This window comes from Gopherus flavomarginatus, chromosome 19, assembly GCF_025201925.1.
Source record: "Gopherus flavomarginatus isolate rGopFla2 chromosome 19, rGopFla2.mat.asm, whole genome shotgun sequence".
In the NCBI taxonomy this organism is placed as follows: Eukaryota; Metazoa; Chordata; order Testudines; family Testudinidae; genus Gopherus; species Gopherus flavomarginatus.
Window position 1 is genome coordinate 18,423,281 of NC_066635.1, and position 144,179 is coordinate 18,567,459.

At 42.2% G+C, this 144,179-nt stretch overlaps 2 protein-coding genes and 1 long non-coding RNA gene across 6 annotated transcripts in view; all 3 read right to left on the bottom strand.

The window, feature by feature from the left end:
- Positions 1–13,919: 13,919 nt before the first annotated feature.
- LOC127037517 (uncharacterized) lies at positions 13,920–96,885 on the bottom strand. Its single transcript, XR_007770378.1, has 5 exons — positions 96,395–96,885; positions 67,243–67,338; positions 66,657–66,778; positions 14,583–14,684; positions 13,920–14,111 (listed from the first exon to the last, which is right to left on the bottom strand). It is a non-coding gene; the product is annotated as an uncharacterized LOC127037517 (long non-coding RNA).
- Positions 96,886–99,658: 2,773 nt separating this feature from the next.
- Positions 99,659–116,280, bottom strand: MRM1 (mitochondrial rRNA methyltransferase 1). 3 transcript variants are annotated; one of them, XM_050929335.1, is made up of 6 exons: positions 116,237–116,280; positions 113,303–114,178; positions 109,892–109,985; positions 104,723–104,843; positions 100,291–100,410; positions 99,659–100,185 (listed from the first exon to the last, which is right to left on the bottom strand). In XM_050929335.1, exons 2-6 carry the CDS (start codon positions 114,139–114,141, stop codon positions 100,145–100,147), a joined length of 1,215 nt encoding a protein of 404 aa, XP_050785292.1. In that variant the 5' UTR covers positions 114,142–114,178; positions 116,237–116,280; the 3' UTR covers positions 99,659–100,144. The 3 variants fall into 3 exon arrangements, with proteins under 3 accessions (XP_050785292.1, XP_050785291.1, XP_050785293.1); XM_050929334.1 differs by lacking the exon at positions 116,237–116,280 and adding an exon at positions 115,431–116,010; XM_050929336.1 differs by lacking the exons at positions 99,659–100,185; positions 104,723–104,843; positions 116,237–116,280 and adding an exon at positions 115,431–116,011 and having other exon boundaries at positions 100,315–100,410.
- Positions 116,281–131,029: 14,749 nt separating this feature from the next.
- DHRS11 (dehydrogenase/reductase 11) overlaps positions 131,030–144,179 on the bottom strand; it is a 72,848-nt gene continuing 59,698 nt past the window's right edge. For both annotated transcript variants that reach the window (XM_050929339.1, XM_050929340.1), the window contains exons 3-7: positions 143,251–143,345; positions 141,556–141,685; positions 139,854–139,946; positions 137,523–137,588; positions 131,030–134,089 (exon numbers count right to left, since the gene is read on the bottom strand). In XM_050929339.1, coding sequence (XP_050785296.1) covers positions 134,048–134,089; positions 137,523–137,588; positions 139,854–139,946; positions 141,556–141,685; positions 143,251–143,345 — 426 coding nt within the window. In that variant the 3' untranslated portion in view covers positions 131,030–134,047. The remainder of the gene's footprint in view (positions 134,090–137,522; positions 137,589–139,853; positions 139,947–141,555; positions 141,686–143,250; positions 143,346–144,179) is intronic.

The following is a 144,179-nucleotide window of genomic DNA, read 5'->3' on the forward strand; positions in this document are numbered from 1 at the left end:
AGTGGGACAGGGTCTCATCTCAATGCTATCACTATGGCATGCAACCCCCCCACATTAATGCTTTAATTCAATCAGTTTAGCACTTGTTAAAGGCAGCGCTAGACTTGTCTGTGATAGACTTTTAAACGTGTTACTTAGTACACAGTAACTAACCCAAGTTAATGTCACACCTTAAATCCTAGTCTAGACAAGGCTATTCTTCCACGTTTGTTCAGTATTGCACGGTTTGGTAACAACTACTGGCATTTATTTTTTAAGTAATACAGAACGTTATGTAGGATAGACAGAAAGACAAAGAAATAGTAAGTGTGCCTTACTACGTGTTTGAACAATACCTAACACAACAGGGCCCTGATCCTGATTGGGGCCGTTAGACAATAGTGTGATACAGATAACAAATAAATTAAGAGAGAGGAGAAAGATTTTAATGGCGTTTGCCAACAGATATAAGGTTCTACATCTTGTGTTAAAGTCAATGTAGCTACACCAACCTAAACCAGCTGGGAATTTGGCCCAAGAAATACAGAGTTAGGCCTAACCTGATCCTGGCATCCTTGTCAATTTCTCTTTAATAGCAAACTGCCACTCTGGATCCTTTCCACCACCTCCCCCCGACCCCATGCATTGTCTCAATCACAATATTTTGGTTCTCAAATGGTAATTGGCAGTATCATCCTATTATCACTTATTCTTAAAGCCTGAATATTTCGTTCCTAATGATTTTCCTGTTGTGCCCAATTTATGTCCATTAGTTCAACTGTTTATTTAATTTTCATTTTTAAATATTCCTTTTTTCAAGCGGGGGGGAAAACAGTACTTAAACCAGAAAGGACCACTGTAGAATGAAAAATCTTAAGGTAGCAAAGGAGCTAATTACTGGTGACATGTAGTTATGAACCGCAGTACCAGGTGTCTCTAGGGTATACAGGAAACAGACTAAAATTCTCCTTATAAGCATTTTATATAGATGATGATACTAATGAACTTAATAGCATCACTATCCAAGGACAGCATCAACTTATTGACACCTTATATTTTGCAGAAATAGCTTCTCTTTAAATAGTGCACCCCTGCTTTGAACTGTAATGGTTTTTAAAAGTGTCTTAGCACATAAAGGCAAAATCTTTTTTGAAACAGGATAGAATTGGTTGGTGATTATCACTGAAAAGCTGGCAGCCACCAGCTAACCTTCTAACAATGAAATATGGGAATTTACCTTCATGCTTCAATGCTTGCTATTCAGCTGTCTACCAGGGTCTAAATCAATGGCTCTACACCCTCCACTCAAGGTTTCTCTTTCAAACGCTGCAGATATGACCTTAAGTTCATCATCTAAACAATGCAGTTCACGTTTAATTTCATTAATCTAAGATCTTCCATAAAATTGCAATATGGCACCATACCTTTCAAGTACCTTCATTAAAATCCATGTTATTTCTAAATCCTATGCATATCTATGAGGTCATATGGTGTTTTATTAAAATGGGTTTTTGAAAGGCTCAGCTCTTTTATCATCAATTGTCATAAGGTAGCTCACAATAAAAAAAATTATAAAAACTCCCCTTATCATTTAGACTAGGAAAAGCTGACCCATCTCAGTAAATTACTCCTTCCCAATTTTCACTCTTCTTCCAAGATTTTACATTTGGAAGGGAGAAACAAATCTTACTAAAACCGTCTTGTTTGTGAATATTCTGTTATTTATTAGAGGTAATGTAGTTTCCCTGTTAGAAATTCCATACAAATCTAGAGGCAAGAAAAGGTGAGATTATTTCCAAGATCTTCACTTTCCGGCATAAAGTTCTCTGACTATAAGTCAGAGTGTCCTGATATTTTTCTAATAATGCATTGACACAAACTATCTACTTGTATGTTGCTTCCCTTTCATCTGACCTTTTGTCTGTCTTGTTTATTTAGAATGTAAGTTTAAGGGCATGGACTGTTTTTTATTATGTTTGTTCAATGGCCAGCAATGACCTCTTATCCTGATTGGGGCTATAGGCACTATCACAGTACAAACAAACAATAAAACAATAATAATAATAATAATAAATAAACTCAGCTCTCTAACCTTTTTAGAGTACAGCCTCTAAGGCTGGGTTCTGCAAAGACTTCTGTGCATGCTTAACTTTACATACATGAGCAATCCAATTGATGTTAAGCACTCGTGGAAGTCTTTGCACAATTGGAATCTAAGCTCCAACAACTTGTTCCTGATACTCATATTTTTGGGTTGTAGGGGAACAAACTGATGATGCTAGTTGACTTACCTGTAAGTGCCTGTAATGCTTTTAGGCCATCCACAGAATACATGGCCACTTTCACTAGATAAGCTACAGTTTGGTAGTTTTTTTTGTCAACTGCAGTTGCAAGCACACATCTCCCAGCAGCTTATGCAGGAGATGAACGTACACACTCCAGGGCAGAACGTGGCTCATCTTTGCATCATCCTTAAGAATTTTTTTCACATCTCATTATGTTACCTATGAAAAGAGGGGAAACAACATACCTTTTTCCATTTGCTACGTTCTAATAATGCATCAGCACAATAGGTTCACAATAATATCCCCAAAGCCTCCCATTAAAAAAAAATTTCAGAGCAATAGCAAGGCTTCTTAAAATGAGAGAGACTCATACATCATGAGACTTTTAGGGAGAGAGAATGCCAGAACAGACTACGGGTAACATTTACAAAAGTGTAAAAGTGATTTAGGAGCCTAAATCCCATTTTCAAAAGTGATTTAGGCATTCATGAGACAGATTTTTAAAGGTGTTTAGGTACCTAAAGACGCAGACAAGTGCCTAATGGGATTTTTAAAAACACCTGAGCATCTAGCTCCGAAAGCTTCTGAATATCCCCCTAGGTGCCTATTTGTATCTTTGGGCGCTTAAATACCTTTAAAAATCTGGTCCTTAGGCTAAGTCACTTAAAAGCTTTTGAAAATGTGACCTTTAGTATCAGTTTCAAACACAGCTGAATTATTTTTAAACTTCATAAACTTCATCTGCATCAAGCAGCTCCACAGGACGACAGACCAGTCTCCCCACAGCAGCTATATGCCCCTGCCAAACGTCTGCAGGAGTGGACAGGGATGAAAGGGGAGAGAGTGGAGACTTGGCTGCCCACTGACAGCGCTGGCCAGTAAAGCTGCGCTAATGAGCCAGGGGAGAGCAGTTCTACAATGCAAGACTTCGACTCAGCCTTCTCACTTTGCTGGTAGAGAAATTGGGGCCAAAGTGGTGAAATCAGAGAATGACTCTGAATATGATGACATAAACCACAGGAAGCAACACTCCTCAGTTGATCCTCATATGGCATTTAAAAAAAAAAACCCTGCTATTATTTTTGCTCTTTAAACAGACCTGATTCAAAAACACTGATAACTTTTTGCCAAAAAAATTCCAAAATCATTTTCATTCTATGTTTCGAAAATGGCTTATCGTTTTCTAAAAAAAAATTAATGAACATTTTACAGTTCTTGTTTTGTTTTGCAGGTTTTCCTCCTTTTCTTCCTTTTGCCATATTGCCCCTGAAAGGGGAATGGGAGCAAGAAAAACAGTAAAAAGGCGAGAGAGGAGATAAAACCAAAAATTGCAAAACAGAAAATGGAAAAATGTTTGTTTCATTGAAAAACTTGAATATTTTTTGTAAAAGCTTTAAAACAAAGACTTATTATCAAAAAATATTTCAACTGAAAATTTTTGACCAACTCTATTTTTAAAATAATTCGAAGATGTTCAGAGTGTTCCTGTCCCAAATAGCTGTTAATAGAGTCTGGGAAAAGACACTGCATCTTGGTCCCTGCCCCGCATTTGCTACTCAGGCAAAACTCCCACTGAATTCAATAGTTTTGCCTGAGTAAAGGCTGCATGACCAGACCACACTGAAACTGCGAGTCTTGCCTGAGTAGGCACTATAGGTCCAGACCTGGCATTTTAATTAATTCTCAGAAATGCTTTCCCTAAAATATGGCACTTGCAGGGATGCCTCCAGCTAAACAACGTTGCTCAAAGCTTGTGGGGCAGTAATGCATTGGAGCATCCTGGTGAATCTGGCCCTTACCAAACACATTTTCAAAAGAACCAGATTTTGCAAGAAGCTGAGCTCCCATTCAGGTGCTTAAACAAGGGTGACATTTTCCAAAGCACTCCTGAGCTGTCACCTCAAGACCGACAGCCACTTCAGTGAGAACTGAACTCTTCTGAAAATCTGACCCTATATGTTTTAAATATGAAACAATTAAACAAAACTTGGGTTTTTTTAGAAAAAGGTAAAGCGGCATTTTTATGCCAAAAGAAAAAAATAATCAAAGGCATTCACAATTTTTCAGAGGCATGTAAAAAAAAACCACCAATGCATTGACATGAGAGCTAGAAACACCATGGTCCTTGCTGCCTATGTCCATAATAGTCCATTATACTATTTTGCTTCAGTAACTGTACAGCAAGAGACATTGCTATTGAGATGACATTTGTGGCAAAGCTTCCACAGTTAATATTAGCTGATGACTTCAACCTCGCCTTCCCTCTTTCGTCCATAAAAAAAGTACTCAGGGCTGCAGTACTGCGGCTACAGTGTAACATTACTCTGAAGAAGCAATTACAGCAAACAGAGTGAGGAACTAAAGACAGGTCACCTAAATGAACTGAGGGAAAAGTACACGAGAAAACAAGAAAATGTCTTCATCACTTTTCAGGCTTCAAATTGGAAAAACAGGGATCAATACAGCAGAACTTCATTTAATGGTGTGAAAAAAACAATCCAGCACAAGACAGGCAGGAATCACTTATTACAAAACAAACAAGGCAATTAGAACCAAGCAAGAAATACAGGTATGTGGAGCCAAATATTCATTCCATTGGCCAAGGCTTTGAAGTGGGGGGAGCCCTTAAGTGAGGATTCTCCACTGTTGTTTTACAAGGTGAGGGCATGTGAAATATGAAACAAAAAAGGCGTTTAATGGGCAGCAATTTACTCCTTTGTTTTCTCTTTTTCTTCCATTAATTTTAATGTTTATGAAAACGAGGGCAGATAGCACTGGCTAATGCTAATGCTAAGCCAAGCGCAGATAGATGCACCTCAAGCTTTCACTCTCCCTAAAGTTCCACCAAAGGATTCTCAGGCCTGACCTGCAGAAGAACTGCTAGAAGGAAAATAATGTTATTGAGCCATAGGTTCTGATTCCTCACGGCCCTGCAATGGAGGCACAACAGACCATCTCCTAGTCTGGGCTCAAAGATGTAGTTCCAAGAATTGTCCAAGCTCGCTGGCCGAAGCAAGGGCAAGAGACTAGAAGTGCCTGCTTCCAGGTGTCAGTCGTATCATTTCAAATGGCCATTGCTCATCAATTTCAGACGCGTTTATGATTTTTAAGAATACTCCTTAAGCTCGAGCTCAATCTAGCCCGGACTTCTCAATGCATCACTCTGCATGGTCATGTTGAAGATTCTGTGCCAGAACCTCAGCTGGTGTAAACTGAAATAACTTCACAGGTTTCAATGGAACTACGTGAGCTTAACCAGCTGAGGATCTGGCCCAGAAACTACTCTGAGGCATTTGGCTCACTATTACCTAGGGTGACCAGACAGCAAGTGTGAAAAATTAGGACGGGGTAGAGGGTAATAGGAGTTTATATAAGAAAAAGACCCACAAATCAGGACTGTCCCTATAAAATTGGGACAGCTAGTCACCCAACTATTACCCCTTTGACCTGCTAAACACATAGAACAATACCAGGACTATTTTCTTTCAGCCACACACAGTAGGGATCAGATCACAACTCCACATGCAGGTGAGCTGGGGGAGAGCAGGCAGAAGAAGTCTCTGGAACCATGACACAAGTGAGCTGGGGAAGTGGGTAGCAGAGCAGAGGCAAAAGGCAACCATGCAGGTAGATGGGAAAAGTGATGAAGAGTTGAAAAGTGCCCAAGGACACCAAGATGGTCAGCAGTAGAACCAGGTTCGACCTGGCTCCCAACCAAGAGCTCAATCCTGTAAGCCACATTACACATTTTGTACATGAAAGGTACCAAAATCAAAGCTGTGATTACCATTCTCTGTAATATCCATGGCAATGGAAGGGGGTTTTATTATAGCACATCACCCACATCTGAAGAAGTGTCAGTGTAACCAAATACAACAATCAGCCAATGACTTCACTAGCAACCAAAGGCACAACAAAGCAAAACTGGGCAAATCTTTGTCGGTCGAACTAGCTCACTCGTTCCCCATTAAAACACATATGGGCCTGATTTGTGTCCCCCCAGCCAGTTTAAATCAGGAGCAACTCCACTGAATCATTGGAGTTACGCCAGCGTGGGAGCAGAATACGTTGCTTTCATCAGGACAATGCCAACAAATCAATCCATCTGAAGCTTCTCTATAAGGCCTCCTCAGAATGCAAACCACATTCTGTGTAAATTTTAACTGATCAGTATCTGAAAGAAAAGCCACTAAATCCAGTGTGAAGAAGTCTGCATTAAGGGAAAGAGCTGGTAGCAGGAAATCTAAATTGGAACAGGGGAAAAATAAGAAGCTACTGTACTCCAGAGTGCGCGCTGTCAGGGCTATACACCTGAATACAAACAGCTCTGCCATGCTGGGATGTTATTACCTTTACTGCCAATTCCCACCACAGCGTTCTGTAGCATATTAAATAGATTAATAGAAGTAACCTAGAGGGAGTATAAAAAGTGCCAATCTTCACTTATGGCCAAGTGCCACTGAAATGGAGAGAGAGTCTGGAGCTGACATTTGCAGAAGTAACGCCATGTTATTAAAACAAATTTGGCATGAGGGAGAAATATGTTTGCTTTGCGATTAATAATGGCTATGGGAGCATATTCAAAATCAAATATTTGTAAGGCACCACATTAGCATTCTCCCCTCCCCACAAATAAAAACACTGCTTACATTATTTAAATCACGGGCCAGGTATTTAAAAGGTACATGAGGTATGTGGAAGACTACATCTCAAATCTAACTTTGAATTTCTATTAGTCTTTAAAAATAAAAAAATCTTTAGCCACAGTCTCTAGATGCACTTACAGAAAACTGCCAGGCATTGCAATTTTTCTGCCCTTTTTTTTCCCCCTTCTAAAACATTGGTTGTATTTTCTCCCTTTATTTATTGGACTGCTAAATGGATTATTTCAGTAATAAATCAGGCCCTTTCATTACATTTTTTAAGGTATTGTCACTGTTATGAAGTACAGTGTGCCATCAAAATTAAGCTCAGATTGTATTACCACCTATTTTATAGATATAGGATTACTTGATGGATTTTTTCCAGCAGTCTAAGCACTTTGTGTCTTTCATTCAAAGAACAACAGACTCCCTTGCTTAACAGAATCCCCCCCCCACCCAAAAAAATTATGAAAATTTCATGCTGATTTTTTCATGAGTATCTTCATATTATGTTTTAGAAGTACAGAAGGTTTTTGGGGTTTTTTTTTGTCGTTTTGTTTTGAGCCAGAGCTCACTATTACCCCAAATGAAAGAAGTTTTAAATATGAACAAGAAATGCTTCAGCAAAAATATCCAGTGGGTCTGATTATTTCTAATTTATACAGGTGTAAATCAGGAGTAACTCCACTGAAGTTCATGTAATTACCTCACAGTGTAAAACCAGCCTAAATGTGATCAGAATCAGGCAATGTCTCTGTTTTACTCCTTTTACATTAAAGGCTATTGACCCGATTCTGATTTCAGGTGTAATGCCAGATTAACTCAGCTGAAGAGGATTTTAGTTGCCCATTGGAGTCAACAGAATTACCCCAGATGTAAACGAAGCCAATATTATGGAGACAATTCCACTGGATGAGAGGCTTGCCATAATACACTGTTGTTGGGCAGGATAAACAGAATGTGTTTAGACTGACCCAATCCTAGACAGATCTCTCCCTATGATAGCTCTGAATTTCATTTCTGAAAATTTTCTAATTTAGAGTGGAAATTTCCATTATTTTGTTTCTTTGGCTTTTTAAAAATGTTTAATTTAGTTCCTGTGAAAGCTGCCAGTTTCACAGATCTGGAGACTAACATCCTTTTGGTACAGAAGAGATACAGCAGAGGCAAGATAGCTTTGTAGTTCAGGTACTAGAGTGGGACTCAGGAGACCTGGCTTTAGTTCCTGAGCTTACCACATTTGACCTTGGGTGACTCCCTTAATCTCGCTACATGCTCTATCTGTAAAATGGGAATAATAATACTTCTCTCCCTCCCAGGGTTTTCTGGAAGGATATATACATTAATATCTGTGCCAGACCTCAGATACTACAGTGATAAGGGCCATATATTGAGGTAGGTAGACAAAAGGCATGGGAAGCAGGAGCGAATCCTTCCTCACTGCTCCTGCCAACGAGACTCAATTTTAAGCAATAAAAGGATAGCTCAGCCTCCGCACAATGCACAATCCTTTGGCTCCTTGTTAAGTCTCCCAACAAGAATATCCATTGATTCATGGAAGGTAGGGATTAAAAGAGCGTGTCAGATCACCTACTCCAACCCCAGATGGATTATATCTCAGATATTAAGGTCACAGTTTAGGGAAGTATCCTTATTCAGGAAAGCACTGTAAGTATATGCTTCACTTCAAATGTCTGGCTCCTTTAAAGACAATGGGACTTCTGTGCATGCTTAAAGTTAAGCATGTGCCTAAATGCTTTCCTGAACTGGCACCTAAACAGATATTATACTTATCCTGGACACAAGGCCAAGAGGAAGTGATCATTACTGTCAACTGTATTCATTGTGTTGTGATGTGGAGACATGTCTACCAGGAAATGAACTGAAAGCCCCAATTCATTTAATACAGGCCAGTGAATAGCTGTCAGGTGGATATGACTGTTAGTCACTACTAACCTGGGCCATGTGTTCAAACCACTGACCTAGATGTCAATGTCTCTTTGTCCTATTATCAGTCCCCTCTCCTCTCCAGTCACCATCCTTACAGGATTTCTTTGGTTTTTAAGCAAATAGCTAGCTTTTAATGGTATGTTTTTTCAATGTTTAAAAGTGGAGAATTTTTTAAAATCGAAATTCTGTGAAACTTCTTTTGCTTCTTGCCTACATTAACAATAAAGTGATTTTTTTTTAAAAGCGGAATGAAAACTGTGTCAGAAGCAACTGATACAGAATATAACACCCACAAAGCTATTCTTTTTTAAAAACCTTCTTTTAACACATATTGGGCCCAATCTTTCTTTCAATCACACTAATACAGATCAGGGGTAAATCCACAGAACCAAGTGGAATCACACCTGTGTAAAACCAGTGTGGGAGCACAATCAAGCTCACTAGGAGCCAGATTTTCAAACAAGCAAACTTTTCTGGGGCCAGGTATTTCAGTGCTCAGCACCCACAACTGGAGACAGATTTTTCAACAGACCTCAGTTCCCATTGCTAGAACACATGTGCTTTTGTCCAGCTATGCTGGAAGGACAGGAGACACTGGATGTGGGTTAATTTGGCCTTAACTTTATTATTAACTGTCTGGGAGTGCCCAGCAGATAAAAGCGTTCAGTGCAGATAATTCCACGTATACTTGGGGGATTCTGTCAGCCCTCCCCTTTTCCCATCCTGGTCCCCAGCCCACCCACAGCTGAGACCTTAACATCTCCCGTCTCGAACGAGGGCTAAGGGGACAATGAAAGAGCAGGGGTTGGCTCCCAGCCATGCTGCTCTTGGGATCCCCAAACCTCCGTCCCCCATTTCCTCTCCTTTAACAAATACCTCCTTTAAATTCTTTACCAATCCATTTACCTGATCACTATATCCCCTTCCAATGGAGCACCTGCACTGGAAATCTGCCTCAAGTCGACACGAATTGCAACATCATAGCCTAATTCCCGTTCCATGTTTGCCCCAACTAAGCCACCCCCTTTGTCTAACCCAATCTGGCGGTAAGGGAAGAATTTCTTCCCAGGCACCCAAGAAAGGGGCAACTAGAGTAATGCTGGTATTGCACTACTTCCATGGATGGGACCTGCTCCACTTTGTCCCTGTAAAAGAGGGCTTCTCCTGCCTGGTATGTACTTATATAACATCTCCTCTCTTCTGGTCACCTGGGGGGAAGGGTCAGCATCCCCAAGCTGACCTGCTCTGCAGCTGCTGCAAACTCACTCCATGCCTCTCTATCCCTTACATAGGTACACGCCTTCCACCAGCAAGCCAGACAACGCCCCCTCTGCTTAATGGGCAGTGCAGTCATTTTGACCCTAAGCAGCCTCCCTTGTGACACTGGCAGCTCAGTTTTCAGAAGAGTTCAGCACCCAGTATGCCTCCACTGTGCTAAGCTCTTCTGAAAACCTGGCCACTTCTTCTGGTAGCTGACTCCTTTACCAAATCTTGTCCCGATCGCTAGTGTTAAGCCTTCTTCTGAAAATTCTGGCATATAGGTACACTTTCCCCCAGTGCTTCAGTGGATATTTTAGAAGATATGTACAGTACACTGATGCTTTATGGGTCTGCAATCCAGTTCTGGATCATGACACAGAATTGCAGCATGTGTCATTCATCTATCTGGGCAGGCCATGTAGCTGGTAAACTGAGAGTCTGGAAGCTGATGCATAATTTAAGCCTTTTTCCCCTCAGCAGCTCCAATTATCTACGACTTCAATTCTATTGCAAAGAGTGCAGATGCTGAACTGAAAACCTGGATCCAAGCACCCTCAAAATTAGACTACATTCAGATCTAGATCCAAATTATACAGCTTGCCCATGACTCTGTAACGGGCCAAACTCCAGGAAACTTGGAGTCCTGACCCAAAGTTGGCAGTCTCTCGACCATCTTTAGGGAAAAACCACAACTTACCTATAAAACTTTAGGTTAACATTTTGCTAAGCGCAAAGTGGATCAACTATGAACTGAGAGCCTTTTAGTGAAAGAAAAAAGATACCCTGGAGCATCCCATAAAGAAAACAACTATTTGTGTCTTGAAACTTGTATTGTTCATTAAAGATATATCACAGGACCAAGCTGCTCAAGGAGTTAAATGTATTAAGCAATTTACAATTAATATAGAACTCATTCCAGAGATATCTACCAGATAGTACAACAGGGCAATTAACCCACTAATACACTAGGCTATTACATCGCTATGTCTCTTATTTTAGCCTGAGGTGATTTGAAACGCATTGGATTAAAGGATATTACAGGAGATAGCATGAAAAATAGCTTAATGTAATGAGCCATCCCGTGATGTCTGCTATTAAAGATGATTTGCAGTTGAAAACTACAACATACAGTAGTTCAGCCATTTAGAAACATGGGTATATTTAACCCTTTTGTATACTGAGTCCTTAGGTAAATCAGCATGGTGGTTTCTCCGTCCCTTATCCCACCTTCAATTCCTTTATCTGAGGATTATCAAACACACCTTATTAAAGTACAATGGTGTCTTTGGGAGATTGGTGCCTGAGGTTGATAGAAAACCAGTAATCTGCTAATAACTTTTAAAAATAGATCCCCAAGAGAATAAATAAGCTCAGACCAAGGGAGGCTATTTGACTGTCAAGGCATTTGTGAAATGGGAACTTGTAGCAAATTTCTATACTAGCCTTAGGCCTGTCATATCAGTTTCAAATGATAACTGGAATAGAACTGAGAAACAAAAGCACTGTATCGTAACATCTATCACTAGCCATCTTATTATGGAAATAATGGCACGCAGCTAGAGGCGGGCTTAGCGGTTTGAAAAAGTTCCGCCCTTTGGAGCGGACATGCCACAAAGACATCTTTGAGAGAGAAGAGATTATTGTGGGGTTGTCTGAACCAATGGTGAGTCACGGTTCATCCCTATTTGATTTTTTTTCCCTCCAAAAACCGGACCCAAGTGGTCCATTATGAATAAGAGTGTCTTAAAATACAGAAAAAACGCTAAGGGCCAAAGTCTGTTCTCACACCATTCTCAATCCAGAGTCACACCAACGGAGTGAGCAACAGCGCTGTAACTGAGATCGAGATCTATTTCTTTAAACAGGAGCAATACGACCCTTGCACTTAAACGGGAGGTTCTACTGACTACGATGGACCATCAGACAGGTGGGCTACAGCTGGGCAAAATTTTCAGACAAATAGTTTATTTGTGGAAAAATGCAGTTTCAGGTTGACCAAACTATTTGTGAATTCAGGCTGAAATCGATCCAAAAGAATGGCAGGGAAGGAATTAGAAAATGTCAAACCATTTCATTTTGACATTTTTGAAATGCAACATTTGAACTTTTTGTTTTGAAATGAAGTTTCATTTTAAAAATCAGCTAGATTTAATTTTTATTTTTAAAAGGTTAAAAAAAACACCCCAAAACTGAACGTGTCATTCAACCCCAAAACATGTGGTGCTTGTTTCTGGTGAGAAAAAAACAAAACATTTCTATTTTGGTTCAAACCTAAACAAAAATGATTTCCGATTTTTCAGTTCAGCCACCAAACTGAAAATCCAATTATTCGCTCAGCTGTACCTAAGACCTCGGTTTGCTCTGTGGGTATAGTTGTTTCTCTTAAAGACTGATGGTTTAGTGGGCTAATGCACTAAATTTATTGATTTATTTTATTTCTTTAGAATTAAATAATAGTGGGAAAAGAGACACCTATAGAATTGTTTAAGGGGCCCAGACACATACATACATGTAATAGCATAATACACCCTCCAACATCAAAAAAACAAGCATTCAGCAGGAACAAATCAACAATGCAACAGTGAATCAGCCCGCATCATCTCTGGGAACAAACCCTTGACTTTCTCAAAAATCTCAGTTGAAGAAATGGCTTTGAAGGTCAGCAGACTCTGGCTACTTCAGACCAAGAGAGTGAGATCCAGAACCCTGGGCACTCACTCCTATCAGTGGCCCCATCTCCTGGAGACCTGTTTTCAAAGCCACAGCTAAATGTCAGTTTGTTCTTTGTTTCTTTGCCAGTTTTATAGCATACTTCAAAAGAGGATGATGTTTATTGTGCTTCTTACACTGTGTGTTTCTGTCCTCTGTCTTTTGCCAATTGATGTCCCGGCACTAGGACAGATCTCTAACTGACCTAAGTCTCTCAGGAAAAATGCAGGACTAGAAAAATGATACACGTATAGTTTACACAGAAATATCTTCCTCTTATTTCTGCATCATGCCGTTTCACCTGAATTGAGATAAGGAGCCAGGCAGTTAAAGGTATTTAGATGCCTATCACCCACTGAGAGCTAGGTGCCTAAATACCTTAAACAATCCAGCCTAGTATCTTTTAATCCATACAGTACATCTGGATATTTCTGTACATGAACTGGCTTAGATTCCACAAGCCCCATTCAATTTTTTTTTAATAATCACTATTTGCGTAGAAGCAGAGATGGTTAAAAATGCCAATTATTTTTCACAAGACACTTAAAAAAAATTCTTCCCCCGCCCCACCCCCAAAAATTTCTTGTGAAAATGTTTGGTTTGCAACAAAAAATAAAACCAAACAAAATTCTCAGTTTTCAGTACAAAAGGTTTAAAAGTTGGGGCAGAGGTTTGATGAAAAAGACCCAGAAAATGTCAAGCAAAGAGGAACATTTCCTGTAGAAATTTTCCTGTTGGTTGAAAAGCCATTTTTCATAGGAAAAAAAGGGATTTTAACAACAAATTCTGACCAGCTCTAGGGAATATTGGAATATCCAATAAAACTGGATCAGACCCACAGTCCATCTAATACAGAGGCTTGTCTCTGTATAAGCACCCTACAGAACTTTAAAGAGATAACAGCATAAATGGTGGTGAAGTTAAGGTGAGCTTGTATAGTTATATAGTAATACAGTGTGGACTGTTGTTATGTCTCTCACACAAATACAGTCACTTATTCTTAATTACCCTCCCCCTGCTCTAATACGTCCTTTCTCATCTTATTTTTGGAGGAGGTCCCATGTCATTAAAATATGAAGGATCTTACCTCTTCACTTCAGGCTGCCACCCTAGCTGGCCACTGCTTTGACATCTTAACTTGAGGAAGCCATTCCCTGCCATCAATGAAGCTTAGTGAATCAGCCAGGAAAAGGTGCTCAAGAACAAAAGACCAGCATCCTAGAGAGGACTGCCTGGAGCTGGCGCAGTGGAGAAAATCAGGAGGGTGCTTATCGCTTTGGTTCTCCTGAAAGGAAGGGTGTACATTTTTAAAAATACATAATTGTCCTACTAGAGCTTTCAATCTAATCTAGGCTATCTAAGCAGCATTTCTATTGGGTGCAATATAGCAAAAGCACATTGTGTCTCCCATAATAATAATGAATATGGCTAGCAACACTGAACAGTTTGCATTTACACAGGGCCTTACATCCAAGGATCTCAGACAAATGTGAATGTACCAATCCTCATAATACAAGTGAGTAAGTAGTATTATCCCCATTTTACAGACAGAGATAAGGCACAGGGCAGGTTAGTGGCTGGTGAGTCTGTTGCCAAGCGAGGAACAGATCCTAGATATTCTCTGCCCCGGGGTTGTATCTTAGCCACCAGATCATCTTTCCTCCCCTTCTCCACAATCTGCTGCCTATGGGACAGTACAATTCATCACCCTCCAAGAGCACACTGCACTATAGGTTTCAATAACTAAATCCTCTACCGTAATCTGGATGATCTTAATGAAGGATTTGATTTGTGTTTCAGGGGCATGTTTCTGCCAGCAATTCAGCCGCCTGGCCTTCTCCAGGGCATCCCTCTGCATCTGAAAAATAAAATAAATAATACCATTGTTTATTACTGTGGCCTAAGGATCAACCAAGAACAGGGCTCCACTGTAGGCACACAGAGCAGCAAACAGTCCTTGCACTGAGGTGCTTACAATCTAAAGATAGATGCAGGTGGGGGAAAAGGGCATAATACACAAGCTGAACGAACAATGTGATTTCAGCAAACATCATGATAGTTCCAGGATTTTTTAGGGGCTGAGGGCGGGGTATTTAGGAGGGAACCAGAAATGGAAAGAAAAGTGAAGGGAGGGGGACACTGAAAGGAAAGGAGGTGAAGGGAAGAGAGGCAGGTGTGGAGTGAAGCTGAGGTGAAGAGAGTGGGAGAGAGGGAGGGAACAGCTGGAGCAAACTGCCAGTCAGCACAGAGTACAGAAAGTCTAGTCAAATCAGTCGAAAGTTCTCTGAATGTTCTCTGATTCTGATCTCATCTGCACTGGTGTAAACCAGGAGTAACTCCAATGAAATCAGCAGCAACAGACCAGTGCGAGTGAGATCAGAACCAGACTCAATATATTCGCGGACAAGCCTTTTGCAGCTGAGTCCCGGTTCACTAGCTTCTGCAGTTGGCCCACAACACACCCACACAGTAAAAGTATCGCTGTTGCCCTTGTTCCTTGCCCTGCCTCTCCCTATAGTTGTCATCCTTATTCATTGTGTCATGTCTACAGCTCAGGCCCTCATTTCACGAGGCACACACTGTAGGCAGGCTCTTGTGCCAGTGTGCAAACCCCTTGACATTAGTAGGGTTCTGTGGGGACACAAGAGTCCATCCATATGCGGCTCATTGCAGATCAGGGCCTTAGACTGTACGTTCTTTGGAGCAGAGAATGTGTCTTTTTATGCCATCCGTGAAGCAGCCATCACACCTTTGAACACTATAATAGACCAAATAATAATGACAATAATTATAGTAACTAGAGTAATAAGAAAAGAGCTGTCCAGATTTATGGCAAATAGCAAATCAGTAAAAAGCATACTCTGAAATTTAAAAAGCGTATAAGTATAAAGCCTCTGAAATGAGGATCATTATCATCATGGTTTCTCCTCTGACTAATTTAGAAGGGATGATATTGATAAGCGGGGGGAATAAACTCAGCACAAAAATCTCCTGGGCTAATGGATCCTGAACTGAGACGATTCTGCATTGAACTGGAAAAAGGAAAACAAACCAAGCCACTTCCCAAAGTTAAGCACATACTCAGCAGCATTCATCAGGGTTTGAGGTAGAGGATGATGTTTTCCACAAAACCTCACAGGCGGGGTGGGAGGGAGTGTGGCAGAGGGAACTCTTTCTAATCAAAGATCTTGTCACTGTCACTTTGGAGGTAGCAGATGCCATGAACAATAACTAGGATTCTGTGCCTTTGAAATGCATTATTAACAGGTTACATTCATTGCTATCTCCCCTCCTCTAACAAGCTTTCCTTTTTACTTTACTCTGGGCTGTCTATATCCCAAGTGGCAGGGGAACCTGTCATTTGTTATTTTCTTCCAAAGGAACGAGTGATTTTGGAGGAGAGGAGAGGATGACCAGCCCTTTCTGACCTTTTCTCCTTCAATTTCACTCCTTTCTTCTCCTTGAAAAAAATGGCAATCACACTAGGTGGAACTGACAAACTCATCTCTGTGTCAGACTGTTACATATACAATCGCCATGTCACTTGGCATCAGGAGAGAGAGAGAGGAGGTATTGACAATAGTGCGGCCCCATGATGAGTCTAATCTGTTAGAAGATTTAAGCTTTCCTTCTGCATCTCATGCTCCATCAGTGTCTACTACTTGGTGTAGGGCGAAGTTATTTAATTGTTGGGTGTTTAATTTTATACCAATGAAAATCTGCAATCTCCTTTTTTAAAGTGGGGTTTTGTTTGTGTGTGTGCCTGCAGATTTCCCCCGTGAACAATTTAGATAGTGATCATTTGCACCTTTCATCGCAAAGGATCACAAAGCACTTCATAGATCTTCATGAATTAACATCCCTGTGTGGTGGACAAGTGTTGTTATCCCCATTTTATAGATGGAGAAACTGAGGCACTGAGGCAAAGTGACCTGCCCAACATCACACAGAATCAGTGGCTGCAACGAGGTAGAACTCAGGAACCCTGACTCTCATTCCATTGCTTTCATCAGAAAGCCATACTCCACTGAAGGCTAAGTCATGGGAAACCCCATTAGACTGGCCAGACCCCTCTCCACCCTACCTACTACGCCGAGCGTAACCATGATTAAAGTTAGCAGAGGAAAACAATTAATCACTCTCATTTGGGGCTCTGAGAGCTTGAGCAAGACAAAATACAAGCTAGCTGATCCACTTCTTTAAGGCTGTAAGGTTTGGAATGGTGAACCATTTTTCTCTCCTCAGTTCACCCTTCCTTCTCTCCAAAGCAGAGTACAGGGTCACACCGAGAAATGCCTCTATTGACTGGAGCCTTTCATGCTTACTTTTCATGAGGAGTCAATGGGTCTACACGAGAGTAAGGGTGACAGGACTGGGCCCACCATGTAGGGCCAAGAGAAGGTGAGGGATTAGAGCAGGGGTTGGCAACCTTTCAGAAGTGGTGTGCCGAGTCTTCATTTATTCACTCTGATTTAAGGTTTCGTGTCCTGGTAATACATTTTAACATTTTTAGAAGGTCTCTTTCTGTAAGTCTGTAATATATAACTAAACTGTTGTTGTATGTAAAGTAAATAAGGTTTTTTAAAATGTTTAAGAAGCTTCATTTAAAATTAAATTAAAATGCAGAGCCATCCGGACTGGTGGCCAGGACCGGGGCAGTGTGAGTGCCACTGAAAATCAGCTCGCGTGCCGCCTTTGGCACGCATGGCATAGGCTGCCTACCCCTGGATTAGAGGGAGAGTCTTGAGAGCAGATAAATGACACTGGCATATTTTTTAAGCACAGAAGCATCAGGAAACAGAATGAGGGGGTTTGTGGGAGGAGAAAATGTAGGTGGCTCTGTTCAAGAAGGTCCTTAATCAGATGCCTATCTGTAAGCAAAAGGGCTACTCACATGCTTAAAATTAGGCTTGTAGTTAAGCATCTACAAAGGCCGCATCCTGAAGCAGGGACTTTGCCATTGACTTAATGGCCACAGAATCGAACCTAGTTAAAGAGATAAGGTGGAAGCAAAGCCAGAACAACCTGTTCTAACACTTTCCCATCCCGAAGAAGCCTTGCAAAATTCTACTCGCATGAGCACTCAGGGTAAGTTGTCGTTTTTCATGGGGGAGTGTGCGAGCTGAATATTGACATTTGTCATCCTCATCACCATAATGATGAAAAGGGCAGAGACTATTTACCGCTCTGTGATTGTACAGGGCCTCGCACAATGGGCCATGTTCTTGGCTGGTCCTTAGGCACTACCATAATAAGCATGATTATAGCAATAAAAATGACAAGGGCCTTTTAAGTATATTTTGTGCTGGGGCTGATACGTCCATAGGAGCTTTGTAGGATGCCGTACCCTATGTTTGCCGTTCTGCACAAAGTGCCCTATGACATCCAAGTTTTGTATAATTTATTTGCTTGTTTTGATCTTGAGTGTAATTATGTGCACATAAGCCAGGTGGGTTTTGCCTATCAGAGGGCAATACCTCTGCCTCTCTCTGCCTAAATGCACTGGACTGGTACATATTACCAACCACTGCACTCCAAAGATCCAGTCCTTACCAATAGATTCTAGCATAGGGCAGAATGCCGTCCAAGCTGCCTCTGGGTCTGGCCGACTCACAGAGGTTTAGGAGAAGAAATCAGCAGATTTAAAAGGCACCACTGTGAAACCAAAATGTTTTAGCAAACATTAAATTGCACAGCGTAGACAGTGATTAGCAATTAGCATTTGACTTGGAGTTGTTTGGTTTGGTTTGGTTTGGTTGCATTTAAAATTAGAGTATTTTTAAAATTTAATCTGAATTTTTAAAAAATTATTCTTAGAATCTCTTCCCTTAAAAAAGAGTAAACACTGCAGCTTTTTTCTTTTCTTTTTTTTTAAAAGGACCAATCAAATTTTTAACCCCCACCCCCTACCTCACCCTAGGTAAAGCATCATTTTAGTTAAAACAATGTAAATAGTTCTACCTGGAATACGTTTATTCAGGACTACATACTCCCTGCAGGCATGATATGCACTGGATAATTATTTCTAATATTGAATGGAAAAGCACAAGAAGATGGGGGGCTTTGTTCAGAGAGAGAGATTTTTCCACAGAAAACTCAGTTTTTTGAGGGTGGGAAGGATATTAGGTGGTAACAGCAAGAGCATAGATTTTTGCACTCCTATAAATCATTATTACTGGAATGTCCCCGAGGGAATTGGGAGAATGAATCAGTTACACACACACACACACACACACACACACACACACACACACACACACAGAGGCAAACTTTTGAAAAGAAAAGACCTAACTAAGTTTAGAAACCCTTTTATAATCCCTTCACCTACATCACGAATTGAACATGCAAAGGGGGGGGAATGAGGAAGGAAGGAAAAAAAATATTCCGCCCAGCATGCAGATTATCATTTGAAAAGATTCTGTTGCTATGTTTTTGTCCCTGGGTGATGAAAATGAAATTGTCTGATGTGTGCGCCGTGTTAGATTTACCTTTGCAGGGTTCACCCACAATCAGTAGAGAGGGGTCATGCCACAATATGTCATCTCACAGCTCCATCACACCAACTCCAATTTATACGAGGAGGTATTATGCATTTCAAAGGAACCCCCTGCGCGTGGCTCTTGTTACTGATCTATATCACAGCTCGGCTGAGGGAAGATTAGTTCTGCTGCAAAGGCAACTACATGTATTTGTTTATTATTATATTCTCCTTAAAGATGCACTATTCCCTTTTTTCTAAATGTCTAATTTGAAGTGTGCATTAAAAATTTCTGGGTTTTTGTGGAGGTGATGGGGGAGTAAGAGGTGAGGACATTTTGTACCCTCCCACAAGGAAACCTAAATAGTCTTAAGTCTCCCATGTGTCCTACTCATTAAAAAAGAAAAAAGAAAAAACTATTTAAATGCAAATTTGAGTTTTAGCTGGGGACTCCCCCAAAAGGTTCTCTGGAAGCACAAGGGAAATAGGATTCAGAAATCTAAAATGGCTGACAGCAGTTGAATGCCCACAGAAAATGCTTCCCTTCTAAATACCCTCTTCCTCTTTTCCTCCCAAACCCCGCTATCCCTAGGTTCTTCACTTCCCAGCTTTTGCTGTAGCATGCCCTGGTACAGCCTGACTGAATCGCACTCAACGTTAGTTATCACTGTTCTCCACCATGAGTCTGTTTTACCTGAGGCAAAACACCACCCCAGCGAGTTAAAACTGATAATATTAGCCTTTCAACTTGTGCTCGCTGTTGCTTTAATCAACGTTTTCTCAGAAAGTAGACATTTTTGTCCCTGATAAAGGCTCTGAGGGATTTAATGAGGACACAGAACATTACAGAACCTGGGAAGCCACGACGCTTTATGTAAATCCATATGCATTTCTAAACACAGCTTCACATTGAGGGAGGACACCAGATCAACACACAGAAAGAAAAGAAATCTCAACCCGCAACCAATAATTCAATGCAGACTTTTATCTTTGGTGTCAGATTTCACGTGACCTACAGCCTCTAAAATCCAACAGGTCCGGGAAAGTTTTCATCGCTAAAAATCATATTAGCTTGATGAGAAAAAGATATGGCACATAAGGAGAATTATTCTAAATGGCTCACCTCAAAATCCTGCCTGAAATCTTTATGGTTTTAAAAGTAAAGCTGCCAAAGCCGGGAAATATCTCATTTCTCTGCTTACAGGTGTAAGTAGCAATTTGAAATATGCATATACACACGGACTGATTTGTTATTATATGCTCTCCCACTGCCTGCAGTACAGTATATACCCATAATGTTCCACCGTAGACATGCTATTACACATAATATGATCACTAACAATTAGTCAGCGAGACAGCGATATCTCTCAATGTGTTACTAAGAGTCCTTACGAACGAGAATATAAACCTGCCACTTAGTACTGCAGTTTTATATAACACAATAGAAGTGCAGGGTATATCACATGCTAACAGAAAAAATAAGGTCCCCACCCCAAATTTACAGGGACCCTATATGAATCTTGGATGTTATGAGAAAGGGTTGTAAGATCAGACACTAATTTAGTACTATCATAAGAAAAGGTGCCTCATGAAAATTAAGGGTTGCCCACTAGGGCACATAGTATTAATGTATTATTTACACATTTTTATTATGTATACATTTATCATACATTTGTATAATTATGGTATAATTATATAATTTGTTATAAATAATAATAATTATTACTACTAGCTCATATCCTGAGCTCCACTGAAAAAGGGAGAGATTATAGAGAAGGTGAACAGACAATGTATTCCTGAAAGACGTGTATTTTAAAAAAGGATAAACAGAATAGGCCTGTCTTAACCCTCTGTTTCAGGTGTCCATACAGCTTCTGTACTGACTGTAATGACCCTGACATTCTGAATCTCTCCAGTGGGGCTTTGGCTATCCCTGGACACAAATGGTGTATCCTACTCATGGAAAGGTATTGATACAAATGACACGGAATACACACTAATGCCTAGTTGTGCTGTCACTGAAGTTAATGGATTTTTCAGTGGAGAAAGGAAGAGGTCCGATTCTGTGCTGAGCCCATCTTCCTTTCTAGTCAGAGAAAAATAAGCCTGGTTCAATTCCCTGCTCTACCACAGACGTCCTGCACAACAATGGGCAAGTCACATCGCCACTCAGGGTCTGTCCACACTGCAGCTGAGAGTGAGCCTTGTGCTAGTGCACTACAAATAGCAATTTGGACTTCCCAGCTCCTCTCAAGCCCACCTGACCCACTAGGCTTTGGAGCCCAAGCTCCAGCCTGAGCCAGAATGTCTACATTGCTATTTTTAGCATGCTGGCTCCAGCCCCATTAACGCAAGCCTGGAAGGCTTGCCCCCAGCTGCAGTGTAGACAGACTGTCGGTTCTCACATGTAAAAAAAGAGAATAACAGTTCTTCCCTACCTCTCAGGCGCAGTGTGAGGAAAACACATGACAGACCCTGCAACGCTTAGATACTATATTAATGGCAGTGATATAAGTATCTTAGATAGACAGACTCTCCCCAGAAACCATGTTCTAACACCAACGGTTCTGATCACACAAGTTACTGATTACACTCTAGAGGATCAGGCACTAGCCTGAGAATCAGGAGATGCAGCTTCTATTTCTGGCTCTGGCATTGACCTTGCTGTTTCCTCTCCCACTTTTTATCTTGTCTATTTCGACTGTAAGCTTTTTGGGGCAGGAACTGTCTCTCACAACTTCTAGCAAAACAGAGTTCCAACCTTGGTGGGATCCTGTATGTGCTACTGTAATAGAAATAATAAGCATTTTTCTGTGAGGCACATGTTAAGAAGCTTTGAAGGGCAACGTCACCTAGTGGATAGAGCACTGGACTGGGACTCAGGAGACCTGAGCTCTATTCCCAGCTTTGCCCCAGGCCTACTGGGTGACTTTGGGCAAGTCACTCCCCCCTCTCTGTGCTTCAGTTTCTCCATCTGTAAAATGGAGTCATGATACTAAACCTCCTTTGTAAAATGCTTTGAGATCTATGGATGAAAGTGCTCTTACCTAGCTAGGTATTAATACTATTAATGGTCATGACTTAGGGCCAGCAGGCCTGACCTACAAGACAAAACTTAAGAAAAGCCTAACCGTGTGGATTTTTTTTAAATTTTAAAATGACAACTCACACATTCCAATGGCAACATCCTCTGCTCCAGAGTCCCATTCATTCCTCCACCCAGAGCCAACCATTGCAATGGAAAGTACTGACAATGCATTTCACAAATGCAAGTTACAAATTTATTATCCTCTGAATTACTGTATAAATATTGATACTCACTAAACACATGGCAAAGCAGTGCAGCAGATTCTGTCTCTGCCACTCCATGGAAAGCCACGTTACATGAGGCTATCTCAGCCAGGCTGGGCGGAACGTGCTTTGTCCATCATTCTAATCCCGCTCTGAAAGGGTCCATGAGTGAATGTACCATCAGTGGCAGCGTTTCTTATGCAAGCTGGCTAAACGTGCTCAGTAGCTGTTCTTGTAAACAAATCTCAAAGCTGGATTTATTTATTTATTTTAATGTAGGGGATTTTTAAAACTCCTGAAAGATGCTGCACTGTCAGCTTAAAGAGTGAAGTCCCCTATTCATCCACACAAGTTATGCACTTTCAGTGCAGGCTCCCTACACGGGGTTCTGCCAATGTGCTTTAACTCTGACTTGGAAGGATCAAGGAGTATGGGAAGGATGTGAAGTAACTGTCCCCTTCTCTATGTACTCCTTGTCCTTTCTGCTGAGACAGTCAACAAAACTGCCAAACAGTGCCCAGTTCCCGTAGCTTTAATTTCGCAGACACAAACACAAAGAGAACTAGGCAGAGATCCACTAAAATGGAAGGCGAATTGTGTTTTACTGTTCACCTTTTATACCAATCCTGCTTTAAACACCCACAAAAATCGAAGGCTCATTCCTCAAGAATCATGGCATAGTTCATATTAAATATATAAGGTAAATATTGCATTCAGTATTTGGGGGGAAATCCTCTGCTGGTGTAAATCGGTATAGTTCTGTTGAAGCCAATAGAACTACAACAAGTGAAATCAGCTAAAAAACCTCAATCAGTGGGTCTGCCTTATCGACTCATAGACTCTATGAGTCTATAAGTGAAATCAGCTAAGAACCTCAATCAGTGGGTCTGCCTTGAATAACCTTGTATAAACCAAGGCCATGTCTCCACCACAGGTGCCACAGCAGCACAGCTACCGCAAGGGATAGCCTCTTTCTTCAGCAATGGGAGGGGTTTTACCATGGCTGTAAGTAATCCATCTCCCTGAGTGGCGGGAGCTAGGTCCACGGAAAAACTCTCTTCCCTTGAACCAGCCACATATACACTGGGGGTTAGATCAGCTCAGCAACAGCACTCCGGATGTAAATTTTCATACCTCTGAGCTCCATAGTTATATCAACCTAATTCTTAAGTGTAGACCAGGCCTAAGTGAAGTCAGCAGGTTACATGGGGTTAAATCAAGGCAGAACTTAGCTTAATGAGGCCTTGTCTGGTCGACACTTAACCTGGCCCAGTTACGCTGGGCAGGGGTGCAAAAACATGCCCCGCCCCCCACCCCAGTGACACAGCTATGCTGACAAACTCCGAACACCAGAGGGCTTCTGGTGGCATAGCTAACATCATTTGGACGGGGGGGTTCCTACACCAACGGAGAAACTCCGGTCAGTGTACGCTGCACCTACACTAGGAGGCTATGCTGGCATGGCCATACTGACATCACTATGCCAGCACAGGCTCTATATTGTAGATATCGCTTGAGTAACTAAGCACAGGTCTACACCTACAACTTAGGTCCACCGAGCGATGTCACTCGGGCGGTGAAAAATTCACACCCCTGAGAGAGTCGTTAAAATGACTTAAGACCCAGTATAGGCACCACTCACCTACCACTTCTCTCGAGGTGGGTTACTACAGCGACAGAAAACCCCTTTCCATCGCTATAGCAAGTGTCTATCCTATAGTGCTACAGTAGCATAGCATAGTGCCGCGGTTGTGCCGCTGTAGCATATGTAGTTTAGAAACACCCTAAAATAAAACTACAGGTTCCCATCTCCTCTGGAAAAATTAGCATTTTTAAAGACAAGATTAGAAGCCTGTCCCAGCAGTTTAGGGACATTTGTGAACATTCTCATTAAGACGTCATTGGAAAGATTCTATGACTTATCACTTTGTTCTGCTATTTTTTACGTAACATTTTTTTAAATAAAGGATACATTTTCCCCTCTTATTCTCTCAAGAGACCAGCCTAGAGCAAACAATTTATAATTGCTCAGGATTTATTAAGGTGGAAATGTTTCATGGCCAAGCATAATTTTATTTCCCTCTAAAATGGTCTTTTATACTAGGAGTTTGACTCAGGGATGTGTGGGGCCCTAAAATGTGTGGGCATGTTTAAGTGTGCAGTGACTCTCATTAACTGCTCAACTAAGCACATGCTTTAGTAGAACACAAGAGACAAGGACTTATCTGCCCTTTAAAATGTGAAGGATGAAAATAACCGTTCTTTTTCGTAGATTGGTATCCTTCTTCACAAATGAAAATACTGCCGAAATCAGGCCAATGTTTCAGTGGCTGCATTTTTATTACACACAAGTAGATCCATTTCTAAGTACTACAAGATAAGGGTATTGCGAGAGAGGACAGGGCACTGGGTAGTCAGTGTGGGAAGAACACATGTGGGAAGGCAAAGTTCCACATCTATGGCTCACAGAATAGGGCTGAGTCTTCAGCAGGGGGAGTTTTCTGTTGCACTTTTTTATTTACTTGTTGTTTATGGGCTGGTTTCTGATCCCTTTACTCATGTCTAACATTGTACTTACTCCATGAGGGTCCCATGGACGTTAATGGGACTTTCTGTGAAGTATGACGCTATTCACCAGGAATAAGGGCATCAGAATCTGGTTCCATGTTAATAACATGCCTAGATTTTTGGTTATAATTACTGGGCCTGAATTTCAGCTCCCCAAAATTCCTGCTCAAGTCACTGGGAGTGCTCAGCAACTGAGAAAGTCAGGCCTATTGTTCTTTAAAAAAAAAAACCAAAAACCTCCATGACTTACCCTTATGTAATTTGCATCTGAGGAAACATTCTATCCACTCATCATCATCATCATGTTTATTCGTTGCTGTGCAACTCGTCTTGCATGATGCTGAAAAGCAGCATTCTGAAGTTTAAAATATTTTTGATCAACAAGTAACTCTGCATCCCTGCACATTAACCCAGTGGTAATTAGCAATTGCAATCAACCCCTGTGCATGGTTGTCTTGTTGCAGCTTATATTTTGGCAGTGGTGACTTGCCTTATTTTTCTTCTCAGCTGTCACACCAGGTCTAAAAGCCCCACCCCATGCATGACAGGTTTGTGTAATAATGACATTGCAGTGACTGGCATTGACTTTTTAGGAATCGACACACTGAATACTAACCACCTGGCTCTCTCCGTGATTCCTCCACAAATCTGCACTATACCCCCTGGACCAAATCCCATGGCTTCAAATTACCATACATTGGTTCAGTTAGGAGTGCAAAATTAAAGGTGATACAGGTCACCCCTTTTGCTGTACCTTCAGAGTGCTAGAACGAAAGATGAACAGATAAACTTATATGAAAGAAAATGAGAATATTAATTAACACACTTTGGAATAGGCTCATATTTCACTTTAAAGTGTACAGTACATTTACTTGGGATTTCACCTACCTCAGCGTTTCAATGTTCTGTACTTTCAGCACTGTATTAAAACAAATGCAGGGTTTGAGAGCTGACTGCATCAGTGACACTAGTGGAAGTCTAGATGTGTGTACAGGGCCAGATTCTCATCTGGTGCAAAACAACGTAGCTGCATTAGTGTCAATGGAAGCATGCCAATTTACATCTGCTAAGAATCTGACTCATAGTTTTCCTCGGGTTTTCCTACCAATCACTCATGCAAATCACATTACATACACACACAAATGTGCTAGCTGCACTATAGTTGGCACAACTTTGTTTCCAGGGGCCTAATTCTGCTCTCGTTTAGTCCAATGTAAATTGGGAGTCATTCCTTTGAAGATAATGGAATTTCACCAGTGTATAACTAGGCTAAGAGATCGAAATAGAGTTTAATGCAAATGGCCATTCTGGGGAAAATAGTGCTCCCAACAGCTCCAACGTGAATTGTTAAATATTTTTGCTTAAGTGAAAAATCTTTGCAGTATGGCTCATTAAATTCCCTTCATAGCACAGATAATCATTGGAAAAGAAAACTCAGAAACCTAGGGCCAGTTTCTAATCCCATTTATCATGGTGTAAATCCAGAGTAACACCATAAAGACAGATTCTGATCACTCTTGCACCAGTGTAAAGCAGGAGTAACTACACTGAAGTCAATGGAATTACATCTGTATAGAATTAACGTGAGAGATCAGAATCAGGTCCAGTGATTTCATTTGATTTCACTCTGGATTTACATTTACACTGAGATGAGACTCTGGCCCCAGGACTATAGCTATCTTAGTATAAAGTATCACACAAGTATCATTTTGTGAATTATTTAAAGCGTATGGGTGATGGGTGGGTGAAGGGATTAAGCCCCTCCTACCTTCATGTTCTTTGCCACTGAATTTCCAAGAGCTCCTGTTAAGAAAGAAAACTGTCTTCCCCCCTCCCTTTCTCTCTTTTTCCTCAGTAAAACCACACTCATTTCACTACTTTGAAAGCTTATAATATGATGGGTGAAAACAATTAAATGAAATAGACTGGTAATACCCATGGGAAAACATTTTTAGATATGATGTTACAATCTTGTTTCAAAATTGGATTTTGCCAAGAGGAAATACAGTTTATTATAAAACACATTTTCTTTTAATTTAATTATATAATCTTTGACTTCAGAAAAAGGATGCTTAAATCAGACCCATTTAATTTTCAAGTGTATTCACCCATTACCTAGGGCAAATTGGCTTAAATTAGTAGGTGACTATATAAGTTCTAGATATGTGTCAGACAAAAATTTATCTGTGAACTCTGTACAAAAGACCATCTACATCAGCAGCACAGCAGCAAAAATACAGGGATGGGAGAGACAAGTTTTTGAAGAGCAGTATTTGCTCTGATCTCAACAATATCGGTTACAAAACCAGATTTGGGACTTTTTTTTCTTTGTTAATGTTTTGCCAGATCAGTTCATCACGCTGCATGTCTGCACTATGCCAATAAAAACTGATGACCTGCAGTTAGTTTCTACCAGGTGCATTAAATTCCCATAACGTGAACAGATCTTGCTAAGTCTACCATAGCCTCTTCTTTTGCAGAGATTACATTTCTAACCTAATGACAAGAGCAGTTTGTTCAGACATTGTAGGCTCTAGCAGAACAGTCATTGAACTCTTCCTACCATCTGTCACGGTGACCCAGGCTACCAGAGGCACATTGCTAACTGTAGGCTTGCAAAATAGCTGGAGAGGGGCAATATTTTGTGAGTTAAATTTAACTAATCCCTTCCCAGCCCTTTTTTTTTTTTTTTTTTTTTTTTTTTTTAGCATTTCCATAAAACGTGATGGACACCTCCGAGAGAAGAGTAGAAAGCTGGATGAAGAGAGGGAAAAGGTGCCAGCTTCACTCTGAAAGCTAATTGCCGCAAAGCAGAACTGAGGTCATTTATGCTGTGTTCTTCTGTTACCTGCCTGCTTTACTGTTGTCTTTGCAACAATCAACACAGCACTGGCAGAAAGCATTTCTGGCTCTATCAGAGAGAGATAACCTCACCTCCTTTCCCCTCACCAGGCTGCCCCCATCTCCCTCACCTGCCACAGGAAGGAAAAGTTAAAGTAAGGTTGCCAAATAGTAATAATTCTTTGTACTAATGCAGCACCTGTCATTCCTGGAATTCAAAGCACTTCAGAAAAGTGAGAACTATTCTCCTCCTACAGCTAGAGAAACTGATGACAAAGAAGTTGTGATTTGTCCAAGATCATACAGTAAACAAGACCCAGGTCTCCTTATACTCCTGTCATCACTCTAACTACTAGACAGTGCTGCCTTTCATGGAAAAAGCCACAGGTGCTGATGGAAAGCGGTTGGCTTTGCACACAAACTAAATTTTATTTTTCCACATTTCCTTTCAAATCAAGAAGGGGAGCTACAGATGCTGCAGCATCAGTTTGGTCTTAAGGCCTGCAATGACTATTAATATTTAAAAACACTTTACTTATTTACACCTGGGAAGAATCTCAGGGAGCTGGTAGGTCCTAAAGACTAGAAAATTAAAATGCTCATTGAGACACAAAATTTCAAAGCACCTCCAAGTGTGGCATTTATAGAAGCAAATATGTGCATGTGGACGCTGCACTTTACAAGTCAAGACTTTACTGCTGTTCTACTGCTGGGATAGAGTACAACAGCTTCCTATGGTATTACAGAAATTTCCACTGTGAAGTGAAGATACTGCAGTGCAGTCAGCTGTGACTTTTTAAAAGCACATAAGTAATCATAAACAATAACACACATGACATCTTTCACCACAGATCTCTAAAGTTTTGTCCAAACCATACTGATATCAAGTCTCACTTTGCTCAGGTAAAATATGTGCTTACTCACGCAAATGCCAGTTGCTTCAAACTGGTGTACTCACTAATTTTGTGTCCACATTTCTGGAGACCTATTTTAAAAACCTGGCCACAGGTATCTACCAGTCAAGTCCTTTGTGTTACAGAATTCCTGAGCTCAGCTAAGCTCTCAGCTAGAACAAGGTCTAATTTTGCATCCCTCCAGCGAAATTTGCTCAGCTATCACATCCATCCACTGAATGGTACACAACAGTCTCAACTTGCCAAAAAACCCTGGATGACTTTTTTCCTAACAGAAGCAATGCCCGAAACCCAGCCATAATTATAAGGAAAGAAAACACTGCCAAATTAAAGTACAATTTTATATTTATAATTTATTGCACTCCGAGGGATTGAAAAAACCAAAAAATTAAAATTAGACAGGTCCTTGGCAAAAGATACTTTGATTCCTAACAGCTGACAGCTAAGCATGTAGCACACTTCTAGTGGGCAGCTTTCTCTGCAGGTTCAGTTATCTCTAGCACTACAGCATCAGAAGAGGAAAACTCTTAAAAAGTGATCCCAATTAGTGGGCACAGCAGTTTAAGGGCAAACACTAAATCAACCCAATCAATTCTCATCAGAAAGTCGGTGGTAAGAATCATTTTTTTTAATTATAGATGGCAAATTTAAAATTCCTACAGCCAAATCCTGAAGCCCTACTCACTGGAGGGGAAAAAACCAGAGTGTGTTAAGGACTTCAGAATGTGGTTCCTGGTTTGTAACACGCAGTCTGTCTGCTGGACTGGATGGGAAATTATAAGGTCCCAATTTTACACAGGTACAGTATTCTTTGCATAACCAAAAGGTGCTGTAAATTCCTAGAGACAAGTACTATTTAATTTGGATGGCGATTTTCAAAAGCACAAAGGTGAGCTGGGGCTCAACTCCAGCTGACTTTCAATCATTTGTAAAACATTTGGTTTGTTAGATATAGATACACGTGTGTACGCACGTGCATATGACAACTTGCAACAGGTGGTGGGCACCTCCCTCCCCTTTATCTTTGAAAGATTCCCCGTTAGCTACTTAGGGTCTGAACCAGAGAGGTACCAAGTACTCTCAACCCCCAATGACTTCAGCACTTTGCAAGATCGAACCTTAAATGGACAAACCTTAACAGTAGCTAAAATGCAGATGTATTCCAAGTGTTATGAAAACATATGATCTCAGCCATGGCTGGCAAATAAACATTACGAAGAGCTGTTTCAAATCTTTGTAGTAGCAAATCTCAGCACTTAACTAGTAATGCAATAAGTTCTATCAAGAGCACGCTGAAAGGTAGAATAAATTTCATGGAGAACAATGCTGGTGATGTATGCATATGACCAACACACAATAAAACTGTAGAATGGTAGGAAAAAATGCATACAGTCAATACAATAAAATCAGCACAAATATAGGCTGTGTAAGCAAATAAATCTAACTATCCAAATATTTTACAACACATACACAGAACACAATTTCCCCCCAGAAATCTTAGGGTAAAAAAAAATTATACTGTTTTGCATCTCGGTGTATTGTAAAGGCATCAGCGGCTGTCTGCACAAATTACCATTCATCTAGGCGTTGTTGTGGAAATTTTCAAGGGATTTGCAGTAATTATATGACAAAATGCTTGCAAATCTCACTCATTGCTGAATAGAAACACACGGGTCAAAGATTGAACACTCTCAGCTTGGTAATTTGTAAATGTCAATCAGACTGGGGGCCACTGGAGGCATATAGGCATAAGCAGCGAAAAGCAGAACGATTCCGTAGCAACCAGAAAAAGGCTTTTCAATGCAGATTATAAAAGGCATAGGATAGTTTTACTTTCCAGCCTTTTTAAAAAAAAAAAAAAACTAACTGATCATCGTGCACCAAGAAAAGAGGGGAAAGGAAAGGAGATAGGAGGAGGGGAAGTAGAGAAAGGGAGGAAAAACAGTTTAAATAAAACTGGTGAGATTAAATTAACTGATACATACATTCGCAGTGGTAGATCGTTTGCTCTGTAATAAATATGGACTCCTATCTTCCCTTCTCCAAGACAGCAAGGAAAGCAAAATAAAATTAAAAGATATAACAATAAAAATTATAAATGCATTGCGGTCCCACAGACCAGCAGCCTGTAATGAAGGCTGTTGCAGAGTTGGTTAGTATGTTATCCATTCAGATCATAAACAGGTAGAAGGAGTCAAGGTGAGGGGGTTTTATTTACCCCTCCTCCCCCATGTACCCCTTATAAATCCTCCCCACCACAGGATGTACTTAGTTTAGGATTTTGGTTTGAAAGATACAGCATCAATTGAACATCCATTTTGCTGAAAGTGGGATTTGGAACTGAAATGTTTTAAAGTCTACAAAAGAAATAATCCAAGCATCTACCTCTCCATGGGAAATACGTTTAAGTGACCTGATTTGCCTCTAAAGAGAAGCATCTTTTATACAAGACAGATATTTCAGACATAATTACATACGAGATCCTGAATGGGCATTGAGAATTTATGGCAGTTGCCCTCAGGAGCTGGTGGCATTTTTAACAGCATGCCCTCCATTTCAATGCTAAAAGATGACTTTTTGGTTAAAAATTGCAATGGTTAAAAAAAGGAACAAAATGACAGGATTCCGATGTCTTGTCTTAACTACTACTAGCAAGACCAGAGGAATTCCCCACTGATACTTCCCCGATTCCACCCACAAACTCTACAATCCCAGGAATCTGAACAGAGAGATAGGTCATGCAGGACACCACTGAACACTTCAGGCCATATGTTCAATCCCTTCTGGCTATTTATTAGAAAATGGAATTTCTCCCTCATTTTGTCCCCGTCTGAAGACCAAACCCCCTGTGATGCTGATCACAAGACGCAGAGTCCCTCTTCACTCGTTGATGTAACAAATTAGGATATCAGAGAGAGTTGGGAACATTCTGAACCTACCTGGAACAACAACTTTGCATTAGGACTCAAGGTCCCAGCCAAGCAGTGAGGGGAAGAGGTGTACAAAAAATTAACCCAGCTCTTTCACACGGCTTAATCATAGAATCATAGAATATTGGGGTTGGAAGGGACCTCTGGAGGTCATCTAGTCCAACCCCCTGCTCAAAGCAGGACTAATCCCCAGATTTTTACCCCAGTTCCCCAAATGGCCCCCTCAAGGATTGAACTCATAACCCTGGGTTTACCAGGCCAATGCTCAAACCACTGAGCTATGCCTCCCTCCCCCCCTGTTAATGAGAACAGTCCTTTTGGTTTCAATCACAATGGGCTTAGTCACCCCCTAACTTTTGCTTTGAATGTTTGGGTTCAAATTGCTTCTGCACCTCAAAGTAAAACTAAGTCAAAACTACAGAGTTTCATATCAAAAGGACAGATGGGCCCATGCCACAAAATTCAAATTTGGCTCTGGATCAAAACCTGAACTTTGTCGAAGTTTTGTACTGGGAATTTCAGCTTGTGCCCCTTACAGAAAGAGGCCCACTCTGTAGAGTTTGGTGGTGGGAGTGGTTCTGTATTCAGGTTATGGCTTGGGGCAAATTTCTTGTCAAAGTCATAAGAAAGCATGAATCAGCCCAGGTTTGTTCAAAAGGAGCTTGATCCAAATTCCACTGGAGTCATAAGAACATCAAAATAGCCATAGTGAGTCAGACCAATGGTCCATGTAGCCCAGTGTCCTGTCTTCCGACAGTGGTCGGTGTCACACATGCTTCAGAGGGAATAAAAGAACTGGACAATTATCAAGTGATCCCTCCCATTGTCCAGTCCCAGCTTCGGGCAGTCAGATGTTTATGGACATGTAGAGCATGGGGTTGCATGTCTGACCATCTTTGCTATTAGCCATTGATGGACCTATCCTCCATGAACTTATTTAATTCTTTTTTTAACCTAGTTATACTTTTGGCTTTCACAACTTCCCCTGGCAAAGAGTTCCACAGGTTGACTGGGCATTGTATGAAGTATTTCCTTTTGTTTGTTTTTAAACCTGCTGCCTATTAATTTCATTGGGTGACCCTTGGTTCTTACGTTATGATAAGGGGTAAACAACACTGCCCTATTCACTTTTTCCACACCATTCATGATTTTAAAGACCTCTATCATAACCCCCCCTTCGCTGTCTTCTTTCTAAACTGAACAGTCCCAGTCTTTTCAATCTTTCCTTGTATGGAAGCTGTTCCATAAGCCAATCATTTTTGTTGCTGCCTTTTGTTCTTTTATCATGGATTCATACAGTGGCATCATGATATTTTCTGTCTTATTTTCTACCTCTTTCCTAATGAGCCCTTTCCATATGACTCTTTCCATAGACTTCAATGGACTTTAAATCAGACCCACAGTTTCCTAAACTCAGTGAGTTCAGAATGAAGTTCATTATGAAATGTCAAACTTGGCAAGTTGTGTTTGTGTATTTTTTTCATACTAACATTTCACAGGACCCTAATCATGGGACAGCAGCTACATGCCAGGGATCGGTTTCGATAGGGCTAATACGTTCTCTCTCACTCACACACACACATACAGCACCATTATCTGGTAGTCTCCCAGAAGTACATGAGGACCCTGATTCAGCAAGGTACTTAAGCATCACTTTAAACTTGTGAGCAGAAGTGAGTAGATTGCAGTAGCACAGTTCTTTTGCCTACAGTTACATATGCTTACTTACCTTACTGAACAACATCTCTATATGGACGGAGACAGTGGTGCTGGAGCAGGTTCTCACCGGTTCCCAAGAACTGGTTGCTAAAATTAGACCTTCGTGGAGAACAGTTGTTTAAGGGCCAGGAGGTGGGCAAAGAACTCCAGTCCACGGGCCGGACCATCCTGTTGCTCCCAGGATTCCCAGCTCGGGAGGCTAAGGCTCCCTGGGCCCCTCCCCTGCTTCTCCCCAGCTGCAGGGTGGCCAGCCACCGGCACCAGTGGGCAGCTCAGCTGAGCTGGGGAGTCATCCTGCTGCCGCTTTTTGAGTGGCCCGGTAAGGTGGGGGGCGGGTTGCTGCAAGCTCCAGGGCTGGCCAGAAGGGAGGGGAGGGGGCAAGTGGGGCAATTGTCCCAGGCCCTGCAGGGGCCCCCGGCCCCACGAGGATGTCTCCCCCGGGCTCTCCCCGCTTTCCCCATCCCGCAGAGCCGCAGCATGGCCAGCAGCTGGGCAGTTCAACTGAGCTCTGGGCTGCCGGCAAGGTAAGGGGGCGAGGGGCTGTGAACTCCGGGGCCGCAGGGGGGAGCAAGTGGGGCAATTTGCCCCCGGCCCCATGAGGATGTCTCCCCCCGCCCCCCCCCCTCCACTCCCCCCTCCCCTCGCAGACCTGCAGTATGGCCAGCAGCTGGGCAGTTCAGCTGAGCTCCTGAGTCATCCTGCTGCTTTGAGCTGCTGGCAAGGTAAGGGGGGAGGCTGCGAGCTCCAGGGCCGTGGGGGGGGGCAAATGGGGCAATTTGCCCCAGGCCTTGCAGGGGCCCCTGGCCCCATGAGTAAGTCTCTCCCCCGCTCCGGCCCCTCCCCCCCTTACATCAGAACTTTTTATAGGGAACCGGTTGTTAAGATTTTTATGGACTGAATTAGTCTTTCACTTCTGGAAGTACTTCTTCAGGACCAGGTTTAAGACATGTTGGTCAGGGAGAAGTGGAATGGAAGCCTGCTCTAACTGTGCACAGAGGACTTCAATCTCCAGTACTGTCAATCCAGCCCCCTTCATGAACAATAAATTCACTCAGAGAAAGATAAGGATCTAAAATGCTCTTCTACACAAGTATATTATTCTGTAGTTAAACCAACCATTGAATGGCCTCAAAACATAACAACATGTTCCTTGGTATGTGGTAACTACCAGGGCTGGAAAAGTTAAAATAAACAGAGCAGTATGCAGTGGCACAGACAGAAGATTAATGCATTCATCAAGGAAATTCTAGAGAGTTTTGTGAACACCAGACATGAAGGCTATAAAATATATTTTATTATAAAATATGGGATTTTTTGCCTCACAATTCCAAGAAAAAATAACCGCCATAATTGCTTATATGGCGAATATCACTATACCCTCCCTACAGACCACGAGGTCAAACCCTGACAACCAATGTGGGTCAAGAAGTATACAAATCACAGAAATAAGGAGCAAGCCCCCTCTTCCACCAATTTGAATTGAGGGCACAAGAACATAGGAGAGCATGGCTATTTTCACTAGCAGTAAATGACATGGCAAGCAGGCAGAAAGTGAGGGACAGGTCATTAATGTCTCATTGTTTCCTTGTTCTTACCCCTTTGTCTGTCTATATCCAGTTGATGACCCTTATCTTATACTTAGATTTTAAGTGCTCCTAGTCAGAAACTTTTTGTTCCGTGTTTGCATAGCACCTAGGACAGTGTAGTTCTCAGGCATTACAAATAATAATATTACCCATGCTGAGAGGCCAGAGTGCTATGTTGACTCTGTGCTGATTGTCCCTGGCAGCCCCTGGCTGAGCCTTGGTCCCTCACCATCTAGATTACTCCTGGAACCTGGTCATCTTTCTCCAGTTCCACTTACCGTATTACACAGCTGGGCTGGGTATAAAATAGTTACAGACCCCCGCTCAACCTGCAGGATGTTATCTTCCTTCGGCCATCACTATCTTGGGCAGAAACCCACACCACTAAGTGAAATTCCAATCAGGAGGAGCGAATTTGTCATGGGAATGGGGGTCCAGGAAGCAGCAGCCTTTCTCCTTTCTTTTCCTCCTTCCAAAACCCCAGCTCAGCAGTTGCAAAGGTTTGCCTCAGGGACTCCCAGCAGCCACACTACTGTGGAGTAACTGTTTCTTACCACCGAGCTTTCCTGCATAGGACTGGTCCTGGCTCTTATTTAGTCTCTCTCTCAAATCAGCCATGCTTTGCTTAAGAGACAACTTTCCCTAACTTGCTTGGTAGTGCACATATCAGACAGATCCCTAGATACTGGAAGTTAACCATTGATGTGGTTAATATCACTTCATAGTTTGTACAGCTCCTAGCACAATGGGATCCTTGTCCATGACTGGGGCTTCTAGGCATTAACACAGTACAGATGCCCCCCCGACCTACACAATCATTCCATTCCGGAAAGCTTTGCATAACTCGAATTTTGCGTAAGTCGGAAACATATATCTGTAAGTTATGCAAAAAATTCCACAACTCGAAAATCCTATTTCTGGCTTATGGAACTTTTTCCATAAGTGTAAATTTGTGTAAGTCGGGTCTTGTGTAATCCGGGGAGCATCTGTACAATAATAATAATAATGATAATAGATGCTGCCTCTGCTAATTGTATAATATTGTATTAGGCTCTTCTTCTGCCTCTATGCCAGGACTCATGGGAAATATACCATACCATGGTTTTTCTAAGTGTGCTTATGTTGTAAAGGTTTGCCAAACAAAATAGTAAATAAACCCGTAAGAGTTGCCATGTGTTCTTGCAACAGAAGATAACAACTGTTTGTTCACACATAAAGTCTACATTCTTCCCTGGCAGCGTCGCTGTACAGTAATTAACTCATGCCTCTTGATCCAATCCTGGCCATGGACGACTTCTGACAGAAAGCATTTAGATATCAGTTCAATATTATAACTTGTAACTTTCTGGTGTAAGTTTCCTCTTCCACCTGGTTTAAGATTCTTGCCTTGTTCACCTGAATTGGGAACAGGAATGTGCAGTTGTTTCCTATCCGATTATTTTGTGGGAGGAATACTTACTACTATGCAGCATTGAAAATCTGATACCTGCTGTTGTAATTAGCTCCACCCTCAACTGAATTTAATGAATCTGAGAGAAAAAAATTATGAAGTACCATAAAGCCACGAGAATCATAAAAAGTATAATAAAATTGAGAATAGCTATTAAGTTATAAATACAACCAATACATGCAACATCACTCAGATGGCAGAAACTAGCTATAAAATAAAGACACTTTAAACCCTCATTCTACAAGTGACTAAATCTCTTAATTCACAAGTCACACTTTCCTTTATGGCATCCAATCCTATTGTCTGTCTCAAGAGTTTTATAACATAGAACTTCCTGTCGCAGCTAAAAATATACACACAGGACAAAGGAGTTCATTCATTCCTTTCGTATCTTTTACAATCTCTCAGCAAATGGTTACTCAGGTCTCCACTTTGTTCTTACAAAATGTCTCACTTAACTGATTCCCTCAATACTGAGGAAGTGCAAAAACCACTCTCTGGAGTTATTTTATCACATGACAATGGTCAGGGGGGGAAAAGGAGTTGGCACCCGTTGAAAAAAAAATCTGGAGTTTTCAAAATACATCAGACTTGAAATCCTATTGTCCTACAACATACACAGAACCCAGATCTGCTCTTGCTTACATCACTGTAACTCCACTGAGGTCAGGTGAGTTACCCTAAACTGACACTGATGTAACATAGAGCAGAATTTGGGCCAGAGCATTCACACACCTAGTATATAAATACTGGACAAGATTCTGATCACACTTACACGTGTCAATGCAGAGTAACACCACTGACTTCTACAGAGTTAGCATTATTTAGTATTAATTATTAATTATTATTATTATTTGTACTACCATGGCTCCTGGAAGCCCCAGTCATGGACCAGGACAATTTGAACAAAAAAGAGGGTCACTGGCCCAGAGAGCTTGCAATCAAAGTAATTCTGCTTTACAACTATTGTAACAGAGATGAGAATATGGCTCATTAGACACCTGTCACATTACACAGCATTTCCATCTAATGAAACCAAAGTTTACATTACGTAGGGCCCAGTTCTGCCACACATACCCATAACAAGTAGCATCTTACTATGTAAGTAGTCCCTTTGAAATCAATGCATAGCAAGGTGCTACTCAATGTGATAAACGGTGGCAGAAACAGGTTCTATATATTCACTTTATGTAGTCCATGTTATCTTGAACACAAATAGTACTCGGTAAACAAACGACTGCCCAAAACTGCTGCATTCACTTTTACAGGCTTTAAAAAAAAATAATTTAAGCAGTGGAACAATAATATGTTGTGCAACAACAAAAATAAATGTTTACAATGCCAGTGTGTTTCATTTCCATCATTATAACCTTAAAAGCAGAAAATTACTTGTCAAGATTTCCAATCACTGTGAGATCACTTCTTGCTTTTATTTACTTTAAAAGTCCTGCATATTATGAATATTCATTGAAATAATTTAAAAGTCCCTCTCACAGCCCATTATGTTTACTGTTAGCCCAATAAAAACAAATACGTTAATGATAATATTTATTTGAGAATTTAATATTATTTTACCTACGTAATGGCTGAAAGTTCAGCTTTCCCTTAAAGTGTAGTTAATTTACTGAAAATAAGTAACCACTATAAAAATATGCTGCGGATTATAAGTCAGAGGCACAAGCCTCTGTATGTTTGTCTTCAGTGCTTCTGCATTTCTGAAAGGATTTCTGCTGAATTTCTAATTTAATTTTTGGCTACAGTATTAGAGCAAGAAAAACTACAGCATGACTTTTCTGGGAAATATTAAAAATATGTGATGGATAGTTTAGTGCAATTGTTTCATAAAAAGATGACTAGACAAAAACCCGAATGCCCATAAGATTGACAATGAAACTTGATCTAAACCTTCTTCCTTCTTATACTCCAACAGACATTAGAAAATACATTTACCAAAGAATGTATTCTAGCTTCTTTTTAACAAAACAAAATGAAATGAAATAATGTATGCACCTGCTTTACCATAACAAAAAACAAGCAAAACTTATCAAGGCAGCTTTACTAGCTTGTTGTTCAAAAAGTCATAGCATCTTGACTTATTGTGGCTTGTCGTATTAATGCTAATTCAGTAAGACACTGGATAACTCTGGCAAGTCACTATTTACAATGGGCTTTCAAAGATACACAAAGAGAAGAGAAGGTAACAGCAATAATCAGAAAAGTCTATGAGAATAATTTACATTAATTTTAATATAGACCATACGTTACTGGTCATTGTTAAGTTTTAAAACAGTTTGTTAATATGTACATGAGCTGCTGACCATTTTCCAACAGGATTGCTTATACTTATACTTCATACTGTATCATTAGAATTTTAGAGATAGTATTAAGCATAACATCTGTGAAAACGACATCCATACCACCTAACCCCGCGAAAAGGCTATTTGACTTCAGCCCTCCCATAATTAAAGAATTTTTTCTGCTTGTACTGATTTCAGTGAGTTTTGCCACTTATTATAATGGAGACAGGATTGGGTCCCTAATATATATTCATCATACTTTCCTTAATGTTTTGCAGCAAGCCTTTAGTGGTTTCTAACTTAACCCCTTTATGGCATTTAGACTTTCTTTGCTAGAAAGAATTGATTGGCCTTACTGGTCATTTTTCTTTCATGGATTCAACAAGATTTGGGGTTTTTTCCCCTCTCTATAATATATATAAAATATATTAGGATGCAACTCAAGCACTGACTTTGGAAGTAACTAAGTACACAAATGTTTAGCCAATTAAAAACAGGGGTGAGAGGGAGGGCTTGTATAATAGAAATGTAAACTACCGACCTATTTTTTTCTTTCTTACACTAAATGTGTCTGACAGGAGGTAAGCAATGCCAAATGTAATCTGAAATTCATCAACACAAATGGCTGCCGTTCTTGAGTGGGCAGTAATCAGAGGCTGTGTGGCAGTAATTGGCTGCTACAATCTATCTCCTCTCTCACTCGGTAAACATTCCACAGCATTAGACAACAGCAGAGTTAATTTCAATACGCCTCTTGCTATCAAATGAAATTGGCAGGGTAAATAGGAACCACTGTTTATTTGCTACTTACCTCTGTCTTATTCAGCTTAAATACTGAGTAAAAGCAAGTGCCATTAGGTCAGAAAGAAATTATACAGCCAAACATCTGGCTGCAAGTGAAAAAGATATTAAAGATTAAAAGAGAGGATGAGAGAGAAACATACCAGTGTCGTTTTATATATAGGTAAATAATAATTAAACAAAATCTCAGTCAGAGACTTTCAGTTGTACTTGAATAGTAGAGAAATATTAATTTCCATATTTCCTAAAGTTACATCTAATGTAATAAAATAATGTTAGATAGGAATGAGTTCTGAAATAGAAATGTATTAAGAAATGGTGAGTGATGTATTGTTTATCCATGTGAACTAATGAAGTCACAAACATCTAGCAATGAAGTACTGGGAGGAAATGTTATATGCATTTGATGTCTTCCTGTCTGAGAGGTATATAATAAGACAAAGGATTGAAATTGCTTCTACTTCAACAAGGGAATCAATCCAGCTATTACAATTTATACCAGCTGAGGATTTGTCCCTGTATCAAAGTTCCAACATTCTCCCAGACTGGGCCTAAGCAAAGTTACGCAAGTGCTATAAACTAGTCAGAGGGGACTAGAGATAAAAACAGAAAAGAAAATATTGCACAGAGCTTTATTGTTTATGTAGCTTGCTGAAGGCAGCTTCTTCCATAGGGTTAATCTCTTCACTTACTTATTAAGAAACTATTGCACACCACCATGCATGCCTTAGCCAATTAGGGGCTTGGTGAATACAAATATAATTCTAATTCTGTTTTTTCAGTAAGGGAATTCATGTAAGACAAGGAGAACAGAACATTAGCTGTGATCTCCAAGTACATAATCTATACCTGCCTGTAAGATGTTTCTAAAAATCAGTGAAATGAAAACAAAATGTACTGAAGAGTCCAATCCTCCTGTTGTGTCAATGGCTAAATTCACGGGTCCTTCAATAGGCCCCAAGCCAAGGATTAAAAAATAAAACTGTATGCAGGAAGCAGATACGTATTTCTACATGTGCATCTTTCTCAGAATTACAAGCAGTGGCTACTCAGGAGAATCTTTAGCAAAATCTCTCAGAGGTAATTTATTGAGAGTGGCTCATTATTTTCATTATTAAACCCAATAACGTTTCCAAGTATAAAGACACATGGAAAGGGAAAGGGGATGGTTCTTAAAAAGTTACTTCTAATTATTTTCTTTAATTAGAACAGTCTTGTTATTGGGGCAAGGGGGGGGACCTGTAGGCCAGATTCTCCGATTCACCCCTTGTATTATCCCACTGATGTCAATAGAGGTACACCAGCGATGAACATGACCCTGCCTGTTTAGCCTCAGAAGTTGAACCGTTCACCCATTTGAAAAGACTTAGTCAATGGAAGTCTAAAGCTCCATATGAGTGTTTGGGGCAAAGGCAAGGGCAGCTTGCCTCTGGTTTTAAACTATGGGGCCAAACAGAGAAATTCAAAGATACAAAGGAGATTATTTAAAGAAAGAAAAAAACAACAATCTGGAAAGGCAGATCTTGTCTGCTGGATAAATGACACGTCTTTTGAGGTTGTCCTCTTTAGCTGTCTATGTAAATAAAAAGGCTTCCCCTTCTCTCCATTTTTTCCCCGCAGAGCAGACTTGTGCTCATTGTAGCAGTAAATGGAGTTCTTTAAAAAGGTGTAAGGAAGCTTTTTGTATGACGGCTATGGACACCATAGCTTATGCTGAAATACAATGAAGTGCTAATGTTGCACCCGATCCTGCTTCCCTGGCACACCCCCTGGGAATTCTGGGTGCACACGGAGGACAGGCTTGGGTCCAAAATGTAGAAGTAGATGCTCTAGCCTGCATGTGTGACTCTGACAAGACAATAAGCCAAAACCAGCACATTATATAAATCATACTCAATGCAATACTCACCATTCAGTGTACAGCCTGCACTTGAGTTGTGTGTTCACTACACATTCACAGTTACTCCTCAACAATTAAAGAATTTTGTCTCTCAAATAATTGAATTATTCCTAATTTTAAAAGTATCACAGGATTCTGCAGTAACGAATTGTCATTTTAAATTACAAAGTTACAATCCTGCAGACAGGGGGTTTTGTTGTGGTGGTTGTTGCTGGTTTTTGGCTTTCAGCAAAGGATGTTTCCTTAGCAATTTATGAGAACGCCTCCAGAAACCCTGCAGTACGGTAGAGATCGAATAGCTAGATAGCTAAGTGGTCAATTAGAGAGTTTGCAATGAGATGTCTTTAGCGTGTCTGGAGCTTCAGCCAACTCCTACTGACCTCAGTAGAAAAACTAAATGAAAGTTGGATCAGGCCCTTATTGCAGAGCAAACATGAAATCCTTTCGCATACACAAGTAATATCATAGAATCATAGAACTGGAAGGGACCTCGAGAGGTCATCTAGGCCAGTCTCCTGCACTCGTGGCAGGACTAATTATCTAGACCATCCCTGACAGGTGTGTGTCTAACCTGCTCTAAAAATCTCCAATGATGGAGATTCCACAACCTCCCTAGGCAATTTATTCCGGTGCTTAACCACCCTGACAGTCAGGAAGTTTTTCCTAATGTCCAACCTAAACCTCCCTTGCTGCAATTGAAGCCCATTGCTTCTTGTCCTATCCTCGGAGGTTAAGAAAAACAATTTTTCTTCCTCCTCCTTGTAGCAACCTTTTAAATACTTGAAAACTGTTACCATGTCCCCTCTCAGTCTTCTCTTTTCCAGACTAAAGAAACCCAATTTTTTCAATCTTCGCTCATAAGTCATGTTTTCTAGACCTTTAATCATTTTTTGTTGCTCTTCTCTGGACTTTCTCCAATTTGTCCACATCCTTCCTGAAATGTGGCACCCAGAACTGGACACAGTACTCCAGCTGAGGCCTAATCAGATTGGAATAGAGTGGAAGAATTATTTCTCGTGTCTTGCTTACAACACTCCTGCTAATACATCCCAGAATGATGTTCACTTTTTTTTTTTTTGCAACAGCGTTACACTGTTAACTCATATATAGCTCGTGGTCCACCCACTTTATAGAAGGTCCATCTAGGTTGCATTTCCCTAGTTTGTTTATGAGAAGGTCAATGCGAGACAGTATCAAAAGCTTTAGTAAAGTCAAGATATACCGCATCTACCGCTTCCCCCCATCCACAAGGCTAGTTACCCTGTCAAAGAAAGCTATCAGGCTGGTTTGACACTATTTGTTTTTGACAAATCCATGCTGACTTACTTATCACCTTATTATCTTCTAAATGTTTGCAAATTGATTGCTTAATTATTTGCTCCATTATCTTTCCGGGTACAGAAGTTAAGCTGACTGACTAATCTCCTGGGTTGTCCTTATTTCCCTTTTTATGGATTGGTACTATATTTGCCCTTTTCCAGTCTTCTGGAATCTCCCCCATCTTCCATGACTTCTCAAAGATAATCGCTAATGGCTTAGATATCTCCTCAGTCAGCTCCTTGAGTATTCTAGGATGCATTTCATCAGACCTGGTGACCTGAAGACATCTAATTTGTCCAAATAATATTAACTTATTTCCCTATTTTAGCCTCTTCTGTTCCTATCTCATTTTCACTGGCATTCGGTACGTTAGCCATCCAATCACCATCAACCTTGTTGGTGAAGATCGAAACAAAAAAGTCATTAAGTACCTCTGCCATTTCCACATTTTCTGTTATGCCCCCGCCCACCCCGCCTCCTCATTGAATAAGGGGCCTACCCTGTCTTTGGCCTTCCTCTTGCTTCTAATGTATTTGTAGAATGTTTACTTATTACCCTTTATGTCTCTGGCTAATTTGATCTCATTTTGTGCCTTAGCCTTTCTAATTTTGTCCCTACGTACTTGTGTTATTTGTTTATATTCATCCTTTGTAATTTGACCTACTTTCCACTATTCATGGGATTCTTTTTTTGATTTTTAGATCATTGAAGATCTCCTGGTTAAGCCAGGGTGGTCTCTTGACATACTTCCTATCTTTCCTACACAGTGGGATAGTTTCCTCTTGTGCCCTTAATAATGTCTCTTTGAAAAACTGCCAACTGTCTTCTATTGTTTTTCCCCTTAGACTTGCTTTCCATGGGATTTTACCTACCAACTCCCTGAGTTTGCTAACGTCTGCCTTCTTGAAATCCATTGTCTTTATTTTGCTGTTCTTCCTCCTATCATTCCTTAGAATCATGAACACTGTCACTTCATGATCACTTTCACCCAACCTACTTTCCACTTTCAAATTCTCAACCAGTTCCTCCCTATTTGTCAAAATCAAATCTAGAACGGCCTCACCACTGGTAGCTGTCTCCACCTTCTGAAATACAAAATTATCTCCAGTACATTCCAAGAACTTATTGGATAATCTGTGCCCTGCTGTGATACTTTCCCAAGAGATGTCTGGGTAGTTGAAGTCTCCCATCACCACCAAATCCTGTGCTTTGGATTATTTTGTTAGCTGTTTAAAAAACGCCTCATCCACCTCTTCTTCCTGGTTAAGTGGTCTGTAGTAGACCCTTATCATGACATCACCCTTGTTTTTTACCCCTTTTATCCTTACCCAAATACTTTCAACAAGTCTGTCTCCTATTTCCATCTCAATCTCAGTCCAAGTGTATACAGTTTTAATATATATAAGGCAACCGGGGCGGCTCTTTGTTTTTTGCCGCCTCAAGCATGGCACTCAGGCAGCCTTCGGTGGCACGCCTGCGGGCAGTCCGCTGGTCACGCAGATATGGCAGTGTTTCTGCAGGTGATCTGCCGGTCCTGCGCTTTCTGCACCCGGTGTTGAATTGCCGCTGAAGCCGCGGGGCTGAAGGCTGCCTGACTGCCGCCCTCACAGAGACTACCAGGCCACCCCCCACTGCTTGCTGCCCCAGGCACGCGCTTGCTATGCTGGTGCCTGGAGCTGTCCCAGAAGGCAACACCTCCTCTCTTTTTACCCTGCCAGTCCTTCCTGAGCAAATAACCCTATAAGACATGCTAGTTGCCTGGATTAGGGCATCGCATAGTCTTAAAGACTGCCAATAGCTCTGGCATAATAAACTGGTGCATAGCAGTGTGCAGTTGTGAGATACAATATATACATCCTAAATAAAAAGTCACTTTATAGAGAGACATTCAGTGGATTTCTTAGTGCTCATGGAAGTAAGGAACTGACAGAGAGCAGGCACCGTTCCAGGCGAGCAGTATATGCATGCTTCCCACGCACAGCTCTGCCAACGCTGCTCAGTTCTGAGCAGTCACATCCTCCCTGCTCTTCCAGTCGTGGGGCTCCAACTGGGGAACAAACAGCCCTTCGGGATTCACTGTACTGTCTCAGAGATGGGTCATTTGCTCACCACAAACAAACCCTCCATGAATGCACAGCATAAATGGGAAGAGCCTTTCTATTCAGCATTAAAATGGTAGTGATTCTCACATTCACGTGTGCAAAAACCCTTGGGAGGATGTTCCTCAATGGGTTTAAGAATGGTTAGGTGAGTTTAGCTTGCACCTGCAAATGTATCAATGCAAGCTAAACCATGGTTAAATCAAATTAAGAGCATCCACACAGGATTTTGCACCAGTTTAAAATCGCACTTTAAGTTAAACCAGTACAGCTTTGTGTGCAAACCAGAACGTTAGCGGAGAAGCTGGATACCACTTTCCCATCTCATACATTAATCATTTGCTCTTACTTAGACTGTCAGGTCTTTGGGGCAGGGGGAATCTTTCCATCATATATCTTGCACAATGGCAACTCGATCGCTAATCGGCACCTCTGAGTACTTACCACAATACAAAAAATATTAACCATTTGCACATGTTGGGCCAGGCTCTCCTCATCTCATACTGGTTTTACACTAACTTCCATAGGGTCTTTCCAGATTTACACCAGTGCAACTGAGAGCAGAGTTACTTCAGATTTGAACAGGGTTTGGAGCAAACTGCTTCCTACCTATAAACCCAACATAGTTAATGGAATCACAGGCCTAATGGAATCGGCGGGGCATCACTTTAAGCCAGGATAAGGGACTACAACCATAGTTAAATGGGAAGTTGGAGATATGAAGATGCTTATTCAGTGGAGCTGTAAACTCACTCATATTGCTGCATTTACATGAAAGCGCTCAACTGAGGCCCTCGAAGAGAACTGCCACTTTGTACATCTGCCCGCTGTCTCTCCTTTGGCACATTGCATGAAACCCTGACCAAGGCAGGAATTGCTGAATCATTATCTGATCGGCATTCTGCTCCCAAAGAAAGATCCCAGTCCTGCAAAGGTGTAAGCACACCTAGGCGGACCTTTTCAAAGGCATTAACTCCCATTTATATCAACGGGACAATTCGCATTCAGTGCTCCTAGGCCCCAAAATTGTTTAAATATTTCAACCCTTTCACAGCTGAACTCCTACCGCATGCAATGGGACATTTAAATCCGGAATTATAGTTAGTAAACTGGATTTATTTAAAGGATCCACAAAATTACAAGGCTAAAATTGTATTATACACAAGCAGGTTCTGTAGCTTGGACAAATTGTGGACTCAATCCTGTACTTTTGATTCCTAAATGATTCCCATTGAATCTAATAATGGTCTTGCCCAAGCAATCACTGAAGACTGGCACCCTCCATTTGTACAAAATGTGGCATCCTACCATAGGTGAGCATGTTGGTTTAAAGGCAGAACTAAAGAGACAAAGACCTTGATTATTATATCACTCACAAAGTGTTTACACTAATCTAAATCTATTGACTTCGGTGGAGTCACTCCTGATAAACACCAATATAAACAAGATCGGCATCAGACCCAAAGTCCCTGCCCCAAAGTTTGCTTTACTTTAATGAATAACCAGCATTTGGGGGTTTGAATCAGAAATGCTGCTTTCGTTTTGGCATGGGACAATTAGAAGGGGAAGGGATTGGGGGACTGGTGATTAGGTTTTACCCCTTTGAGGTCTTCCCATCCCTCAGATATTCTTTTATCCTCTGCAAAGATCTTATGGTATTTTATAAACACTAATTCATTTTCATGACAAGTAGGTATTATTGTTCCCAGTTTATATGCAAAGAGAAACTGAGACACTCAGTAAGTCCATGTCAGAGAACAGGAACAGAGCCCAAGAGTACTGACTCCCAGTCCCCTACCCTAACCAATGTAGGACATTTCTTCCTTCTTGCTGTACCTCCTTAAGTCTCATTAACCTCATTTACATTTTTGTCTTGCTTCACTCTAGCTAGTCCACCTTGCTGGTTTCATTTGTGGCTCCTCTTCTCCCTAGTTTCGAGACGCTCCTTTTTGTGGTTGTGATCGTTGACTGAGCCTATGTTCTGGCCAGAAGATTTAGTACAAGAAGAGAAACAGTCACCTGAGCATCAGGGCAAAAGGGCTTGAAAAGTAGATGGGAAATGTATAATGCATTTCTTAGAGAAAATAAGATCTGCACGTTTTATCTGCACCCACAAAGAAGCCATGTTCAATATGTACAGAGGTTTTATGAGGGAATGTACGGTGTCCCCTTATGTCATAACAGAAAATACTGGAGAGGTTCAATACTTAAAAAGCTCCAGTACTAAAGGAAACAGCCTAGAGGCATTTGAAAAACAAAAAAACAATAATAATGATTGCCATAAACATGTCCCACTATTATGAGAAGTCAATTTGGATGGCAAACTTCTAGCCTTCCGAGCAGGTTTCATGTGCTGCATATTGCTCCTCAAAATCAAGAGTAAAATGGTAACAGTGTTTGCCTTTTAAAACAAATAAATAAATAAAAGCTTGATACAAAATGTAATTAGGAATGCAATGATATTTACAAGGGATAACCTGGCTCCAGATAATTGTATCAGCTGATAGACCCAAAGATGTAAGTGATGCCAACATAAAAAAGCCTAAGAAAATTATTGTGTACTAACTAAACTGCACCCAGCTTTCAGCCTCAACCTCGAAAGTAGTCAGCATTCCTTGCATCATAGACTGGAAACATCTAGCTAACAACTTCCTTTTCCCCACCAAGCTATGTCAGCACGGAGGAGAATTTCTGAAACAACCAACTGCATATTTTAAGCACTTCCTTTTAATGTCAGAGTGTATAGCAGAAAAAAGGAAAAACAACTCTCCACCAAATAGCTTCAGCATTATTTTACTTGCCTTTTCTGGCATCATCTTTGTTTGTTTTTGGGACAGGAAAAAGATACAGTACCATTAAAGGCCACGTTTTCAAATTTAACAAGCAGGGTCAGACTTTCAAAAGAACTCAATTACCACTGTAGTGAACGCTTTTTAAAATCTGGCCATCCATCCCACAATGGGATCTGCTGGATGCTCCACACTTTGGAGAATCTGGGCCTCATTTAGGTACCTCGTTGGTAGTTGATTACTTTTAAAAACCAGTTGTGAGTGCTGAACGCTTGAAAATCTGGCCGGTAGCATCTTCAATGCTGAGTTTGCTCCTGCAGTCCTCACACAGGCAATACTCCTACTAAAGTCAGGCCCTAAAAAGTGACAAGTCATTCTACTCAGCCACTCCTGGAAGAATCCCACAAATGTGTTTAATTCTACAAGGGTTTGATCCTGCATTATTGAGGTCAATGGGTGCAGAATCTGACACCAGATTAGGGAGCATATCAAATTTCCAGCCAAATCATTAGAAAAGGGGGATTTTGCCTATTTTGTAGAGATTTGTTGAAGTACACCTTGTGAAGTCAAACTTAATCCTTTCCAGGGTTTCCACTGCAGCTGAGGGAAGAGAAAAACAATCCATTCAAATACTACTCTTACTACTAATAAATTAACCTATAGTCAAATAATAAAATATTGCTTTTAGGTAGTCCCCTGGTCCCATGAGACTAAATAATATTTCAAAGATGTTTTTAAGATAAATAAAAACGGCATTTTATTATTCAATTAAGCAGCAATCACAACTTGGTATAATGAACTGCAGCTACTAATAGAATATTTTTTTTTAAATAGGGTCACAGATGCCTTAGAATAGTGAATAATGGCAAAGAAAGAAGAAAGTGATGAAAACTACATGCAAGAAAACAAAACAAAATTTACAATGTCTTTCTGCTCCCAAGAAAAATTAAACCCCCAGACGTAAAGTCTTTGAGCCTGAAATAAAATGATCACTGCTGTTCCCCTATTGCATCCCCTTTTGCAGCAGCCTGTTCCCCAACTCGGTTGTTTCTTTCAGGAAATCAGAATCTATGCTGCATATTTGCAAACCATCTAGTAAAGAAAAAAAATCACCCGTTTTCTGAAAGCGCTACAAATATATTTTTTTTATTTCAAGAAGCATAATAAATTACTTTAATTGTGATTACTGTTCTACCTCTTCAGGCCAGCTAAATAACCCTATTATACCTAACATGGCTTCAAATTTTTCTATGGCATGAACTATAAGCAAAAAGAAACAGAGCAATTTATTTGTTTATTCTCATTCTCGTTGTATTCATCACTGGAGAATTTGCACCCAAGCATCCTTCTTGCCGCTAAACAGAACAGATTAAACGGAATAAAGAATAGCAGGGAACTGGGGGGAAAAACTGCCGTTTTCAAAATTAAGTATTCCCCTCTAGGAAAGAGCAGATTGTAATTTGGGGTGTTAATTTCCAGTCTTGTACATTCTCCTTTTCTTGTTATTTACTCTTATTTCTACATTGTTACATTCATTTCACTTTCCTATTTCCCCCTTTCCGCCCTGTACCCTTTTGTTTACCCGGTTCCTCTCTGTGTGTCACACAGTGTCCTGCATTGCAGTTGTAGGTTTCATTGTCTAGATGTACATTTGTTTTGCCTCTTTTGGAACAACAACAACATCCCATCTATGAAGAGCTGCTTTTGGCTGCAGGGAAAATCTCCTGGACAGTGTTAGCATATTCCATTAAGGCTGCTTAAGAGCGGTTTTTGCCATGTCAGCTATGGCAAAGAGGACTGAATTGTGGGACAGACATGCATTCTATTTGTGGCAAGACCATCCCTCTCTTTAGAACAATACAAAGGCATCGTTTTTCCTCCTATCCTCCTAGACATCAAAGTCCCAACCCATTATGCACTGGATGACCTAACAGGTTTTTTCCCCCCATCTCTAATTTATATGATAATTGCATAAAATTATATAGCCACTGTAAACCCACAGACTCTCTCAGTTTTACCCTACAGCAGTTTAGGTTACAGACACTGTGTGATGAACACATCAACGGCTAGATATTGGGCCAAACTACAAAGTTCAGATCCAGATCTAAAGTTCCCCAGACGCTGGGGATTGTTTTGGATCCAGAGTTTTCATTTGGTCCATTATGATGACATAGACCAACTGGAACGTTTGGATCCTAACCTGAATCAAAATTTCCCCAAAGTTTATAAATACTCAGATTTAGGGTTGTGATTCTGGCTCATCTCTTGTTCTAACCAGGCTCAAATACTACACTGTAGCTTCTTTGTTAACACTGCTTACATGCAAATCTATAGTGTATTATCCTGTGTGAAACACACCTCCAGCCCCAGGATCTCCTCCCCTTTATTCTCTGTGAAGAGAGACACTCCTACCACAAGGAATTCTTCCTTTCCTCGCATACCAGAGAGATAACAGCAGTAGTCAGAAATTCCCTATTGGTTCTGAGTAGCCACTAACGCCTTCTTATTTCAGCCCACCCACTCCTCGGGGGCATCTAGTCTCTCTTCTATGGGCCAAATTCTGCCTTCATTTACACACCTGCAATTCCCATTGAACTGTACCCAAGCATCTGAGGCCAGAAATTGTCTTGATACGTGTGAGTAACTTGCTTGAATGTGAATTGAAATAACACACAGCAACAGGAGAATTAAAACCCAAGACAGCAGCCTTCTCAGTGCTCCTTACCCCTCTGTCATATTCATCTACCCTAGAACTGACACCAGAGGCCCCACAAGCTGACTCCACATTCTTGTTTTTGATGCATTTCCTGAAATGTGGCACATTTTATTCCTAGGATTCTTGCTGCAAAGCAAATAAAAACACAACACCCTCCTTGCCACTTCTTTCCCACAGAGAGATGAAAGGAGTACATAGTCAACCCCTATGGCCAAAATTGTCTCAGAACAAGGGAAGGTATCATCTCCTTCCAGCCTCACATTAGGTCCTCTATGCATTTGAGACTTGGCCCTTTGAAGGCACATGAGGAGTGCAGAATAGAAGGAGATATGCTCACCACATATACACAGCAGGGTCAGATTTATCCTCATAGACACCATGGGACAGATTCACAGCTGGTGTAAATTGGCATGGCACCATTGATTTCAATGGCCCTATGACAAGTTACCCTAGCTAAAGATATTCCCCCAGAAGAACATTAAGGCATTGGAAAGATGCTACAGACTGGAAAGGCATGGCATTGTGGACCTGGTAGCAACTGCTACAAATGGAACATGAGTCATTTGAGGCAGCAAATCAGCTGGAGGAGGAATTCAAGATATCACAGATCCCACTGTTAACCTGTTAATCATGTACTAAAGATATGCTGGAGGAAGAGGAGATGACCAGTTGGCTGGAAGTCACTATGGAACTAATCTGGATGGGTTTTGAGCACCTGCAACCCCCATTGATAGCAATAGCTATCAGTGAAAGAACAAACACTGGGTTTTTCATCTGAGTTTGCTTAGTATTTTTGCCTTGCTACAGTGTGTTTCTCAGTTTGGCCAACATGACCATCTCTCCTTATTATACACAGAAAAGGGAATGGAGTTTGCTGATAGTGAGGAAATGAACCAATCTGAACTGCTATTCAGTAGGTACTTTAGTAAAGAAAGAATTTTAAAATAATAAACAACTTTAAGTGAGAATTTTATTCCCGTGTTTTGGTGAGTAATACCAAATGTTATTTGCCTCCTTTTTAATTTGCACTGAAAAGTGTGATTGTGCTCTCACTGACGCCAGTGTGTGCCCTGATCTGGACAATGGCTCTTCAGTGGTGCAAAACCAGTGTGAAAGCAGAATCAGGGTATTGGTTTCTAAAGCTCGGTTCCCTGTAAACACTCTGGGCCTGATTTTCCCAGCTCACTGACTCTGAATGAACACATATAACTCCACTTACTTTTGACTTACACTGGACTAGAATGAATTTCTGTCTTAAGAAAGACTGTGCATGTTTCATTCCTGTTCCCACATTCATGTCTGCATTGATTATGCTTTTGAGTACTAATATTTAACATTTATATTACAGTGCTGACCAGAGGCCTCAGTCAGGATCAGGGCCCCATCAGGCTACGTGTTGTACAAATGCATAGGAAAACACAGTCCTTGCCCCGGGGAACATATCCTTCAAATGATTCATTGAGATCCCAAAGTAACTGAATGCATCTCCTATCAGCCCAGCCCAGGATGACATGACAGGCGTATCTTTTCTAATTTCTCTCTCAGGCACTCAGTATTTTGTCATTTCACTTTACATCCTCTTCCTGCGACACTAACCCCATATCCCCTTCAGTCATCCCTATGCTACTCAATACATGCTCTTGCCTACATACCCATCACCTGTTATCTTACTGCCTGTCCTGCTTTAACCTTTCATCGGTTGTCATTGACATTCCCATCACTCCTTTGGATTTTCCTAATCCTCTAGCCAGCACAGTCACCAACATTCCAAGTCTAATTCTCCCTCCACTTATTACAGATCATCCCCCTATGAAGCCCTCATGGTAGAAAACAACAATGGTGCATGGAAGATGACTTACTATTTTCAGATGGCTATTGTTTGTCCTTTTCAGTGGAAATTCGGTTCTTTCCACTCAACATTTCTATTTTAATGCCCATTTTAATGCATTTGGTTTAGTGTCCAGGATTATAGCGGTTTTGAGTATGGGTCGTTTGTATTGTTGTTTTTAAATACTGGCCTTCTGGTCTTTAAAATCATTCAGCTCAGGCAGGGGTAGCTTGGAGATTCTTACAGCGCTTTGACCAGAGATGGGCGTTCTGGTCACCTAATAAAAGGGATATGGTGCAGGTCTGGATACATTTTTGCAGCCTGATGTTGTGAGATACAAAGCAGAACATTGCCCTTCCTTACCAATCCCACCCTGCTGAGCAGCTGCTTCTGTTCCAGCCTCTAATGCCAGCCCGCAAAAGGGATATTGACTTATATAACAGCGCCACCTAGTGCTTTGCGTTAACTATTTCCTCAGTGCGAGATGCAGACATGGACGCCTACACTACAGTCCATAAGCTTGGCCTGCTAATTTGACAGAGAAGGAAAAAAATTAAAACATATTAAAGGTGTTAATAAGTGACTTATTTAAACGGAGTATCACATATTGAACATTAATCACTTTGCAGTAAAAGTGTAATTAAGGAGTCACTCTGCCTTCTGGGGAAGGCTCGCTTGGAAGCCGAGGGAAAATGGTCTCTTTATTAACACAAATTATTTTATTTGGCTAAAGGTAATAATTCTAAGTGAGGTCAACGGGACTTCTGCACACGAGAATGGCACTATTGCCTGGCCAGTGTTTCCATGGTGACTGAGCTAAGTTCATCCTCCACACGGTAATGGATTTGCTCTCTTACCACCGGTTTGAATTGTTTCTGAGAAAAACAGCATTAGATCTGTCAGACGCATCTTCTCCTTGCCAGCAAAGGAGAGAGGGAAGGGGGTGGGGAGAACTGAAGACATTTGAGAAACACGTTGAAGCAATACACAGGATTTAAATTTTTTTTTAATAAAAAAACATTATTCCCCTTCCCCTCCTCGTGGCTCTGCAAGTTCCTAAGGAATAAATGCTAAGGACAAGGAGGGTAGTGAAGTGATGATGGACGTGATGAAGGTGGGAGGGGAAGTGAAAAGTGGACCCAGCCTCTATTAACTAACAATAAAATAAAATAAAATAAAATAAAATAGCCAAATTTCTCTGTTGAATTATACCTGATACCAAAGCACAGGTTCTTGTAAGATTTAAAAATATAGGGGATTTAAAGATCTAACCCCAGTCTTATCTGACATGATGTAACCATTGTCATAAGGGCAGCAGGGAAATGAGATTGGTCTATATACAGATTTTGTACTGGTATAACTGTCAGTTGAGGGGGTGTATGCTGTGGGATTGTTGGGTTTTTTTTACCAATATAGTTATACTGGTCCAATTGTGGATGCAGTTACACTGGTATAAAGATGCCGTATACCACTATCGCTTATTACCCTTCCCATGCATGGAATAAGCTACCTTGATATAAACGCAGTTTATACTGGTATAACTAGATCCACACTGGGAGAGTTGTACTGCTTTAATTATACTGGTATAATCAAAGAGGTATTGACAAGGCCTGAGAGAGAGATCAGGCCTGACTAGTATTGGTAAGATCACTTGTTTCTTTCACTACATACAGCAGTCACATCCTCAGCTCGTGTCAATCGACTTCAGCGGAGATGCACCAGTTTACATCTACTCAGCATCCTGGCCCAGAAGCATGAATCCACGCTTATGGAGTCCGAGCAGACATGGTGGGAGAGGGGCTGATCCTGCTTTCTGTGCAAGCAAGAAACAGAATGTTGGTTTTTTCTTTTTCACTGAGAAAAGGGATAGAAAGGCCCAATCGCAACCCGAGGAAGCTACTGAAAATATAAGTTGCAACCTTGCTCATATAGCTGCTCTAAAACATACTGCTACTGCTTCCCAATGATAGTATAATACTCCAATGAAAAGGCTGGTGGGCCCGCTGCTGAGTGGAATTGGAGCCATTCACCTGGGTCACAGTCCTCATACTGCTAACCAAGGATCTCCCCAAGCTCCAGTGGTAGATGCTTGTACTTTTGAAGCAGGGGAAGTGGCCATGTGGTGCAGCGTAGTGAAGGTCCTAAGTGGTCACGGATTCGTTACAATGTCTGGCACTTCTCTAATACCTTCTGCCTGAGAACCTAAACGCGACGCTTCACACACCTGAATGAAGCCCTACAAACATATAGTGAAGTCTGGGGTCTCTTCGGGCATCAGTCTGTCCTGTCAACATGAGGATTTGTAGATGTGAAAAGGGAAGGTTTGGACTCAGACTCCAGACCAGTGGAAATTGCACACAGCAATGCAGGTGATTCCCTCACAATGAGGGTGGTCTGTGGCGTGGACCCCAGCGACTCCTGCTGGCTGTGACTAGAACACCAGCTCTTGGTACTACTGGCTTTCCCCACAGCCAGTCTGAGCTGAAGAAGCCATATTAATGATAACTCCCACAGGAAACAAAGGGTGAGTTTCTGGAACAGGATAAAAAAGCAAGCGGACTGAGCCAAGAAAGGAGTAGGATAGGAGGAGAATGCCTTGTCTAGGAAAGGTAAGGAATAGGAATTAAAATTCAGCTCCTTCCTTTTAGAAAACATATGAAATAGCATTTCCATTGCGTGAGGAACAGGATGATTCCTTATGGATTTAAATACTTGTACTCTGTGCCTTTCCATTTACAAATCATGAGTGGCCTCCTGTTTTTCATAAAAATGACCGAATCCTTCAGATAAAAAGCACTACTAAGATCTTAACACACACAAACTCTGGGCTGCTCAAAATCTGGATTCAGGTGGAGATCTTGCAGTTTGAGCAAGTCAGGAATCATCTTCTTTTGGGTGACAAACCAAAAAGCATTCTCGAAAGCACAGGAATCCTCCTCCACACCATACTGAAAATGTGTTCCAAGAAGAGCTCCTATTTATAAAACCTGGTTTCCCCTTTTTCCCCCAGAGATCATGGCCACTATTTTATGGAGGGTGTTGGGGAAGACACCTCCACTAGGTGAAATCAGGCTATATTTGCACCGGCTACTCACAAAGCAGAAGGCAGCACCATATTTAGGAAGGGTGACTTTTCAAGAAACTTTGCTGTTTCCCTTTCATATACACCTTCCTCCTCCATGAGTTTCCCATTTCAGTGGGCACCTTAACAGACAGCCTGTCACTTTTACCCCATGTGACAGAGAGTGTAATCAACCACTGCAGGTGAATTCTACTCTTTTTCCTCACTAAAGTTTTCAGTATGGTAGGAATGATATTGAAAGAGTTTGACCTGGAGACACAAAGACTTTTAATTGTTTTCTAGCACAATTAAAGCCTCACATAGTTGCAACACTGTTCACATCCCCACCTAACATGGTTACAAACTGTGTTACAAGGATGATAAGATATCCTGCTATCGACATCCTGGAGGGGAAGTCTAATAGTCCATAGCATAATTTTAGCTTGCACAGTTGTTGGGAGGGAAAACACTCCCTGACCACACTGGACACTGAAATTTTATTACAATCTGCTAGCAACAGCCATGCTGGAACAGTGCTGTCAATGGGACTTATGCTGCAACGAGTCATTCATTACCGGTAAATACAGAGATCAGCATGTTTAGGATTATATATATAAAATCAAAGCCTCATAAATACACTAGTAAAAAACACAAACAACTTGGACTGTAAAACCATGTTTTCCCACGCACATATTCATGCTTGCAGAACTCATGTGTTATTCTGTCTCCTGCAGATTATTGTCTGAATACAATGGTGATTTATCTGTCTCCCATGTCATGTCATTCGTTTATGTACAGTATTATACATAGAACACAGCATTAAGATTTTACTATTATTCTTACCTTTCAATGCAAAAGATAAGAGCGTAAATCTCAGAGACAATGGATATGTCAACAGAGTTGATCTAGTGTTACAAGTTGGGTAGTTTTTGGTATGTTCTCTCACCTTGAACAAAGCAAAAGCTAATATAATTTTTCTCCCACCATGCACGAAGAATTGGCTTATCATGGAATCAAACCTAATTTAATTGTTCAATGGCTTAACAAAGTTGACACAAGCAGTGTGTCCGATGCGGAGACATTAACAGCCTGTGTGTCACTGAAACATTCTGCCAGAAATGAGAAAAAAACAAATTTATTCAGATATCTCAGGTGCTTCAAATATTTCCTTTATTTCCTCCCCTCTCTCATTCTTATAAATATGTCTTGAAGGTTTCTAAACAGAATATAAAATACTGAACCTGCTTTTAAACTTTAATCAATGAACCTCAACTTAGTTAGAGTCAGCACTAAGGAGAAGATAATCAAAGGACAAAAAGAGTATAGAAGAGAAATAGAAGAGATTGCCTCTAGGTGATTGGTACAAATCCAGCCCAGGTAGGTAACAGCTGAGAATTTGTTTATATCTGACAGCAGCTTGGTGGCCTATATGAAAGGAATTGATGGTCCCAGTCCCATTCCTAAGGGACAGGTTTACAAACCACTGAGGCTCTGATCCACAGCCCACTGTAGTCGATGGGAGTCTTTCCATTGAGTTCAGTGGGCTTTGGATCAGGCCATAAAACCACAACTGACAAGTCTCTACAGAGAGCATGAGGAGTGGGCCAAGGAAATGGAATTAGTCTCCAGATTAGACAACTTCCCCTGCAGGCAGGGCATGCCACGTGAGGTATCAGGGAAAAGGTTATGATCGGCTGAAAGTCACCGTTCTATCTAAATAGGTACATCTTTAGTGCATATGATGTTATGGAATTGTGTTGTATGGTTTTCACTAAAATATGCTGTGGGTTTGCGAGGCATCCAGATACTAGCTCTACAGAGACCATGACACAGGAGGTAACCTTCGTCTTTCTCCTGCCCCCACCTATGCTGCAAGCAACAAGGACACTGAGAAGACTTAAGATTCCAATTGAGGAGACTAGCCCAGGTTCAAGGGTGAAATCTGTGTACTATGAACTGCAATATCCAGTGAGGTGAGAAAAACTACTTAATCTAGGTGTTGCCCAGTCTAATAGGGTTGAGAGTTTAGACTCTGTGCTTACATTTTATTTTATTTTATTATCTAACTCTGACTTTTTGCCTACCACTTATAATCACTTAAAATCTTATAATCACCAGTTCATTCACCTGCACGTCCACCAATGTAATATATGCTATCATATGCCAGCAATGCCTCTCTGCTATGTACATCGGCCAAACTGGACAGTCCCTACGGGAAAGGATAAATGGACACAAATCAGATATTAGGAATGGCAATATACAAAAACCTGTAGGAGAACACTTCAACCTCCCTGGGCACACAACAGCAGATCTAAAGGTGACCATCCTACAGGAAAAAAACTTCAGGACCAGACTTCAAAGCGAAACTGCTGAGCTTCAGTTCAGCTGCAAATTTGACACCACCAGCTCAGGATTAAACAAAGACTGTGAATGGCTTGCCAACTACAAAAGCAGTTTCTCCTCCCTTGGTTTTCACACCTCAACTGCTAGAAGAGGGCCTCATCCTCCCTGATTGAACTAACCTCGTTATCTCTAGCCTGCTTCTTCCTTGCATATATATACCTGCCCCTGGAAATTTCCACTACATGCATCCGATGAAGTGGGTATTCACCCATGAAAGCTCATGCTCCAATATGTCTGTTAGTTTATAAGGTGCCACAGGACTCTTTGCTATTTAAAATCTAGCTTTTGTAGTCTGCAAAAATGTTTTACTGTTTATCTTTACCAGTGAATATGTATGAAATGTGTGGCAAAACTGCTCAGGGTTGCAAAGGCTGGTGTATATCCACTTTCCATTGATAAAGTGGTGAACCAATTAATAAATTTGCACTGCCCATCTTGAGCAGTACAAGACAGTATATTCCTGAGGTACAGTGCTGGGAGCTGGGGGGATCTGGCTGGTGCCATTCTCTGTGTGATTTATGAGTGGCTCTGGGAGCACTCATGCAATCTAGCTGGGTGTGGGTCTCCACATGCAGTTGTGCTGAGTGATCACAGCGCCTGGAGGGGTTTGCTGCTTGTTACTAGCAAGGCATTGTGAGGGACAGCCCAGGCTGGAGAACGTTAAGGGGGCACAGTGGTCCCACAGTTCCAGGCTGCACCCCAGGGATCCCGTCACAATGACTGCAATATTTCCCACCTAACAAACCAGACAAATTACATATGAAAAAATATTTTAAAAGAACATAAAAACCCAACATCAATTCTTGCACATTTCAAATGTACACCTTTCCGCCATACTACCCAGAGAAACAAACAGTCTATTCACAAGTTACAGCCAGTCCCACATAACTTATTAACACCTAGTCAAGATTAATCAAGCAAAGAAAGCTAAAGCGGGTCCCTAATTAGTCGCTGATGATAACTATATTTGTCATTCTCTCCCAATTAGTCTACTGTACATTTAGGAGTTTAATTGAACCTTGTTCTTCATTTAAATGTCATCACATGCATATATTCTCCTCATTCTTTAGTCAATTTGACAAAAATTTGACATTAAATATAGATTATCTTTAGATTTTCATAATTAACACAACTGAACTGTCTTAGGCCTAAATATTTCTTCTTAAACTATAAATCTGGCCAGTCTCTTATAGTCATATATTGTAAAGAACTACAGGAACTCAGCTCAATATTTCTCCCAGCACAGACTTAAGAGGCTTGTTGTGTAAACAAATACATACACGAACACACAAGCACACATTTTCCTTCTTAATTTCTTGCAGTATTCATGAGTATATGGTACGTGTTGAGGGGCCTACACTTAACAGAAAGGTTGAACATGATCAAATGCTATAAAAAACTTACCTCATGTAAGTGTATCTCAGTCCTGACCTATATCATCGCCTATTCTGTTCTTAAGCCCCTCAGGGCACTTGGCATGCAGTAGCTTCTGCCTAATTTCCTAGGTCTCTCCTGGGTAGAAAGAACACCTCTTGCTAAATTGCGCCAAACTGTGGCATGGACAATGTCTTCTAGGCACATGGGGCTTAATTTAACTCCCACTGAAGTCAATGGAATCCTTTCCACTAATGGAAGTCTTTCAGCTATAGCTGAAGGTGCTGCCCAGTAACCTGAGCTTCAGTGCCCAACTGTTCAGCTGCTGAACAAAGTTAATAGGTCCGCCATCTTTAATGAGACTTTGCCCCTCTGAGAAACAGGTTAAACAAAAAAGAATCCCATTACTGATATAAACACTATAAGGTTGTTAAATGCAATGCTAAAATATCACCAAGGTGGCATGTAAACATCACCTTAAACAGTAAGGACTCTTATCCGCTTCATCTCTACGTTTTAGACAGCAGAGTAGAGGTGTAAGCCACAGAGCACCTGACTCCAGGTAAGAAATGAGGGCAATGAAACGGTCTGCAAACTCTCACGGTGGCTCAGCACTGAATCATTTAGAACAGTGGTCTCTGTAATTGTGATACATCCGGAAAATCTGCAGTATTCACAATGTCCCTAAAAACGTCTGTGGAGCAACTGTTTAGTTTTATATAGAGCTGTAAGAAAAAATTCAAGGACACTGGCTGGCTAGAAATTGCTAAGGGGCTGCTTTTTTGTCCCCTGTTATTTCCTTAACCAGGCCTATCCTGTTTTTAGCATTAACAGTATTGCAGTACAACAAGAGGCAAAATAGGTATAAAACACACAGGGAAACCAACCTTCACATGTGAGGAGAGAAAATACTAGCTTGCTTTAAGCCCAGAAGTCTTCCTCTCTTGTGTTAGGTGAATAGCTGATTTATCACAGGGGTACAACAGACTAGATATACTATAGGCTGCATAGATTACCATGGTGCAGTCATGGGATGAGACCTTTTGGTAACCTCCACCCCAACACCACCTCGTGTAATGAACATAAAAGGTTTTTAATTGAGGGCGTTGGGCAGCTGGGCATTCTCGCTGACTTTTTAGCTCCCAGCCTAACTAAACGCAGGTTGTGCTGCCTAGTGTCAACCACACAAGGCTAATCCAAAGCCTACCGAAGATAATGAGACTATTTCCATCGATTTCAGTGGGCTTTGGATCAGGCTCCAAGTGCTGGCACAGACCAGGCAGTTTTGGGATGGACTGCTGCCTAGATAACAAGTGTCTGCTCTTCTCTCACTGTTTGTGGTTACAATGCTGCTCCGAAATTAACAAGCCTCACCAGAAGTAGCAGCTGTTGATTAGAAGCATGTGAAATATTTAATAGGTGAAAAAACGACAACCAAAATGGGGGGGTTCCTGCTGCTCATTATGAATGTAAAAATGAACCCACTTTTGTGAAAAAGTTGGCTAAATAATAATCATGTCTCTTTTGCTTTTAACTCTTTTATTTTTCACCCATATCACTGTATGATGGATCAACTGGCAGATGAGGTTGGGGTTTTTTTGATTGTTTGGGGCTTTTTTTTAAAAAAAAAAGTAACATTTTCAAAAACGTGTCCATAGGAGCCAAAGTCCCATCTTCAAAAGTGCCTAAACCATATAGGAACCTAACTCCCATTGGAACTTAGGCTCCTAAGTGACTGGGACAGATTTTCAAAGTTATTTAGGCATGTAAAACTGCATCTAGGTATCGAGTGGGATTTTCAAACGCCACTGGGCATCTAACTCCCATTGAATTCAATGGGGTGCAGCATTTCTGAACATCAGGCAGTTATATTTATATGACTAGATATGGATTTAGGAATCTAACATGAGGCATCCCGGTTTGAACATTTCAGCCTGTTATTTCTGTAGAAATATTTAAACAAAATCCAGTGCAACTCCAGTTTAACTCCTTTCATTCATATGCCAAGCAATTTGCTAGATCGGAGTAGGCAACCTATGGCACGCATGCCGAAGGCAGCACACGAGCTGATTTTCAATGGCACTCACACTGCCCGGGTCCTGCCCACCGGTCCGGGGGGCTCTGCATTTTAATTTAATTTTAAATGAAGCTTCTTAAACATTTTAAAAACCTTATTTACTTTACATACAATAATAATTTAGTTATATATTATAGACTTATAGAAAGAGATCTTCTAAAAATGTTAAAATGTATGACTGGCACGCGAAACCTTAAATCAGAGTGAATAAATGAAGACTCGGCGCACCACTTCTGAAAGGTTGCCGACCCCTGTGCTAGATGGTGTGAAGAACTCTGAAGAGGTCTAATTCAACATTCCTGTAATGCTATAACAGCATGACCTTTAAGACAAGGCATGTTTTCAGTGTTATACCCAGAAAGTATTTAGTTCCCAGGCATCCAGATTAAAATATATTCAATATATTGATGTTCAAGAAAAAACTATGGCTGAAGCTGCTGCCCAGTGACCTGAACTTCTGTGTCCAACTGTTCAGCTGCTGAACAAAGTTAATAGGTCCGCCATATTGAGGAAAAATCACTCAGACATACCCCATGAGACCCACTGTTCAGTACAAATAAATACAGCTGCTAGGACCCAGGTATAATCAACCACCATTTATTGGGACTCTCTGAGCACCTGAATATTAGAATGTTAGGAGGGGGTTACTGAGCTCTGATGCACACATGAGCACGGTGTAGGCTTGCACAATCATTACTCTTTACAGTTCCCACAATAAACAGCTCTTGCATTGTGCAGGAGGAGCAGTGTTATTTATTTCTTCTAAATGGGTCCTGTGCGCCCTTTCCTTACACATCAGCTGGCAGACAATAGCAAGGGATTGATTAAACACAACATCCAGGCTTTAAAAACATGCAGCAATGGATGGCTATGCAGGGAAATTCTTTAAACCTGACTTCTTTTTTTGTTCCTTTTTAAACAGGAATATGCAACCTATGTATCACACCAACCACTGAAATGCCTGCCACCACCACCAGAACCGATGGTACCCTTTGCATTATATAGGGTGGCAGGTGAGGGGGTGGCTGGGTGCAGGGGACGCGCTGCCTCATGTTCCATCTGACGCAGTTTTCATTGTCACGCATAACATCAGGCTTTGGGAAGTTAAGCTACATCAACCATCTGAATTGCCTTCGCCTAGCTGCATATCATGCCTGTTTACTAATCTAGTTTATTAGACAAGTCTACTTATATACTGTGGAAGCTCATAAGGCTAGTGACCTGAAATTCAATGAGGAATGGAAAGAAAAAAGGCATTTGCAAGTCAGTCATGGTTCAGTGTGGTTTTTTTAATCTGCAGGGAGCTCCATCTCCAGAATGACTAATCATGAGCAATTCCCAGTCATTACCTCAGAATTCAAAACACCACAATGTGCAATGTGAAGCCTCCCTCCTGGTACGTACATACATCCTCTCCACACGGACAACCACAAAGGGCAGAGGAGTCCATCTCACAAAGGGCAAACCCAGCTGGAGAGCAAAGCACGGGTGAAAACCAGTGTTCGCTGACTGAGCAAGGAGATGAAATAGCACCCAGGTGAGAGCTTCCAGGACCCAGAATTGATATGACAAGGAGTGGGTGCTACTGACCCAAAGAAGAGCCAGTATCATCCTAGACTCAAAATAAACAAGCAACAATACCCTTTCCCTTCCAGAGCACCTTCCATTTGAGGATCTCAGACCACTCTACATCCAGTAATGAAATAAGCATTATGACACACATGCCAGTAGATGCATTGATATTATTAGCCCATTTAATTTAGGTATGAGGAACAGTGGCACAGAGAGGAAGTCCTAGCAGTGCTGGGAATAGAACATGGACCCTGCCTGACTCCCAGTTATGGTCTGTAGCCACAAGACCACCTATCCCCCTGCGAAAATCAATATGCCCTGGTGTGTTCAAAATCAAGTAATAAACACCCTGACACAGACTGTATCGACATCCCAAATACTATTTTTGATCGATTGCAACTGAAAGCCAGGGGAAAAAATATATTGTATCTAAAGCTATTCAAATATTTACCTCCTTCTCCTCTCTCTTTTCATTACAGCAGTTACTGAACATTTAAAACATGCTAGCCAGATTCTGAAACTCCATATGAGTGACTTGAGATACTGACAACGTACTCGATTGTCCTTCCATACTCATCCCCCCTCCTTGAAATGTATTTGCGTTAACATGTAACAAGCGGCGAGAGTTCTGGTTTAAAAGACTGATCAGATGAGTGAATGTCACAGACCCTCAGTAGCTGCTTTACAAGCATGCAAACTCACCAGCTATCAAATGCAGAGGTATCTCTCGCTGCTCTCAATGGTTTTATTGGAGCAACACATTCAATTGCTCGGAGATCAAGTAAATAAATAAATACATAGCTAAGCACAAAGACAAGCTGGGCAAACACGAGATCCAAGATAGCAAAAATATTAGCATAGACATTGAGTAGACTGATAATTTGCAAAGGCTGACACAGTAGAATTTAATCAGATGTCATCTTCCCTCACGCACTGCCCCCAAACCTGCAACACAAGAGCCCCAGAATAACCAACAGCAGGTCGCAATTGCTAAAAGCAGTAATGTCACCAAGTACATGGTAAGTTATTCTGTTAAATAAACAGAGCTCAGTGCAACTGCTGATGGTCAGCAGCTCCTGTTCCTCGCACACCCCATAAGCAGAGGTCAGGTTTAAAAAGGAAAAAAAAATTTTTCAGAAACCTACAAGGTCCTACCTGTGCCTTAGGAAAATCCTCAACGCACTGAGAATCTCTATTTCCTATTAAAAGCAAAAACCTGTCGGTCTGCATATTCCCTAAACGCTCCGCGGACCTGCAAGTCCAATGCAAGGCAATATAGAAACTCATTTTCTGGAGAGGAGGCTGCAGCTGAATGAATGGAAGTGGGGAAAGGAAAGGAGAAGGGGAAAAAAAACATCAAGGAGTCAAAAAGTGTATTAGAAGCAAATTTGGAAAGAAATCAATGGCATGTAATTAGATTTGATTTTTCTTCACATTTTGTTTGGCTAGGGGTTATATATAGAATCTCTATATAAAAGGAGTAAAGAGATTAAACTGTAGAGAACAGGTGCCTGATCATGAGACCGTGGCCACTAAAGCATGACAGTTCCATCATCGCTGTCAGGCGGCACAACATAAATAAATAAATAAATACAAGAGAAAGGAGAACTGGGGAGAGAGAGGGGTTTTTTTTCTCTTTTTTACCGCTGAGTCTCCCTCCCACCCCCACCTTTGCCCGTGCAAAAGCATCTAGTCAGCAGGAAATAAGAATGTGCTGGAATTGCAGAGCTAACTTCTTCCAGGTACCGTCATTGGAGCAGCATGCCCGGCTGTCTCTGTGTGCCTTCAGCTAATTCTCACCCATGCATCTTCCCTGGAGCAGTGTGCCCGTCTTCCCCCATGCCCCTTTGGCCCAGCCTGCCCCATGTACCTCAGCTGGGGCAGCGTGCCCAGCCTCCATCACAATACCACACCCTCATTTGTATCATCACGTGAAGTAACTCCATTAACGTCAACAGAACTAAACTCAGATAACAGCAGTGTGGGAGGAACACCAGGCCTAGTAACTCCCAGTGAGTTACTTGAGACCAAAAAATCCAGCTTTGGAAAAAGATAAAGTAGTTTTAAGGGTGCCTTCGATTCATTAATATTCCATCCAGGACCAGCAGCCGAGGAAGGAAATGGAAGAGTAGGCTAGAGAGGTCAGGATGGTGGTAGTAAAGACTGAGGCAGCAAAGGAGAGGCATGAAGAGAGGTCTGATTTATCAGCTTGATTCTGCAAACATTTAGCACCAGTGGGTAGTAAGTGGTATGGCTCAGATCCTCAAAGGCATTGAAATCAATGGGAGTTAGGTGCCTAAATACCATGAGGATTTGAGCTATGTGCCTTCCGTGGGACTCTCCAGGGCTATCAACGGTTCACCCCCCTCGTAAGTGTTTGCAGAATGTGGCCTAGAATTTTTTTTTTAATGTGCAAGAACTTAGGGGTGCCCCTAAAACCCATCCCCATTGATGGGGGGGAAGGGAAGGTTACCCACGATAGGACTGCAGGATCAGGCCCACATTTCATAAACTGAATGTTATGTCACTTACTAAAGGACAAGGTGTTGGCTCCTACTCCTTACTCACATTGCATAGCACCTTCCTCTGCACACCAGTCGTCTGATTCCAGCCCAGCCACTTGCAGATTATGGGGCTACTCAGCATGAGCACAGGTAAATATACCTTTGTTTGATTTGTCGGTACTTATCCTAGCCCTGCCACGAGTGATCTCACAAAGGTCAAAATGCTACACTATCGGCCAGATTTTCCAAAGTGCACTGCATCCAAAGCTCCCACTGAAGCTAATGGAAGCTGCAAGTGTTCAGCATCTCTAAAAATCAGGCCATGTCTTAGGATATTTATACAGCATATTATAGAAATAATCATTACAGTTGTACAACCCTCCCTGGTAGCTCAGCTGGAAATCACCCAAAGCAGGAAAAAAACATAGCTAGAGTATCTCCAGGTCCCACCATGTGCCTTATCCTACACCTCCTTTTACCCTCCTGTTGGACACTTTTCCTACTACAGCCCTGTCCGTATGCCCCTTTGTCACATAAGCTGTAACTGCTTACACCTTCTTGCACCAATTTATAGCAGTTTATTGATGTGAAAATTACACCTGTTCTGAATTGGGCCCTGAGTCGCTCTGAATGGGGGGAGAAATACCTTCAGATATATGAGGAATCTAAAGGCAAGTGCTCTGTAATATCCCTACCCCTGAGCATACTGGATCCTCCAAGGAGATCGAAAGACCTCCAAGGTAATCCAGAACTTCCACTTCCTCCTAAGATGATCCAGAACTCCCACTCTGTATCCACACACAACACACTCCCCAAATCAATACAGAATCTCCCTGCGTGCATGCACACGCACAAACACATTTTCCTAAAGCGATCCAGAATGTATGCATACGTTCCCGTGGTGGTCCAGAACCCCTCCAAAATGATCCAGAATACCCAGGCACTCTGGAGCAATGGAGTTTAAAAGGAACTTCCTTACACACTGTCATCTGGGACTGCAAGAAACAGGAGGAGGATTGCTCAGTTATTGTGGCTCTGAGAGGGTGGCGGGTGTTTGGATGTTGATAACTCTTTCTCCTTCACTTGCAACCACTGCATTATTCCTAGAGTCACAGATTTTAAGCTCAGAAGGGATCATTATGGTCATTGAAACTGGCCTGAAGAAGTAAGCTTGGAATTTATGGGCTCTGGGCCCAGCTTTATGCATCCTCTCCTAGACCAAACAGCATTTTTGTTCCAGTGTGTTGCATAACAGTGGGATTTCTGGTGGAATCTACTCTGACCTTTGTGGTGCAGAATGACATTAACATACCATGTTTGAGCTCCATGCGGAAACAGTAATCTGATTGTTTTGATAGACAGGGTAGCAGATTACAAGACTGTACAGACATGAGAGTTGTTAGGTTCCAAAAACACAGGTCTCCATCTTTTGAGCTGAAAAGAGAATTTATAGATTTTAATGGACCATTGTGATCATCTAGTCTGACCTTTTTCACAGGCCATAGAATTTCACCCAGTGATTCCTGCACCAAGCCCAATAACATGTGATTGAAGTAGAGCATATCTAGAAAGAATTCAAGTAATGGAGAATCCACTACATCCCTTGGTAAGATGTTCCAAATACTAATCACCAAAAATGCTGTTAAAATGTGTGTCTGTATTATCCACAGTAGGATTAGAGTTCATATCATATATCACTTGTGGGCTGCAGTCTGTAGTGGGTGACATTACCCGTATTAGGAATGTTTCAAAAGCCTATCAGTTTAGTATCTCTTTTTCTCTTACACACTCTTAGGCACATCTGACATTTCATCTGTTATAGGGCAGTAACACACACACAGAGTAGTATGAGTTCAAAACTCTCATTGGAAGGAGATGCTGTTATAATATTCTCCTACCTTCCATCGAAGTAGTCATCTGCATCAGCACCTCCTGAGTTACCTGAGTGAGACCTAGGTCAGTTAAGTATCATTGAACTCCACTTCCTTTACAGTCTAATGGGAAAAAAAAGAAGAGTTCTTGTGATTTGAAAAGTGACATTAGTAAATTTCAATATGCCTTAAAAATAAACAGGCTTTTTCTAATTCCCTCACACACACCTGAATCAGGGAGTTTTATGTTACGTTTTGACAATTAATCTGAACTTCTGCCTTTGATGCTGACCTAGTTTGCAAGCTCTCTAAGTCCTTAGGACAATCTCTTTTGGCACACACACAATTATTTCCTATGTAAATACAGTCAAATATGAAATGCTGAAAAATGTTCCACCCTCCCACGATTGAATTTGATAAAACCCATATTGATTGTAAACCTCAGCAGTCCTTACACACTGCCACTTCAGCTTTAAAAAAAAAACTTGGCATGTTTTCACCTGCTTACTAAAGACCTTTCTTCAGATAGACATTTTGACATTGGAGACAACATTCTTCCCACAAAACTTAAAGGAACAGACACAGACTATTGGAAAAGAGTGAATAGGTCTGAAAATCTCCATATTTCTGATTTCTGCTGCAAGCTCTCTGGTGAAATATATTTATACACACTACTGTATCTTGATATAGTAATTCTTTGTGTAAATATTTATCTAATTCAATTCCCTCAGAAAACATATGATCGCATTAAATGATAAAAGACATTTTCATATATACCCCCAAAAATATGTATGCCAAGATAATTTGACGCAGCTGTAAAGTTCTTGTAGTATGTAATTCCAAATCAGCATATTTTCATTGCTTTATGCAAGACTTTGCATTCAGATAGCAGGGATATGGGATGGAGGAAGAAAAAGACACTGCCTGAGGTCAAAACAGAGAGATAGCTAGTTCCTTCTCTCCACAGTACAAGAAGTATTTGTGCATCAATTTCTTTTTCAATAATTGTATTCTCCTGTTCTGCAAGATATCACGGGCATTTTCCTCTTTAAAATATGTTATGTATCAAGATATAGAGGCCTGTGTGATTATACATGCATATGCTTGATTCTCGTTTAACTTAAAGGTCCTTTTACCACTCTGGCAGTATAAAGGCTCCCGCATTGAAATCCATATCATCAGCAAATTGGAAGAGTTAACAGTTGAGAGTTACTTAGATTATAAACTCTTTGGGACAGGGACCAACTTTTTGTTTTGTGATTGTACAGCACCTAGCACAATGGGGTCTTTGTCCATAATAAAAATACTAAATAATAATGTCTTACAGAGTTGTCTGAAGATGTTATAGGGTAACAAAGTCTGACTTGTAAGGTGGTGTCACTATTCTGATTTCTGCAGTCCCTAGGCATAGAAAGGTTTAAGGTATGTAACCTCAGAATTTCCTTCAACTTTCAGTTTAAATCATGCCCTTAACCATAAATGCTAAAAAAAATAAAACCTATGTTTAAATTATAATTCACACAAAGAGAGAGGGATACTCTGATATAGGAGTGCTCTATAAAGGAGAGATGTCCATATACACACAAAGAGTTTAATGAAATGCCAGTAGAGGAGGTTCAAGAACATATGGCACAGTTCCCGATTTTTGTAGGACCAATACAACTTGTGTCCTATAAATGGCTTCTTGTGTGTATTCTTTACATGGCTGTTTTAATCTATACCATATTACAGAGACAGGGAGGTGAAGTAATATCTTTTATTGGACTAACTTCTGTTGGCAGAAGGAACAAATTTCAAGTTTCACGGAGCTCTTCTTCAGGTCACAGGGTAGCAATATGATAAACTGCACAGCCACATGAAAAACTGCATTTGAACATGCATCTTTGATCACCTCCCATGCACTCTGCTCACTAATCCATCCCACCCAGGATTTACCATAACACTCCAAACTACCAAGCAGCCTCAAAGAGATACCTTTTTTAAAGAAATACATCTGCCACAAAAATGTTTCCTTCTTTCTTTCCCAAACGTGAAATTTTTCAGCTTTCCAACATGGCATTGCTTCCCCTGTTTTACATCACAGGCTAGCTAAAGTTCAGGATCCAAGGGGTTGTTAAGGTTAGGAGGAGAAACTGATGCTGGAGTCAAGTCTCTTTGATGCAATCCTGTCTATTCATAAAAAAGGTGTCAACTACTGTTTCCCTAAACACCACAGGAATCAAACAGCAATTGACAGTTACCTTGCACACAGTTCCAAACCACTTTCCAACCAGCCCCTAACCCAAAAGCTCTCTCTCCTTCTAGGCTTTTCTCAGGGCCACGTGCCCAGTGCTTGTCCTTTGCATTCTGCTGCTTCTCTCTCAGCTGTTTCTTCTCGTGCTTCTCCAGTAGAGACAGACACACACCTCTCCACCAAATAACACCCAACAAAATCCCTGCAACCCACATGTGCCTTTGTTTTGAGTGGTGATGTGTACTTGTGGTTTGTCATGATCATAAAGTTTAAGGCCAGAAGAGACCATTGGATCATCTAGTCTGACCTCCTGTTCTGAGTGGACCCTACTATAATTTTAGCTACGTTGTTCTGTAGAGGGGCTTAATTGTTTCTTATATTTATTTATAATGAAGGGTGGATGCTACACCCACCATTTTCTGCAAGCTTTAACTCAACCCATAACTAGGAGTCCACCAAATTCATGGCCATTTAGAAAAATGCATCAAAGTCCATGAAATCTGGTCTCCCCCTGTGAAACTGATCTTTTGTGTGCTTCTACCCTATACTATATAGATTTCACAGGGGACACCAGCATTTCTCAAATTGGAGGTCCTGACCCAAAAGAGAGTTGAAGAGGGGTTGCAAGGTTACTTCTGCACTGCCTTCAGAGCTGGGTGGCTGGAGAGTCATGGCTGTTGGCTGGGCGCCCAGCTCTGAAGGCAGTGCCCCACCAGCAGCCGCACAAATATAAGGGTGGCAATACCATACCTTGCCACCCTTACTTCTGTGCTGCTGCCTTCGGAGCTGGACAGCCAGAGGGTGGCAGCTGCTGACTGAGGGTCAGCTTTGCAGCTATGCCTTGGCTCCAGCAGCCCAGCTCTGAAGGCAGAGCCGCCGCCAGCAGCAGCAGCACAGAAGTAAGGGTAGCTGTACCATAGTCCTCCTACAATAATCTTGCAACCCCACACCCCACAACTTCTTTTTGGGTCAGTACCCCTACAATTACAACACCTTGAAATTTCAGATTTAAGTAGTTGAAATAATGAAATTTAAGATTTTTTAAATCCTATGGCCATGAAATTCACCAAAATGGACTGTGAATTTGGTAGGGCCCTACCCATAACAACATGTAATATTTGTTTTTGGCCTTGAAGGTCCAGAGATGTAGAAATCCAAGACTTTAAAGTTGGGGCATTTTTTATGTTTAGATGACCTATTGTAGGTAAATTGGGTAGCTGTTTTTAATGTATTAGTGATATTTTTTTCTTTCCTGCAGAGATTTGTAGAATTGGTCTTGTGGCACCAATGAGTCAGGCTTTACAGTCAGAGCTATACAAAAGCAATCATCCCAATACTTGTTTTTAAATTCACCTACACTTTCCTAAAATATATGGCAACTATAGAAAATGTGATGGGAGATGTGCACACCAATACTTCTTCAGGATAGCCTGTTGAACTCACTTGAGACTTGCAGCACGAGTGACACTGCTGTCCCAAACACAAGCTGTCAATAGCTTTATATCACACTACACTATCATGTCTACCTTCTCTGGATATTCAACAGGACTGGGTCAGATCTAGCGTTCATCTTCATGAGTTTAGAGACAATGTCGTAACTCAGATTTAAACACCTGGTTGAGAAACAATAGTAGACCTGAATAAACCAAACTCTATGGGTTGTTTATAGAGCTGGTTCTGCCAACTCTGTTCCTCATGACTCTTTATAGGGTTACAAGGCCACACCACCTTGCTGAAAACTTTTCGAAATGGAGGATTCACAGCCCAGGACACCTTTTTTGGATGAATATCCAGTTAGAGATCTTCCTTCTTCACTAATTTCTCTTAAGAAATAAAGACAAACCTGAGCTGCCAAGTTCACACCAAGACCCAAACTTCACCATAATTAAGGGTGTCCAAATCTGGGGGCTTGAGTTAGGGTTCAATGCTAACTCGATCTTACCTGAAAGTTCATTCTAATGAACAAGGTAAAACCTTTCCACTGCTTTGCTTTGCCATTTTGGACAGAGGTTTAGTAGCAAACATATACACATCTTGCTGTATCAAATGTCCCCCATGGCATGGATCTATAGAGGTATGAGCAACCTTAGCATATACTGTATATCCACTGATACCTGGCATCTTCGGACTCTCTTAGACCAATCTGATCTAAGGTCAGACAGGTGAAGTCACTCACACCATGGGTATAGATGGATGGCTATCAAACAAGACTCTGTCCTCAGAAGTTGCAGGGGAGGCTTTTTAAATTCTACCCTTTAACCTTGAAAATTAACCTAAAATGTTGGCTGCTGTACACATGACTTACTAAAATAAATTGCATCCTTAATTATGAACACCCTCCGTTCTTCTGTGCTTCAGGCCACGTTGGATCAAAGGACACCTCCCCCTTCTAATGAGTAGTTATTGAACATGTTAACAACAATCAACCCTAATTAAATACTCAGCTGTTGAGAGGAGACAATGTTTATCAAAAATGCAAGAAGAGGGGAGTGCATCTTCTGTTTTCTATAATTAGTTAACAATATTCCCCAGGCAGCGCTTGGAAATCGAACTTGGGTTTATTCACATCTGTTTCTCACACACACACACACAAAAGATACCCCACTTTTAGTAACCCTGTAACCTTATCATAACACTTAGGCAAGGCTGCAGACTAAAGATACAAACAGCATTTCTTTTCCTTCACAGCCACAAGAAAAGTCGTGTTCAGTTTAACTGAAAACTTTCCCCTCTTGTTTATGTTTGTGTAAATCAAGAGTAACTCCACTATAGACAATGGAGTTCCGCTGATGTATGGGAAATCAGAATAAAAGTCAATGAAACAATGGCATTTGTTGGATAAATCTCTGAGACAATAGACTATGGGTCAGAGCCATGCCTGGTGTAAATCAGAATAGCTCTAATGACGATGTCAAATTACACGATCTGAGGATTTACCCCCAAGAAAGTCAGGAAGTTTTGCCCCAGGATTAAAACTGAAAACAATCGCTAATGTACCGCACAAATAACTCCCTCCCGCGCTGCTGAAAGGACGATGCATTCTCAAGTGATGTTTTTGCATCCAAGTTCCCTCCACTTCTGACTGCGAAGAACAAAATCTGCCATGAGTTATGCTGGAAAGTGCAGTAAGCTCAGCTTGACTGTTTAGGCAGCCAATCACCCCTTCGTTATGTCTCCGATGCAATGACAGATGACTGAAAGCTGCAGCTGCTATGGGGCCATCAACAAGATTTGTGTAGGGAAAAGCATCTCTCCACCACACCATGAGCACCGATGGCACTTGGTAAATAAGTAACCCTTCATTCTGAAAGATGGGCCAGGTCTTCAGCATGTGTAAATCAGCATAGTTTCATTGGAACCAATGGTGATATACTGATTTACATTAGTGGAGAACTGGCCTCTATCTTCCTAGTCCGACTATAACATGTCAATTAATATGGATCCAAATCCTATATTCCTTACACTGTACTGGCCCCATATTGATTAAATCAGTTATTCTCAACCTTATCCTCAGTCGGATCACCCCAGAACACCTCTTCAATATAACCAGGACCTTCTCCCATTCAGAGAGGCAGAAAGGGCAGAATGATTGTGATCCTTTGACATCTAAGAACCCTGGAGCTAGAGCAGGGGTTCTCAAACTTCATTTCACTGCGACCCTCTTCTGACAACAAAAATTACTACACGACCCCAGGAGGGAGGACCAAAGCCTGAGTCAAAGCCCAATCCCCACTGCCCCAGGCAGGGAGGCCAAAGCTGAAGCCCAAGGGCTTCGGCCTCCCAGGGAGCATGTAACCTGAGACCTGCAGGTCAGGTCTGAAGCCCTCAGGCTTCAGCCCTGGGCAGTGGGTCTCGGGTTTCTGCTCTGGCCCCGGGCCCCAGCAAGTCTAAGTCTAACCCACTTTGGGTTTCCGACCCACAGTTTGAGAACCAGTGAGCTAGAGCATACAGTGGTGGTGAGAGGCCTTTCGGAAAAATCAAGGACTCAGCAAATAACCCCAGTAAAATCAATGGCAGCTATGCCCGAGTAGAGACTGCAAAACTTGGGCCACGTTATTTTCCCTACCATAGAATTAAAATCTCTGATCTGTGAATGAGGCAATTGCCAGATTTTACTGTATCCACGAAAGACTTTGGTCTTAATTCTGTTCTCAGTTACCCCAGCATAAATCTGGAATAACGCCACTGAAGTCAATAGAGTTATTCTGGGTTTATACTAGTGTAATGGAGATAATAATCTGGCCCATAAGGAAGAAAAAGTCTAGTCAACATGCACATACTGATATTTATTTGATCTGTAGAAAGTAAACTATGAAAATAAAGCTTAGGCTTTGTCTTCACGAGGTTTTTTCCATCAAGATAGCTTGATAGCGAACATACCTCAAACCACACACAATGCCCCTCTACAGTCCTGAAATAAAATGTGACACCCCAATGATTATCACTTCAAAAAAGATGTGTTTTTACATTCAGATACTAATTCCATATAAAATTTAGTGGAGATAAAGCAGTTATTTCTACCTTGCTGTAGCTCAGGGGTTGGCAACCTTTCAGAAGAGGTGTGCTGAGTCTTCATTTATTCACTCTAATGTACGGTTCCGCGTGCAGTAATACATTTTAATGTTTTTAGAAGGTCTCTTTCTATAAGTCTATAATATATAACTAAACTATTGTTGTATGTAAAGTAAATAAGGTTTTTAAAATGTTTAAGAAGCATCATTTAAAATTAAATTAAAATGCAGGGCCCCCCGGACTGGTGGCCAGGACCTGGGCAGTGTGAGTGCCACTGAAAATCAGCTCGTGTGCCGCCTTTGGCACGTGTGCCATAGGTTGCCTACCCCTGCTGTAGCTAGTCAAGGTGAATCTCAGCTGTGGGGTATAAGGCTGACCTCAACTAGCCACATCAAAGTAAAAACTACCTGCCTTGTCTGCAAACACATCCCTTTTCTGCAGTGAAGACAGAACCTTAGATAATCAGTGGGGTGTCACCTTTTATTTCTGGGCTATAAGGGGAGATTTTGGGTGCTTTAGGGTTTGTTTGCTTCTTGCTTGAGCGCCATCTTAAGCCTGTTCATTACTCACATTTTCTGCAATTCTTATGCTAAACTATCCTCCCAGATACACAACTGTAAATCCAGAGTAACTCCTGAAGCCAATGGAGCATCTCCACACTTACTTACAGTCAAGTGGAAGGAGAATTTGCCCTTCATCTGATGCTACACCCCGGAGTGCAATGCATGAAAGACACAAGCATCAGATTGCAGATATGTGAGAAATGTTTAGATGTGACTAAAATCAAAACACACAAAAGGCAAGCTACGATGCATTCCTCCTCCTAAATGTCAGCAGGAGGCCCCGCTCTCTCTGTGTGCATGTATAATGGGGCAAGTCTGAGAGACAAAGCATCTCTAATGATGAATTTCCTTCTAGTTCACATTCACTTCTTGCAGTGTACTCCACCTCAGGTGACTAGGTAAGATCACATAAACCCACCGCCTCCTTCCATCTCTTAAGGCACTGAGCGTAATGCTCATCCTGCTAGTTAGAATTCCTGACTGCAGATGTCCCCCCAAAATGCAGAGATTCCCATCCTCACTAGAGAGCCCAAGAGCCTAGCTACTTCCATGGTGTAAGAGCCAGCTTCTGGACTCTGAAGCCAGCAACCCAAGTTCAACTCTCTGTTGGACCTCGATATTTTTTTTGTTTAGACTGTACACTCTTTGGGGCAGGGGCCATCTTTTTGTTCAATGTTTGTACAGCACCTAGCACAAAGGAGCCCGGTGCATGACTTAGACACCAACATACTACCACAATACAAATACATTATTAATTATTATTATTATTAATAGAAAGGTGGAATATAGAGAAAGGCCACTGCCTGGAGTGAAGCTGACAGAACCAAGGACACGCTCACAACTACTCTTGGCATCTATACCCATGTGACCGCAGTTGCCCATGTGCAGGTTGCTTCAGAAACAGAACAGGATTAATGTAGAAGCAGGAGAGAAACCAACAGTGGAACTATTAGAAAGGAGCCTTCTGAGTCTATCAGTCTATGAGTAGAAAACAAAATCCACACATGTGGTTGTTCAGTGTCCTCTATTAAATGCTGGTAGTTCTCAGCCCATTTTCCAGAAGTCCATGTTACCCTACTCAGCATGGTCCACACCATGGTAAAAAGGCCAACTATCAGTCTACACGAGCATTCGCACCAATCTTTACACCAGTACAGCTGCGCCCGTGCCTAAAATTCTCAGCATAGATGAAATGTCACTGGGCTGATCCCCGACCTGGGGACTTCTCCTCTTTATTTCCTGATTACATTGACTCATTTCACCCTCTTGTTTTAAACACTAACATTTAAGGAGGAGACCATGCTGACTGCGACTCTGTTTCTTTTCCTGCTGAATCATTCCACAAATTCACATACGCACCCCCAAAGCCCAATCAACAGAGCACTTTAAGTTTCCCCTCTCTCATGATCTGCTCAGGGGCTCCAGAATCACCAGGAAAAGTTAATGCAAAAACTTCCTTGAAGCAAACTGAAGTCCAACCGGAAATATGAATAAATGGGTGAAACTACTAATGGTTTCTGGGAAAGGGTGGGGAACATCATAGACACAATTCCACCACTGCCATCACATAGAGCACATTTCCCTTCTCTCTGTTTATTCATTCATGAGGTATCTTTTGCTTGTGAGGGCAGCTACTCCTGTTTCTTTATCCTCTCATCCGCATTCCTAATCCTGTTTGTTACCTCAACAGCAGTGAGGAGGTGGGAGGACCAATGAAGATTATGATTTATGAGGCGGGTAAGAGTAGCTGAAGCAAATAAACTACTGTAAGCGAAAAAGATCCTATTTCCATGCATATGTTCTGGGCACTTAAGGGGACGTACATCTGGCCAGAATCATTTCCATGGCTGTGGGGCTAAGGAGTTTCCGTGAGTCATGATTCCGAGAGGCTACTATATACCTGGTGGGAGGAGCACCCAAATTTGTTAACTTTTCTCACTGCCCAGGAGCAGAATTTCTCTCCATCAAGCCCCACCACTGTATATTAAGGAGGAGGTAGGTTGGGAGGGACACAGGAACTCCCTTCAATCAGCAGAGAATGGAATCTTTCACAGCTGATTGACAATCAGCAGGAGGGGGAAACTTTAAAGGACTTTAAAGGACTATGACTTGAAGTCATCTCCCTGGCTAAGGAGTCTTGATATCTCTGTGTAGCCCAGAATCCAGCTAGGCTGAAGGTAACCTCCACCCTACCCTGCACAGGCATGGCAACCCACCCTGCAAGGTTCAAGTCCAACCCCTTGTCTCTCATCTTCCACCTCCTGTCCCAGCAGGTAAGAGCTGCTAAGGGAAACAGGGGGACTCATTTCCATGCAATCCCTGCAATACAGAGCTGCAATCCCCATCCTGAGGAGTGGTGGTAGTTCCCCTCCTCTCCCGTTATACCCAGCCCAACAGCCTCAAGAGAAATGGGTCCCGGGGGACAGTCAGTGACTTTTGTTCATATCAAGCAGCAGTAAGATCCTTACCATTCCCTCTGAGTTAGAAACTAAGAGCCAGATTTTGATCCTATTTATGACTGACTTTAGTGCAGCTATTCCAGCATTATAGAATCTGGCCGCATGGCAGAAGTTTCCTAGAAACTGGCAGGCTATGTAGAGATGCTAGTTTTTAAACAGGTTCCTTGACTGAGGAAATAAATTATGGAAGGAGAATTTTACAGGTAATCTTGTACCATGACAACACAACACACTGGTCACTACAGAATAACTAACCTTGAGACCGCACTTTGGGAGAATAGTACGTGATACACATCTGATTATACCTGTGCCAAAAGCTTGGAGGGAAGGAGCTAAAGATAAAAGGGGGGGAAATGTACATAATATTCCTCATGTCATGTTAAAAATGAACCCCTCCACAGCAGAAAAATAATTTGAATGCAAATTTATACCCCTTTAATTCTACCGCTATGATCTTTGGAGGTCTTCGTAAACAGAATGGGCAGACAGAGCCAGCTAATTCCCCTCTGTCTCACATTATTACCAGCTTAAATATCTACTCAGCAACTGAGGACAAGAGTTAAAATTTCCCTAATGGAGGGAAAGTAAGACGATTAGTGTTCATGAGTATTTGAATACTGAATCCAAGAAAGGGTTCCCGATAAGAAAATGGTGTTTTCATTGGTTTGTACATGAATGCAAAACAACAGGAACAAAATAATTCTTTGTTATACTTTATACTCAGACATTTATACTAGGCCTACTGAACATTCCCCACATTACATCCTCTTCTATTAAATACTGCTAGCCTTTCTGAATATTTCCCATGCCACATTCACTCATTTTGATAAAACTAATGTTACCGAACACGCCTCCTACTGCATCATGCCCTAAGTAACCCAACAGAATGCTTTCAGTATTGTACACTGACCAAAACTACTGCCTCCTTTGAATCCTGTCTACTCTGACATCGATACTGTAGACCTATACTGCAGACTTTTTAATATTACCAGCTCTTAAAAATAGGTACACTGTCATGCACACTTTCATGCCAATACTACTAGCCCTTCTGAATACTCCCCACATTCCCGTATTAATAGTTAATCTTATTAAATACTCTACATACTCTCATATTCATGCAAATTAACTGTACTGAATATTCTCCATGCTATATAATCTCCCACATTAATGGTACTAATCTATTAATACTTCATATATTGCATATTTCTTAATACTAAAGGTTACTAAATTTTTCCCGTCTATCCTACTAGCCCCATGCTGTGTGCTCCTATTAAGAGTACTAACCCTTATGAATAGTCCCCCATCCTGCACACACGTTAATATTACTAGCTCTCCTAAATATTGCCACTTTCAGGTACAGCGAGTCACATATTATAGACATTACACTTGAAGTCCAAAGTGACCTCAAGTTATAAACTGAAATATTTTGTTCCCTCTGCTGCAGTGAAAAGAAGTTAATATGTTTGGGGTTGGGTCAGGTCATTTTACAGAGTCTAATCCTTAGAGACACCACTCTGCCTTCAATCCCTCCCCCCCCCATGTACAGCCAGCAGACGTTTGTTCCCATAATAGGACCCTGATAGCCAATTCAACCTGTCAATACTCGACCCAATCACCATGAAGAGAGAGCACATTCTTGCTCCAAGCACCACTGCTCAGGCTCCTTTCCTAATCAATAGGCAGCAGCTACTATTGATGACCCTGTTGGGAATTTCATTTCGGTTTGTGCTGGGAGATGGGCCAGCGTGTACAGTACCACACTCGTTGGCTGAAGCTAAGAAAAGAAAAATCATATTTGATAGATGCCCGTTTTTTAAAAATCAGAGGGCAGGAGCAGCATAAAGTCTTGTAATAAACTTTCCAATGCTAATAATGTTGTTGGCAAAAAGAAATGTCAAACAAGAGTTTTGAGGTTTGCCTTGAGAAGCAAAGGCTTCCTTAACACATCTGTATCACCAGGGCTGGCTTTAAGCCGATTCCCTGGAATCGGGCCCCAACCTCTTAGGCATCTTTTTAATTTTTTAATTTTTTTTTACTCACCCAGCAGCATGGGCTGGGGGGGGGTCCGCTCTGGGTCTTCGGCTGCAGGGGGTCTTTCGGTGCCGCGGAAGACCAGGAGCGGACCCCCAGCTGCCAAAGTGCTACCGAAGCCCGGGACCACAGCCAGGTATTCGAATTGGGTCCCACCGTTCATAAAGCCGGCCCTGTGTATCACCATCCATTGTGTTTCAGCCATTGCATCTGACACAGCTAATGACTGACAAGCTACTGGTAATAAAATACACTGGAAAAAATAGATTAAACTTCATAGTGGCGCAGTGGTAACTATGAGCTCTTAGTCCTGCACAGTTCCTGATAAAGACGTCTGCATCTTGCATTTCCTCTTTGTCTGGAGGTTTGGGTAGCTTTACTCTAAGAAATCATCTGGATGGAGAGCTCTCTGCAAATCAGGATTTGACTTGTCTTGGCAAGCTTAGAGAGATTACAATAATTGGTAAAGGATACATTTTATAGTGCTCCTCAGCTGAGGATCTCAAAGCATTTTTGCTAAGACTATGCATTAAGCCTCACCACGCCTCTATGAGATCAGTAAGTATTACTATCCCATTTTTACAGATGGGGAAACTGAGGGGCAGAAGTTAACTGACTTCCCTCAGGCCACACAGCAGAGCTGGGAACAGCACCCCAATCTCCTGACTTCTGTGACTTCAGTGGCATTGGATCTAACCCTAAAATGGATGCTGTGGTTTACAGGCTAGTGAAAGACTGACACAAGAGTTAAATTCGCCCTTGTGCAGAGGACCTGCATAAGTCCTATGTACCACTCAAGTCTTCAAAATAGCCGTTGTGCTGGCCCTCTGAGACTCTCTCCCTGAGCAGTCACTTGAAAATATCAGCTGAGTGGTCAACTGTACATGTCTCCCACTAAAGAGGCCTGATTTTGTTTTAAATAGCTTAGCGAGAGAGGACTTAGACGAATCATGGTCCTGTACTAGGACCACAATGAAAATGTCTTTCTCAAATTAGATTTTATATAATGAATATGAATTTCTAATAAAATATTATTTTTTTTAAACTAGGGTCTTTCCATAAACTGCAGTTTTCATAAATGATTGACTAATGGAGCTAGGACTTCTTTTTATTAGAAGACTAATAAAGCTAAATGTGTAGCTCAGTATGTATTTTATGAAAGGCTCTGTTTATTTTAATATTACTGTAAACCAAGGGTAGGCAACCTATGGCATGCGTGCTAAAGGCGGCACGTGAGCTGATTTTCAGGGGCACTCACACTGCCCGGGTCCTGGCCACTGGTCCGGGGGGCTCTGCATTTTAATTTAATTTTAAATGAAGCTTCTTAAACATTTAAAAAACCTTATTTACTTTACATACAATAGTTTAGTTATATATTATAGATTTATAGAAAGAGACCTTCTAAAAACGTTAAAATGTATGACTGGCACGCAAACCCTTAAATTAGAGTGAATAAATGAAGACTCGGCACACCACTTCTGAAAGGTTGCCGACCCGTGCTGTAAACTAAAGCTATTATTTTCAAGACATCAGAGACCTTTTAAATAGAGCCTAACCAAGGACAGAGGTGACGAATTTAGGGGCAAAGCAGCAGGAATCTGCATTTACTTTAAAGCAATTATTGGAGAGTGTACTTTCTATAATTAAAAAAGAGATTGCTCTTTTTTGGGGACCAAAGCCATGATTCAGAAACAGCTGCTTTCCCACACACACAGAGCCTGGAAATGCAGCTGACCTATGCTAGAAGCCAAGATAGCTTATGCCCCATCTTTCACTGTGAAAGTGCAGTGACCATCTCTTTACTGACACACCAAGAACTCAATCAGGGACCAGAATTAAAAGCATGAGTCTCTACAGCTTACTCTGTAACTTGCGGACTGTACCAGACTGACATCCTCTGTGGACCAGATACAAAGCAGAACACACAACACACATTGACCAGTGGATTAGAAGAGTAAAGAGCCAAACTCTCAGCTATCCATTGTGAGTAAAAATGTCAGAATATGGCCCATAGTAGCTGAAGAGCATTGTAAGTGCCTCCGAGAGAAAATAAATGCATCCTATCTACCTAGCTATGAATCCATCCATCAAGGTTCTTCTATTGGCATCCATCACCATAGCATTCAAGTGCTTACTCCACTCTAATTCACCGCTGACAACATACTGTGGAATTTGTATTTTTTTTAAGCTGTGGTATCAACTGGGATGTTTGAACAATAGTGAGCTGTATCATGATACATGTACCTTTGCCAGTAGAGGGTATATGCTTTTATAACTTCCTAGGCTTGTGGCTTTAGTATTACTGATTTATATCATCAGGATTCGGAAATAAATACATTGCCCCTACATTCCACTGTGATATAGCCTAAATACCTACAATATTTCTGATAGCAAACAATCTTCAAGACTCATTTCTTAGAGCAGCAGCAGATGGTCAAGAGCATTTCCTGAAATTGAATATTATAATGAATTTAGGATAGAAAAAATTTACATAATAATCTTTTTTAGATTCTGATAGTGAAGAAACCTACACAGAAACTGCTTCTTTTCAGCTATTTGAATTAAAATATAAATCCTCAAGTACTTTCATTATAAACAAACTGCTATTTCGGATCCATGAAAGGAACTGAAAAATTAACTACCCAGTAAAGCTCAAGGCCACATGTCATACTTAATTCTTCTACAAGTTAACTCTTGTGACCCTTAGACTAGGCTCACCAACTAGAGAGGGACCGGAATGAGACAGCAAGGAGCTCTGGGTGCAGAGGACTGGACTAGATGACCTCTCGAGGTCCCTTCCAGTCCTATGATTCTATGTATGTCAGAGCTCAAATGTAATTTTGCCTGTTGTACTTTTAGGTTGAGAACTTAACTAAACCTAGCAAATCACCACTATATCTACAAAGAGTATGCTCCTACAGGCCTTCCTCGTAGGACTATTCCCAATGATTTTCAAACAGAATTGGAGGAATTACTCACAGGAGTAATTACTTCACTCATTGAATAGGGACCTATTTTGGAGTTGGATGTTGGCCACAAATTCTCTTGGAGAGTCAAACTGTTAATAGCCCGTGAAGAAGGAAAAATAAAACCTTAACAGAGTGATGGTGAATAGGAAGGGGAATGTTGTTTAGTCATTAGAATAGCTGGGAATAGAGCACTAAGTCTCATAGGTTCAGCTCCCCACTCTGTCACTGACTTTTGCCCAGGTGTGGATAGCATGATGGCATCTTTGCCCTTCGCGGCCTTTAGGAACCCACCGGGCCCCACTTCAGTTATGTGTGATGTGGATGCTGATAACACCTCAGAGGTGTGTTGCCTTCATTAGAATGTAGAAAGTGCACAGAGATCACTGGCTGAAAGGCTCTGCATTACTGCAAAGTAACCTAATTATTACAAAATATGGAAGATATGAACGCTCTTCAGGGCATTCATATATTCATAGACTCTAGGACTGGAAGGGACCTCGAGAGGTCATCGAGTCCAGTCCCCTGCCCTCATGGCAGGACCAAATACTGTCTAGACCAGCCCTGATAGACATTTATCTAACCTACTCTTGAATATCTAGGTTAGATAAATGTCTATCAGGGATTCAAATTACACAACAGAACTCTACAGCAATGGGATTTGTAAAATGCAGTCAGGGAGTGGGAACAGTGCAGCATGGATTTGTTTGGAGGCAGGTGGCTTTTCAACCTACAAATACAATGAAAAACAGGCCTGTGTGTCAAGAATATTCTTATTTCTTTTTCTTAACAGGGACAACTATATGAAGGGTAGCACCAAGCACTAATGTTCAGTTTAGAAAAAAAGCCCTGAATGGCCTTGCGTTGTAAGAAAACAAAAAGCCCAGAATGGTAATAGGCAAGGAGAAATGTAAAATGGAATCCAGATTTGAACTCTAAGGCTACATCTATATTGACCCACAGTTCCGACTACAGGGGTGTGAATAGCAATGCGCACCAAAGTGCTCCCCTGTAACTCCCCCATGTGGGTGCTGTGGGCAGTTCGTTTGTGTTAACCTAATCCTCTTCAAACAGGATTAGAGTAACATGAACTAGGAACCTCTTAGTTCGTGTCCACAAGGGGGAGTTGCAGTGCAGCACTTTGGTGCTCACTCCTATTCACACTCCCATCGTCTGAACTGCAGCGCAGCGTACACATGACCTAAGACACTAGGCATCGCCCTTAGACTGCAAGCTATTTGGGGCAGGGACCATCTTTTCATTGTGTGCACACATACCCAGCACAATGAGGTCTGATCCCTGATTGGGGCCTCTGGACACTACCACAATACAAGAAATGAATAATAAATAGTAACAACCACACTGCATGGATATTACTTATTGTCACTGGGAACCACCATAGAAACATAAGCATTGACTGATTTTTAACACATGCAAGCAACTTTTGGAGGGCTTTTCCCGGAAAGGACAGAAACCCAGGATTTGGAGCAATCAAATTTTTGAATTGCTCTGCTCCAGCTCCGGGCAAAAACCTACTGGTCCACGCTCCAGCTCCAGACTCCACTCCAAAGCCCTGATAGAAACAGAATGAAATCCATTAAATGTCGGTTCTAACATTATACTAGTACTTAGTATTTACTCAATTTTGCATATTAAAGCACTGAGTAATTAATAATCCTGACATCACCACCATGAAAGGCATGTATGCAATGCAGTCTAGGCTGAAACCTATAAACAAGGGACATCTGCCAGCCTAGTGTAGCCAGTCCTCTTGTTCTTTAAAGGGTCATTTCTCTACAGCTGTAAAGATTTCCAAACTGACGTCAACGGATCTCACTCAGGAGTATTTAACTTCTTAATATGCTCTGCACTAAACAGTCATTACATGGCAAAGAAATTCCTTGAGTAGCCCATGTTCCATCTTCCCTCAAAACAGCATTCTGTAACGAATTTCATTTCCATAAATACCATCCCTGGCTGGCAAATGATTCTGAAGTGCTGCTGCTCCCCCACAGTGGCATGTGGATTGTAGCTAGGTCACAGGTGCACCAGGGGGGTGGTGATGGAGATGGCACTACTGAGCAGGTGCCCAGGAACAATCTTGCTCTTAGTATGCAAGGACCAGGTGCTAGAAACTGCAGAGGAGGTGCAGGGGTTGAGGCTCGTATAGGGACTAGCAGCGCTGGGCCAGCACAGAAAGGATCATATACTGCAGCCTATGAAAGGGTGTAGCAAATGGCAAAATGCACTCTTACAGCCGTTGTGCCTTCTTCAAGCACAAGCCTGTTGGCGCTACCACCAAGGGAGGTACCTGCACAATGCTGTTACAATGGGCAATGTCTTCTAGTCTGAACCTAGCCCTGATCAAGTCATTGCTACCGTTTTAGGTTAGGTTCACCACCGTGAATGGCTGGGGAATAAGAAGCTCAGCAGAAGTGAATATAGAGCAGACAAATATGTTTTGAAATACGTCTCTTAGATGAATTTTGAGGGAGTGAACAGGGCCAGACTGATGGTCTCTGCATATCCACAGAATATGCACATCATGGGCAGTAGTAGCATGAGCACTCCAGGCACATAAGTATGTCAGAAGGAAAAATGACCAGGAGGGAGATTTTCAATGGGAAAGTCAATGGGAGCTGGGAGCCTCATTCACACGGGTGCTTTTGGGAATTTCCCCTTTCATGGCTAGTCAGCTGGTGATGTTGATTATTATTGTTTAGTATTTGGATTGTGGTAGTGCCTGGAAGTCCTAATCAGGAATCATGCCTCTCCTTATGCTAGGTACTGTATATACACATGGTTAAAAGACAAGCCATGCCCCATACAGCTTGCGATCTCAGGATATGAGGACTAGCCCTTTCCAGCCCTTCCACTGAGCTGCTCTTCCTGCAAAGAGTTTACAAAAGCAAGGGGAGAGATTACAAGGAATCCTGCCCCCTCCAAAATTCATGATAATAATACAGGAGGCAGAGGGAAAGGCACAAAATAAAGCAGCAACAAATGGAGAATGGGGAGTCGAGAGGAGAGATGCCCCCAAAAACAAACAAAAAAAAGGGGGAAAGCAAGAAAAAAGCCACAAAATAGAGGTGGAAAAGATTTTTTAAATGGGCAACAAGCCCCCTTTCTGTCTCCGTGTCAGAAAATCTCCTGCTTTCCAGACCTTTACTCTGTGCAGGCATGTGGGTCACTGGAGGGGTGTGTGAGATTGCTGTGCGTGACAACAGCACAGCCTAGAAACTCTGCTATTGGACCCTGGACAATTGCAGTTGAAGCTTTGGATTAGACAATTTAAACATCTGTCATCAGAACTGGCAGTAAGACCCAAGGAGAGCCAAAGGAGCTGTCTCCAAAAGAATTCAGAGAGAAAGCCACTTAGAGTATCTCAGGTCCCTAAAAACAAAAGGCGAGACGCAAAAACAGCATCTAATCTAAATAAAATAGCACGCAGGCTGGGCATGAGCCAGCTCCCCCCTCCACACACAATTAAAGATCAAAACACTGCATGAACTTTAAGAGAAAGTAAAAGTACAACTTGCAATTACTGGTGATTAAGCCATTGATGAATCTGTTAAAGGGGTGCAAGGAGATACCAGAAGGAATCAAACTGGGAATCGAACAGTCAGAATTACTGCAGCACTTGGTATAAAGCAGAGAGAAGTGGGGGAGAAAAAAAAATTAACTTCCAGTTATGCCCCCCTGCAAAGTGTCGAAATACATGGGAATGTTTTAACATAGGGCCTGATCTTGCAAGGTGCTAGCGGCCCTTCCTTTTACAAAAGCAAATATTTAGACTAGATAAAGAACTCTGAGTACATTTTCCCCAGGTAATACTAGTAACTAAAATAAGCACATTAGAGTTCCTGGTTTAATTTTATATTTCCATTTCTACCTTATCTTTTTTCTGCAAGCATCATTAAACTGCAACATAACAAAAACACACAAACTGTTATTCTTTCAAGAGAAGCCATAAACCACCTCAAAGCTTTTCAAGTCTACTCTTATCTCATACATTTTCCTCTGGTGGTGGGTTGTTTGTTTTTTTTCCCTCCATGCATTTCAGAAAGGTAGTTTTCCCTGGCATTGAAAATGAGATGCTGCCTCTGAAAACCCCTCTGGAGGATTAAATACATAAAATATACCCAGAAAATAAACCAGAACCTCATTAAAATAATTTTGCAAGAAGAAATCCTACTTTACAATAGGTTTTCAGTGTCACTTAGAAAATTCTTAGAGTCACATATATATGTTTTTAATTCAGGACCGTCTATTAAAAAAGGCATTAGGAAAGGATATGAAAGGCCATTTAATACCTTTGTTTATATCAAAATGTATATTAGGCACAGATGAAATCTAAAGTAAAATATTTGTGTGATATAGTTCAAACAAGTGCCGCTTTGCTGAGAGGTGCTAATGAGGCTAGGTAAAGCTGTGAACATGTTGACAGACACTGCTGCCTAATTTATTCTGTTGGGTAATACAAATCCTAGCACATCATACTTGCATCCCCAGTCACTTTTAAATATTATAATGCTGCCAATTCACCTATGATCCATTTGGAAAAATGTAGGTGATTTTTTTTGAGGGGGAAGCCGGTTCTTAGTCTATGTATGCCAATGTTATTCATTGGGCTTTTAGAGAATCTTTGTGTGAGATTGCAAAGCTACTCAATTCTTCAGAATTGATGCACAATTTGGTGGTGTTTATGTCTCAATAATAATCCCACATGGAAAGCCAAGGAAAGTGGCATTAGCAATTTTCCTTGCCATTACTAAATGACACTATGTAGATTTGCCTGAAAGCACTGCAGAAATGCAAGGCATTCTTCCCAACGTGCACAATGACACCATTTGGTTCACTCTGACATCTTGTATATGCTGATCAAACTATACACAACCTCCAGCTCCTAGACCTCACCATCACTGCTCTAGACATTTCTTCCCCTGCCTATATCTCAGCTCTCATTGCCTTATCTGGCCCTCTGCTCTGCCAATTGCACTTCCTTCCATTTTTGCTTTGTGTCCTTCTTCCACACCTAAAATGTGGAAGTCCTCTACTCAAAAAAGTGATGGGTGAAGGAGTTAGATGGATTTGAACATCAGGCCTTGACTGTGTAAAGGTAAAGCTTAACAGTTAGATGTGGAGGCATGCGGTTGTCTTCTTTGGGCAGCAGGGAGCAGTGAGACTGTACTCAATGGTACCTGAATCCTGCCGACAGTAATGCATGTATCTCAGGATATAATATTTTTGCCAGGATGCGCTGTCCTATCGGGCACTTTTGAAGGGGAGTATGGTGCAGTGAAAAGGGCATGGGAAGGTGAATCAGGAGACATGGATTTTATTCACAGCTCTGACACTGACTCACTCATGCCCTTGGGGACATCATTTCACCCCTATGTGCCTCACATACTCCATCTGTGAAATGTAATGATCATACTCAGCCTTCTTTGAGATCTAGGGATAAAAAGCAATTACACACAGTATACATATGCGCACACACACATTTACATGTATTATACATACACACTAGGTAGCTATTAATATATTAAAGGAGCATGGACTAATTGTAGAGCATTCTCTGTGTGTGGCCCTTTCTTTGCAACAAGCTTCTCTCAGTCCTAAATAGCCCAGGTCTCTTGACCTTCAGGGCACATACTACAAGATGCATCTACTTGTGCTTGGTGCTGCAGAGAGGGGTTGTTGTTTTTTTTTAAGGAAATCAGATTTTGTGGGGAAAGGAGTTTGGTGTTTTACTTGTTTCTGTTGTCTATACAAGACCCTCAGTGTAGCCCCTTTTTATTTCTGCATAAATCTAAATAAATAAATATTAGTGCCAAGTAGTATTATTCATCTGAACACATATCCTCTCATCACAGCGATGCCACTTTTGTAGTGAGTTGATAAATTTGTGCAATCAGCGTCCAAAGCAGCCACAGTATAAATAATCCTTGGCTTGAACGTTATTTTCCAATAGTTCAAGACATTTGGATTAAGAACAAAAATCTTTAGCCCGAGACATGTTTTTAAAATGTTTAAGATGTATACATCTGTGCTGAACTGGGGCTAGTAGATCTGTTGCTCTATGAAATTGGCGCTCAAAAGAACAGCAGCTACAGGATCTTAGTATCTACATGACGTAAGGGATCAAATTTTTAGATGTTCAAAGAAAACAACTAATCCATCACTTATTGAGCACATGAAAAACTCTGCTGATTTTGCAGCTTCTAAAACAGGCCAACAGAAAAAAATTGGCAGCATTAACTTTGCATCAAATTCATACCACATTGTTACATTTTACAATATATAAACTATTGATTATAAGCAAGCATTACATGCAACTCAATTACCTTTCCCCATATTTTAAGTCACATGCTAGGCAAATAAGGAGTGATTGCTTAATAAACATAGACCTGTAATGCACACTCCATATTACACCTGGGGGGGGGGGAAACCCAAGTCAGAAAAAAGACAAGAGAAGGGTAATTATATTGGAACCCCAGTGTGTTATGTCCAAGACTGCCTGGTTTCAATAAGTGCCGTACGCGGCACATACTCTAAACATATACAGTTTGTTAACAGAATAATTCCAGCGCTAAAGAAAAGCAGCATTGAAAGCTTTCCACAATTCAGAATCTACCAACAGCTATTTTTATTGAGCTCAAAGGGTACAATTGTTGCATCTCTCCATACTTTGGCAGGTATTACTTTTCACAAAAGGCACCAGAGTGATAGATGAAGGGACAAACAGAGATGCACTTTCTTTGGGACATTTGTCATGATAAGGTACTTATAGGGCTCCCATTACCGTACTTTCTGAGCATCTTATACTCTTTATCCTCGCCAGACCCCTGAGAGGTAGGGCAGTGCTATTATCTCCATTTTACAGATGGGGAATTGAGGCACAGAATGAATGACTTGCCATCAGTCACACCAGAAGTCTATGACAGAGTAGTAAATTGAACCGAGATCTCCTAAGGCCCAGGCTAGCACTCACCCCACTGTATCATCCTTCCCCTCTCCCATTTTTACTCTGGTGCTGGGATTTAGTCGCTGCTAAGAGAGCCCAGGAACAAAAACTAGACAAGTTCAAAATACACCATTTCACAGGCTCTCGGGACATGATTCGCCTCTCATTCATACCTAGTTTTACATGGCTGTGAACTATACTGACTTTCTGGAACCAAGCGAGTTTCAAAGGAAAATTCATCTCATAGTAATTTATGATTAACTATGAATTTCTTTGAGGAACGTGGATTGATTCCCGGGATCAGCATGATCTGAACAGGCATAGTAGCACTTTTCTCATGAATTTCCGGATTGAGACCAGATTGGATCTGGCCGTCATTTAATCCCACTGTGCTTCCACTTCATCCTCATCAATATGGGGACAATTTAGACACAAGGTCAACTCTTGGGGCCAGTTTGATCTGACTGGGAGAACTGTATTCCACTTAGATTTTCATTAAATCTGGATTGGATCCAAAAAAGACTATGGGTCTGATCGTGCATCCATTTAAATCAACAATAATTTTTTGTCCATTTATGTCCCATTCACTTAGGACAAGTGAATAGGACAATAGCCAATGATGTTCTTGCACTGACATCCATAGAGACCAAACTGGTCTGAGGATGTCATCTGTTCTACGCAGAAGAATGGTACCGATCTGATTTCAGACACGTGAACAATGAATAACACCAAGTTGAGTCACCAAACAACCGTTTAGTATAGCTGGTCACACGTAATTACCAAATCCATTAACAACAAACAACTTTAAAACAAAATAACACAGTAGGTGATGCAAATCAATGCAAACAATGTTCAGCTACAGTACGTGTGCTACATACCATGTTCCCGAAAACGTAAGCACAACAGACCTTCCAAGGGAGGTTGTAGAATCCCCATCAGTGGAGGTTTTCAAGTACAGGTTGGACAGACACCTGCCAGGGATGGTCTAGGTTTATTTGGTCCTTCCTCAGTGCTGGGGGCTAGACTTGATGACCTCTCAAGGTCTCTTCCAGCCCTACACTTCTATGATTCTATATTACTGGCTTTTGTAATAGACCCTGGTAAGCCTAGTAATTGAGGGCATAACAATAATATGCATTTCCATAGTAACTTCCATCTGAGGATCTCAAAGCAATTTACAAATATTAGGCTAGGATTTCTCAAATAACTTAGGAGAATTAGATGCCCAAATTGCACTGAAAATTCAATTAAAGCTAGGTACCTAACTCCCCTAAATCTCTGAAAAAACCCAAACTTCTTGAATTTTAGCTTTATAATATCCTTATTTTACCAACAGTGAAACTGAAGGATAGTGAGGTTTAATAATCTTCCCATGTAACCAAATAATGTTTTGACCTTGTCTGCCAAAAATGAATGTTCCTTAATGTTGATAGTGGTGCAATATTCCATGCATATACACAGTGTATAACAAAACTATGTCTGTAACAAACAAAAAGTGATTATATACAATATTTGAGTAACACAAGTCTTACAGAGAGTAATATCACACTTCAATATCATGGTAACTTAAGTTTAACTGGCAAATATGATGGCTTTTTTATGCTTACACCAATTACAGAAAAATTACATGTAACATAGATCTGGAGGACATGTATTTGAGCTGTAATACATTGCTTTGTTTGTGAAAATGAAGAAGGCAACTAATAAAAACCAACTTTTTTATAAAAATTCCCATTAAAAGTCATGTGCCACTATATTCCTGTGTGACATTATTAAAACTCAACATCAATATCAAACTCAAAGCGAACACTGCCATTTCATTAACACATCAGTTGTGCGATGATCAATAAAAATTTACTTTAAACCACGCCATATGTCGCTTCCAACAAAGTTTTATTATTCAGATTCATCAGTTAGTGCCCCGACACCCATGCAATTAAATCCCATTTAGCGGCAGCGACCTTTTGATTTGAACTTGTCATTCCTACAGCTGGTTTGGAGTTTAACAGCACTTTTAAATAATGAAAACAAAATGTCCTGTGAATTAATGGTGGAGTATTGAGAACCCTCCACCGGGAAATTCCTTTCATGCTCCCACTTCTAATGGTAACCACACACACACACACACAAAGTGGTGGGGGAAGAGTACAGGCATATTTTAACATGTTGTAGCATATTTGTAAACATCGTTAATCATGGATTAGCAGATGGTAATGTTAATTGCACCTGTGGAAGTAACAAGACCTCAAGGTTGATTACATTTACAAACTCTGATTATCACTACGGTGCGGCTGGAGGATTCAACACAGTACCCAGAGGTTTCATTTATTCAGGAAGAACAGTCTTCAAAATGAATCAACAAGCAATATTTTCATCACAACCTCTTTATAAGTCTGACACAAACAAATTTGGGACAATTAACAGTGGTGGGGACCTGGGATATTGAATGGTTGGAGCATTGGGTTTAACAAAAGGTACGTCTATACTACCCACCGGATCGGCGGGCAGCGCTCAATCCAGCAGGGGTCGATTTATCGTGTCTAGTCTAGACATGATAAATCGACCCGAGTGCTTTCCTGTCGATTCCTGTACTCCAGTGCCGCAAGAGGCGCGGGCAGAGTGACATTTAAGTATGTCGACTTCAGTTATATTATTCACCTAGCTGAAGTTGTGTAAGTTAGACCGACCCCGCCCCCTCCCTCCCAAATGTAGACCAGACCAAACATGATATGGCTAACAAAATAATGACTGTGTAACTTTCCTGAAAACAGCTCCAGGAAAAAGAAGGAAGAGGAACTTTTTTAAAAGCTCTTTAAAGGGCTTAATTCTGGGACGTGCTAAATCTTCTCAACTCTCATTGATAGGAATGGGAATGGAGGAGACACAGGGCCAGGTTTTTAAAGATATTTAGGCTACTAAAGATGCAGATAGACACCTAATAGGATTTTCGATGGGAGACAGACATCTAGGCACTTTTGAAAATGTCACTAGGCACCTATCTGCATCTTCAGACACTTAAATACCTTTAAAAATCTGGCCCACTGAGCTTAGTGCCAGTAAGTCAATGTGAATAGTGACAGACTGCTGAATCAGGGTTTAAGTGCTAATCCAGCATCAGATCCACCAGCATGCATCCATAGGGACTCTCAGTGGGAATCTATATGAGCATAGTATCAGAGGGTAGCCGTGTTAGTCTGGATCTGTATATGAGCATAGGGATCTGCACTAGGAGCTCTCAATGCAGGATTTTGGTAACATTAACCAGTCATCCTCTCAAAAACAAAACAGGATCACGTTACACTGATTTCCAGACTTTACACTTCAAATCAGAACAATGAACAACTAGACAAGTTAATGTAAAATCATTTTTAAATTCCTAAAAAGAACAAGCTGGGATTTGTTCACAACTTGGGATTGGGGCATTGTGTGTATGTTGTTTTCACATTTAATGTTTGTATGCTTTAAGGTTTAGGGGGAGGTTAACTGGCATCACCTCTGAAAAGGGACGTGTGAGCCTCAAAGAAATTAACATGCAGAGTTAATCGTATGCACAAGAGATGGGATATGTATGTGTAAACTTCTCTGAATTAGGAGCCAAAGTCAAACCAAATGGAAGTGAGTATTAACCGTTTTAAAGCTAAGAGTGCGGAGTTACACTCAGGCTGAATTAACCCTGCATGAGGCAGAGCGCTGAAGTTTGGTGGGGGATTTTCTATCTGTCTGAGAAATTTTAATTGTGTAAGAGCCAATAAAAATAGGCCTAGCACGACAGGCTCAGTGTTGCAGCTTGGTTAGTAAACTTAGAGGCTATCAAGATTATGTGGATATAATTGTGGCCAAAAAATATACATCCACTTAGAGCGCAGGCACTGGGTAAATGGAAAACTCAGAGAACTTTGTTCACTAAACAGCATGACATATCTAAAACAAATATGACATCTATATCCCTTTCAAGATGATATCATAACAAGAAACAAGAATTTGATACGCACTGTATATTTGTTAAGAGGGGACACTGCCAAGATACAAAAAAAGGTATCTATTTTTAAATCCCTCACTGAATTACAGATACAAAACTTTCCCTGATTAAACTGAAAGAACGCGTAGGGCAGGCAGAGATGTTCAAAGAAGCCTGAGGGTACGGCTGCACTACAGTAGAACTCCCACAGCTGGCCATGGCAGCTGACTCAGGCTCCAGGGGCTCTGACTGCGGGGCTATACGATTGCAGAGTACATGTTCAGGCTCAGGCTGGAGGTCCCAAGCCCGTTTGTCTACTTTGCAATTTTACAGCCCCACGGCCCAAGCCCCGAAAGCCTAAGGCGGTTTTATGGCCATGCAGACATATCCAAAGAGACTTGGACACAGTGGCTCCAGTTAGGCAAAGCATTTAACTATGTGTTAAGCTTTATGCACGTACCTAAGTTTCACTGAAGTCCATGCACCTGAAGCATGTGGTTAAGTACTTGCCTTGCAGTAGTGCTCAGGAGCCACTGTCATGGATCAGGACCTCAAGATGCTGTACAAAAAAAAAGATGGTTCCTGCCCCAATGTATTTACACTCTAAGTATATGTCAAGAAAGAACAGGTGGATACAGACAGATGTGAGAGCACCAGGAAACAAGGAGACAATAGTGGTCAGCATGATGGGCAGTGGTCTTAGCACACCAGCTGCTTAACCACTGTTGAGTTTTAAGGTATAAGCACATTCTTAAATGCTTTCCTGAATTGGGCCCATTACAATTAATGGAATTTGGGTGTTCAGATCCCTTAGGCAGCTTTGACAGTCTCAGCCTTCAAACCTCCTTTACTTTTCACTATTTGCACAGTCTGTTTACCTTCTGCACTTCATTCAATTTATTTATTTTTTTATTTTAAGTATTTTAGCAATGAAAATAGAACTGTTTCCCTTTCACTTTACAGCCAAGGCAGTTCTCCTGCACTAAAACGATATTGGCCAGATTCCTAACATGGGAGGGTGGGGAAGGGGGAAATGATTAAATGAATTTTAAAAATTTAAAATCTATCCATTGAAAATAAAATGTACTTGTATTTTTAGAAGTAGCCTCCATTTGTGTATGTGCAATTTTGCACGTGTAAAAACCTAAATTTGTACTAACATCTGCTGCACACAGTACTATTAGAATTTATTATTATTATTTGTCTTGTGAAAGCCCCAGTCATGCACCAGGACCCTTTGGTGTTAGGGGCTGTACAAACACAGAACAAGGAGGCAGTTTCTGCTCCCAAGGAGCTTCCAATCCAAGTATACATGCAAATCTCATTGAGACAAATATTTGATTTTAGAAACAGGTTTTGGACTGTAGGGTTTTTTGGTTAATGTTTTAAAGCACAAAACCTAAATTTGAGGCTTAAACTAAATTAACGGAGTCCCTTTAAATAATGCCTCACTTGAACAGAGAAGATTGGGCATGAACCAGATGTACTCAGCTTTGTCTGGGCAAAGACACAATGTGCATGAAGTATCTACTGAACTAACAAGGAAAATATTTTGCCAGTGTGCTTAGACACTTTGACTATTGAAAAATCATTGTAGAAGGGCAATTACTAAATTTTAAAATCAATTTGGTAAATATGTTCCCGGAAAATAATCCATGACAAGCAGCAGGGAGGGAAGAATTGACTTTCAAATTACACACTCACGTTATTCATATTGAAGTATCAAAGAGACGGTATGTACAAACAGAAGTAATCAGCCAACATGTTTTGATCTTGCAGATGTACACAAAAATGACAATTAATAACTTCCTTTATGATATGAAGCTGGGAGTTTTTTACAGTTACATTATATGGACAATTATATTCAAGCTCAAGGCTAAAAATAATGAAAGACTATAAAACTACATTTTAACATTTAAAAATACCCAGGAAATTAACTGGAAAAGAAGGCAATGATCCAATTAATGAATTGGATGTATTAAATCAGGGGGCAAATGAGATAGCACAGAGCTCTATCGCAAAGGGCATGATTCTGCCAGGGGGCCAAAGACCCTTGGCTCCTGTTGATTTCAATGGGATTCACGGGTGCTCAGTGCTTTTTAGGAAGCTATCAGCATCTTGCAAGATAGAGGTCAAAATATGGAGAGAAATTCTGATGGCAAATGATCGTGACTATCCCAGCCAACTGGTCAACTGCTGCAGTGAAACAAGGGTGAGAGAATCAAGTGACCCTCCCTCCATGGGGATTTGGATAGGAAGAAGCCAAGAGAACAGAAAACGCAGTCCCGACTGGGTGTTAAATTAGGCTTACAATACCTTTAATACAGCATATATAAATATAGGAACAGATATGCAATTCTAAGTACTCAGTGCAGCTGTGGAGCTGGCAATTTGAATAATGCCCGTGTACACAAGCGTGTCAATTCATACCTCTACCCTATGTCTGCATTAGACCTAATGTGGTCACTAGCACACCAGATGTATTTCCATAGAGATCCAGCAGTGTGTTAATACATAGACTCATTAAAAATATTTAAAAATTATGTTGCTACCATGAAATGTACACTATAAGCCACAGCCAGCCCTTGTCCTTTGATCTTCTATTGCCAAATTAAATTACCAAAAAGACCATAAAAGAGTGAGAGCACAAGAATGAGAAAAAATAGAGAAGAAGGCAAGGAGTCTGTCATCCCTTTTGGTAAATGCAATACAACAACTACAGTTTCTTATTTTTGATATGCACGTGCAAACTAATAGTGAGATCTATAAAACCTATGGAATAATCTACCAAGAGAAGTGGTGGAAACCTCTCTACTTGGCACATTTAAAAACAAGATTGAACAAAGCACTTGCAACAGTACATACAATAGGGAACAATTATGCACTTCCCAGGGAGACCTAATAGGTCTTTCTCCACCTTTAAGCTCTTCACAAACTTAAAGCCAACTTCTGCTAGGCCTCCGCATGTGGGTAGGCATGGCTGATTTTTAAGGGAAAGACCAGCAAGATTTGGCTCTTAATTCTCACATTTCTGACCTCCATATTCTCTCACTTCCAAATGCATTCCTTTCTTCTATGAGAGTGGGAAGCCACTGTTTACACAGCAGCATGTTGTGATATCAGGAAGTCAGAATTGGGTCTTCACAACACACAGGAGCTGAGTGGCAATAAACAATAACAACAGGCAGATAATACAACAACGTAATGTTCCAAAAGTTCCCACCAGTCTCCACTCGTATCAGAATTGCTGTAGGTGTAGTGTCTGCAAAGTACTTTTGGAACCTTCAGGAAATGGGCAAAATAATTATCAAACATATTCATGTTATTTACAACCGCCTCTTTGTTAATGCTTTACTATTCTTAGACTTGAAATTACAAGTCATTTCTCAGCATACATAGAGGATCTAATCAAACCTAAAGATGTGCTTCCCCTTACCAACTAATTACATCCAAAAATCAGTTAGTACATAGAAAAAAAATATATACCTACCTATATGACAAGAATAAAGAAATGGCTTTATTCTCCTCTCGTAATGTTAACAAGGATGGATTTTGTTTGCTTCTAAGTCTCTAGAATCTTTCTTTCCTCCACAAATGCAAAAATGCATAGTGGGCACCACCTAATGGACAGAACAAGGGTTTTCCTTAATAACAACCTGAAAAACAGGGAAAAGATTCATATGAACCTTACTTTATCTCTAGCCTCTTTTATTACTATATTAAAACTGACTCATTCTGCACAGGAAACTAAAATGCTATATATCTACCAGAAAAGCATTACTACTCTCCAGCAACCAGTTGTTTCAATGTCACCTAATAGACAGCTCTCATCTTTAAATCTGATGATACAAAGAATCTGAGTTCCAAAGAGCTGTGTTTCACAAAATAATGATCATTTGCTTGGCCAGTGTTTTATTTTCTCAATTAAGAGTTGGAGGGGAAAATATAATTAAGCATAACCAGTCTGTTGCAGGGATGCTAAGCACCCACATCTTCCTTGGTTTACAATAAGTGCTCAGCACCTTTGAAAATCAAGGCCAAATAAAATTTAAATGTCAAAAATGCAACACAAAACACAGATGATCACAATCTATTATTCATTTGTATTACAGTTACACCAAAAGGCCTTAATATGAAATGTTTGGTAAGCACTATACAAACAGATGGAAAGAGACAGTTTGGTCCTGAAGAGCTTAGAATGTAAATAAACAGGTGGGAGAATGGAAGTGTTACTATCCCCCTTTTACAGAAGGGGAACTGAGGCACAGAAAGATTCAGTGACTTGCCCAAGGTCACACCAAAAATCTGTGGCAGAGTGAATGTCAGCGTTCTCTCTCAAGTCCCAGACCAATGCCTTAACCTCTATGCTAACTTTTTTCTCTGACCTTGTCTATGTGGAAAAGTTGCAAAGGTTTCATGTAATCCGTTTTTAAACCAATATAGTTAAACCAGTGTAAATCCATGTGGATGCTCTTATTTTAGTTTAAGGGGGGGCTTACTTTGGTTTAAACTTAAATCTTTTCTCAATCAATTTAAGCTAAACTGAAAAAAGCTATCCCCATATCAAAATCAGTGTGTGTACACAGAAGTTTGACTCAGTTTAAATCTACTGGTTTAAATTCACACCTCAGGTTATACCAGTGCACCTTTCCCATATAAACAAGTCCTCTATTTTATTAATGTAAAAAGGTACACATAGTCTGTCTTTGGAAAAACAATTTGAAACCATGCTTTAAGAAATGCCAAAAACAACACTTTATAACAAAGGCCAGTCATTGGGATCTTGCTATGAGTTGCACAAGGCAGGCTATTTAGGTGACAGCATCAAAGGAAAAATAGTGTGTGTGCAAAGCAGCCACAAGACAATTCAGTTCTTGAAAACATTTGGCAGGTTGGTTTTAGAAACAAGGCAAACGTCAATGAACTTTGCCTGTGCAAGGCTTCAAGGTCCATTCCCTTTCTGAGAAACTATCGCTTCATGAAGAAGGTTTTAAGGAGACTCCTCAGTGCCAAGTATAACTGAATAGAAATACTAGTGAAAACAGCAAGATGGAGGCACACACCTCAGATAATGCAAAAAGAAATCCTGAAGGAACAGCACCTTAATGAGCAGCAAGATTATTATGACTCTGTACATTTCAGCTCCCGAGCATCCACCCTAAAGGAAATATTTCACGGCCACACATCTCTGCAGAAACCTAGGCCCATGTAGAGAACAAGAGGGAGAAATGGCTGAGAGTGAAGTAAAGAATGGAATCTCCCGTAGCATACTGAAAAAGACTATGGGCCAGAACCCCAGTTGATGTAAATCAGGTAGCTCCACTGGAGCTACACTGATTTATACCAGTTGAGCATCTCGCCCTTGGGGCAAGCCCGTATTCCTTGCACTCCTGAAATTCCCATCAATTTCAGAGGCAATTTTGGGGTCTGCACAGGAATGCAGGAGTCAACCCCATAACTGCTTCAAAGAGGGTCTGCGATTAAGAGAAACTGCAAAAACAAAGCAACCAAAGAAAGTATTACTCTAAAAAAAACATCCCCTGACAGCAACAAATTGGGAAGATAGCACTGTTTAGACTGAAAGTTCTTTGTGGCAGGGAGGGTTTCATTTATTATCTGCTTGTGCAGCGTCTAGCACAATGAGGCACAACCTGATAGTGGCCTTTAAGCGCTACCAATTTACACATGTAACAGAGATTCAGATCCACTGCATCTAATAGAACCTACAGCATCCCAAAAAGGAATTTACGTACATGACAATGTGCTAGGACATCACCTTCCTACTAAATAAGCCCAGGCAAATCCAGGCTACGGAATGCAGACTGGGCTGGCAAACACCACAGCTTTTCCAAAGCCTATGAAATCAGCCACCGGCCTGAAGCATCTGAAAAACTTTCAGATTCATAGATCAGAGTTTACAGACTTCATTTAGCTCAAAGGCAAGTCCAATTAGTCTCTCTGAGTGATTTAGCTGCTCATTTGGAAGGGGGGGGGTGGAGTAAGCTAAATTGTTTGAAATTATCCCTAAAGGGCACTGTAAATCAAGTGTTAATGAGTGATCCTATGCAAAGGGCCACAGTAACTAAATAAAATAGTCAAGGTGCTAAGCGATAACATTCATTTTGTTTTCAATAATTTAACAAGCGTGGTTTTCAAGCCAGAAATATTTGCAAATGAAACCTCCATCACACACACACACCCTCACCCAAATGCAAGGCAAGATGCTGAATGTCATGAATTCCCATTGACTTCAATGGAGTTGAAGGTGCTGGGGTGTTCAGCATCCTTCAGGAACAGAACCATGATGAAAGAGGAACATTCACAATATGAATGAAAGAACATGCTAGTGAATCCATATCCTTGTTCCTCCCCCAGAGCTCACACAAATATGCAGTGTCCTGGTTCACTAATTATGTGGTGGGTTTATATATGAGAGAGAACAGAAGGAACAATTTAATACAAATCTACGACAAATCTTTAGACAGTTTTATTTCAATAGGTTACTTTTTTTCCCCTCAATTGAGTTTCATTATAGGTCACATCTGTCACACGATTGCGTTCACTGACCTATTTTGCAGTCAAATTCAATGCAACATGTTTTCAGATGTTCAAACAGTGATGTGGAATGGGAAACACTATCACACTATGAAAAAAAATACAGAATAGGCCCAATTCTGCAGTCTTTATTCCAGCAAAGATCTCACTGGGAATGTAAAGGGGTGTTAGTGTAAAAAAAAAAACAAAACAAAACAAACAAGGTTCATTTATTTTAATGGCTGTTTTGCATTAGTAAACAGAGAGAGATTTGGCTACCTGTTTTTAAAATCTAGCTTTCTCTCTGTCACATTTTCTTTTAATCTTGTCTCTTGGAGTTTATGTATTCAACAAGTTCCTGGAGCTTTTAGCAGTCTGTAAACACAGTTCGATGAAGCCAGTGCATCCAGTACTCAGGTGGAACATTGTGCAGAGACAACCTGGAAGAGTAGGACGTTGGACATAACCTGGAATGGTATCTGGAATCTTCTAAAGTTTAAGTTGAACATTCCACAGCAGAAGGTTCAGTGTTTACTTTCTTCTTAGCTTCTCAGAAGCTCACAGTTGTACAAAGACTCTGGAAAGTGCAACAAGGTTTCTGCCTCTACTGATTATCAGTGAAGTCACACAATACTGAACTGTTTTCCCTGCTCAAAAGGGTTGGATTTTTAAAGATCTATGCAATTCACAGTAAAATCACATTCCGTTACTTTATTTTTTGGCTGCATATAGAATGCAAGAGAATCCCTGCAAAAAAACAAAAAGGCATCACTAATAGAAACATTTCCTGAAAATTTTTATCTTTAAAGAAACATGAACTGCAATCAGTTTGAGCGATTAAATTATTTTTACCAGTAGCAACAGAAACATTTAATGATTCAATCCCAGGCTGCAACGTTCTTCCAGGAGGGATGATTAGCATCCTGTGGCACAAACTTCTTGTCTCCAAAGACAGCCCATACCCTTCATTCCCTGCAGAAAAAAGATATTGTATGGGTATGTTCATGCATTTGTGTTGCCAACTTCACACATTTTCACAACTCTGCCACTGATTTATGAATAAAACCGTCAACAAATGCCTTTTTAAAATAAAACCAGAACACCCTCCTGACAAATGCTGACTCACAGGAATTGTCCCATTGAGTTTGATAGGACAATATACATGATCAAGAGTAGTTTTGCAGGATACAGCTGTTAAATTGAAATCAGAGGTAACAAATGACAGCAATGTATCTAGTTTTTCTTATTGGCCCATTTCAACCTATCTGGATTTGTCTGTGGAGGTCTAGGGAGTTTCTGAGCCAGTGCTAATATCTTGCGCTTCTGCAGACTTTCATTACAAAGCCTCATAGCACCCTTTCAAGGGCCAGGGGAAATCCTTCCCTATTCCCAATGTACACACCCAGGCACATTACAGGAGGAAGCTTCATAGTGTCCAATGCTGGAAGCTGGATATAGAGGTTGATGGACCAATGGTCTGATCTGGTACAGCAACTCATTTGTCTCTATTGATATTGACTTGTTCAACTTTTCCAGTAGACGGTACTACCAGCTGGGTGCAACTCATGAACACAGAGAGTTTAACCAGAGACTTCAATTGATTAGTTGCTAAACCATCCAAAAACCCTAATATGTTTGACCTGATACACTAGTGAAGCAGAGTAGAAATCTATGCCAGGTCATTAGTAGTAGTTTGGCTTGTATTGTCACAAAGGAAAATGGAAAGGGAGCTGCTTAAAACAATTCCACTTGTAGACAAATGAATACAGAAGGCCCAGGCTATACAGAACCCCAGTACCATCCCCCTACCTCGGACTCCACATCGGCTCTATTATCAAAAGGTGTTTTCATGTTCATTTTTTATCGAGCTCCATAAATGCACCTGGTACATTTTAGACAAAGACAGAATAAGGTCCCTGGTCTGCAGCCAACAGAAAGATTCATAGAACAGGAAGGCACCCATTCCCCTTTCTGAGCCTTGCCAAAAAGGGATTGTTAATTCATACACTGGCCATCTCTACTGCATTTTAGACTTATTACTCTAGAACCTAGCAGCTGTCCTACATGCTGGAATTGTCTCTGTAACATGCCTGCAAGCCTCCATCTTCTGAGGCTGTCACCAAATCATCTCTCCAGTTTTTCTAAGGTACTTATATTGCCACCATTGCTGTACTATCTGAGCGCCTCAAGTCTTTAATATATTTATCCACTCAACACCCCGGTGAGATAGGGCAGTGCTATTATTTCCATACTACGGATTGGAAACTGAGACACAGAGCAGCTAAAGTGACTTGTCCAAGGTTACACAGGCAGTCTGAGGCAGAGCAGGGACTCAAACCTGTGTCTCCCAGGCTAGCATCTCAACCACTGTTGGTGGGAAAAGCAAGGATTTCACCTTCCCTTCTACTTTTTCTTGATTTGATACAGAAGAGAAAAGTTTTATAACTTCAAGCAATATTCATCTCATTAGACTTTTGCGCTCATATTCTGGTGTGCTCCTTCAGCTTGGGACAACAGCTATTGTCAGAGATGTCATGTTTCCTGGAACACTCCCTTTCTCTCACTGATAAGGGTCTTATGATTCCCAATAAAAGCAGCAATTTTGCTTCCAGCTTTTACAAAGCTTTTTATGGCCTTAGTCGCTTAAGATAATTAGAACCCATAAATTCAGGGCAAAAGACTTGCTGATACAGAATGACGTGGGAGGGAGTGCTGATGGAATCAGCTAAAATAATACAAGATGCTAGTTTATATTGCTGCACAAAACATTTACCACTTTGGCTCTTTGACTTTAATCTCATAGTTTTGTCTCTCAGAGTGCAGCTGAAATGCAATCATTTAATTATTTCTTTCAGACTGTAATATTGTTTAGGGTGTGGCCTGATGATTCAGGGGCTTGATAATGGGATGCAGAGCCTTTCATCTCTAAGTTAGGATTGGCCAGATGGGATCAGACCATGGTCCATTTAGTCAGGAGTGAAAGTAACTTAAAGGACTTATCAGTATTGCCAGGAGCCCCGGGCCCTTTAAATCGCCCTGCTGGTACGGATGACTGTGTACCGGCTCTTGCCAGTATGCTGTACCAGACCACATGGGCTTACTTTCACCTCCGCATTTAGTCCAGTATCTCATCTCCATAGTGACCAGCACTTGACGCTTCAGAGCACAGTGCAAGAAACCTCCTACACCACATAGTTAGAACTTGGCTTATGCCATGAAGCATGATGTTGAATATCACGGCCAGAATTTATGTTATCATTAACTATTGTAGCGTTGGATGTTGACAGCTCAAATCCAGCCAAAATAAGCAGTGACCAAAAGATGATGGTTGTTCGGTGGCCTGTTAAAAATGAATTTGATTGATCTAAGTGGACAGGTGTCCAAATAAACAAAACCACAGTAGGCGCCCTTATTCCCAGACTCAGCACCCATGCCAAGAACTGAAAGGATATGCAGAACTGGCAGGACAGGAAAGGGAGTTAATCCTATCCCGGCCCATACAGAGACCTTCAGTCTCTAGGGAAGTCAATCTGTTGCCTTAGGCATTGACTTTACACACAGACAACATTAAGAGATATTGTTCAGATCATTCTCTTTGGCAAGCGAGCAAGACTGTAGCTGACTAGGATGCTGGAAAGGCAAATTCAAGTCTGTAACACTTTTCTTATAAGACAGTGTGTGGGAAGCTTGCTTCCACACTAATTTATTGCTGCTCTTCTCTGTTTGCTGCCACAGGTATGCTACATATTTAGATCCAGGACATTTCTTCAAACAAACCCAGTATCACACAACTCCATAATGTTCAATTTTCTTTTCAGTGAAGAGTTAGTGCTCAGTAGAGAGTTGAAGTCATTACTGTTGTAAGGTTTGGGAACTCTTCTCATGCATCTACCAATCAGCCTCCAGTCTCCCCTGACAAAAGAATATTTGGACTTTTTCCGGGAGAAATCTCTCATAATTCAAGGTAATGACACTGCTGTCACTTTCTCTCTCTTCCTTTCTCTTGCTGTTGTCATCGCTTCTGGTATGTATTTCTTTGTGGTCCATCATCTGCATTGCCAGCCTTTCTATTCCCTTTGTAATATAGTGCCACACATCTTGTAGAGATGCCAGATTTGCTGTGTTGTCTTGTCAGTATTTCCTGGAGTTCAATAAACATTTTAATTAAAGAAATGTCTTCAGAGCCAAGTAAATGGTATTATCAGGCAGGATTACAGCCCCTCAATGGCTGATCGTCAGCATGACATTACCCTCCAGTGCAATGGTTCAAACCACCTTCGTTGCCTGCTGACATGAAGCAGCAAAAAGGGCTTCCAAATATGCATTCCTGGATGATTCTGCAATGTTTCTTACTTCAGCTGTAACGTCTACTTGCTTCTCTACCATTCAGACCATATAAACTCAAACATTTCTCCATAAAAGACAGCATCTTGGCAAATTCACTGCAATCACCTCCTTTATCTGCTTAAGATAAGTTTGGGGTGAGGAGGGATGTGCACTGCTCAGGGGTCAAGTAACAAACTAGAGTCACTCCAAATGAGAAAAAGGTTGGAAGTGACCAAAAGTTAATATTGTATCTCCATGGCTCTCAACCTTTCCTGACTACTGTACCCCTTTCAGGAGTCTGATTTGTCTTGCGAACCCCAAATTTCACCTCAGTTAAAAACTATTTGCTTACAAAATCTGACATAACAATACAGAAGTGTCACAGCACACTTGCTGAAAAATTGTTTACGTTCTCATTTTTACCATATGATTATAAAATAAATCAATTTGAATATAAACATTTTACTTACATTTCAGCATATAGTGTATAGAGAAGTATAAACAAGCCATTGTCTGTATGAAATTTTAGTTTGTACTGACTTTGCTAGTGCAGTCTGTTGTAAAACTAGGCAAATATCTAGATGAGTCGATGTACACCTCTGCGTACCCCCAGCGGTACACATACCCCTGCCTGAGAAACACTGATGGCTGTTTGGTAGCCAGCTGTGCGGAATGAGCAGCTAGATCCTATATCCACTGGGGCAGCTGTCCACATTATCAAAGCTGCCCATGTAATGGACACTCTTGTTGGCAATCTCAGTACAGCCCAAGCCTGAATAGCATGGAGACTCACCTGCACCCACCACCTTAGAAATGCCATCCTGTACCTGTCTGAGCACTTACAAATTTAGAGCCATGAACACTGACCTCTCTGGCCAGTACATCAGCACTAGCTTAAGAGGTGACATCTCCATATCATGAACCTTCACCCCAGTTCAAGTTTTGCACCGTAGCATACCTAATACTAAAACAGTGGGTTTATTCCAGTGAAACTCTAAGCAGCTGATGACGGGGACCTTATCCTCAACCTCAGATTTGCTGACTGTTCCTATGACTTCCCAGCCTTCTTCAGTTTTAGCCTTAGAAAGAAAAGGGGACAAAAAAGAAAAATATGATTCCAGGTTCTTTAAATTTATAAGAACAATACATACACATATAAGCTTTTAGATTTTCAGCACAAACATGCAGCTAACCTACGGTGTTTCTTCTGGTTTGTTCGTTTTTTAATACATCTAGGTCTTGTTTACACTTAAAACTTATACCAACATAGCTATACTGGCAAAACCCTGCAACTGTAGCGATAGCTTGCCACAGTTTCAGGGTAACTGCACCTGTAACCCCACCCCCGTGGGCCACTCCAGAAGTTCCCAGTCAGGGCTCTGGGAGGGACCCTTCTCCCACTCCCTGACATCCCCAGCAGACCAGCCTGCTGCTCTTTCTGAGGGCTATGAACAGTGTATTCCCAGCTGTCACAAGTTACCACAAAGCTCTTTCCAAGCACACACACGTTTTCTAAATGTAGAAAGAATTACAGAGAAAACATACAGAAAACAGTAAACAGATTTAAACTCACAGAAAACATACCAGGAATTACCCATCAGTCTTATGAGGCCCTAGCAGGCCAAAATCTTTCCAACTCTTCCACAAGGGTCAGGATCCCTCCTGTCCGTTCGCTGGATCAGACAGAAGGCCCTGAGTCAGTTCAAACCCAGCGTTCTAATACCAAAATCCCTTTCTTTGTCTGTTGGTTTCTGGGAAAACCCGTTTGAACCAGAACATGCAAACCTCCCAAGAGGGTGGCACCTCTCTGGAGGTGTTTGCAACCTAAGTGATTCACTTTAATCAAACTCCACTGTCTCTGGTTCCTGGAGAGCTGTGGTAACCCTCCCACACATTCGTATATAAATTTAACACAATGCCCCCAAAGATACTGCATGGGGTTGCAAATATCTGTCACACAGCTTATACCAGCAAAAAAGTGCTTTTGCTGGCATAACTTATTCCAGTCCAGTGAGCAAAATAAACTATGTTGGTAAAAGGAATTTTTTGCTGCTGTAGCTGCATCTCCACTAGGATTTCTGCCAGCATTCCTAAATCCTTAAAAAAATCACATCTGTAACCAGTACAGCTACGCCTGCAAAACCTGAAGTGTAGACCTGTCTTGAGAAGCCCAAACCAAAACTTTCAAACTTGGATGCCTAAAATTATGCCCTTAAATATGCAACCTGATTTTCAAACACTCTGAGCACTTTCAGCTCCCAACGCCCTTATCTAACTAGTGGGCAAATTCTGCTTCCCTTACTCTCGTTGAGTGGCATCTTAGAAGACTAGTAATCCCATTTTATTTGACAAAAGCTCAGTACAGGTGCCTTAATTTGGCCAGGATCCCTTTAACTAGAAAATCCACTTTAACAAGAGTCAAGTTGCTGCTTCTTGCCAACCTCATTTCCTGCGAAATCTGCACTTTTTACATTACACTACATTAAATTTACACTCCTATGATGCCACAGGTTAGACTGACCAATCTGGGTCCAATTAAATGGACTGCAGCAATGGCCCAAAATGTTAATAAATTGAGCTTTATAGTAACACGATGATTCTTCCAGGTGTTTCAATTAAATATCAATATCTTTTATGTGCTTTTTATCTCACCATCATCCAGAGCGCCGGCTGCCATAGATCTATAGTGGGGCTGGAGAAGGTTTCCAGCTTTGCACTGGAAGGAAGGGGCTAGACATCTCGGTACCTTCCTGGTGGTCAAAATAGGATACGCAGGGAGAAAAATACTGACTGTATGGGATCTCCACCAACAGACGTTGGTCCAATAAAAGATATTACCTCACCCACCTTGTCTCTCTAATACCTTAGGACCAACACAGCTACAACTACACAGCAAACAAGTGTGAGCTCCACAGACATTTCTCTAACACCAAGTCCATGCAATTCACTGGCCTCCAAACACTCCTCCAAAACTGATCAGATACTCTCTCTAATGCAAAGTAAGGATGCCAACTCTCTAATCACACAAAACCGAACATCCTTGCCCCGCCTCTTCCCCGAGGCCTCGCTCCTGCTCCCTCCATCCTCCCTCCCTCACTTCCACCAGGCTGAGACAGGGGGTTGGGGTGTAGAAGGGAGTGAGGGCTCCGACTGGAGGTGTGGTCTTTGGGGTGGGGCCAGAAATGAGGGTTCGATATGGAGGAGGGTGTTCTGGAGTGGCACAAGGGGTTGGGGTGCAGGAAGGGGTGAGGCTCTGGCTGGGGGTATAGGCTCTGGGGTGGGGCCAGGGTTTGGGGTGCAGGAGGGAGCTCCGGGCTGGGCTGAGGGGTTCAGAGTGTGGGAGGAGGCAGAGGGTTTGGGTGTCGGCTCTGGGAGGGAGTTAGAGTGGGAGTGGGAGTTCTGACTTGGGGCAGGGAGTTGGGGTGCAGGAGTGGATGCGGGCTCCAGGAGGGAGTTTGGGTGCAGGAGGGGTCTCAGGGCTGAGGCAGAGTGTTGGGGTGCAGGAGGGTATTCGAGGTTCAGGCCAATGAGAGCTGCGGAGCTGGCACTCAAGGCAAGGGGAGTGTGCGGAGCCCCCGTGGCAACCCCTGCACCTACAAGTCGGACATACCAGCTGCTTCTGGGAGCCACGCGGTGCACGGGCAGGCAGGGAGCGTGCCTTGGCTCTACTATGACACCAACCGGACTTTTAGCAGCCCAGTCAGTAGTGCTGACTGGAGCTGCCTGGGTCCCTTTTCAACTGGGCATTACAGTCGAAAACCGGATGCCTGGCAACCCTAATGCAAGGATATTTTTTGTTTTAAGAGTCTTTTCAAAACATTCTTCCCCTTCCATGGAGTTATTCATCAGAGGCTTCACTATGGAGCTCAGATCTCCAGATTCATTTTGTAGCTGCCCCTCCAACAAGGTTCACAGCATTCACAGCATTTCAACCCACCCACGGTTTCTCTTTGCCTCTACATTTTAACTGCTGCACAATGCTGCCCTCGTGTGACCAGCCTTTGAGCAGCAGCTGTAGCTGGTGGTGCATAAGACAGAGAAACAATGCGCAAACTCAACAGAGGTATGTCTACCTGCAGCTGAGAGCGAACCTCCCAGCCCAGGAAAGACAGAGAGGCGCTAGCTCCACTCAAGCTAGCTCACTAAAAATAGCTATGTGGAGGTTGCAGCACGGGCTGTAGCATGCACTAGCTGCACAATTATCAGCTCGTCTGACCCAGTGGATCCACGCTAGGGTGACCAGATGTCCCGATTTTATAGGGACAGTCACGATTTTTGGGTCTTTTTCTTATGTAGGCTCCTATTACCCCCCACCTCATCCCGATTTTTCACATTTGCTGTCTAGTCACCCTAATCAATGCTCATCTGGTGAGCCCGTACCACTGCCCATGCTGCAATGTCCACACAGCTGATTTTACTGTTCTCACTTTAGCCCTCCCCAGTACATCAGTCCACCTTGGCTAGGAGCCTTCTCTCCCAGCTGCAGTGCAGACATGCTCCTAAAGGCGACTGCAGAGCTGCCTACTTTCTCTGGGCTCAGTAACGTGGCTGCTTCAGTTTCTTTCTCTCAGGCTCCTTAATAACTTCACAAAGGCTTTTGTGTATCAGCTAACACCTCTTCTTGGGATCTGGTTTATTAATACCAAGCTCCAGAGGGAACAAAACTGCTGCTGAAGCTTCTCCTTCAGCAAGCTTGGTCTCTACACTCTAGCCTCTCTAGCAGGTATTAGCTCTTGCGCTTCCCAGGCCCTGTGCCTGGCAGCTAAGAGGAGCTGTGCAGACCTGCTCACACAATCCTCCTGCTCCCTTTTTAACTTTCCCCTCAGAAAGCCTGATTTAGCCGCATGGCCTGCCTGTCATGTGACATTATCATTCTCTCCACCTGTTAAGTGTCACAGTGGGGCTGGGACCCATCTCCCCTTAAAGGGTCAGTCACACTGTGACAGGTGTAAGGTAAAATTTCAAAAGCATCTGAGTGACTCATGAGCCCAAATCCCATTTTTCAAAGTAACATAAGTCCCTGAAAATGGGATTCAGTCAATTTTGAAAACTATACCCATAAGTTACATCAATATTAGATCTGTTCTCTATGCACATATAGGGGGATTTTCAAAAGCACATAAGTGATTCAGGACCACACGTGCCGTTGACTTTCAATAGGAGTTGTGCTCCTAAGTGACTTAGGTGCTTTTGAAAATTCCCTTTGCTCTTTAAGGGACATTTATTCAAAAGGATTACAGGGTGGTTAGTTCAAAAGCATCAACCCTGACAACATGGAAGCAGGTGCCTTTATTTGTTTCGGTTTATAAAAATGTTCCTATATGAAGCATTAAAATCTACACCCATTGATACATAGAGAGAGCTACTCACTTGGCCCTGCAATGCATTTATTGCAACTTATTTACTGATTTTAGCTCCCTTAGAAAGCAGACACTGCACAGTCTCCTTTGGCTTGAACCATTGTCTGCAACCAGTGGGAAGTTCTCCCACAGACGCCTTGGACCAAGGTTGTTACTTATCCAAAAACAGTTTGGGATTTTTATGTAGTTAGATTGTAAACTCACTGGGACAGGACCCATCACCATGTTATATATTTGTACAGCGCCGAGCACAACAGGGCCTTAATCCCTGATTGGGGTCATAGGCACCAACACAATACAAATAAATAATTAAGTGTCTGAACCAGATTCTCATGGCTGAGGAGAAATCAGAATAAGTGGCAGTGCTGTTATTGTTCAGCTAATACATGGTATGATGGCCTAAAATAAGCAATTGATACATATTTATTTTAAATTCCCTTAGCTGTTTAAGGGATATTCAAGCTAAAAGGTTACAAGGTACATAGTTCAAAAGCATCAACCCAGACAAGTGTCTTTATTTACTTGATAGATAAAGATACAGCTTATAACTACAGATAGTAAGTGAAACTGGGAGCTGGGTGCCATTTGTGCCTTTGAAATCTCTGTGATCAGGGATGTGCATGTAACAGCCTATAGCTGTGCACCAAATGTTGTAAAAAGGTGATCTCTGACAGGCCACACGATCTACTTGGTGAGATGACCTGAAAGTTCTTGGGACCTTTAGTGGTAAAAGGACAAAGAAAAAAAAGAAAACTGGGCTCTTCTACCTTCAGAAATCTCTGGAGATTATCTGTGCTGTATACTTCCAAAACCTCCATGGCTCCAGCGCTTGCTTTGCTCACCGTAGGAGTAAGGGGGCAGCTGTGAGTAGAGAAGCCAAGAAAAGTTCCAAGTTAAACAAAGCAAAACAAAACCCCTGAAAAACTGTTTTTACTAGCTCATCCGATTGCTTTCATGACTCACTTTAAATCAGTTTACAAATTATTCTCTTCACTTTATAGATGCACTTTCTTATAGGGAATGGGAGGTTTTGACAGGAACACAGGGACAAGACTGGAGGAGCACTTCTGACACCAAGACGAACTAAAAATGGTAACAAAACAAAACTTCTCATCAAACCAAGTTTAAATACCTCTGGCTATCTTTATATGTACCTACTGCACTGGTGACTCCTTCCCATTGTTAAAGATCTATGTGAATCCTAGCCTTGCATACATGAGACCTTCCTGCCACACACCTGTATCAGCAGGGCTAATCCCCTATTTGCCTCCCTCAGCAGAAGCTATTCAGAAGAGAGAAGGCAGGCAGAAGCGAGCATCCCTCCCACCATCACGGGCCTCACAAGGCTTCTACTCTATCCTCCTTAAAATCACCTCTGCTGTGATGCCTATAATGCAACAGTTAGGCTGCTGGGACCATTGCTCATCACCTTGCTCATAATCTTCTTGCTATTCCCTCGTGCTCCCCATGTCTGTTCATCTCCACCTGTTGTTTCTCATCTTATACTTAGATTGTACTTTCCTTAGGGCAGGGATTATCTTTATGTTATTTGCATGTCCAGTGCCTAGCACAGTGGCACCCTGCTCCCTGTCTGGGGCCTCTGGGTGCAACCTTAATAGTTCTACCTCAAAATAATTGTGTTCCCTCTGCATTAAAATATATCTCCAAAAAAACACACACAGTGGTGGAGTGGCTCAGCAAATGAAATTGATCAGAAAAGCACAGCTCAGAGGTGCAAGAATGCATTCATTCCTGGAGTGAGAACAGCAGGCATCCAGCCAAATCTCGCAATCCTGCAAGCAGCAGTCTTGCACTTTTTAATCTAGAGGCAGAGTGACTACAATAAACATACCATAGGAAAAAAGAAAAAAACCTAGGATAGAAAAGAATTCAGGGCTGTTCTGACCAGCAGTACCTGTGCCTTTTTAGTCAATTTATACACTCCACTTAGGAGCTGTGGACACATGGCAATCTGTGTGGGTGTGTGTTTGTGCACAGCACAGAACTGAGCATGCTTACAAACCTCTTTGCATCCCAAGAGATCCCATCTCTCTAGCTATCTTGAGGTTTTATACCACAGTATCTGAATGCCTTCCCTGTAAAATCAGTAGCAATAGTTTTCTCCCCAGCAGACTTCAAGGGGACTCCAGCTCTGTTTCAGAACAAAACTCTACTTGGGGGTACGGGTTTTCGATTTTTTCGGTAGCATCTTGGGGTAGAAAGCATGTAAGTGCTGCGAGGGTCATTTTCATGATGGAAAGGCTTGCTCAAAGAGGAAGGCTTTGCAAAATTTCCAAAAGATGGTCAAACTCCGGATTCACCTGATGTCCTCTGGGAGTTTGTTCCAAAGCCAGATCCCCTCGACCGAGAATGCTTTGTCTTCACCTCTCACACACCTTTGTGATCCACATTGACTCAGAGAGCGCAGCTGTTGTGGTGGTGAACAAATCAAAATTGATGTCGCTGGGGCATGATCTATTAATTGCTTTGAAACTCTCAGTAGTTCAAACATATACACACACCCTATACAAGGATATGGCCATCCATTTCCAGGGTGGAACATGACATCTCAACAATTTAGGTGAAAAAGGTAGCATCCAGCTGAAACTACAAAGTAGGCAGGATGCAACAACCTGAGCTGGAATATGTCCAGAGTGGTGGGACTGACACTCTATTTCTTACAAAAAGGATGATGGGATCTTTAATGCCTACAAAAGGACCTTGGTTTTACATCTTATTTGAAAGACTGGTGAACTGTTTAGGCAAAGACAACAAAGCAATACATACTGGAAGAAGGAAATTACTCTTGGCATCTTATACAGAATAAGCTCAGAGAAGGGCTCCAGTTCCCTTTATGAGGAGTTAGCACTGGGGGACAGGACAGTTAAGTATGTGTGAGCAAATCCTCATTATATCCTGGAGTCTTTCCACATGCAGAATCAGACCCATAGGGTTTGAAAACTTGGACTGCAGAAAAAAAAAATCCCTTCTCTCCACGGCTGAAAGGGAATGGCTTTTTGGTCACTGAAATGAATGAGTGCAGAGGGGGCAGTTAGAATGCCAGAGGTTAAGATATGTTTTTAATCCCTTTGCAACTCAGAAACTCTTATAGCAATAAGGGAAAAAACAGCAATCAGAGATTGCCCAGTGTGCCGGTAGTTACACAACACACTGTCCAATGGGGAGCAGAGGATTTTCTAATTTTGGCTCATGGTCCTGCTGCAGAGGCAGTGAGAGGGGTCCAATGGGAAAAGGTGCAAGTTGGTCACACACACACCCCACCCCTTCCAGCTGACAAATGGAAACTGCACTAACTGGCTCCTAAGGCAGTTGCATACAGAAGGCGGACTGCAGCGATAAAAGGGGGGATGCATTTGAAAACAGAGAGATCCAAAGGAGTTACCAAACGAAACCTTCCCCACTTTCCATCTCTGAAGGAGCACAGGTTGCTGAAATGAAATCAGCGTCTGTCCCAAAGCAGCAAGCAAAGCCGATATCCTAATGCTGCCATTATTTACACAGCATTGCCAATTCACAACGCACTCGACAAAGCAAATAAGAGATCTAGGTTCCTGCCCCCAAGGCTTTACAATCTAACTGAAACTAAAACAAAACATGGGACTGCACTGGTGAGAGGAGCATTGTAGGAAGGCCCTCTGGAAAAGAGGGGAATTTAAGAAGGGATTTGAAGGAAAGGGAGGGTGCGCTTGGTAGACTACAGGTAGGAGCTTTTCCAATTATTGAAGGACTCATACGTGAAAATCAGAGATCATAGATGGGGTGAAATAACATTAATAATACCAAGCTCTACCTGCTTTTGATCAGTAGCTCTCAAAGTGCCTTACAAAGGTCAGCATTATTATCCCATTTTACAGATGGGGAAACTGTAAAGGCACAGAGGCATGAACTGACTTGCCTACGGTCACTCAACTGGCCCAGGGCAGAGCTGAGAATAGAAGCCAGGCCTCCCCAGACCAGTGCTCTATCCACTAGGCCATGCTGCCTCCCATATGCAGAGCTTCAGCAGCCAGTGTAGTTTCTATATCTGTTTGGTACATGCTTTGGGGGTCATTCGGGGTAAAAGGAGCTATACAAATATGTAAGGCAGTAACATCCTTTGGAAGACAGCAGTAATGTGAACAGGAAACCCCACCACAGAAGCAAAGCAAAAAATTTACCTGCCCTTTTGGCTGGTCACCACTCTGTCAACTCCTAAGAAGTACGCGGAACGCAGCACTGCACCCAGATTCATAGGATCCTGTATCTGCTCCAGCACCAGCCAAATCAGCTGTGTGCCCAGACCAACCTGGGGAGCTTCAGCTTCTTCCAAGCTACTAGGATGGAGAGGAGTGACCTCTAAGCAAACTCCCTGGTGGACTCGACCTTTGCAAAGAGCATCCAGCACCTGCCTTCTGACATGGTGCACGGGGACCCCGCAGGCCTTAGCTCGTTGGGCAAACTCTTCCATCACAGGCCGTGCGCAGCTGCTGTCCGACTTGAGGAACAACTGGAAAAAGTCCCTCTTTGACTGCGAGAAAGCCAGGGAGCAGGGCGCAATGCCAAACAAGATCTCCGAACCTTTGGTCCTTTCAATGGACATCGGCTTTGGCACTGGTCTTTTCTGCTCTTTTGAAAAGTCATCCTCTCTCAGGTTCCTAAATTCCTCACTGGAAGATGCAGCCTGCTCAGTGCTTCTCTTTCTAGACTTCCACTGCCACCGCAAATTCTTCTGAGGGATGAGGCCTTTATAGCTTTTGGGAGGAGGATGTGATTTGGGGATCACTCGTGCAGCAGCATTCCCAAGTCCCAATATTGGAAGCTCGTGGCTGCAGTGGTGGTGTGAATTTCCTCCATTCCCAAACCCTGTGGGTGATGAAGATTGCGATGGCTCCTTCTCCTGAGCCAAAAGATGTCGGACTGCCCGAAAATGACTGTTGCAACTAAAAGGAAATGAAAGTCTTTCAGCTTTCCAGATGTTGAACTTAAAGATCTGCACCATCACCACCACAAAGGCCATTCTACCACTCAAGTCTCCTCCGTCGGAACGGCTATCCCTTGAAAAAGGAGATAATGGACTAGTTATGCAATACGGGTTAATATCCCACTAATATTTACAATTTTAAAACATGCTTATGATCAGAAAAAGGACTATTTACAAATGGAAACCTTACACTTAACTTCCACTCTACTCCCTGCCTGTGTTCCAAGTCATAGCTGCTCTTTGCTGACTAAAACAAGTTTTTAATATTAGCTTAATATGCTCACGGGAGAATGAACTGGATTCCATTCTGGCTCATGCGCTCACAAACAGAATTAGCTAAGATCAAACTGCAGAATCTTTCACCGATGGCCACACGTAAGCCACACAAAGTGGCTCGTTTGACTCTCAAAATATAGTTAAATACTCTGGGCCAGATTCTGTGCTGGTGGAAACTGGTTTAGCACCATTCAAATAGAAGATGCTATGCCAACTTAGATCAGTTTATGAACCGGTCCTCTATTTCATCACTCCAGCCTACCTCAACCTCTGGCCAATAACATTAACTTATAGTCATGGTCAAGAATGTTCCCTGCATGATTTTCTTTTAAATACACATCTATATACTGCAAGCATTTCTGACTGTAACAACAGACTTAAGAAGCCATAAGTTGTGCCATATGAGAGAGTATTTCATAGATTTGCAACAAAGTTGTCATACTGAGTATTGCCTGTCTATGTCATATATTATTGATGATCTCCATGAAGGAAAAATACAGAAGAATATACGTATTATTCACAGTGATAAACTCAACTAGCAGAACTTGTTCACATTGAATATAGTCTGCTTTAGGTTCTTATATGGCCCCCATTGTCATACTGAGCACCTTGCAAACTGTAACATACTTATTATCACAATACCCTCACGAGGTAGGAAAGTACTTTTCTATTCTGGGCTCTCCCACTGGCCTACTGGATGACCTTGGCCTGGTCACATCCCTCTTCCATGCCTCAGTTTCCCCATCTGTAAAATGGGGGCTAATGATGACTTCCTTTGTAAAGTGCTGAGATCTACTGATAAAAGCGCTAGATAAGAACTAGCTATTATTATCCCAATTTTCCAGATGGGGAACTGAGGCACAGAGAGGCTAAGTTACTGACTCAATGTCAAACAGGAAGTTTGTAGTAGAACAGGAACATGATGCAAGGTTTCCCATGTTCTAGGCTTGTATCCTAACCACTGGACCATCCCCATTCACCTCTTGGACACAGCTTTATTAGTCTAATATATTGCTACAGAGACAAAAACAATAAGCAGGGCTAAGCACCAAGGCTGCAGAGATCCTCACTGCAAAACTTCAGTCATCTTCAGTGCTTGCTGGTGTTGCAAACCAGAGCACCAATGCACTAGTCTGCTATCCAGCCGCATTACAAGATGGAAACAAACAGCCTCGGGGGGGAAAGAAGAGCGGGTTTTAGGGCTGACAGGGGCGGGACTCCTGGGCGCTCCGTTCAATTCCCAGCTCTGCCATGGACTTCTTATGCGACTCTGGGCGAGTTCTAGTCTCTCTGCCTCGGTTTCCCTTGTTTGACAAGAGGATGCCGTTGGCTGTGTCCCCAGGGCGCTGGGACGAGGCAGGGACGGATACGCAGCGCCGGTGAGAGGGGGCCTGTGAGTACTGTAGAAGCAGGGCCCGTTCTGGGGAAAAGGAGAACGGGCCCCACCTCCGGGCTGGCGCGCTGGGCTAACGCTCTCTACCCGCTGGAGCCTGAGGCGGGGGAGGCTGGTTCGGCCCCAGGCCCAGGCGGGAAACGGAGTTTTGCGGGGCTAGAAGAGCCCCGTGCGCGGCGGGGAGGAGACAAGGCTGCGCCCGTCCGGTCCCCACAGCCCCGCAGGCGCGTCACCCGCGGGCTCTGGCCGGGGGAAGCGAGCCGGGCCTGGGCGCCGGGGGCGGGACACCCGGGAGGCAGCGCGGGGCGGGGGGGCGGCTCCAGTCTCCCAGGCTGGGGGAGGGGTCACCCAGACCCCCGCCCCCCCATCGGTGACTCCTCGCTAGCAGCCCCGGGGGGGGGGGCGACAGAACTCAGCAACCTCCCCCGCCTCCTCCCTTGGCGCCCCCACACACTCCCCTACCTCACACTCCACTTCCGGGTCCGCGCGCCACCATAGAGAGGAAGGGACAGAAGGCCGCCCTGCGCTGCAGCGCCACCTGCTGGTAGGCGTTGTCTGGTGCGGAGCGTGCCCGCGGGCGGAGGCCTGGTGGCGTGGGCGGCTGGGGTCACTCAGGCTCCAGCAGGTCTCTAGGGGCAGCTGGGCAGGTCCCAGGGGCACCAGTGCTGGAGCTCAGCTGGCCCTGGATGTTGCCCGGGGGACCAATGTGTCCTGCATGCCCTGCAATGTGCTGGCGCAGCCCGAGAGCGCCAGTGCACGCCCCCAAGGATCTCCTATGGTGGGGTGACCGTGCATGTGCCCTGGAGTGGGCCGGCGTGTGCACTGTTCCCTGCAGATAGCCATATCCCAGAGGAGTGCCTCATACCCGGCAGGGTGTCTGTGGGCCCGCTAGGGTGACCAGATAGCAAGGGTGAAAGATCGGGACAGGGGATGAGGGGTAGTTGGCATCTATACAAGACAAAGCCCCAAATATCAGGACTGTCCCTATAAAATGGGGACATCTGGTCACCCTACGGCCCACCCCTGCCCGGAAGCTGTGCTCGAAGGCTGGGAATAATCATGCTGACTCCGGCAGATGCTCAGGACCTATGGCCGGACTATCAAAGTGAAAACAGTGCCTTGGCAGCGTGCACTGAGAGGAGAGACCTTGCCTGGCGCCTGCAAATTTGCCTGCTTGCCACACTCAGGAAAATCACACACACACACACCACACAATCTCACGATGAGCACAAGCTTTTGACTCCAGCCTTGACTGTGGCTTCAGTTGCACACAAAATGATTCCACGGCCTGAGAGAGAAGCTTATTTTGTAAAGACATCATTTACAAGGTCACTCAGCAGAGCTGGGAGTGATATCCAGGTCTCCAGCTTTGCTGATATTTTCTTGGAAAATGTAACTTCTTGGCAATTATTACTGCCCTTCTCTGTAAAGCGATGCATGTCTTCAGAAATTCCCAAAGACAGGGACCAGCTTTTTATCTGTCCTGGTTTGACACCTTGATATCATTTCCCTCACTGTCAAGTGAACCTTCGGGCATGGGAGAGAATGGGCCAAGTTGCTAAAGATGTTTGGCTCCTTGGTAGCCAGCAGAGGGAGCTTGGCTTCTACTAATACACAGAAACCCTCCTGATGAACAATGCTAAAATCCAGTTAGGGTAAAGAGATGCTTGACAAGATAAACAAATCTTACAGAGCCAAATTCATCCCAGGTGTAATTCCATTGGCTTCAGTGAAATCTAGCTCAGTCTTGTGCTTGAAAATGCACATTTAAAAATGCAGCTTCTTCTGCTGAAGACCAACCAAATGTCTCAGCTCCTCTCAAAGAAAAAGCTGCAACAGTTTTAAAATGCCAGCTCGTGGCTTGGGCATGGCCTGCTGCTAAAAGCACAGTGATGATGAACTAAGGTCATCACTTTTCAGACCTCCGGATTTGCCATATCCTGATACAAGATAGTATGTTAAATGATCAGGTGAGGCTTTATCATGACGTCCGAAGGCGGTGGCATCACATACTGATACAATTTGGTGACACAAAAAGAACAGGAGAACTTGTGGCACCTTAGAGACTAACAAATTTATTTGACCATAAACTTATGCTCAAAAGTGCCACAAGTACTCCTGTTCTTTTTGCAGATACAGACTAACACGGCTGCTTCTCTGAAATTTGGTGACAGAGACCTCATCTACAATAGAAAGTTGTACCCTTTAATAAACCAGCGTAGGCAAAGCAGTGGAACCTTCCTCACGTGGACTCAGCAGAAAGGACCTTTATACTGGTTTAGCTATTTTCACACAGGAAGGGGAATAACTATACCAGTCTAATGCAACTTTATAATGGTATAACTCTACCTCAACTACAGTTATACCAGGATAAAACACACCCCTAACAGACATAGTTATATTAGTACAACTTTCAAGTGAAGATCTACCCCTTGTGTCATTTGAGTCACAAAACTGTTACAGTATCAGAGGGACTGGATATTGTGCTACAAGCTGAGCTTTCAGGATGTGGGATTGATTGGACAAAATCTAGGCTGCCCCACAAATTCTGTGATACATGGCAGGTGTGTGCCCACAATGTGCCATCCTGCTCTCCTGCCAGTTTAGGTTCTCTGGCACTCGCAAGCAATGCACATCCTGCTTTCCGACGCTGAGAAAACAGAGTGACACCTGGTTATGTACATTCACAACCTTGTGCTCAGGATACTTCTACAACAATAATACTGTACGTGGACCTTCCATCCAAAGATCAGGTGGAGCATTGAGGAGTGGGATGGGTGTACATGTGGTGGAGGGGGGAGAAAGAGAGTTAAGTATTTCTTTCAGTGAGCTGAAGGAGCCTGGAGACAGGTTAAGGGATTTGCTCTAGATTGTTGTTGTTAATAACTTGTTATAATTAATGATGGGCTCGTTAGAAATTCCCGCAGGAGCCCAGGGTCTGCCTGACGCACTTGCACCCCCAGTAACAATCACCTTCTGATGAGTGCCCTGTCTGCCTTTCCCTCTAGGCCATGTTGTTTAAATATTACGAGAGGGCGGGGAAGTGACTCTCCTCCTATCTCTAATAATCAAAGATATTTTAATAAGGCCTTGCAGCAGAGCTCAGTATGTAGAACTAGACTCAACATAGGCAGAGAGCTCATGGAAGGAGCTGTCCTACAAACACTCAGTCACAGTCCCCCTAGGCTGCATTGTTGAAAACAGAAGCAAAGTCTGTATTTTTGCTAGTCATTCACATCCCCTGTTGCGCAGCCAGTGGAGCAGCTGTCCTCGCAGCACTGCTGAGCCCTTATGGTGCCCAGACGCAAGCTGGGAGGATCCACAGAAAGAGACATCATAGGTTCAGAGCTGCAGACTCGCTTTGTTTTCTCCTCCAGGACAGGAGGTTCTAGAAATAGAAGGAATCTTTGCACACTGACTGCAGTGTCCTGGGGACATCGCCCTCTGGATTTCTGCTACACGAACAGACCAAATCAATCTTTGCTGCTGCCTTCTCCCCCCAGCTTACTTATGATGTTCAGTGCAGTTAAGGCTGAGGCTCCAGCATATAAGGATTACAAATAACCTAGCTGGGCTGAGGGCCTGGAAAGGATCCATTCTATCCCCTGGGATCTGTTTTCTTGATGGTTCTGCCTATGCACTCTTCACAATTGCTTATGCTGCATTCCAAAGCACCACAGGAGGACATAATACTCCATATTTCTTCATGGCTCCTAGTCAGGGGCATCTGACATGTTTTCTTGTGTTATATTTATTACATTTGCTATTTCTTGGAGTGCTGGTGAGAGCCCACCTGTCAGTACAACTTATGTCATTCAGGGGTGTTTTTTTTACGCATCAGAGTGACATAAGTTATACCAAAGTGCTAGTATAGACATACCGTAGACACTGATGTCCAGTGGTTAGCCAACGATATGGGACTCAATTTACCCCTCTGTAAAATGGGTATAATACCATTTATCTAGGTGTGGTGAAGCTTAATTAGTGCCTGTAAAGGACTTTGATGATGTGAAGAGAGGCAACACCGGCTAGAAGAACAAACCCAGTTCTAATCCTGGCCCAGCCACTGACTGACTTGGCCATCTCTTTTAACCTCTCTGAGTCTCATTTGTTCCATCTGTATTATGGGAATGGTACTGCTTGCCTCTCTGGGATGTTTGGAGCATTAACTCGTTTGTACAGTATTTTGAACATGGAAAGAGCTGAGTGTTAGTTTGTGTAATAATACACTATGCGCAGTGTGCATAAAGGCAAATGTAATTTCATTGATTGTGTGTGTTCAGGAACCGCAGCAGCTTGGATGGTGTATGTACACACTTCAGCTCGCAAGCTGCACTTCTGCACCAAGTACTTAGATCCACATCATGAAAGGCATTTAGGCACCTAACTCCCATTTCCCGCCCAACACTGTCCCAGAGCCCAGGCTCCCGCCTGAGGCTAGAAGTTTACACAGCAGTGAAACAGCCCCGCAGCCTGAGCCCTGGTATCTCAAGTCGGCTGGCATAGGCTAGCTGCAGGGTTGTCTGTGCTGTGAAGACACACATGACTGCACAAAATGGTCATAGAAGGTGCTACTTCTGTTACACTTTGCCTGTGACCCAGAGACAACACATGCACCACTCAGGTGGGGTAGGGTTGTGATTGAACCATTGGCAAGGTAACAGAACAGAAGAAAATTCCTTGGCCTCAGCATCGCAGTCTGCAACGTAATAGCATGTTAGGCTGACTATTGGGCTGGTGGCATTGAAGCCCTGCCACTTAGCTCTTCTCTTTACTCCACATAAAAAATATTATTAGGGACGGATAAGTAAGTGCTCCGTCTCCTTAGAAAGCCCTTATGGGCTATTTCAGCTAGGATGGGAAGTGCCTGTTTGGGAGCACAGACCTTTAACGCGCCTTGAAATAAATCAGACTTTTTCCCCTCGGCTGAATTAAATAGCAAAGTGGCTGCAGCCATAATGAAACTTTTTTCTATATCATAATGAATTTTTTGGCTTTCGCCATCAAGTGTCAGGGGGCGTCAGGAGCTATCTTCAGACTGCTTGGCTCTGGGCGCCGAGATGCGTATGGTCAGAGCATTCGGTCCTGCACAGCTGTGCTTCCTCAGCCAGCCCCCAGCTGGTGTAAATCAGCATTATCTCCATTGTTTTCAATGGAGCTATGCTGATTTACACAGGCAACTTGCATATGACTCCCCTAAACAGAGCCAGCGTTCTCTCTCCGCATGTGTACAGTGAACCCTGCACAAGCCACTTTTATTTAGACAATCTCCTTTCTTAAGAGACTGCCTTGAAAGCAGCTGGGCCCATAGCAATGCAGCTCCACCCACTGTTCAGTACCGTTATAGCACCAAGGAGTCCCAGTCATGGACCAAGAGCCCATTGTGCTAACTTAATCTAGGACTTTCTATCCTGAAAGATCTTCAAGCTCTTTAGAGGAGGATTTTAATGGTAATGTCCATTGAAGTCAGTGGCAAAACACCCACAGTTTTCAAGGAAAGCAGTAACAGGTCTTTAGTTTGAACCAGCCCAATCAGGCTAGATGCAGAAATTCCTGGGTCAGAGTCTGCAGCCTGTGTTGTGCAGGTCAGATCAGATGAGATGATCACAAGGGTCCCATCTGGCCTTAGAGTCTATTAATTCCACCCCTACTGCAAGATCCCCAGTGACTTCAATGGGACTGCTCCATGTAGGAAGCCCAGCACACAGCTGGAAAGGTTTAAGATTCAACACCTAGTCTGCAAGCTCTTTGGCACAGCCGCTCCATTGGCGTGAAGTACAGCAAAGCCCTATGCTCACCTGTGGCGCTGTCTAAGCAACAAATAATAGCCACAGCAAGTGCCGCTCCTGACATTAAATAGGTGCCCAGAGCGAGCACAAAGCACTGGGGACGGGTCTTCGCAAGTGACTCAAAAAGTGTTCACAACATCAGTGCAAGTTTATTTGGGCCAGACTGAGCCTTTAGACACAGATGTGAGTGTGGGGCAGTGTGTGCTGCTCCAGAATGCAGGGTCACCCCTTCTCCCTGCCATCCCGTTTGCTTCGGGGCGAGGGGGAATAATTTACTGCAGCCCTGAAAAGGGTGCAGCATCCATCCTCCCCACATCTCCCTGCAGCCAGCCAGCTCTGTCAGCCGCCATAGTGGTTGGGAAAGCAAAGCCTTGACTCTGTTCACTCCCTGCTCATCTCTTGACTTGGAGGGAAGCTGCAGCTGTTTAGAGAGGCTGCACTCTGGAGCCATGGATCCAGGGACCCGCCCGACATAGCTCCGGGGCTTTTCCTTCCCAACTCACTGCCCTATATGACCACATTAGGGCTCATAAGACTGGCCATTCTGGGTCAGACCAAAGGTCCATCTAGCCCAGTGTCCTGTCTTCTGACAGTGGCCAGTGCCAGGTGCCCCAGAGGGAATGAACAGAGCAGGGAATCATCAAGTGATCCATCCCCTGTCACCCATTCCCAGCGTCTGGCAAACAGAGGCTAGGGCCACCATCCCCACCCATCCTGGCTAATAGCCATTGATGGACCTATCCTCAATGGACTTGTCTAGTTCTTTTTGAACCCTGTTATAGTCTTGGCCTTCACAACATCCTCAGGCAAGGAGTTCCACAGGTTGACTGTGCATTGTGTGAATAAAATACTTCCTTTCGTTTGTTTTAAATGTGCTGCCTATTAATTTCATTTGGCGGCCCCTCGTTCTTGTGTTATGAGGAGTAAAATAACACTTCCTAATTTTCTTTCTACACACCATTCATGATTTTATAGACCTCTATCATATCCCCCCTTTAGTCATCTCTTTTCCATATGGAAGCCATTCCATACCTCTAATATTTTTGTTGCCCTTTTCTGAACCTTTTTCAATTCCAATATATCTTTTTTGAGATGGGGCGACCACAGCTGCACGCAGTATTCAAGATGTGGGCGTACCATGGATTTATATAGAGGTAATATGGTATTTTCTGTCTTATTCTCTATCCCTTTCTTAATGATTCCCAACATTCTGTTAGCTTTTTTTGACTGCCACTGCACAGTGAGTGGATGTTTTCAGAGATCTATGCACAATGGCTCTAAGATCTCTTTCTAAAGTGGTAACAGCTAATTTAGACCCCACAAGCTAGCCCTTTTCAAACACAAACCTTGGTAGGGTTGGCTATTCCTGATCAGAAGGGTGCACGTCTGGGGAACACATTCACTACTTTCAGCTTAGTCAAAGGTTGAGCCTAAAAACACCAACATTATCCCTTTTAGCTTGTCTCCACTGTGTGCGTGTTTCAAATTAAACCATTTCTAGGGCTTTTCTGCCTCATCCTTGTGGGCTGTATTTGTTACATCTGCCTCCTTTAGACAGCTCCATAAAAGTTGAGCATGCTACACAGGAGAGGTGAATCCAGTTGTCCTTTCCGCCCTGCACCATGTGATAAGCACAGTGTAACAGTACAAACTATTATTATCCCAGATCAATTAAAAGACATTACATCATTAGCAACTCACTTTAAAAACAAAAGATATATACAGATACAGGAACTTATCGATTACTTCATTTCGATAGAGCGTGCATTAACCTGGCTCTAGCACCGTGTTGTGATGCTAAGGCAGACAGTTAATTTCAGACCCATTGCTGAATTACAGCCGTGCATTGGAGACCACAGGCAGTAGGGAGCAGTTGTGTGTGTGTGTAGGTGTAAATCAGAAGGCTTAAGGCCCTATTCATTAAAACTGTGTTCACTTAGGAAATCGAAAGATTCAACAGCAACTTGCCTTTCCTACCCTCTGGTATTTAGAGCAGTTGCAGGCTGCTGCTGGCAGATGGCATTTTCAAGCAGGCCCATATGTTCGTCTCCAGCTTTATTTATTTATTGTGCAGATCTCGATCTCTCTCTCTCTCTCTCTCTCTCTCTCACACTCACACACACACAATCTTTGTGCCCTCAAAAATAAAATCAAACTCAGAAGTGCAGAGGACGATTCTACTCTCACATGCCTGAGCACTTGGAGATCAGATCCAAAGAGACATTGGGGCAGGGACAGAGCAGGTCAGCGAGACTGGGATCCTTTAGGAGCTCTTCCATTTTTCAGCACTGTTTGGCCCTCTACTTTCATGAGCCTTCTAGCCTTATAAATAGACCCTGGGAAGTGAGAGAGAAGAGTTACTGTGTTGTAGTACAATGCACTTTGGCCAAGTCCCGATGAGCTTCCTCCACTGGGCAGGGCCAGCAGTTTTCCACCAGCCAAGATCTGTTTTCTGCAGACTTTTAGGTGTCTTTATGCTGTTTGTTTCATATTAGTGTAACCCATATGGCTTCAGTGGATTACTCCTGATTCACTCCAATGCAATAATGAAGCAACGGCAACAACAGGTCTCATGAGACATTACCCACTGCATTTATAAGGTGCCCATCAGGGTAGTATCCATCTGCCATTGCATGAGTTTATAAACAGATCTAGGCCTTGCTCCAGAAGCGTCAGTCTCCTCCCTGCAATAGAAATGCCATTTAATTAAGAGGAAAAAAAAACATCTAATTTGTTTCCCAGAAGAGAACAAGTCACCCAAGTCATTCCTCAACGTCAAAGCAGGTACAGAGCTCTCCCTCTGCCATTAGTAACACAGCTAGAAAATGTCCATTGAAACCTGATTTTTAACCTGACAGAGCCCTGTCTATATGATCTGTCTACAGGCCTGATCCTGAGCCCACTAAAACAGATACCGTTGCCATTGATTTTAATGTGCAGACACATGCGCTATACCTGTCTAGCTCCTGTACATTGATTTATAACATATTTATCACTGTAGCATTTGGGTAGAGGTTGTGGATCTGAACAACCTGTCAGTGCTCAACTGGACACAACTGGAGTGCCAACAAGCCCCAACCCAAAGGAGGAGCTTTAGAGCAATCCTTATTACCTATGCATTTATTGTCACATGTCCTTGCTTGTAACTAGCCCTGATAAATATCACCACCACCTAATCCGCCTAAGAATGCTCTTTAGGGCTCCTAATTTACCATGATCTTTCAGAGGAGGCTTTTCCCTTTTAGCCTGAGTAGGATGTGCTCCATATACTGGATTCCATTAGTGTCTTTTGTCTGCCTTCCAAACTCAAAGCATTTTTGAAAACGGGGGCTTCTGCTTTGCTGACCACAGTTAATGGAACATTGTCTTCTCCCTGATTGGGTTTGACAGTCTGAACTTGGTACCTTCCGGTTGCCTCTTAACTGCCCCTCATTAGGCAGGATGACCCTCAGTTGAGACTCAAATTTGTCTCGGTCCCATCCAATGTTGTAGCCTGTCACTTTCATCATAATCCAGAATTGACATTCCTGACATCGGGTAGCTTCCATTATAGACAATACAAACCATTTCTTAGAGCCTTCTATTTTTATTTTTTTTTTTAAGGTAGGGGCAGCTGCTGGTTTTGGGGATCTCTCTCCCCACTGCATCCCACATTTGGGCCTTGTATCGTGAGGTATCCATCAGTCTGCCCCGCGGATGGAGCTAAATACTCATCTTGCAGAGAGACAGGCTTTGCGAGGGGAACTGCTCTGCAAAGCAACAACTGTTTGCATGGTTTAACTCACACCAGAAAAAAGAAAAAAAAATTAGGACATAGCAACACCAAAGGTCCCTGTTCCAACCTATAGACAATCAGGGCACCATGGAGCGGGTATTAATATTATTACCAGGTTACAGACAGGGGATCCTTATGCATAGAAGGGCTTCAGCTGAGCTCACACAGTGCATCAGGAGCAATAGTCAGAATGGAACCCAGGGGTGCTGACTCCCAATCTCCTGCTCCAACCATTGCCCATCTGCCTCCGTGTTTCCATGTCCCTTAGCTCCACCGCACTACCTAGGCACCAGGTCTTTTGTGCAAATCCTCCGGCTATTGCTAAGCCCCACAGGTCTGAGTGGAAAAGAAACGGGATGTAATAGCAGGCAGCAATATGTAAGGGCTGACCCTCCGTTGGTTTCATGGGAGCCTTAAAGGTATAGTAGCAGGACACCCAGAGAGCTAGCAAGGAAAGGGTCGTATACCAGCAGCATTTTTGTAACCAGTGGTTTGTTTCCAATACTTCTAGGGGTTACTAGGTTAAAGAGATTATTCCTAACAACAATGAAGGACATGGTGCATCACAGTGTCTCTGAGCTCATTAACGCTGAGCTCAAGTGCCCGCTATCCAATTATCAGGTTTTCATTGTCAAGACATTAAAAGGAAAACTCACCGGTATTTTTTTAACCACTTAATTATCACATTACAGGCTGGGGTCAGCGCAGGTGTGTGCTGAGCCCATCCCCACTCTCCTGCTTCCCAGCAGCTGCTGTGCTCCGATCACCACTCCGCCAGTGAACCTGCAGTGAGCCTGGGGCTCAGGCCTGTGAGCCAGAGTGGAGCCCACGCTGCACAGGAGGAAATGCAAGGATAGGATCTGTGCGTTCAGCAGTAGTGTGGAGGCGGCTGCAGTCTAGGAATATAGGTCATGTTGGAGAACAAGTTAAATCCCAAGGCTTGAACAAGACCAACTGATGCCTTTTTTTTTTTTAAAGATGTTAGACTCCCATCTACACTAGCATGTAAACACATATTAGCCAGCATTTTAAACATGGATTCTTTTCCTAGTCTCTACATGGCTGAAGAGCAGAGAACTCATCCTCTCTTAGGGCTTGTAAGCCCACAAACTCTGTCCCCCAGATCCCATTATCCTCTGCAAAGTGAAGTAGACACCGGCAACGTGCAGCAGAACGTGAAACCAGCCCGCACAGACACTGCTTCACAGAGGGTCCCGCCCAGGATGGTAGACAACTGCATCCAAATGCTGAGTGGAATCAAACAGAAAGCTATGTCATCAATGGGCTGACAATGGGGACAGGAAAATTAGCATCAGCACAGTCAAAAAAAATAAAAGAGAAAATACTTAAGAAACGGGCAGAACAAAGCTAGCCAGACAATTGACCTTTATCAACGGGGAATGTACATGGGCTGGTAAAAGTCAATGTTGTATTTCACGGGCAAGGTTACACACAACATAATAGAAGGGGGCAGGCTGCTGTCTTTGCCAGAAAGCACCGATGAGTCTCCAGGATAGGCGACGTGAAGATACTGCACAATGCTGCCTTATCCAGCTGTGTTTCCCCCCTCCACAACTTTACAGGGAGGGGTCAGGCGTACATGGCAGCCTGAGGCAGCACAGCCAGGAAAACAGGCACACTAAGGAGGGGACCGATGGCTAAATTTAGCTCTCAGTTGTATCCCTTTGAACTAACAGGTTTATACGGTTTTGAGGTCAGATTGTGCCAGCCACAGACACAACCAGGGGGCTCTGTGAAGCCATATCAGCCCTCAGAGAAGCTCCGGGCGGAGGACGCATTGCGCTGCATGCAGGCAAACTAGGCTAGATTCTCCTGTACGCTGGCGTAATTCTGGAGTAACTCCATTGCCTATAGTTGAACCCGTGTGGGTGCCAGCTCTGAGCAGCTCCTGATTGTGGGGGGGAGGGATAGCTCAGTGGTTTGAGCATTGGCCTGCTAACCCCAGGGTTGCGAGTTCAATCCGTGAGGGGGCCACTTAGGGATCTGGGACAAAATCAGTACTTGGTCCTGCTAGTGAAGGCAGGGAGCTGGACTTGACTTTTCAAGGTCCCTTCCAGTTCTAGGAGATAAATAAATTAATGGAGATATCCTATTTACATAAGAGGGTGATTGTGGCTGGGGCCTGTAGAGAGGGCTTGAGATGGAGGCTTTGTTCATGGCTGCACAGAGGCTCGCCACAGACTGGCTTAAGGCTGGCAGAATTTGGCCTTAGATATCTGTCTGTGCACACACACCTGGACCCACACCATCTATCTGGGGTCTGAGCCACTGTGAGACCCACATGGGCAGTCTCTTCTGTTCACCCTGAACCCCAGAGAAGTCAGTGGGACTCTGTGAGGGCAGAAGGGTCCCTCTGTGGGACTGAGGCTTTAGAAGGCTCCTCTGATGTGTTACTGGTTTCCAGTGCTGTTCTTGAACTCCTCACTTCCAGCAACACCACCCAAAGAAACCCAACAGCAAAAAACAAATGCTGAGAACTCAGGAGCCTCTCAGCCTGGCATGCAGCACAGGTACATTCTGAGGCCCAAGCAGCACCTTAAATATTAAAAAAAAACCTGTTAGAACTTCAGTTACTCTAGAGTGATCTGTGACTCCCTTCTGCTAGGCATTGTGCAGTCAGGCAGGCTGTAAAATGCACTGGACGGTGGCGTCTGTCCAAACAATGTCTAACCAGCTGGAAATATAAATTGTAAAGGTGAAATCCTGACCCACTGAAATCAACAGCAAAACTACAATTGACTTTACTGAGGCTAGGATTTTACCCTAAGTGTTTACAACTGAGCTGCATCATATTTGCAATATTAGGATTACAAATAGGAATGGCTCAAACGATGCATTGAGTCAGCCAAATCTGCTCCCATTGGCTCCAATTCACTATTACCCTGCACTTTTATACCAGTGCAAAATGCTGCCATTCTGATTTGGAAGTATTTTTAGGTCCACTTTAACTTGTGTAAAAGACTAAACTGGGTGCAGGGCAAAGGTGAACTGGGCCCATTGACTTCAGTGGGTGCAGGATCATGTCCATAATAAATATCAGTTTGAGCTTTTGGGCCTTTAGGTTTTTTTCCTGCACAACTTGCTCACACAAGTAATCCTCTTAAGCCCAGCTCCTGCAAAGCTGGAGGTCCAAGGCCTTAAGAGCATGTATTCTAATGTTGGGACAATCTTTTAAATAACAAAGGATTTCATAGAACCAGTCAAGTTTCTTTTAGTCCTTTCTAGTATTGTCAACCTGAAACTTTCAAAAAAACATGTTTCAGACCCCCAAAATCATGAGATTGGCTTTAAAATCATAAAATGTAAAGGAACACTGCACTCTGTTTATTTGCCTTTTGGTTTTTGAACCTTCCGGATGCACTTATCTTACCTTTCCAAGGTTTTCTCTGAGGATGGATAGCAACTTACTATTTCTTAATAAATGCTGAGATTCTCACATAATCACGACTCCTGGAGCTAGGGCTTCATGATAAATAGCAAATAATGGGAGACGTGTGATAAAAAAAAGTCACAAGAGTTGGCAACGCTGCCCTTCTATTTCACAAGGTCTTTCTGGCTGCTCACAAGACACCCAACCATTTGTTAATACTCAGTTAACAATTTTTTTCCAGCCACCCGTTTGTCATTGCAAACAATTCTATTGTGATGGAGCAAACACTGGCTGTTAAATGTGCCTTTGCACTTGGGTAAATTGGAAGGTGATTCATAAATAATGGAAAAATGATGGAAAAAAAAAAGAGTCTTCTGTATTGTTTGCCCCCCAGTAACGAACGAAAGATTTCCTACAAAGAGACAGTGCTAGTTTCAGATGCAAGTCTATGTTTTCCAGGGTGGTGGTACCTCATTCCTTGAGTAGTTCAAAAATGCAATTCAGAGTCAGATTCTGCCACACGGATGTTTAGTACTTTACCTCACAGACAGTCCCACTGAAATCAGTGGAAGAACTTGCAGATTAAGGTTCTACTCAATGTGAGGATGAGTAGCAGAATCCAACCTAAACTGGTTATTCACGAGATAACAGAATGCTCTTTTTGCAAACATCTCCCTCTGAAAGATGAGCATCCATGAGGCCAATCGAAAGAGCACTGGAGTAATTGGGACTCCTTACATTGACTTCAGTGGGTTCTGGATCATCCTCTGTATGTTTTAAAGCAATTACACAAATGGTTGCCATGAAAGTAAGGGCCCAACCTTCATTCAGCCTTTACTCATCTGAGACCTTGGCTTTAGTGAGAGTCCCCATAAGCACAGACCCTGAAGTGGGATTCATTTGGGTAGCAACTTGTGCTCTGGTGGACCCCTGCTGAAGTCAATAAGGTTCTGTACAGGTGCAAGGCCAACCCATGGGGCCTGACTGCAGGCTTGGGGCCCACCTGATTAAGGATTACTCACACAAGGAAGGGATCAGACCCAGACTCAATCGTTTTTAAACCACTCTGTTGGAAAGTGTTTCCTTAAAATACTGAGACAAATAGTTCATTTTGCCCCGTACAATGAAGAGTGGGACTGAAGGAAGAGGGACAGCTTTCAGGAAGGACCTAGGTAGGTGTGACACTAGGGGCTCTGGATTGTATGTTGGTGGCCCAGTGCTACCTGACAAACAGTGACCTCTCAGCGTGTAAACACTGGTCTCTATGTATGTTCAATAAAAGTCTCTCCCCTGCAACTCCGCCTGCCTGCTGCATCACTTAAGGGCTAGCAAAACCACCACCAGCTCTTATACCAGTTTCTGAGTCACCCATTCTTAGACATGTAACCCGAGAATATTCCCTCCACCATATTCGGACACAGGCATTGGCAGATACTGTCAGAAAGAACATCTGTATCTTTAATAAAAACACATCACTGCTACAATTTAACATCAAGAATTATTATTGGTTTCCAGAGTGCCAACAATGTGCTAGGCCCTGTACAAAAACAAAAGGAAGCTATGTTCCCCACCCTGAAATCACTCTGCTTTCATAAGTGGTTTTTTACACAAGAATTTAACTGTTGTGACAAAGTTCCTCCTCTACCTTGGTGGGTCCTGCGCTTATTGGCAGATTTTCTCACCTCAGTGATCTCCCCACAGTCTGGTTCAACTTCTCCTATGTCTGATCAGGAGTTGGGAGGTTTGGGGGGAACCCAAGCCCGCCCTCTATTCCAGGTTCCAGCCCAGGGCCCTGTGGATTGCAGCTGTCTATAGTGCCTCTTGTAACAGCCGCATGACAGCTACACCCCCCTGGGCTACTTCCCCATGGCCTCCTCCAAACACCTTCTTTATCCTCACCACAGGACCTTCCATCTGGTGTCTGATAACGCTTGTACTCCTTAGTCCTCCAGCAGCACACCCTCTCACTCTCAGCTCCTTGTGCCTCTTGCGCCCAGCTCCTCACATGCACTTCCTCTCCTCTGGCTCCCCCTCACCTGACTGGAGTGAGCTCCTTTTTAAACCCAGGTGCCCTGATTAGCCTGCCTTGATTGGCTGCAGGTGTTCTAATCAGCCTGTCTGCCTTAATTGGTTCTAGCAGGTTCCTGATTACTCTAGTGCAGCCCCTGAAAACTACTCACCCAGTGACCAGTATATTTGCCCTCTACCAGACTCCTGTACCCCACTGGTTTGGATCTGTCACACTGTATATTAATATATTTTAAAAGTAGGACAAAGCCATAGTATTTTTCTCTTTTTTATTTTACAGTTCACAATTAGAAACTTATCGATAAATTAAACAGTTCACCCTCCTGTTTGGGGGGTTTCAAAACAACCCCTCCTCTTCATAGTAGTGTTGCCAATGCCACATCATTCCGGAAAGATGGTTCAAAGTAAGTGTAAATGAGCGGCGGAAGAGCAGAAGTAGCCATCTGTTTTCAAGCCCCTTAAAGATCTGCACGTGTTTTAGGAAATCAGCCAAAGGTAGAAAGTTAACTGGCAGCAGGAAAAAATTCCCTAAAAAATTTGGAACGGAAAATATACTAGACAGTTGGGAGCGAAATACTTTGAAAGACAACACATTATTTTATCAGTCGAGAAAGTTACATATGTAGAAAAACATTTGAATGGGACTTTTAAAACCATGAGGTCACTAGTTCACATTTTAAGGAACACTAGCAAACTGGAACGGCCCTTTTCATAGAATATCAGGGCTGGAAGAGAGCTCAAAGCAGGACCAACACCAACTAAATCATAGGAAGATACCTTCAGTAATGCTCTCTGAAGTCAAAGCAGAATTATCGATTTAGGCCCTGATTCAGCAAAGCACTTAAGCATGTGCTTAACTTTAAGCATGTGAGTATTCCCTTTGACTTCAATGTCAAGCATGTGGTTAAGTGCTTTGCTGGACAGGGGCTTAAGGATTTCCCCCACCAGCAGGTTTCCAATTTCTAAACATTCAGCACCCAGTGTAAAATTCACACCTGTGCAGAGGACCAATACATCAGTAAATGGGACTTAAGTGGTGCATTTGCTTGGTTCGAGTTCTCTGCACAGTGATGAATTTAACCTACAATGAATTAAAAAGCCAAATCCAGAAATGGCTGAGTCAGCACTTGCCTTACCCAGCAGAGAGGGGATGAGAAACCAGGAATGGAAAGAAAAAAACAACATGCTTTTAAAGAGGAAAAAAAGTTGTATTTCTTTTCATTTATGCCAGCATTACTAACGTATGCATTACCAGCTATTCAGGCCATATCTGTCTACTGTTGCCAACCTTTGGCACAAGTAATTCTGTGTATCACAAGATGTAGTTAATAATACTTAATAACAATACTTAGCACTTACATAGCGCTTTTCACATTCAAAGTGCTTTACAAAACAGATAATGAGTCCTCACAACATCCCTGTGAGGTAGGTAAGTATTATCATCCCCATTTTACAGATGGGGAAACTGAGGCAGAGAGGCTTGCCCAAGGCTAAAGAGGGAATTGGAAGTCAGGATTTGGCGTGATCCTGGTCTCTCTTACACTGATATAAACAAGGAGTAACACCCACAGATGGTGTAAAACTGGTGTATGTGAAGAGATCAGAATCAAGTTCCCTGGCTCCCAGTCCTGTGCTCAGGTCACTTGACCACACCTGCTCCACCTAATACAACGGGTTCACCACCGGATATGCTACAGGAAATTTGGAGCACAGCAGAAGTGAAATCAGAATCTTAAGGCAACACATATTAACAGCTCCACAATTGCGTATCAGGTTGGAGTGCACATCTATGTCTCTTTAATACCATTCTAACGGAGTCTAAACATGGTTGCTAAAGTAGTTTTGCAACTGTACATGTAATCAGTTATGGGCCTGACTCTACTGAGTCCTAAACCAGTGTAAATCAGGTGTAACTCAGTGGAATTACATCAGCATAAAACTGGTTATGAGAGCAGAATGAGGCTTTATGCCTGCAGTTTAGAAGTCAGCATTCTGGACAGCTTCAGTATGGTTCACCCCTCTCTCTCTCCCCCCCACCCCAAGAATCTGATCATATACCATTTCACAGTTTCAACATTTCCAACTCACTAGCTTTCAGCAATCAGCATTTAAAGAGCACCATACAGCATTTCTAAGACTGTCAATATTTCCAAAAAGTGTCAACACATGCAAATATCAAACATACAAAAACCTCAAGAATACTATGAGGTGGTACAAAGGATATATATGATCACAAGAAGACTGTACACAATTTTATTTTACTTTTATTAAAAAGACCAAACAACCCACTCACACTTTAACTATGCCACTTATACGTTAGATAGTCATTCCCTAACCTGTGGAAATTCAGGTGCATATCCTCCATCTATCTACCTACCGAGCGAGAAATGTCAATCACACAGAGATACTTCTTCAGATCTGTCAGGCACAATTCATGTAAACGGGAAAGGAGTACTCTTTGCACTTCTTCTGGCACTGTCGGATACAATGGGAAGGGGGGAGTCACATGCACCATTATTGACAAGCAAAATTAGCTTTGAATAGATGTAAGAGAAACAGAAATTAGATCTGACTGATACACGATATACACCAAAAATCTGAAGCATTAAGTATATTGAAAAAGGTGGACAGTGGATGTCTCGTCTCTTGTTTTGACTTTAGAAGAGAGGACTAGTATTAAGACAAATCCTTTGTTCTAAGTACAAAGGAAATCTCCTTCCAATGCATTAGTATGTCACAGCTGACCAGGGAGGAGGTGGAAATCACATCTGCCAAATGAAGTCGTTGGGACACCTCTGACAATAATACTTAAAAAACAGAGAAGAAAGTGACAGGTCATGTGTCATTTAATTCATTGCAACAATTCAAAGAATGTGCATCAGCAGAAAGGAATCAGCAACCAAGTGATGCTTTGAAGTTGGCAAATATCTCATGACACTTCACCTGTGTGTCTGGAGCATCTGCAAACAAGATCCAAACAAAACTAAAAACCCAAGCCAATAATATACAGTATTCCACTCATTTGTTTCCCTGCAGTGTTTTCAAATTACATTTACGGTAATAGTGAGGGGGAGAGAAACCCAAGACCAATAGGAATTTTTTTTTTTTTTTTTTTTTTTTTACTGGCTCAGCACCAGCTGAGAGTGAGAGAGAGAGAATGAAAATTAATTCTTCAGATGTGATCCTTGGAATCCAATTAAAATTTAGTCAACCAGCAGATGAAACCCTAAACTGCTGGAGGGTGTGAAGGAGGATTGATGCATGGTGCTCCTTGCATTCCTCTTCATTTGCTATGAAATCTGCTCTGTAGGTCTCATCTGAATATCTCCAATCTGGAAAAGACCAGTACATGATTTTACAGTAGCACTGAAGCCCATTTTAAGAGGTTCACAGTGTGCTAAACATAAACATGCTAAACATGTGTGAAACATAATAATGACAAACTGCAAATGAACACAATGCGTATGACAAGATACAGATCCCTTCAGAGTTATTCAGCCACCAGTCATTAGGTTTTGTTGTTTTTTTTTTAATAACAGTTTTTTTCTTTTAACCATGATTTTTTTCTTCTAACAGAATTACAATGATTTTAATCTTAGTACACAGAAGAGAAGGAAGACAGTGTAAGCTGATATTGGTTATAAATCTTCATGCTTCAGGGCATAAACCAACTTCTACCTAATGAGTCATGAAGGAATATTGCACATGGCCTGGTTATAACTGCTTATTGCACAGATTCTTGCAACTTTCTCTGAAGCAAGCAGTGACCAGTGTCAGAGGCAGGACACTGGACTAAATGGGCCAACGTAATGATTCAGGAAGACAGCTCTTATATCCATGTGTCTCATGCCCTGGCTTTGCAGGACCCCATGTAAAGATCGCGTCCAAAGTCATCTGACATGTTTTCTTGCTTTCATGATATGGACCTGATATTTACATGGGTCTTCACTCAGCCTTTTCACAAATATTTTTTTCAGAGTCTCTACAAACCTGGATTGTCAGGAGTTTGTTACTTCACACCAGCATAGAGCTGAAACACAGCAGAGAAGCAAACTGTTTCTTTATTTATTATGTAGTGGGTGAAAAATATGTCTGAAAGCACAAAAGACCTGAAAACCCCTTTGGGACCCTCGATCAAGAGGCACAATGCAAGTGCAAAATAGATATCAGGTAGATTTCCTAAAGTGCTCAGCACCCACAATCTGGCCATATAGCTGAGGAATGGGTGGAGTCTGTGTATAACACAGAGGGAGAATCTAAAGTTATTTCATGTCTGAGCCACAAATTCATTGTGATTTTAAAAGCAACTGAAAGTACCCAAGGGAATTTACCAAGTAAAAACTACCTCAAATGCAAATTTAATAGAGGCATAAAAGCAAGAAAGCAGCGAGCGGAGGATCAGTTCTTAAGTGTCTAGGAACGATTGGATTTAGCTGTGCAGAGGTATTGGAAATTTGAAACTTGACTCTGAATTTGGCAGCTTGCAGGTGTCCTCACGGCGCTCGTTAGCACTAAAAGCACAGGCTTCTGGGACTAAAGGAGCAGCAGTAATAGCCTCTTATCTTCTGTGTGGACCAGCCACTGGAGGGGAGCGGGTGCACTTAGCATATGTATCAGACCTGTTAGCAGCCCATATGGCATCATTGTGTGAGGTACTCTGTACTCCTTGGAAAGAGCTGAGGGAGAGGAAGGATGGTTCAGTGGGTAGAGTGCTAGCCCTGTAGGACACCTGCATTCAATTCCTGCTCCGCCACACCGCATCCTGTGTGACCCTGGGCACTTAGCAAGATTGGGCCCTAAATTGGTGACTGGTAGAATCTGATCTAGCCCCAAGAAGGTCAGCAGGACATCCGAAGACTCAGTTCAGAATGCGCAAGAGAGGTCCATGTTTCTTCCATTTTATCTAGGTTCTAGAAGGAGTCCCAGATAAAAAGTTCCTATCCCCAGAGAAAAGTTATCTTGTAGACATGCAGGCTTTAGCTGTTGGATCCTTGCAGTTTCAACGTTGCCATAAGGTACGTGTAACTAAAATGATCAGTGTTAATCCCTAGGCCATGTGCTCCTGAGCACACAGCTGATATGGAGACTACAATGCTGACGAACAGATGTCAGGTGTGCAAAATTCCCCTTTACTCTTTCAGTTACACACAACAAACCATCACGACAAACCTAGTGGCTGAACTTTGTGACTTTGTCCTCACCTACAATTATTTCAGATGTGGGGATAATTTATACCTTAAAGTCAGCGGGAATGCTATGGGTACCTGCATGGCCCCTCAGTATGCCAACATTTTTATGGCTGACTTAGAACAACGCTTCCTCAGCTCTCGTTCCCTTACGCCTCTACTCTACTTGCACTACATTGTTGACATCTTCATCATCTGGACCCATGGGAAGGAGGCCCTTGAGGAATTCCACCCTACCATCAACCTCAGCCTTCACCAGTTCACACAAGAGGTCCGCTTCCTAGACACTATAGTGCTAATAAGCGATGGTCACAAACACTACCCTACACCAGAAACCTACTGACTGCTATACTTACCTACATGCCTCCAGCTTTCATCCAGACCACATCACACAATCCAAGCTCTAAAATACAGCCAAGTTCTAAGATACAACCACATTTTCTCTGATCCCTCAGACAAGAGGCAAACACCTACAGAATCTTTATCAAGCATTCTTAAAACTGCAGTACCCACCTGGTGAAGTGAAGAAACAGACTGACAGAGCCAGAAGGGTACTGAGAAGTCGCCTTCTACAAGACAGGCCCAACAAAGACAATAACAGAAAGCCACTAGCCATCACCTACAGCCCGCAGCTAAAACCTCTCCAGCGCACTATCAAGGACCTACAACCTATCCTGAAGGACAGTCCTTCACTCTCACAGACTTTGGGAGAAAGGCCAGTCCTCGCCTGCAGACAACCCCTCAACCTGAAACAAATACTCACCAGCAACTACACACCACACAACAAAACTACCAACCCAGGAACCAAACCCTGCTACAAACCCTGGTGCCAGCTCTGTCCACATATCTATTCAAGGCACACCATCATAGGGCCTAACCACATCAGCCACACCATCCACGGCTCGTTCACCTGCACATCTACCAATGTGATACATGCCATCATGTGCCAGCAATGCCCCTCTGCCATGTACATTGGCCAAACCGGACAGTCTCTACGCAAAAGAATAAATGGACACAAGTCTGACATCAGGAATCATAATATTCAAAAACCAGTAGAACACTTCAATCTCTCTGGTCGCTCAATAAACAGACCTAAAAGTGGCAATTCTTCAACAAAAAATTTCAAAAACAGACTTAAATGTGAAGCTGCATAACTGGATTTAATTTGAAAACTGGATATCACCAGTTTAGGCCTGAATAAAGACGGGGAGTGGTTGGGGCATTACAAAACCTAAACTTAATTTCCCCAATACTAATTTCTCCCTACTATTACTCACACCTTCTTGTCAACTGTCTGTAATGGGCCACTCTCTTACCACTTCAAAAGTTATTTTTCCTCCCTTGATATCCTGCTGTTAATTGATGTATCTCATTAGACTGACCTCACACTTGGTAAAGCAACTCCCATCCTTTCATGTATTTATACCTGCTCCTGTATTTTTCACTTCATGCATCTGATGAAGTGGGTTCTACCCCACGAAAGCTTATGCCCAAACAAATTTGTTAGTTTCTAAGGTGCCACAAGTTCTCCTCATTGTTGTTACAACAGAGATGTTATTTCACATGAGTTGCAACTTACCTGTACATGAGGTGGAGCACTTAGTACATATATGACAGCATTGGCCATATCTTCAGCTTTTAGACACTGGAAAGACAGAACCAATATTAACCGAGACAAAAGGTTACTTATGAAAATTTAACAGTAAAACTGCTCAGCTTTTAACAATCAACAACATTTCAAAAACAAAAACAGACATGGGGAAAACGTCATTAAAAATTTAACAAGGGAAGTTGATTGTTTTTATTTTTGCATTGGCTATTATTAATATTACTATTACAACAGTGCTTTGATGCATCAGCTGAGATTAGGCCCCCAGTGTGCTAGGTGCTGTACAAAAACATAGCATGATAGGCCCTGTCCTGAAGAGCTTACAGTCTAAATAGATGAGGCAGGCAAAACTCAGAAGGGAAATAGAAGCAGAGGGGGAGAAAGTGACTTGTCCAAGGTCATACAGCAGGGCAGCAGAAGAGCAGAAACTAGGACCTCGATTTCCTGGCTTCTAGTACCATGTGCTGTCCACTTGATCACTCTACTGCTCCTAGAAACTGTATTTCAACTTTCTAGACCTTGGACACTATCCCTATGAGACACATATTGCAAATACTTCTAGCAGATTTTCAGCCAGTGGCACAGTCATAATTTAATGCCTGCAAACATGATTTGACCAGAGCAATAGATTTTCAGAACTGGGCTGTTTGCAAAGGAAAAATATATACTCTTCCCTTCCTGCCTTAGTCAGCAGCAGGCTATTCAGTATCAAAGTTAAACACACCCTATGCACTTCACTCACTTGTGCTGGATACGTTTATGTTCCATACTGTGTATAAACAAAAAAGGCATCAGGAGCTAACTAGTGAGACTAGTGGGTTTGTGATGTGCACAGAGAGTTTTCAAGCTGCCAAGGAAGACCTGCTCCCTAGGTTAGGCAAATTGTGATCACACTCCATGGATTCCCTCTGGCAGGCTCAGATTGGGTTTTAAGCTTGTTTTAATGGGATTTGTTTTATTGAGACACTTCCTTCATATATTTAAAGGCTGACCAGAATAAAACTCCCATTATTGTCATTGTGTTAAAGTTGAAGGGACAAGTCCCAGGGTGTGTCCAAAAGCATCTAGCCCAATAAGCAAAGGGCAACAGTAGCAGAGACCACACATGGGAAAATCATCCCAGCAAGACTCCTCACCTCCCCCCTTGGAAAGGAGGTTTTAGGGTGAGCAAGGGATATGGCCTATGACAATGTGCATTACACAGGTCCACTGGGCTAAAATCCTGAATAGGATGGGGAGGAGAAGGATCAGACCATATCAGATACTCTTATCCATGACCTGGATTAGAGCTCATGGCTTTACTTGGAGTCAGACCAATCAGTTGGGTTGAAGACTCCATCCCTCAGCCCTGATGTACTTCCTCACAGAGCTAAACTTTCTGCCCCTTACCCAGGATGGAGAACTACGTTCTGCTTTTGGGGTGGGGGACGGACGATGCAACTAGGAGAGATTTGGAAAACAACCTCTCAGCTGAAAGTTAGGGGTTTTATGAGGAATGGGATGACACTCTGGACATCATGGACAAACTGGGTAATAATTAGAAACATTGAAATTTCCATACTGCATCAGTCCAGTGACCCATCCAGTCCAGTGACCCATCTCCAACACTGATGAATACCAGCCATTTCAGAGGAAGGTACAAGAAACCCTGCATTAGTCAATTAAGGGATAATCTGCTCCTTTGTAAGGTTCCTTCCTGACCCCCATTAGTTTGAGGCTGGCTTGTGTCTTGAAACATGAGGGTTTATATTCCTCCTAGAGCACTTCATTAAATAAACCAGACTTAAGATGAGTTCTGAAGGGGAGATGCTTAGTTTTTAAAAAATATTTTAAACCAACATCTCTACAAAATGGCAAGGTCCAGCTTTCAGAAAGTGTAGTCACTAATGGGGTACACTTGCCAGATTTGTATTCTCTCCAATAAGACACAAGACACTTAAACCCACACAATGTCAAAAATTGGTTGATCTTTATACTTGGATGGTCTTCTTGTAAATAAGAAAATTTTAAAAAAGACTGAAACATATTAACATCTTCAATGCATATGTGGAGGTCAGTGCAAAATCTGAGATTCAGTCTGAAGAGTCCAATCCCGCTGAAGTGCTGAGAACCTCCTAATGGGTCCTGAGTCTCTTCACCACCCATTGATTTCTATGAGAGTTGAGGATGCTGAGCACTTTTCAAGAAGCGCTCAGTGACATGCAGACTTGGGGCCCTAAAAGATTATTAGTTAGAGAGAGATCATTCGCCATGCAATCAATCAGTGTAAATTTCCTCTGCATTCGTTTCTGAGTTCCCTACCCTAATGCTTTCGTAGGTTGCAGCAGCTCTTTCTGGATCATTATCGTGAAGTTTAAAAGCAAATCCAGTTTCCACCAGTCCTGGAGATATACACTGGAAAAGAACAGAGCACATCCTAATGGGATCTGTAACTCCCCTTTCATGTAAAAAAAAAAAAAAAAAAAAAAAAAAAAAAAAAAAAAGACGTATGTTAAGAGACTAGATATTGATTTAATGATCTCTGTAGGCAATTACCATGGGTACCTCTGATATATTTCCCCAACCCCACAAAGAGAAGGTTCAGCACAGCAAATAACAAAATAATTTGCAATACAGTATAACTGCTGAATAAAATACCTCTGAGAACCAACCTTACTAAACAGCTTGAGCAAAGCTTCTGACTGGTATTATCCATTTTTAATATATTTTTCCTCCTTCCTCAGTAAGTTACTGCAGCTCAGAAAAGGCTATTCTCCCAACAGAATCCTTATCTCTTGTCTCTTGGTCTGGTTCCCCATCCCTTTCCCAGAAGGGAAACTGAGGCACAGGAGGGCTAAGTGACTCGCCTGAGGTCATTCAGCGAGTCAGGGACAAAGTAAGCAGTAGAACCGAGGTCTCAAGACTCCCGTTGCGACTTCTTGTTCATTCACATTTTTATACTCACGTCTCTATGAGGATCTCAAAAGCACTTTACTAACATGAATAAAGCCTCCTCAAACCCTGGGGAGGTAGATAAGAATTATTAACCCCATTTTACAGATGAGGGACCTGTGGCACAGAGAGGTTAAATTTCTACAACCATCCTTAATTCTGGTGGCCTCAACTTTTGGGTGTTAAAACTTGGACAAATTAGGTGCTGATTTTCAGTGTGTGGTATACTGAAAACTGTGTTAAAACTGTACGCTGCCACTTTAAATTGCAGGGATTTTTCCTGGCCCTTCTTGCAGGTTAGGGAGATTGGTAGGGGAGCATGTGATATGAGTCTAACAGCAGACAGCTTAGGGTATGTCTATACTACCCACCGGACTGGCAGGTAGTGTTCGATGTATCGGGGATCGATTTATCACATCTCATCTGGACGTGCTAAATCTATCTGCTAATCGACACCTGTACTCCACGTTGGCTGGAGGAGTAAGCGGAGTCGATAGGGGAGCCGCAACAGTCGACTCGCCGCCATGAGGATGGCCAGGTAAGTCGAACTAAGATACTTCGACTTCAGCTACACAAATAGCGTACCTGAAGTTGCGCATCTTAGTTCGAACCACCCCTCCTGCTACTGTAGCCCAGGCCTAACAGTAAGGTTGGGTGAGTTGTGCCGCTCCGTTTTAGGGAGCAGTCTTCTTTCTCGCTCTCTGTTTATTTGCGGCTTATGTGTTATCATTCTGAATTCTCAGAAATAAAACAGTGTTACCTGGCAACCTTGTGGTAACAGTTTTTATGTTTTTATCTAACTTCTCTTGTGTGTGTGTGCACCATGAAATGTGTTTGAGTGGTAGGTGCTCAACATCCCTTGAAAATAAGGCCTGAGATATCTCAGGTTTGGATGCCCAGAAGCTGAGGCACACAGCAAGTCAGAGGCCGAGCCAGGAACAGGTCTTCAGCCCTCTGGTTTAGAAGTTCTACCCTAGCCCTCCAAAACATGCCTTAAAGGTAAAACTTCGTACACACACAATGAGTGAGCATTCTACTGTTCATTATAACGGCAGGGAGAAAAACCACTCACTGTAGCTCGTATATGAGTCTTGGCTTCTCTAAGTTCTTGTCTTAGCCCCTCCGTCAGTGCTGTAACAGCATACTTGGTGGCACTGTAAAAATGAACAACTGACTGTGGCACGACGCTGTGGCCATTCATGCTGAGAAGAAAACGGAAAGAAAAGAGGTGATTGGGGGGAGAGCAGGGAACAGCATGAGATGTCCCAAACAGGAACCAGTACCATACTAAACAAATTGAAGTATTGCTGCCATAGTGAACCCAAAGAGAGGGGGAAAAAAAACAACATACCTATCCTACATGGATGAGTAAATATGGAATTTCAACTTTTCCCGCTGTAAGCTAGGAAACAAGCTAATAGGCTTTGCATAGTGGAGGAGCAAATTAAACTACAGAATGAAATGGGGAGGATCATGCACCGTGAGGTGGTGTTTTTTTTTTGTTTTTTTTTTTACATAATTGATTTCTAGAGCTAGTTGAAAAGTTTGGACTTTTTTTTTTTTAAGGGGGTAGGGGCAACATTTTTATGACAATCTTTCCTGCTTTTGACAGTTTATAGAGTGGTCAAAATGTTTTTAAAAATTGAAATTTTCATTAAAAATGTTCAAAGTTTTTAACTGGCTCTACTGACGTTCCCCAAAACAAATTAAAAAGAAAGAAAGTTCAGACTCATCCCAAAGACTGAGCTCCTAGGGCTTCAATATGGGATGACACTAAGGCTCTGTCTATACTGGGAGTGTTAACCAGAAGTAGCCAGTCAGTAAGTGGTGTAGCCACACCACAGAGTCAACATGCAAAAAAAGCTAAAAGCTGTGATTTGTACTGGTGCTATATAGATGCATAGACACCAACGGTTGTAACCAGGAAAAATCTCCAGTAGGCAAAGCCTGAGTTTATTAGAACATGAGAGGAACGTTTGTCATTGTAGGTACAAACAGAATAGGACAACATACAGGGCCCAGCATCAGTTGAAGTCAATATTAGTACCAGATATGTGACTGTATCATCCCAGTGCAGAGTGCCTTTTGCAACACATAAACCGTACATTGCGGCTGTGAATGGAGACCCCCTTCCCAGGCGGCTTCTCCATACTACTCCTACATTTGCCAGCTCAGTGGGCAGCAAAGAATCTGGGCCAGGGAAGAGACCAGAGAAGCCGTGTGTTTATGCAGATTCCTAAGTGGTTCAGCTGTTCTCTCTGCCTGTACCTTGGTCCCTGGCTGAAGTGGCGAATTTCACCTTCCCAAACCCAACACTTCACCCACACAGAGCTCCATTATTCAGGCTTTACATGAACGAATGTTGTTTATGAAGCACTACCAGGATGGGTATCTGGGAAAGAAGAGGGTTCATTGACAGCCTGTGTCCCGATACTGTGTGTACAGTGGCACAAGAAGCAGCCTTATCTGGAAAAGGAGAAGCTGTGAAGTGCTACATACATAGGGCATGAAACAATATTGGACTAGTCAGTAACATATACCGGCAACCTGCTGCATGAATCTTTGGTATCAAAAACAGAAAGGCTAAAAAACATACATTCACAGAAAAACTCCCAGTTAGATATAGACGGACTTCCAGAGACAAGCAGCAGTGGAGACAGGGAGACAGATGCTTTGCACTGTAAAGCAACAAAAGAAAACAGCAAAGAAAGCCAACCCACAGCAAATTAGGCCTATTTTCAGTGAATACCACAATCCAGTCTCTCACCTGTTAATGTTAATAATATGGCCATCATCAATGTTTCTCTCCTTCATGGACCGATAGACCTCCCGAGTGCAGATACTTACGGCCATAACATTGACCTGAAACAGCAGGAAAAAAATGAAGATTAAAGCCCCTTGCAGTAACCATGGATTTCATGCTCATCCTTGCATGCTTGGCATAAACTCTACCTTGATTTACAACCCATGTAACCACACTGCACCCAAAGGAATAGGTTTTGCTTAAATAAACTAGCATGCACTTTAAAACAGGTCATGGAGGAAAAACGTGGCTGGAACCAGCATTGATGACTAACAAAAGAATCCACAGCCACCTGGGGCTTCACAGTTGTCACTACAATGCAACCTCTACCATTCAGAACTTAACAGGATAGAAGTCTGATCCTCCAGCTTCAAAGCACAGGTTCTTACAACTTGAGATTTTAAAAAAAAAAAAAAAAAAAAAAGAGACCCTCCACTAGCTGTCACCAGTATAGGTCTTAAGATAAATGCTCAGGCAGTTCTGATTCTATCCTGTAGAGTGCAGTAGTGACATAGACACTAGCAAGTTTATTCCAGTATCTATAGGACTTGTAAAGTTTGATACCATAACAACAACATTATTCATTTTAAGGGGGTGAAATTCTCTAGGCTTTGTCTCAGCCAGTATGAATTTTATTTAATTGTTTTAAAACAAAGTGAGAGGAAAGTCGTGTTTGGTTGGTTTTGTGTTACGGGACAGTGAAAACTATGTTTTCTCATTGTAAGTTCTTTGAGGCAGGGACTGACTTTTTATTCTGTGTTTGTGCGACACCTTGCACGGTGGGGTCCTGGTTCATGACTGGAGCTCCTCAGAGCTACCTCAATAAAAATAAATTAAATAAACAATATTATTTTTTTTTTAATTACTGCACATTGCTGAGCATATAAACACTA

Bases quoted from the DNA above. Each gene is read 5' to 3' on its own strand.
- MRM1 (XM_050929335.1), bottom strand. From the start codon at position 114,141: ATGGCCTTTGTGGTGGTGATGGTGCAGATCTTTAAGTTCAACATCTGG. The intron at 109,986-113,302 runs GTAAATTTTTTG...CTCTACTCACAG, and splicing joins GTGACCAGCCAAAAGGGCAG to CTGCCCCCTTACTCCTACGG. The intron at 100,186-100,290 runs GTAAAAATAATT...GTTTTTTTGCAG, and splicing joins AAATGTTTCTGTTGCTACTG to GGATTCTCTTGCATTCTATA.